We start from the raw sequence: 131,326 nt of genomic DNA on the forward strand, positions 1-131,326 counted from the left end.
TCATTTAGCCACTTGTTAGCAACCACTTTTTTAAGTCACTTGAAATTCACTGGAGGGGTATTTTATAATGTAGAAGAGAGCTCATAAATGACTTCAGCTTGTGTTAACCACAGACCTTATTTCAGGCATCTAACCAAAAACTCTATTTTTAAAAACCTATTGACTTCAAGACAAGGGGATCGGATAAATTCTAACTCATTTCCGGCACCCATTATATGACTAGACTTGTACACACCTGATAGAGAAAATAAGTGTGCGAAGAGAAATCGACGCCATATACATCCTGCAGAATGAGCTGCTATTCCAGCACTGGCAACAGCAGCCTCCACTGCAAAGCAACCTTACATCTTATACTATAGGGGGATTTCAGAGATGAAGAGAAAATGCACCTTATTAGCTTTTACTAACCACAGTCAAAGGCTCACAGTTAGCAGTAAGGCTAAACTATTAGCAACATCTCTCTAATAGTTTAGCCTATCGGCAGCATTTCTCTCCATCTCTCTAATAGTTTAGCCTATCGGCAACATTTCTCTCCATCTCTCTAATAGTTTAGCCTATCGGCAACATTTCTCTCCTTCTCTCTAATAGTTTTGTCACAAATTCCCCTTCATATTAGTTTGTTTTCATCCTGTCTGCTTGTTTTACTAACTCTCCTGTCATTTCAGATTCTACCACTCACACCTGATCATCTCTCATTCCCCTCACCTGGTCCTCCACACCCATCTCACCTGCAGCCCATTCCCTCATTAGCCCTCACTATTTAGGTCCCCTCACTTGCACTTCCCTCCCAGATTGTCTTGTGTGTTTTTGCCAAGTTCTCCAGCATACCTTTATATTGTTCATGATCTGCCTGTTCCGACCCTGTCTGCCTGTTTTCGACCTTGGATTTTTGCCTGCCCCTTATTGGATTTGTTCGCCTGTTTGCCCGACCTCCCGGTTTTGACCCTGCCTGAACTCTAGTAAAATAACTGAACTTGTATCTTGTCTCCGAGTTGTGCTTTTGGGTTCTAGTATCTGTAATCCTTACAAGTTTAGCCTATTAGCAACATTCCTCTCCATCTCTCTAATAGTTTGGCCTATCGGCAACATTCCTCTCCATCTCTCTAATAGTTAACATTTCTCTCCATCTCTCTAATAGGTTAGCCTTATGCATTAGCTGCGAGCTCACCGCTGCGATGCAGCAGCCGTGATGGCTAACTAGTATTAGCAGAAGGCTAAGCTAAACTTTTGACTACATTTTCTCTCCATCTCTGAAACGTTTCCCCAATAGTATAGCTTGCTATTCTTGAATCAGTTTTTCCTCTCAAACACGTGATAAAGTTGATAAAGTTTGATTTACAGCTGATGATGATTTCCCATGTGTAACTTTAGCCCACTACTCTGAGGTGATTCGTGTTTGCATCCAGTCTTTGCTTTGTTTTGCTTACAGCCAACACTGTGATGTAATCGTGATGTCAGCATGAAAAGGGTCTATTGAGTTTCGAACACCGGCCCTATTAACGTTCAGTATTAACTGGGACACATTTGAACCTGTTAGTTTACTGATTAAGAGTATGAAATGCTGGAAATATTCATGTTACATTCACAAATGTCACATCATGTTAAATTGACTTGTTGCATACTGTCTCTCACACAGGAACTGGTATGATGGTGCAGAACGAGGCCTCCTCCGCACTGTCCAGTCAACCTCTCCACCTCCTCACCGGCTTGCTTCTACTCCCTCTTGTGTCATTGGCCGGCCTGTGATCTCAGCCGATCTGTGGACTTTTTGCTTTGAATGGCTTGAAGCTAAAGCTGTCCTGTGTCTCAGCCTGTGTTTGGGGTTGGGGTGGGTTCAGGTGGTCGGGGAAGATTGTAGCACTGCAGGGATTGAACGGGTGGGTGAGGAAGGAGGGGTTTCAGTTTTCATTTAAAAAAATAAAAATAACAACAAAGAGGGTCTTTTTTTAAGCTGGATGGATTGAAAGGGTTGAGGGAGCAGGGAATCCCTGTCTGGTTGTGTATTTATGTACCAGTGTCAGTGAAACCATGCCTTACCGGGACCATCACATATGTGGCTGACGCGTCTCATACACTCGTCCTCCAAACTGTAGCTGGCGAGACACAGACTTCAGGTGTATATTTTTCATAGAATAAATGATGTGTATAACTTGTATACATACAGTGCAGTCTTACATGTGATGGGTGTCTGCCTGTTCTGTCCACTCTGAGAGCAACTTGACTGATAAGTGTCTGTTTTCTGAATGGTTGTGGGTGCTGTAAAGAGCTGTAAAGGTCTGCAACTACAATATTAAGCTCCTCGTGCATTTTTCACTGCTTGGTAAGTACGTCATAATGGACCCTTCGCTAAGTCCTGTCCCTCAACCACAGTTTAGCCAATCATAACATAGCTTTAGCTAGCAGCTCTAACAGTTATCTGTCTCTGCTCCACAGACTCATCGGTGGTTTCAGATGTTCTTCATGTTCAGGCTGCTTTAGTGGATTTGGAGCTCGTCGTGGTGAAAGGTGTAATAGTGATACTTTTTACCCAGAGAGGTTGTAAGAGAAACAGATGGAAAACAGATGGAGCTAACATTAGCCGAGTACGTTAGCGCATCTTTAACTAGCGTTAGCACTCATATGCTATGCTAGCTGCTGAAGGTAATGTATACACATGCTGCTTTAGCTTTTTAAATGATTGTAACAGTGAATAAATATCTACCCCGCTTTACAGGAACAGAGTTGTTCCTTCATTTCATTGTCTTCTGTCTCCATCAGCAGGTGATGTGATGGTTCACTTTTACACTTTTTTTACTGGCTGCTGGATATTTCCTTCAAATGCAGATTCTCTCTGAAATCACTTTAGGTTTTTATAAAGATGAACAAATCCTTCAAGGGTGTGCAGTTAGAGACAGGGTGGGCTCCATGGTGGCTCGGACAGCTTAGCGTAGCAGCAGGGGGCGGTGCTTAGCAAAGGGTCAATTGTAAAGTGCCTGTTCCCCAAATTGTGAAAAACATGGAATTTCATAATGCAGCTTATCATGTACACTTCAAATTCTGTACACTGTTAACATGAAAGTCATCATTGTCCATGTAAGCATTTGTGTCAGGATACAACATTGCCTTGTTTTTCCACAACTCCCCTAAAAAGCAGCACCCCATTGTTGAACTTATGTCTTGTTGCTCATAGCGTGAACACAGAGTCAGTCACTCATTGAAGCACTGAAGAACTTTTTATCATGGATTTTCAGCTCCTGCTAATGTCTTTATGCTTACTTGTGTTTTGTCTTAGCTGTAATTATGGAAAGCTACATAAAAACGTCACCGGTCCAAATGAATGTTTACATTTTATATTTCTTATGTCTCATTTTGGGGTTTGTCAAATTGGATGAATGAAAGGAGTATTTCATTATTTGCTCACATTTTGTTGTGCCTGCACTGTTTGAAACAATGTAAAAACGCCTCTGTTCAGTGTTAATCGTGTTTATTGCAGCTGCTTTTATGCTGGTAGGTTATTAACATGAAACAGATTAGCCACCGCTAGAGATGAAAGAGTTATCAGAGAATATAGTTATAGTTATAAGAGTTAACAGTGTCATATATCGTTCTCATTGTAATCCTGTCAGCATCTATCAGCTCTTATGTAACATGTCCGGTTCACTGCAGTTTACAGGAAGGATGTGACCTCTAGTGTGCGCATTCAGTCTGTCACTCATTCCTCACAGTTCTTCTGTCCTGGTCAGGTCTGGTCAGCATTGTTCTCTGTTATAACAGCCATGTTTTAGTTCCCACTATATCAGGCTATCTCAAATCTTAACAACATACAGCATGAAGGTTCAGTCTTGGCCCTAGAAACAGTCTTAGGGAGAGTTGAAAGCTCTGGAAAAACTAGTAACTGTTTCAGGTCAACTGCTCCAAAGCCAAAGCATCAGGAGTTGGTGAATCACAGTAGAAACCACAGGATCTATCCTGAAGATACAGATTCAGCAGTTTGTTCTGTGCTCTGTATGGATAGGTTATTCTTACACTCACTCAAGAAGACGAAATAAATGTTTTCAAAATGACAGAATCATTGTGTGAACAAGCTTGTGAGTTTAATTGGTGATCCAAAGGAACTCACAAGCCTAAATATTTCAATGGTTCGGACAACCAAAACCTTTTTGTGTTACTTTAGTTTTACTTGTTTTGCCTTCATGAATGATGACTAAGGATGAATACTTGATTGATGTTCTCTATTTTGTCAGGAAATGTAACTCTTCATGACATGCTTTATACTTTTTCTCTTACAATATCATTTCATTTACATTAGTTTGGGTAAAAGAAAAACCAATATATTAGGCAAACTAGGAAAGATCATTTTGTATGAAATGATTTTGTATGTATCAAAGTTTTAAGACCCTGTAGGAAAAACCCCAACAACCCAAATTGCTGGTTAAAGGAATGTCCAATCCCTTACCCATCAACTACATGCCAAGGCCTGGTGATATAATAGGCAAAATATCACAAATGTCAAAACACGTACACCTAGAATAACACTTTATCTATTAGCTGTAGACAGTCATGATTATTAGTTTCATGATCTTGAACTGAGGTTTACATTTGGGTTCGACCAATATACGAGAAATCACCACCACTGTCTTTCACTCAGAAATGCTGAGCCTCACACACCTGCTTCATCTCTGCACTAGAGCAGAAGGTGGAGATGCTTTCAGAACCGTTGAATGATGTCCTGTTTATTGTGTTTTACTGTGTACAAAGTTTTTTCCCAATGCCTTTAGTATTCATTTAGGAGCCATACAGTCATGTCACCGTGTCTCTGAGCCCAGCTGCTGAATGTTCTGGCGGACTGACTGGTGTCATCACTCACTTAAGGTGGTAACAGCGAGTCTGTTTCCTATGGCTTGGCTGAATGCAGTGGATAATGCAGCCCTTGGGCTTTTTCATATTTGTGATTGAATGGAGATGTGAGGGAGGGGTGGGAGGGAGGGTGCTACTTGTAAATATGATTTCAAATAAACACTTTGGGATTGTATTTGCGTAACGTGTGTATTTATTACATTCGCAGTTGTGTCAATGGATTAACTTCCCATATATCCCATATCGCCCCCTGATGGACACTAGAGAGAATGCAAGTTTACCGCATTGGCATGCCGCCTGAAATTTCGTCTGGTTACATTTTGACCTTGGTTCTCTGAGTAAAAAGACTATCACTTTACTCCATTACATTTTTTAAAAATTTCAACAGGGTAAGATGCTCTATAGTTTACCTATAAAACACCTGTGCTGGCAAGATATCTTTGATTCTCAGGGAACCAAGTTTACTTGTCAGACATTCTCTATTTTATTGACATATGACATATACATACAAATGTAACGGTATGTAACAGGCAACTCTTTAAGATACAATTAAAGAGACAGTGAAGGCCATAAGCCCAGTTCACAAAAAACAACAACTACTAACACACCAACCAGGTCAAGGCCCCTGAGGTTGGTGTTGGAGGCAGAAGGGCTGCTGAGGTTAGACTGATCTAAGGAACAGAAAGCTTGCTATGGATCAAAGTGTGTTCAAAGGTCAGGGGATCGGCAAAGTTATTAGCTATCCTAATGTGAGGACCATACATTTCCACAGCAAATTTCCGAGTAGTTCCACACTACATATATATTCTAAGCAGGTTTTGACGATATTATGTGTGTTTACTCTAGAAAATTGACAAAATACATTGTACAAAAATGTTCAGTGAGAAAATAGGGTTAAATTAAATAGAACCGGGATTTTATTGACAGTGCCATCCTAATGTCACACCTCTGACTCAGTGGATGTAGACTGTGGGTATAAGTCTTCTTCTCCACTTCCACTATCTGTTTTGCAAAGGCAACATCCTGTGCTTAGTGCGCCCAAGAGCTTTTCTCAGCGATGATACAGCTCTATGCAGAAAGGCCTGGCTATGTGAGACCATCCTGTTACTGATGTTTGCATCAATTCCTGTTGGTGTCATTGGACCAATGATTAATGGTCCAACAGCTGTTTAAGAGGTTTAAAATGTGTAGATATAGAAAAGGAAAAGTTTGACAATGGAGCTAATTGAAAATCAACAAAATCTGATTTGATTGCACAAAGTATTCCAATAATCCCGTCCACATAGAGGGGTTGCCTCGGTCCAAACACTGAACAAAACCCAGATGATCATTACTCACTGATTCTTGCACATTGACCACACTTCACATCACCACAGGAGCTTTGATGTAGTAATAGAACTGATAGCGCATTTCCCAGCATGTCTAATTAGCCCAGTCTTAACAGGAAGTGGAGTTATTGTGCACGTCAGTGAGACACCCACCACCACCGGCCCTTATCAGCTGCACTTTGCTACCGACTATTAGTCATTAGTGAGTCAAATATAAATCTGACCTGACACCACCGAGCTGTAGACTCTGCTTCGCCTCCTCCTGAAGAAAGGTAATGAGATCATCGCCATCTTTGCATTTGTGTCGTATACAACTTGCATTTAGCTGCAAGTTGCTTCATGTGTTCAGGTGCAAACAATTACATCTTCTATTTTAAAAAAGGAGAAGAATGCTTACATTGTACAGCTATTATTAGCGGCTGTAGGCCGACAACTGAGAATTATTTTCATTATTGACTAACTTATGGAATAGTTTTGTTTAATAATCATTAAATTGTTTTGCATATGTTAAAGAATAGTGCTAAATGTCAATACATCTGTTTAAAGTGATGTCTTTATTTATTCTGTCTGAGAAAAAATGCTGTTTAATTACATATCTACAAAATATAGAAAACAAATGAGCAAAGATAAAGTTAACATAATAATTGTATCAGCAGTAGCTGAATGATATCTGCTTTTGTTGTTCATGTGTTTTACCATCATCTCATGTAGATGTTTTGTGATCATTCACAGGTTCACTGCTGAATCAGATTGGTTGGATCTTCAGAGAGCACAATGGGGGAACTCCTAACAGGTTACAGTAACCAGTTACACATTTCATGAGTTTAATTCCGTTTACCAGTTATGGACACACAAAGACACACACACATACATATACATATAAGATGCCAATAACTTTATACAGATATAGTTTACATTTTTCAAAAACTCCAGGAGAGACGTAGGAAGATCTCTTCTCTTTAATTCATTCACTCGCATTCATTCAGTCTATGTTACTTTGTTAAAATGTGTTATTATATTACATAACTATCTAATCAAGTCATATCCTAGATTGTAATCTAGCAGATATTTGATATTAAGTAATAAAATTGCTCTCAAATGAATAAAATTACATAATTACTGTTTAATTTGCACATTCATTAACCAAATAATTGAACTAATCGAATGTTGCCTCCAATATTAGTGTTTTAAAGAGGCTTTAGCGGGCTCAGTCTTAAAGCTAGTGAATGTATATATCATATGAAACTACTCGATCTAATGAACCCATTGGTAGCATGTCCTGCTAGCTTGTTCGGAAGGGGGCTAAATAACTGGAATAGCCATATTCACAGGGGTCCCTTGACCTCTCACCTCAAGATATGTGAATGAAAATGGGTTCTATGGTTCCCATGAGTCTCTCCTTTACAGACGAGCCCATTAATAATCACACGCAGTCTGGGGAGAAAAGAAGTGTTTTTCTAAAATGGTGCATTTAAATATTTTTGCATACGGTCCCTCAACAGTCTTGGAATTAAATAAATTGGGTTTGACTGGACAGCTGAGCCTCTTGTGGATCCAATGAGCTCAGTTGTATTCATGTGGGATGAAGTCAGTCCTCATAGTAGCCATTTCATTGTAGTGAGACTACTTTGTGGAACTTGACATCAATGTCACCTCTAGGATTAAATGGTCAAAAATGGTATCAACCCAAAAATTGCTGCAACAACTTATGAGACATAATAAAGCACGGGAATGGCCTCATATACTTCCATCATAAAGGGAATAGCCTCATATACCTCCATTATAATGTTGTAACACTTGAATAGGCACCTAACGAAAGCTGCATCAATCAAATGAGTCTTCATCATGTACGCCACTTCTGTTTCTCCAGATCACCTGTCCCCCACAAAATAGAGCAACAATGGTCTATGTGGTCCTCTGGTTTGGTTGTTTCGCAGCAACTTTAATTTTAGTTGCTTGTTTCATTCTATTTTTCCTTCCTTGGACGTGTATGTATACATTCTATATATCACATGGCTATAATGCCAAAGTCTCACATCTTCTCTCCTTCTGTTTTCTCTGTTTGTTTTTGTAGCTCTGGGCGTTCTGCTTGTTTTGCACATTGGTAAGCATAAGTTTTGTACAGACATTGACTTTTCCTCACACCGTCATGATCAAAGTGTCAGAACAAACACAGGTAAGTCTCATTGCTGTTATCCCACTGTCGTCCCTCAGCCTCATCCAATAGACTAGTGTGCCACATGACCAACTGGGCCCAGTACAGGCCCAGCAGTGCCAAATTCACCCCGGACAACATTGACCCCTTCCTGTGCACACACGTCATCTACGCTCTGTCCACCATCAACAGCTTCAACCAGATCATCCCCATCGAGTGGAATGATGAGCAGCAGTACAGCAGGCTCAACAACCTCAAGAATGTGTGAGTGAACGTGTCTTTAATATCCATTTTCAAGCCAAAACAAGACCTACATTACATTTCCTCCCACAGATGGTCTCCTGTCTGGGTTTTAGACCCAGAACCATTCTCAGCCTGGAATCCTGTTTTAAGTACCAACATTTTACACATTAGAAACATATTGAGTCGTCAGGTAAAACCATGTTCTATTTTAAAAAGCAAGATAGTATATACATTTCCAACCTCATTAACACATTTTCATAATAAAAGTATATTAAAGAAAAACCTCATGAGACTCCTTCTGCTTAATAGTTTTCTCAAATTCAGAGCTAATTTAGTCACGGTCGTTTAAACCGTCATGAGTCCAAGGCTAACATTAGTATTGCTCCATCTCTTCAGTTGACAGACTGCGTCTGTGATTGTATCTAATGAGGATAAATGACCATATCAGTGATGTCTGTTTATGAATAAAGGGCCAATACAAACTCAGTAAAAGTCAATGTATTGATCACATGACACAACGCAGTAGATCAAATTGATAAATCGGCGTGAATCAAAGAAACACCTCCTTCCTCGTGGACTTCCTCATTCTATGATAAGACTTAACAGACAAACGTAATCCTGGAGGAAATATGTTTCCCCCGAAACGTACTTGACAAGGCAGTTCTGTTGTTTGGAAAGACCAGAAACGTTCTTATTTCTTATAATAAAAGTGAGTACTTATAGCTATATAGTGTGTACCGATGAATGAACTGGATAAACAATACACCCATGGGGTTGTGTGTAGGGAGGACGGGATGTACAGTACCTTGCTGAAGTATTCACCGCCTTGGTTTTTTTCCTATTTTGTTGCTTAACAACCTGGAATTAAAATTGATTTATTTTTGATTTGATGTAATGGATAGCCACTAGGTAATTCATTTGAGTTCATCGAAAGGCATGTCGGCGACTCCAAACCAATAAATAGTAAGTACAGGCGAATGAGTGGAGATATGGTATGTGCTGAATATAATATGTAAAGTGTAAAATATGCCATTACTTACAGTTGAATATGGCCAGGGTAAAATTACAATCAGATTAAAAACATATGTGGAGGTAAGGTTTGTCAGAATCAGAAACAATCCCAAGTTCCTGTACAGCTCCCGAGATAGAAGTCTGCAACAGAGAACCATCATCGTAAGTCCTATCGTTTACAAATGAAACAAATCAGCAAGTGAGTTAAGTGGAGAAGTACAAAGCCATCAGTATAGGTTTAAGTGTAAACTTTGTGTTGTTTTTTGATGTGGTGATTACAGTTAAGATGTTGTTTGTCTCTCTCTCTATTAGTAATCCTGCTCTGAAGACTCTTCTGTCTGTCGGAGGAACAGTCAATGGATTGAGCCCGTGAGTTCCTCCATGTCCTTTACACCCATTCAACTGAGAGGTCAGACACCTCCCTCTGCCTCTGTATCACAACAATGGAGGTTGATTAAATGGAGATCTGTCTTTATACATCCCACCAGATTCATCGCCGTGGTCGGCAGGCCCGAGGGCCGCGCAGCCTTCATCAGGTCGGCCATCAGTTACCTCCGCACCCATAACTTTGACGGGCTGAACTTGGCCTGGGAATATCCTGGACACAATGGCAGCCCACATCAGGACAAGGAGAGGTTCACTCTGCTGGTCACGGTTAGTCATACACTTACAGAAGACATGTCACGCTTATTTTCAGGTTCCTACTTGTATTTTGGGTTTCTACTAGAACATGTTTACATGCTTTGATGTTCATACCTGCTCAGATTGGTCAGTGTTCTCCGGTCATCAGCATCTGCGCCGTCTCCATCTTCACAGCGTCACTACAGTCGGGGACTCACTTATTGTGTTGATACACGGAGCTTAGCAGCACTTCTACCGCTGACTGTATCGTTGTGACATCACAAACCTCATGGAGGTCCTGACTGCTTGTTTAAAGGAACAGTTTCTGAATACAGACAGTGTACATTTCTCCGTTGATTAAGCCTTTTCAAACGTTCACAATATCTATATAGCATCTAGATATGCTTTATAATAAAAAAAACATCACTATCTACAATATGGGAACTTTAAGTATTACACAAATGAAAAGTTTGAGCTGATGGTGGAGCTAAATGACAAGTCAGGAACTCATCAAAGTGATAACAATAACCAACAATCCATTGATATGTCAATATCATGGCTGCGCTACGGGAAAAGTTATTGAGGTTCAGCAAAGTCAGACGGCTTCTTCCTCTGGAAAAACGGCATCTAATCCAATAGACCTCAACAAGCGGCCGACGGGTACTGCTGTCCATAGAGCCACGTCAGCAGCATGGCTACAATCATGGTACACATTGTGAACGTGTGTAGTCTCCCCTCTGGGCCAATCAGTAATAAATTAATCACTTTGTTTTTCCAGTAAGTATAATGTTACCTTTGAGCAAGACAACATTATTTTAAAATATAAATCCATTTAGTTACAGCTTTTGATACGAGGTGACAAACGATTAAAAAAAGACAAATCACACACTGAGTGACTGAACAAACAAAGTGCTGTGGGATGTCTCCATCAAAACCTGCGGTGTTGTAGTAGGAGATGGACAGAAACAATCAGATGTGGAGGACCTGAGCTCTTTTGGTTCATTCTACAGGAACTTTCCAAAGCCTTTGAGGACGACGCCAAGGACAACAGGAAGACTCAGCTGCTGCTGTCAGCCAACGTGGCTTCTTTCCTTCCCACCATCGACAGAGCCTACGAGGTCAATAAGATCGCAGAGTGAGTTTGATTTCAGTGGACTCAGTGTCTGTTTATGCTCAGAAGAGTGAGTATCTTTAGTTAGGTGGGAAGGAAGGTCACTTTAAAGCTGTTTCTCACCAGTGTGATAAGAAATGAGGTGCAGGAATTCAGAAAATTGGTATGGGAATGTTCTATTTTACTATGCGCACAGGGTCTGGTGCCAATTGTCTGCGTTGCCTTGTTCCATTTTTTTTCAAATATAAAAACGGTTTGCTATACCTTTCTCCCAGTCCTTAGTAGTTATCAGCTAACTAACCAGCTGTTGGCTGTAAACTTACTGCAACTTCTGCAAGTTTGCTGAAATCTAAGTTTGTCTGTTTATTTGTGTTTCCCTGCACGAATGTTCCGCAGGCGTTTGCTAGCTTTTTTTATATATATATATATATTTAAATTTCCGTGTACATTTTTTGGACGTAGATGCATGCTTGGTGTGAAACAGCTTTTACTGTTAAACTGAATGAATTGCATGTACTTTTTTACTACATCCTCCAACAATGGTGAAACTTCTCTGCTGATCTCAAATAAAACCGTTTAAAATCAACAGTTCCCTTGACTTCATCAATGTCATGACCTATGACTACCATGGACACTGGGAGGCGGCTACTGGACACAACAGCCCACTGTACCGCAGCCCTGTGGACTCCGGCTCACACATTCATCACAACATCGTAAGACACACACAAAGACACACACAAGACGGACTTCTGCAAGACACACTATTTGACAGTATGTTGTGTTAGTTTGAGTGTTTATTTAGTGTTTATTAATTGTCCAAAATGCAGTTTAAGAGGTTTTATCTCACTGATGAGAACGACGTTTAGCAGTGCTACGCTAAATATGGTTTTCAGAAAGCCTTTTCCACTTAAAGCTGCATTAACAGATTTTTTTCTATCCAGCATGTGGATGTAAGCCCCTCCCCTTTTGGCTATTATTTGGTCTCCACAAATTCCTTCGACAGAAATCTGTTTTCCTCACTGCTTGACCTATAAACCTGAACTATGAGCTGAAAGCTGCAGAATTTATTCACAGTTGGATCGACAATACAGGCAAACATTTTACATTCCAGGGAGGCATCTGATCCAATGTCAATAATACTAAGTTTTATGCTGTCATATTTATCTCCTTTTTGTTAGAACTCTTCCATCTCTCACTGGCTGGCTCTGGGAGCACCAGCCGAGAAGCTGCTGCTGGGTTTCCCAACCTACGGCCGAACCTACCGCCTTACCACCGGTGCTACCGGCCTGGGAGCACCATCTAACGGTCCCGCAGACGCTGGACCCTACACTCGCACTGCCGGCTTCTGGGCCTACTATGAGGTACTGCACAGTCATTGTTCAGCTGACTTTGAAAAGCCTAAATACAGAACACGATAGGTATTGTGGTTATTGCTGCTTCATGACTCAACATCAACATGACTTGTAGTCATCTACATTTGATCAAGAAGAACATGGTGCTAAACAACTGAGCACCTAAACACATCCAAAATTTGAAATAATAAAATCAATGTGGGCGAGTGTGAAGCATTTCAGGGGACCTATTTGCAGAAAGGGAATATAATATTCATAACTATGTTTTCATTATATGATTGTACAATCACCTATAATTCTCTATTTTGCCATAAGACTAGGAATCGTGTGTTTGTTAGCTTATAGGCCTTCTAATTGTACAGAGGGAGCAGGTCCTCCTGAGTCCTCCATGTTGCATGTAGCTCACCGTTTCTTCTTTCTTTTGACCACCACTCATACGAGGCTTTTCATCTGGGTTAGAATGTTGTCCAAGACCCAGTTCAGAGTCTGCATTTCTCCTTTTCAAGTATTTCTTCATCGCTGTTCTACTCATTTAATTCTACTGTCTTATTAAATGAAGTAAATCATTATTGCGCTACCTACTGCCACCTACTGGCATGGAAGAGTATTTCATTACTCAGCCAGCCACTCTATGGCAGGCTCAGACGCTCAACAATGGCAAATTATTTGCAGCAACTAAATTGCAATCTGCAACCCCCCCACTAGATGCCACTAAATCATAAACACTGTCCCTTTAAGTGATTCTATCAGTAAAGATGGTAGGAGTATCTCCATCTCAAAGCCCCATGTTCGTGTCTGATCTAACTCTGCTTATGTTTATGTGTTATCAGATCTGTGACTTCGGCTCCAGTGCTACTGCTGAATGGATCCCTGAACAGGAGGTTCCTTACGCCACCTATGGAAGTTCCTGGGTGGGCTATGATGACCAGCGCAGCTATTCTTCCAAGGTAACCAAGAGCTCCACTATTATACTATATATTATATGGTCATTATAATGACACTGGACAAATTACCACTCACGTGATCTGTGATCAAATGTTCTAGTAAGGTTGGTGGAGGAGAGCAGTTCCCCTTTTTTCCATTCTAGGTCTACTTGATATCCCTGTAGCTGCTGTGTGATCCTTTTTGTCTCTGATGCGCTCGTCCTGTAGGTCCAGTTTATGACTGCCAACAACCTGGGAGGTGCTCATGTGTGGACTCTGGACATGGATGACTTTGGTGGATACTTCTGCTCGGCTGGACCTTATCCTCTCGTCAACCACCTCAGGATCTCAATGGGTAAATACTGTAGCTCAGCTAACTTACAAAGCTGTCTCCACTCACTGTGATGTCTTTTCACTCGAAAGGATTTTATTGTTTGCAATAGTAATTCTTAACAGTTCATACTGAGCCAAGAGTACATTTGAAGTAAAGTCTCAAGAACTTTATACAGATTTTTTACCTATTACACATTACTTAAGTGAAACAAGTACCTTTTCTTAGTTATTAAGCCAACTGGCCAATCTTTAAGAAGGTTAACTAATTAGAATTTACAGTGTACTATTTTTATCTAATCTATTGATCGATCAATAGCCCAATCCCAGAACCCTGAAACAATCAAAATTGCCTTTCAAGTTTTTAATAAAAATTTGTATTTCAGTTTTGGTGTAGTTCTTAGTCGGTTGTCAGAGAAGCTTGGTTTAGCCTTTATTCCATTTATGACGTTTTTTTCTCCATGTGTGAATATGCAGGTTTCGGCCCAAAGCCCACCACCACCCCAGCCCCCACCACCACCAGGGACCCCATTGCAGAATTCTGCCGTGGCCGCCCCAATGGCCTGTATGTGAACGAAGCTGATAAGAACACCTACTTCCAGTGCTTCCAGGGAAACACGTACCTGCACCGCTGCCAGCCCAACCTCATCTACTTTGACTCCTGCAAGTGCTGCAACTGGCCCTGAGCCACAGACTGAACTACGAGCACACACCAAGTCTATGAATGTCCAACACAGTGAATTATGTCTGAGTGTCAGTGTGCGCTGATTAACCTTGTGGCGCTGGGCTACAACAGGAACCAAAACTAACCAATAAGAAAATTGCTCTTTGCAGCTAGCTCACGGCTTTCTTCAACAAATTAAACAAAATCTACTGACACGATGAATCATGTGACTGGTTTCCTTTTTATTCTTGTGAAGTTTTAATTGCATGATTCAATAAATGTTATACTGCTTCGCTACATTAATCCTTAGTTTGATTACTCCAGTGTAAAGTGAAAGTTACACATCCATGATCAGTGTCCACTCCACAATTACACACGCCACTGTATTATATTCTTCTATATGTCTCTCCATAGACTTATGGGTGGATTATGAGTAAAGTGTCTGCGCTCGGATCAAAACCGAATAAAATCCATCATTGTGAAGGGCTATGTTGAGAAACCGACAGGCAATCATATTTGGAACTCTTATGCACATAAAAGTAATAAAGTATTCCACAAATATTTCATAAATATCTAATAATATTGTATGCCATAAAAAATGAATTATGTGTTATACAAAACAAATCATTGTATCGTATGCGGTTAAAAGGTTGTACTATAGTGTGCCATTGAAATAATACTATACATTTTTCAGAAATGCCATTAAAAATAATAATATACCATAGAAATGTCATAGCATAGAGTGCCAAAAAATAGTACGTAATAAAAAATGTCATAGTAAAGTATGCCATAAAAAAGTCATAAAAATGAATAGAATAGAAGGGAATAGAAAGATGTCATAAAACAAGTCATACCATAATATGCATACCATAAATATATGATATTTTATGTTTTAAAGATAATAAAAATCATAGTAAGGTATTCCATAAAGAATTACATAGCATAGTATCCTAAATGATGTTTTTCATAAAAATTGCCCTAAAAATGTCATAAAAATGTCAGTGTAGTATTCCATGAAAAATGATAATTTGGTGATATGTAGGGCTGCAATTTACGATTATTTCCATTATGGATTAATTTTCCTATTTCTTTTGAGATTATCGTTTGGTCTAAAAATAAATAATCAGAAAACAGTTAGAAGTTCAGTTAGACGTTCCCATCCCACTATATCCAAGTCCAAACCCAAATATATTCAGTTTAATATGAAATAAAACAATGAATGGCTTTTTAGCATGAACTATGACTTTAAAGTGACTGCGAGTAACTTTGAACTGTTTATGAAACAGTCTCAGTTTCATACTGATGCCTCTACGTGACCTGCATAAGTAAACGAGACCATCGGCGTGAAGATTGGCTATTTCTATATAGTTATTCTTAATAAGTGTCATGTGTGCCACTGGGTCGGATTCATCACAACCAGCCAAAGACTGAGCCAGATCAAGCTTGGCTTCCGCCTTCAACCTGCAGTCAGAGCTCCGGTGGGAGGTTCCTGGTAGGAGCAGCTCCTCCTTCAACTCATGCCAGGAGCAGAGAGGAGCCTCGCTGCTCTGCCAGTCCGCGCTGGGTGCACCTCCACCTAGAGCCGTATACTACTGGAGGGAACCAGAGGGAACAGAAGCAGTCGGGGCAGACTGTCAGACCCCACTGCATTAAAATAACTCTTTTAAAAATCAATTCAAAAGAAAGTTCCTGACAGTATACCTTTAATGATGATTAGATTATCAAAATAGCTGGTGCTTATTATTCTGCCGATTGACTAATGGACTAGTTGACTAATTATTGCAGATCTAAAAAAAAGTCAAAGTATGTCATATGATTGTCATAGTGTAGTATGTCATAAACATGTCATAACAATTCATTTTCGAAAGTGACAAATGAAAATGACAAATGTCATGAATGTCTAAATGAACTTTATTTATACAGCACTGTTCTTATCAGGGTTACTATGATTTTTTTTTTCTTTACCTTTTCATGACATATTTCACAATGACATTTTTTAACAACTTATAACATAATACAAATGAGATTTTCATGACTTTTTATGATTCTTTGGACATGCAATATCATCGTTATTTATGGTATACTACATTTTGACATTTTAGTACATGGGGTGCAGGCTCTATCAGGTGGGCGAGGGGGTGGGGGCCCTATATTGTCATTCTATATGAGAACTCTATGACTTTTCTATGACATTCATATTACTTTTATAGCATACTATACTATGACTTTCATGGTATTTTTTATGATATATGATAATATAAATTATATATGTATATATATATATATATATATAATATATAGACTATATTATCATTTTCTATGTGATATAATATACTATGACATTTTATGGCTATGACCTTATGACCTTTTCAAGGTATACTAAGCTATGAGTTTTTTTTATAGTTTTTTTATATATTATACTATAGCATTTTTTTGGCTATTACTTTTATATTACATTTTTTATGACATACTACACCGCGCAGTTTATATAACAATAAAATAATTGCAAAATGTTCAAAAACAAAATGACAAAAATATGCAGGATTTGGACAAAGCTGAAGACTCCTCCATAGTTCCCATTGACCTGTAAACACTAGTCCACCTGCAACCATCTAGTCTAATGATATATTCATCTGAGCATCCTCAACGGCTGTTCAGGAAGAAGCCGTAAACAGAGAAGTGTAAACATTTATGTAATCACAAACCTTCTTCTGTGGTGAAAACCTTTGGGCAAATCTTCTTGCTGCACTCACAGATTGGAAACTATATGTGTGCAAATCTTTTTCATTTGTTCACATGTCATGCACAGCTATATGTCTTTTGGGATTCAGAAATTAAATATATTTGTTCAGACATTTTTTAGACATTTTTTAGACATTTGAATACATTTGATCAGAATGAGTTCACATTCACAAGTTTGAATGTATTCATACACAATGTCTTTACACATTCAGATGTGGTGAAACAGACTTTTTACCCTATTTTGATTCCATACATTTCAATGCATTAGTGACTTCTATCTTGTCACTGCTGGACGTTGAACATAACACATGTATCACAGAGGTAACCACATTCTGTCATGATGAAGTATGTTCTCTGTGTGTTGTTTTCTTTAATATCTGCATTTCACTTCGTCCCTGTCTCACATCATGAGGCCAGGATATAAGAAAAATGAATACATTATTTTGCAGTTTGTCCGTTTAGTTGTTTTCTGCAAGGCCGTATTTTGTTAAATAATATATAAATATGTCTTTCATATCTGGTCACGCTCAAGTGAAAAGATAAGTGTATTATTTATATGTTTAAAAGAGAGCATATGAAACATTTCTTTGGTTTTCTTTTTGTTTTTTTTAAGAATGTTATTCAACTAACAGGGACATTAAATCGTAATCACAATGGAAACCACAATGTACCTTACATGATATGACTGGCACTCAGCAGGTGCATGTCTCTCTAAGAGCAGCTTTGATGCTGATATTTTAGCAGCTGACATGAATAAGCTTTGGCCATCTTAACTTGGTGAAAACTAAATCAAATGACAAAATAATAAAAATCAACATTTGTACGTTATGAATCTCTAGAAAACAACACTCTATTTCAGGGTTCTTCTTCAAACTTCGTTTCGGTGTTTCACTATGTGGAATCGCCTCGGCGTGACCAACTATGGAAGCTCCAATGACACCACGTCTGTCAGTGACAGACAGGTCGGCTGTGGGAGGGCCCCACGGGAGGGCCCCACGGGAGGGCCCCACCCCTACCTATTATTACAGCCGGCTGCCTCCTCGCAAATCATTCTCGCTTTCTTCCCGTGAAGAAACCATAGCTCCCTCAGCGCATCTAGGCTAGCTTGGATTGCTTCTCGACAGTTCACAGACGACCCGTTAGGAATCCGTCGCCGAACGCAGCTCCGGGCTTCAGTCGGGAGTGTGCTGAGTAAGTACTTCGGAGAAGTATAATTAAAACGTTACACAGAATATTTCGAGCAGTGTCCGCGTCAAGGCGATCTGTTCCCCGTCCATCTCGGGCAGGGACCCTCATCCTACGTGCATAGCTTGCATGGGTGATAAACACGCTCATGCAGCGCTGGCTGACCCCCAGGCATGTTTGCACTGTGCGTCAATGCCAGAGGAAATCCTGGAAAGGAGACTGAGAGTGGTGGTATCCAATAAGCAGGACCCGTGCCTGTCAGGAACCACCACGCAAGCCACCCATCTGCCGCGAGCTACTGCGAGCTGGGCGGACATGATGGAGGCTGAATGCAGGGAAATACCTCCACTTTTCGAGGGGCTCCTCGATGTGGAGCTGGGCTGTGAGGACGCAGAGGGCGATGCCAACTCTGACTTCCTCGAAATGGATGACACGGAGGAAGAGGATGATGACTCCACTTTTCCTCTCCAACAGCCCAGACCCCCTAGTGCATCCGACACTGTTTCCCCGATGGACAGCGACTTATACGAGGTCTGCAAAACGGGCCGCGTCCAAGTTGGGCATACTATGGCCAGCAGCCCCAGATGCTACAGGGGGGGAGAGAGACTTGTATGACGGTAAGAGGCTCCCACCAGCCCAGCCGCCGTCGAAAACAACTTCTGCCGGCAGTGCCTGTCTGTATGAAAGAAATGAGCAGGTACTGGTCCAGCCCGTTGAAGAGTAAGCTTCCCACGAGGGGCTACTCAAAGCTGGAAGTCGAGAGGAAGGAGAAACTGGGTCTGGCTGAGCCCCCAGCAGTGGAGCCTTCAGTGGCGTATCACTTCCACCCACACCGGCGCTCTCTCTCCGCTTCCTCAAACATCTCTCTGCCAAATAAAACAGATCGCCTCACCGCCTCCGTTTTTCAGAGAATGTATAAATATGCGGCACAGTCTGCATTTATGCTTTGACTCTGCTATCTGCATACCAGGCAGAAATCCTGGAGCAGATGGGTGGTCAGCTGGACACAGGGGCACCTAACCATTTGTCCCATACAAGTCAACATTTTCTTTTCAAATCTCGCTCTTCTTTTCTCTTTCAGTCGCCTCCACCTCGCCAATTCCGGCCTCACCAGTGACTCCAGTGCACAGGTCCTTCGTTCAGCGTGGGACTGGTAGGTGTCATGAAAGGACTGTTGCTCGCTGCCTTTTTTCCCCCTAAGTGCTCTTGTGTGTTGCGTGGCAGTTGAAGGACTGGGTCGCTGTTCGTCAGCATCACACAATTCCACAGTTGATGCCATCTGACTGGGGAAAAGTGGTGTGGAAAGGACCGTCCCTGGAGGTGCACTCCCCACCCCGGAGCCACCAAATATGTCATCCATTTGCTGTAAAAGGACACAAGATTCCATTAAAAATCATATGTACAAAGTGGTTATTTCACGTTTGTCTGCAGAGATACAACTATGTTACATAGGTAAATTATAGGTGGCAAAATACTGACCGGGGAAAATGGATGGAAGATTGATACCAAGAGTCCAACTAACATTTAAGATGTGTACACAGAGCAAGCACTTACCAAGTAGTATTCCCAGGATATATTGCTCTCTCCTGTTGCCCGAGATCGATCTTTGGCCCTTTTGTAAGTCGTCAGCAGGTTTCCCAGTTTTTTCCGAATTTTTTCGTTGGTGAATTTGTATCCTTTGCCTTTAAAGGCTTGTTCCAATTTTTTGTAAAATGATATTTTATTATGGTGGTACACGTTTTTGTAAGTCATTGTAAGCTTGAGTATCAAAAGTGTGGTCCGGTGTTTGAATTCTGTAAAAACATTAGAGTAATGTTAAAAAAATTCATATTTATTATAATCCATTACAAAAAGAAGACACAATACCTGTCAGGGATTCGTGACATTCTGGCTGCAAGGATGGCAACGGGCCCAAGCTGTCTGCAGAGGAGGACTGTGGTGGTTCCGGGTTTCTTTCAGTGGGGGAAGGACTTAATGTGGCTGCTGGCTGGGTCGGGGTCGGAGTTAAGGCAGGGGAAACTGTAGGCCTGGGCACAGGAGTGGGGTGAAGAATGAAAGTGGCTGCTGGCTGTGTCGGAGTTAAGGCAGGGGAAACTGTAGGCCTGGGCACAGGAGTGGGGCGAATGAAAGTGGCTGCTGGCTGGGTCGGGGTCGGAGTTAAGGCAGGGGAAACTGTAGGCCTGGGCACAGGAGTGGGGCAAAGCATGAAAGTGGCTGCTGGCTGGGTCAGAACCTGAGTTAAGATAGGGGAAACTGTAGGCCAGAGTGAAAATGTTTGAGGTTAATGAGGCTATAGGTGGCAACACTGTTTGGAATAAAAATCTGATGCATTGCCATTTGTGAGTTTACTGCAGCGAAAGATAGTCTAAACATTTAAAATAATTATCCCTGTGCATTCAATTATCATAAAAATTACATTATTTACCTTGATTGGGTCTTCCAGCTCTTATTTCCGCCATTACTTTCCTGGCAAACGTGGGATCTGGAAACAGATTTAAGGTAATGATGGCCATCCATCATTACCTTAAATCTGTTTAAGGTAATGATGGATGGCCATCATTACCTTGATAGTTAGCCCACGGACTACAGCCACCTCGCCCGGACCAGGGAAACCGGGGCACCCTCCCGGAGCCAGACCCAGGAGGGGAGCTCGTAGGCGAGCGTCTGGTGTCCGGGCCTTTGCCCATGGGGCCCGGTCGGGCTCAGCCCGAATAAACACCATGGAGCAGCCACCCTGTGGACCCACCACCCGCAGGGACAAGCATCGGGGTCGGGTGCTATGCAGACCGGGCGGCGGGTCGGGCGGGAGGCCCGGGCATGCCGATCGGCGGCGGCATAGACTAGCTCTAGGTACGTGGAATGTCACCTCGCTAGCGGGGAAAGAGCCGGAGCTGGTGCAGGAGGTGGAGCGATACCAGCTAGAAATAGTTGGACTCACCTCCACACACAGCGTTGGCTCTGGAACCAAGCTCCTGGAGAGGGGTTAGACTTTGTCCTTTTCCGGAGTTGCCCAGGGTGAGAGGCGCCGGGCGGGAGTGGGGATACTCACGAGCCCCCGGCTGAGCGCCGCTGTGTTGGAGTTCTCCCCGGAGAGCGAGAGGGTCGCCTCCATGCGCCTACGGGTTGCGGGGAGCAAGGCTCTGACTGTGGTTTGTGCTTATGCACCAAACAGCAGTTCAGAGTATCCGGCCTTCTTGGAGTTGGTGGGAGGGGTCCTGGAAAGGGCGCCGCCTACCGACTCCATAGTTCTCCTGGGGGACTTCAACGCTCACGTGGGCGATGACGGAGAAACCTGGCGGGGGGTGATTTGGAGGAACGGCTTGCCCGATCTGAACCCGAATGGTGTTTCGTTATTGGACTTCTGTGCTTGCCACGGTTTGGCCATAACGAACACTATGTTCGAACATAAGGTGGCTCATAAGTGTACCTGGTACCAGAACACCTTAGGCCAGAGATCAATGATCGACTTTGTAATCGTATCATTTGATCTGCGGCCGTATGTCTTGGACACTCGGGTGAAGAGAGGAGCAGAGCTGTCAACTGATCACCACCTGGTGGTGAGTTGGATCAGATGGCAGGGGAACCGGTTGGAAAGACCCGGCAAACCCAAACGTGTAGTGAGGGTGAACTGGGAACGTCTGGCGGAGGACCCTGTCCGGGAGGTCTTTAACTCCCACCTCCGGAAGAACTTCTCACACATCCCGAGGGAGGTTGGGGACACGGAATCCGAGTGGACCATGTTCAAAGCCTCTATTGTGGACGCGGCCGCTAGGAGCTGTGGCCGGAAGGTCATCGGTGCCTGTCGTGGCGGCAACCCGAGAACCCGGTGGTGGACACCGGAGGTGAGGGAAGCCGTCAAGCTGAAGAAGGAGACCTTCAAGGCCTGGTTGGCCCAGGGGTCTCCTGAAGCAGCTGACAGGTACCGGCAGGCCAGAAGGGCTGCAGCTGCGGTGGTCGCGAATGCTAAAACTCGGGCATGGGAGGAGTTCGGGGAGGCCATGGAGAAGGACTTTCGGTTGGCCTCAAGGAGGTTCTGGCAAACCATCCGACGGCTCAGGAAGGGAAAGCAGGGCTTACCCCAGGCTGTTCTCAGCAGGGGGGGGGAAACTGCTAACCCGGACGGAGGACATCGTCGGGCGGTGGAAAGAGCACTTTGAGGAACTCCTAAACCCGACCAACATGTCCTCTGCAGAGGAGGCAGCACCTGAGGACCTAGGGGGAGGCTCACCCATATCCCTGGCAGAGGTCGCTGAGGTAGTTAAAAAGCTCCTTGGTGGCAAGGCGCCGGGGGTGGATGAGATCCGCCCTGAGATGCTGAAGGCGCTGGACATAGTTGGGCTGTCCTGGCTGACACGCCTCTTCAATGTTGCATGGGGATCGGGATCAGTGCCCATGGAATGGCAGACCGGGGTGGTGGTTCCCATCTTCAAAAAGGGGGACCGGAGAGTGTGCTCGAATTACCGGGGTATCACACTACTCAGCCTCCCGGGGAAGGCTTATGCCAGGGTGCTGGAAAGGAGGCTCCGACCGCTTGTCGAACCTCAGATTCAAGAGGAGCAGTGCGGATTCCGTCCCGGCCGTGGAACAGTGGACCAGCTCTTTACCCTCGCAAGACTACTGGAGGGGTTCTGGGAGTTTGCCCAACCAGTCTACATGTGCTTTGTGGACTTGGAAAAGGCTTTCGACCGGGTCCCTCGGGGGGTCTTGTGGGGGGTGCTGCGGGAGTATGGGGTGCCGGACCCGTTACAACGGGCGATCCGGTCTCTGTACGACTGCAGTAGGAGCTGTGTCTGCATTCTCGGCAATAAGTCAGACACGTTCCCGGTGGGTGTTGGCCTCCGCCAGGGCTGCCCTTTGTCACCGGTCCTGTTCGTGATTTTCATGGACAGGATATCTAGGCGCAGCCTGGGGGCGGAGAACGTCAGTCTCGGGGGTCTCGGGATCGCTTCTCTGCTATTTGCAGATGATGTGGTCCTGTTAGCCTCCTCGGATCGTGACCTCCAGCATTCACTGGGGCGGTTTGCAGCCGAGTGAAGCGGCGGGGATGAGAGTTGCTCCCTCCAGGTGGGGACGGAGTGCCTACCTCAAGCGAAGGAGTTCAAGTATCTCGGGGTCTTGTTCACGAGTGAGGGTAAGATGGAGCGGGAGATCGACAGACGGATCGGTGCAGCTGCAGCAGTAAAGCAGGCGCTGCACCGGACCGTCTTGGTGGAGAGGGAGCTGAGCCGGAAGGCAAAGCTCTCAATTTACCACTCGGTCTACGTTCCTACCCTCACCTATGGTCACGAACTCTGGGTCGTGACCGAAAGGACAAGGTCGCGGCTACAAGCGGCCGAAATGAGTTTCCTCCGTAGGGTGGCCGGGCTCAGCCTTAGAGATAGGGTAAGGAGCTCGGTCATCAGGAGGGAGCTTGGAGTAGAGCCGCTACTCCTTCGCGTCGAAATGAGTCAGCTGAGGTGGTTCGGGTATCTAATTAGGATGCCTCCTGGACGCCTCCCACTGGAGGTTTTACAGGCACGTCCAACTGGGAAGAGACCCCGGGGAAGACCCAGAACACGCTGGAGAGATTACATCTCCCAGCTGGCCAGGGAACGCCTCGGGATCCCCCAGAATGAGCTGGAACATGTTGCCGGTGAGAGGGAGGTCTGGGTCGGCCTGCTTGACCTGCTGCCACCGCGACCCGACCCCGGATAAGCGGTGGAAAATGGATGGATGGATGGATGGCCATCCAAATGGACAAACAAATAACAAAGTTATAAAGGTATCACTTGTTTTTACTCACCAGTTGTCAGTCGATCTAGAGTTTGCCTGTCAATTTTTAACTCTACGGAGCCTTCACCATCCTTAAAGATAAGGGTAAGTTTGTCCATTGTTGCAGGTGTAACTGAGGTACTTTAGGTCCTTTATGTACCCAATTGCTTGACAAGAAATTACCACACCTGCTTGAAATGTAGCAGATCTACTGTGGGGGAGTCCATTACAATTGACAACAGATTGTGCCCATCACAGTGATTGCTGTTGTGTGTGTGTGTGTGTGTTGCTGATTTTCCAGATGATGTTGTGGAAGATATTTTATATCTCCAGTATATACATGTTAGAATTGATTGTGAGAACATTGTATGTAATATGATGAGCAGCTTATGAGCAGTCTCTACATAATGTATTAGTATATATTTCCATTTTGTTGTAAAATTACACACACACAATATTCACAGATGAGCTCTGTGTAAATTGTACACACTTTCGTTGAACAGGTGTTTGTGATCGAACCAGTAGAGTCAGCTCTTATCCAAAATAGAGATCTGTGTACTGCAATGACTGTGATCAAAACAAAGCAAAGAAACAGACTGTGCCTGGAGAAGAGCTTGATCACAGCAGTTGCCTCCCTGCCACCAAGACTGACAAAGATCCTCAGTGAAGCACAAGTTTCTCACTAAAATGTAAATGCAAAAGCACTCAGTCCAATACAACAATGCAATCTTCAGTGTTGACAGTTTATTAAATCAGACACTGATGGCACAAGCGCTGTGTATTTTTTTCAACCAAAAATGCTGGTTAGGGGGTACTTGGCTGAAATAATATTTCACAGGGGGTACATCATTGAGAAAAAAGGTTGAGAACCACTGTAATAGACAATAAATAACATACATTTAACAACAAATCATCTTAACGGGCATATGAGATGTTTATATTTTATATTTCATCAAAATCACAAATGTAACTAATGTATTTTCAAAATATGTTGAGGTCACACAAATGGGATTTTCCAAAAAAATAAATAGACTTTTAAAAGTGGTATTTTTATTTATTTAACTTATGGGGAGCAGTGCACATGACAGGTCAAAGGCCAAGGCTCGAACAGCCGACCTTGTGGTCATCAGCCAACCCTCTCAACCCAGTGAGCCACGGTCGCCCACCTTTTCCACTAAAGAAAATCTGAGAGCCAATCAGCTCTTTGATCCGAAGACAGCAAGAAGTTTCCCATCATGCCCTGGGGTCACGCAGTCAGTGGAGAGCAACTGCAGCGCCTGGCTCTAAAATCTGCGGCCACCCCGTTCTCGTGAGGTTATCGTTGCCCACATGATCATGACGTCAGCGCAAGTCCCATCATGCCCTGGGGTCACGCAGTCAGTGGAGAGCAATTCTGCATAGCCTGGCTCTAAAATCTGCGGCCGCCTCGCTCACGTGAGATCATCGTTACGCACTTTTCCATCACGTCGGAGCACGTCGGACGCAAATCTACCCAGCATGCATTGTGCGCCGATCGCCGGTGATCGATTCTGCGCATGCCTGGCTTAAGTCGAACGAGCCTAATATCACCAGCGTGCGTAGTCGCGCTCCGCCCGTGGGGGGACTCTACAGCTCTCACGTCAGGAGTTCCCCTGGGGATAGTGTCATCCAGGGTAACCTTGAAAAAGGATGCCTCCTTCTCAGGGTGGGGAGCAACCATGTTGGGCAGAACAGTGAATGGCACCTGGGACCCGAAGCAGGCTCAGACTCACGTAAACCCCTTGGAGCTCTGGGCAGTGTTTTATGCACTGAAGCATTTTCAAACATTTCTCCAAGGACGCCATGTCCTGGTGAAAACAGACAACACTACGGTGGTAGCATACATCAACCGCCAAGGTGGCACTCGCTCACTGCAGTTGCACAGGTTGGCTCAGAGGATAATTGTGTGGAGCAGCACCAGGCTCCTGTCCCTTCGAGCAACACATGTTCCGGGCGTTTTGAACAGAGGGGCAGATCTTCTGTCCCAGGGAAAGCCTCTCTACGGAGAGTGGACTCTCCACCCGCAGGTGGTGAAGCAAGTTTGGCAGAAATATGGCCAGGCAGACGTAGATCTCTTCGCATCGCAAGAAAACGCACTGTCCGCGGTTTTTCTCCTTGTCGGACATGAAGGCATGCACCCCTGGGGGTGGATGCGCTGGCCCACTCCTAGCCAAACGTGCTGCTCTATGCATTCCCCCCTCTCAGCCTGATCTCCCCCACTTTAACCAGGGTGAGAGAACAGGGCTTGTCACTAATCCTGATAGCCCCACGGTGGCTGTCCAAGCATTGGGTAGCAGAAATAATACAGCTTCTAGCGGACGAGCCGTGGCCACTCCCCATACGCAGGGACCTTCTGTCCCTGGCGGGTGGGGAGATCTACCACCCTCACCCAGACCGGATAGCTCTCTGGGCTTGGCCCATGAGAGGTGGAACTTGAACGCGGCAGGCCTGCCTGCACGGGTCATTGACACCATTCAGATGGCCAGAGCCGCATCCACTCGCTCTCTTTACAGTGGTAAATGGCGGGTCTTTGAGGAGTGGTGCCAGCTGAGGCACACCATTCCGTTTCAGTGTTCAGTGGTGGATCTGCTGGGTTTCTTGCAAGAATTAGTGGATAAGGGTAGAGCCTTTTCTACTATTAAAGTTTATTTAGCTGCTATCTCAGCCTGTCATGTAGGCTTTGGGGAGAAGCCTGTGGGGCAGCATCCTTTAGTATGTCGTTTCATGAAAGTTGCACGTCGTAAACTCCCCGTTTCCAGGCCACTGGTTCCTCTGTGGGATCTGTTGGTGGTGTTGGAGGCCCTTCTCAACCCTAACCCTTTCACTTCTCTCAACCCTAACCCTTTCACTTAAAACAGTGTTGCTCTTAGCTTTAACCACGGCAAAGTGTGTGAGTGACTTACATGCTTTATCCACTCGCCCTTCCTGCTTGCAGTTTGCTCCAGGGCAGACTAAGGTCTGTATGCGGCCCAACCCGGCTTTTGTGCCTAAGGTGGTGGAGCCGACCTACAGATGTCCCACGGTGGAGCTTTCAGCTTTTCACCCACCTCCATTCTCCTCAGAGGAGGAACAAAGGCTTAACACGTTATGCCCGGTATGAGCACTACATGTGTACGTGAGTAGATCGGCAGGTTTCAGGAAAGGGGATCAGCTGTTTGTGTCCTGGGCCTCTCCCCACAACGGCAAGCCACTGTCACGCCAGAGGCTGTCTCACTGGATTGTAGAGGCGATATCTCTAGCCTATAGTTGTAGGGGTTTGCAGCCCCCACAAGGTTTGAGGGCTCATTCCACTAGGGGTATGGCCACTTCATGGGCCCTGTTCAAGGGTGTTTCAGTGAAAGATATTTGCGCTGCAGCGAGCTGGGCGACGCCGCACACTTTTGTAAGGTTTTACAGGCTCGATGTCTCGGGGCCTTCCTTGGCACAGGCTGTGCTGGAGGCAAACGCGCCAGAGTCCCTGTGATAGTCATTACCAGGCTGACAATAATTGGCTTCGGGTAGGGTCACGCAATCTGGGAGTGGGCTATATCCCCATAGTGAAACACCGAAACAAAGTTTGAAAAAGAACTTTGGGTTACTTAACGTAAACCCTGGTTCTTTGATAACAGAGTGAGGTGTTTCACCGTCACAACCCTCCTTGCATTTACACGGAAAAGAAATCGGTCTAGAATGATTTGCGAGGATGCAGCCGGCTGTAATAATAGGTAGGGGCGGGGCCCTCCCACAGCCGACCTGCCTGTCACTGACAGACGTGGTGTCATTGGAGCTTCCATAGTTGGTCACGCCGAGGCATTTCCCCATAGTGAAACACCTCACTCTGTTATCAAAGAACCAGGGTTTACATTAAGTAACCCAACGGTCTTCAACGTTTTTCAGGCCAAGGACCCCCAAACTAATAGAGAGATGGAGCAGGGACCCCCGACTATATATATTGTATAAAATTGTGTTTTATATTAAATGGGCCTAGTACCATGTATAAACATACCTCTTTATTGTGCATTCAATACAAAGCTATTCAAATAATACACAGGTTCATATATTCATGTCTTTATTTTAAACATGTGCAAGGTACAGTGAGTAGGGTGGCCGTGCCACTGCCATTTATAAACATACCTTGTCAGCTGATACCAATGCCAATATCAACATTGTCTGTCAATTGCATGATAATCATGCATATAAGCTATTCAGATGGATGTTTTCATTTTAAACATAGATGTGGAAACCAAAATGAGTGATGGCCTATTAGTGCCACTGCCATGCATAAACATACCTGTTATCTTGCATACAATACTGAACTATTAAATGAATGGACAGATTCATGTTTGGGAAAAAAAAAAAAAGATTTTTTTCTTTTTTTTTTAAATTGTCTAATCAACCAAACATTTCACGGACCCCCTGCAGTACCTCCGTGGGGCCGCGGCCCCTCTGTTGAAGACCTCTGCTCTATTTGATACACATGAATCTAAAACTTCACAGTGGTTGAATTATTATCATCATTACTGACTCGGATAGCTATGGACATCTCTGTAGCTCAACCAGTGTTGGACAAATTCGGCCTAAAAAGTTTGAAAACTACAGATTCAACTGATATTGAATTGAATTGAACTACAGATTCAACTGATATTGAATTTAATTGAACTACAGATTCAACTGATGTTGAATTTAATTGAACTACAGATTGAACTGATATTGAATTGAATTGAACTACAGATTGAACTGATATTGAATTGAATTGAACTACAGATTCAACTGATAATGAATTTAATTGAACTACAGATTCAACTGATGTTGAATTTAATTGAACTACAGTTTCAACTGATATTGAATTTAATTAAACTACAGATTCAACTGATATTGAATTGAAAACATGAATACAGAACTGATTAGAAGACATCAAAAGAAGATGCCTTCTTGAGTTCTACAAAGAAGTTGGATGATGACGGAGATCAACGCTCATTCTAATGATTCATGTTGGCAAAAAAAAGTTGCTTGGCGAACTCCAGAAATAACAAGTGAAGATATTGAGGGTGCTTCACAAATACTAGACTTTCGTGGAAGGTTTCATAGAAATATATGTCATATCTTCTTCAATGGTCTTGGATGATGATGATACAAGCACTGTTATTGATATGCTTTTATGAATTAATTAAATGAACCTTGAGATTTCCATTCCATGTGATCTGGAATTTTGCTCTTTGACCGTGAAATCATTTACACAGTGGCCGTGGGTGAGACTCATCACATCAGCCCACCACCAAAACCCACATTGGTGGACAGGCCAAAGTAAATGTATCATCAGGATAGTTTCTAGGAATAGAACTTTGTTCTTGGAAGGCAATGCTTCATGTCTGACTGTTGGTGAATCTTCATCCTGAGGTCCACAGTATTGAACCAAAGGATGTCACATAAGTGTTGCTATGGCGAGGCCTTTTAACATTTAATAGCTACATTGGCTGCACAGACTGGTGGCTCTGCCATTAATGTGGAAAAATAGGCTGCAAATCTAAGAGTTTAAATTTGGAGTTGAAGAGAAAACAATGAATGTTGGTCCTGACCACAAGCAACAAGAATAATAATGATGATAATAATCTTATTTATTTATAAAGCACTCATCACAACCTGTGTTGCACAATGCTTAGTAGTCAGTAGTTTCTGACTTTCAAACATTACAAAGGAAAACATGAACAAGGAGCAGTTACAGCTGTAGTTTAGATAAGTGTTTATGAGGCTGTGATAAGATGTCTGATCAAAGATGTCTTCTCTCCTGGAAAATACAAAACCATGTCAAATAGAGTCCAACGTCACAGCCAACAAAGGCAAATAAGAGTTGTATAACTATGTTATCAATAAAAACATTAATCATTTACTTGTGCTCCAGTGTTTTATCAGATATGCAGCAATATTCACTAATAATTAGGCTTGTTAATGGTTGTGTTCAATGTACTTCAGCTTTTTATTACAAAAGAGATATAAAGTAATCTAGATGTTAGCTCCAAACCTTACACAGCCACGTTGTGTCCAATGGAATGATATGCATAGATCACGCTTAACATGCCATGATGTGGTCTGCATAACATATATTTTCTGATGAAACCACACTGATGCCATGTACCAGCCCAGCCTCAAATGATTCTGTATTCATCTATGACACATATGTTCCAGTTGCAGTCTCTGCTAATGCTCATAATCTACTGCATCAGCTCTTAGAGACCATCAGTGAAGAAGTAAAGCATGCACAGCAGACAGCATGACTTACTCGATGTGAGGCCACAATGTCCTTGGACAAGTTAAAGACATTGTTGAGCTGTGTTCCCATGGTAACACCTGCTGACAAATGACTGAAACATAAAAACACAGCTGTGTTCAGGAGACCACAGTAACACACTACAAATATACTTATTTTCTGTTTTTGTTTTGCTGCTTTGAATATTCCGGGTAAAAGCTTTCATGTCATGACCTGAATTGAGTCATATCTTTCAGAGAAATAGGTTGTTTTCAAGCCGTTTCTGCCATATAATAAAGCTTATCACCATATGTCAGTTCAGGCCTGATGCTACTTATCTTATCCCCTTCTGTACGTACATAAGAAACTCATCATTATTGCCCACCTCCCCTTCATGGTGTGTGAGGAGGATTGGTATCCTACTCCTCATGTATATAAGAAGATTGAAACCTCAGACACATTAGTTCCTTCTGAGGTCCTAAGGTAAGCTTGCACTTGGAATTCAGCAGTTTAGTGTGACTCAGTTTTCAGGCAAATGTATACACAGTGCTTCCTGTAAGTTGGGGAAAAGTGCTGCAGTTGTTTTTAGGGCTGTAATAGTATCATCCAGAGATGGTTACACCTGCAACATGGGGTTCACAGGGAAAGAGCACGGAAAGTCTGCACGCTGAAGCTCAATCTAAGACATTTCTTTGCTGAAGTTGTTTATTAAGAGAATGGTACATGTGCAATTCATGACATTACTGCTATTCTGACTTTCTGAAACAATGTGAAATGAGTTACATTTATATATACAAACTTGGGGGTAACTAATACATAATTGACTGATATTGTTTGACTCAGACAAGAAACTATGATAGTTCACATTGGTGGAGATACTGTGCACCAGCCCAAAAACGTTTACAGGTCATATGCTTCAAAATACTAATTGTCAAATTGTACATTTTGTACAATTCCAAAGAATATGCAATCATATTGTATTCATTTTTTTTGTATTTGTGTTTTCCTTCTGTTTATTTATTCTAGAAAAAAAGAAGTTTAAGTTGTGAGCTTTGAAAATCAAGATGACTAAACTGACTATTCTAGCAGGGAAACAGTCATCATTCCTCAGTGCTTTACATCATCTTGATCACATGATAAATTAAATTTAATATATGCAATTTATTCTCAAATGTGTACCTCTCTTTAGGCTTGTGCCTGGTGATGTGCCAGCTGTGTAAGTTACACTTCTAAGTAAAACTTATGTCATGGTCGTACAACTATTTGAAGTTTGTATTGACAAACTTCAAAGTGTAGATGTATGTGTGTCTTAAAATAATAGAGGTTACCTGCAATACTGACAACTGATTTGCTTTCCCTGATCTTCATCAACTGCCTCCCAGATGGTGTGCTATTTTACCAACTGGTCCCAGTACAGACCTGGGACTGGCAAATACATGCCCCAAGATGTGGATCTTTTCCTGTGCACCCATCTGATTTATGCTTTCTCCATCATCAGCAACAAAAACGAGTTGGTTACCTATGAATGGAATGACGAGACCCTGTACAAGACCTTCAAGGCCTGAAGAGCAAGTAAGAACTTGTCTTTCAATGGTATTAAATAATCTCCCCAGCGGTTGCAGCTTGAGTTTTAATCTGTGTGTGAATGACCAAAATTGAAATGTGAAATTAAAAAATCCCAGTTTAGATATACTGTATATACAAACACTGAATATGATAAACAGGCTTTTTCAACTCAATTATTCTGCAATAAACAAATCATACCAAACCACGTGTATGTTATAAAGGAACCCCAGTCTGAAGACCTTACTGGCTGTTGGTGGATGGAACTTTGGCTCAACTCAGTGAGTGTTTCTACTTTGTTTATCAAATGTGTGCTCCTTTAAAAATATCCCAAACAAGAAATAGATTTAGACAGAAATAGAAGCATGAAATATGTCAAACTCAAAATCAAAAGCTCTAATGCATGTCAGTATAAGTCCTATTTAGTGTGAAACAAATTTCCTCAGGTTCTCCATCATGGTGTCCACACCTGCCAACAGTCAAACCTTCATCCAGTCCTCCATCAAATTCCTGAGAACTCATGGATTTGATGGTCTGGATCTGGACTGGGAGCACCCTGGATCTCATGGGAGTCCCCCAGTGGACAAGATGAGGTTCAGTCTGCTCTGCAAGGTGGGTCAGGAAGTCATGAGCCATGGGGATCATATTTATATATTACATTGATAACACTATATTTTAAAAAGTAATTCATTGTCTTTACTTGCAAGAACTTGTTGAAGCCTACGCAGCTGAGGCCAAGTCCACCAGCAATCCTCAGCTCATGGTAACTGCTGCAGTGTCTGCTGGAAAGGGAACCATCGATGCTGGATATGAGATTGCTGAGATTGCCAAGTACTGCAGATTTTTAAAAAAATGCTATTATATTAAATTAATCACTGTTTGTGATGATAGTAGTCTTAATCAGTATTTTATATGCATTCCAGGCATCTGGACTTCATCAATGTGATGACCTATGACTTCCATGGGGCTTGGGAGCAGTTCACTGGTCACAACAGCCCACTGTACCGCGGCTCACATGACACTGGTGACCTCATCTACTTCAACACTGTAAGGGTTCATTCACATGTTGCATATTTGCACCCTCAAATCCATTGTTGTCAATGTAGACGTGCAGGAGGCGTGACGCCGTAATGCTGCGCAAGCGTTCCCAATTGCCTATTCTTCAGGGTGCATCGGCTGCAACCCGAGACAAATAGTTCAACTTCTGAACACTGCAGTTAGCACCTCATGTCATGTGATGAGAAACAAGCAATCACTGTGAGGGATTTACAGTGCAGGAAATACATTTATCTTTGTTTTGACTTAACTTCTTCATCATCATCATCCCCTCTGCCAATTTTACATATAAACGTGTTTACTAATTTTGGGCAGTACCAATGGGCTACAACTACAACTGAGCTTTTTTAAGTCTGTGACTAATATAGGATCCAGCACTTGTTAGGCATGACACTTAAGGGGGACTAGAAGGATATCTCGGCCTCTGCTGCTTCATCTCTCACAAGCCCCCAACATTATGGAAGTGCAATAACAAATCCCGAGAATAACATTTTGATTCCTGACATGCACTGTCAGTTGCTACTGTATGCATGAACAAATCCACGTCATTCATATCCTTCCATTTTCATTTAGGACTATGCCATGAAGTACTGGAGAGACAACGGCACCCCAGTGGAGAAGCTGATGTTGGGATTTGCTGCTTATGGTCGTACCTTCCATCTGACATCATCCAGCACTGGCGTTGGAGCCCCAGCTAGCGGTGCTGCATCAGCCGGCCCATTCACACATCAAGCTGGATTCTGGTCCTACTATGAGGTAGAGTATGAACTATATGAAATTCATTATTTCATGAGTAGAATGGATGGACCATGAAACAATCCAATGGCATTGTTTATTCTGGTCTTTCAGGTCTGCACCTTTCTGAAGGGTACCACCATTCAGTGGATTGAGGACCAGAAGGTTCCCTATGCCAGCAAGAACAATGAGTGGGTGGGATTTGACACCAGGGAGAGCTATGAGATCAAGGTAGGTAGCACATCAATACACAGGGATTACATATTTAGGGTTGGTGTGCAGGGTGGTATTCAAGAGATGGATTCATTCTTCATTATCTTTTGGTTGACTCATCTTCTTGTTCAATCCTCAGGTCCAGTACATGAAGGATATGAAGTACGGCGGTGCCTTTGTGTGGGCCTTGGATCTGGATGACTTTAAAGGAGAGTTCTGTGGACAGGGAAGCCATCCTCTGCTGTCCCATCTGCGTAAACTCATCGATGTTGGTAAGAAAAGAATAATGAAGTTATCATGTGCAGCGTAAAGGTCTTTGGAAGGTTTTTGGGAAACACAGTGGTTCCATTTATACATGCCATATTCTAACAAAATTGACCTTTTGGTTTAATGTTGTCTTTTTGTGCCTTCCACTTGTCACAGAGATGCCTCCACTTCCATTAACCACAACCAAGAAACCTAGTGTTACTACTACAGCATCAGCCACTACCACAACCTCCAAACCTGCTGTTACCACTGCGGCACCAACCTCCACAGCAACCCCCAAACCCAGTGGTACCACCAATGCTCCATCCACCAAGACAACTGTCCCTATCCCAGGACGGGGCTTCTGCAAAGACAAGGCCGACGGCATGTACAACAACCCAGCTGACAACGCCAACTTCTACATGTGTGCGGGAGGCCAAACCTTTCTGAGCACATGTGCAAATGGTACCATCTTTGATGACAGCTGCAAGTGTTGTTCGTGGCCCTAAGTGTTCCCTTGTGTAAGACTGTCACTGACTTATATCTGAGTACTGACTCTACAAGTTGAAGGCCTCTGAGAAAGATCTGTTCTTGTGCTTTTTGACTCTAAAACGCTGCAACATTGTAATGTTTAGAACAGGGGTCTTCAGCGTTTTTCAGGCCAAGGACCCCCAAACTGATAGAGAGATGGAGCAGGGACCCCCGACTATATATATTGTATAAAATTGTATTTTATATTAAACTGGGCCTAGTACCATGTATAAACATACCTTGTTATTGTGCATTCAATACTAAGCTATTCAAATCACAAATACACAGGTTCATATATTCATATTTTTATTTTTTAAACATGTGCAAGGCACAGTGAGTAGGGTGGCCGTGCCACTGCCATTCATAAACATACCTTGTCAGCTGATACCAATGCCAATATCAACATTGTCTGCCAATTGCACGATAATCATGCATACAAGCTATTCAAAGTGACGTTTTTATTTCAAACATAAATGTGGAAACGAAAATGAGTGATGGCCTATTAGTGCCACTGCCATGAATAAAGATACCTGTTATCTTGCATACAATACTGAACTATTAAAATAATGGACAGATTCATGATTGGGGAAAAAAAAAAAATTTAAAAATTGTCTAATCAACCAAAAATTTCGCAGACCCCCTGCAGTACCTCCGCAGACCCCCCTGCTTTTACCAGTTGTTTATTCTGGTAAAAGCAGAATGCTCCCACAGCCAACTTTGTGGTAACAAGTACACCGCAGACAAATCTTATGAAGCTCCAATCAAGCCAACATCACAGATAATGTGCTGTGAGCAAACTGGAGTTATTAGATGATGGGTTTTGTTTTGTATCACATGATATTAATCATATTAAAGGTACACTGATCATGAACATGGGGTTTTTAAAACAGTAATTTGATCAATATTTTACTTTAACATAAATTGGAATTTAGGATTTTGTTGGGTTGGTCAAATTTGACAAAATCTAACAAAAGGATAATTTGGTACAAACCCAGAGACGCTCATAAACACACAAACAATAATCTTAAGGCAGCTGTATATGCCTTTACAACACTGCAGTACTAATTAGTGCAAACATAAGCTGTAAATGTCATCCAAGCACTTACAACGTATTACATCATGAACTATATTCAGACTTAAATTTGTAGGTCACTGTACACTTCCACATACCATAAGCTCATATAGACAGGTTCAAATGAAGCACTAATTATGAATGGATACTTTTAAACAATAAATCAACATCTCTGCAGAATTCCACCATCACATAGAAGAGATGGCATGGACTAGCTTGCCTCCAAAACTGCAAATATTCATTCACCATGAAATAGTCATAGTGCAGAATTGTGCCATTGAGCTTAAAGGCTGATGCATGACATATTTGTACAATAGCACAATATCAGTCACAGAGGGAAATTTTCATTACAGTTACATCGCTTATATTTCTGCCCGAGGACCTTTGCATTTATTCTCAGGCAAGTGATAGGGGTGTGTCAGCACAAACACCTCAGTATCTATCGGGCACCGCATGGTGTTTGTGCCAAATGAGATGGAGACAGTATATCTCTCAATGCCTGCCAGAATGTTACCTCGTAATTTGGCTTTACTCATGACTGTATCACACATGCCCTTTGGCACGTGGAACTAGAAGTAGGGAGCAATAAAAACATGCTCAGGTCAGCCCTGTTTTTGCTATGTGGAGTTGGTTACTTCAAAAGAGTATTTTACCACTTCACCAATTGCTTTCAGTGAATAATCCACTAAGGTTTAAGATTACTCTTTGAAGGAGAATGCAAAGGCGCTCAGTATATACAGTATGAGAGAAGAATGTGAAGAATGCTAGGATAGTTGGCTATGGAAAGAAGAACATTATGGACACACCCAAATAGAAATCCCATTTTCTTTCTGGGCATTGCAATTACTGAAAATCCTCCATATCAAGGCTTTGGTGTAGTTTGCTTGCAACATGTACTGTTCAATACAATTCAGTTCAATTTATTTTGTATAGCCCAAAATCACAAATAAAAAATTTGCCTCAGAGGGCTTTACAATCTTTACACATAAGACATCCTCTGACCCGGGACCCTCACATCGGTACAGGAAAAACTCCCCCAAAAAAACCTTTAACGGGGAGAAAAAAAGGAAAAAACCTTAAGGAAAGCAACAGAGGGTTCTATTGCAGAAGTGTGATAGATGTCATGTGTACAGAATGAACAACATAACAGAGTTACAACACATTCAATGCATATGACTTGGATGAGTTGGAAAAGAGAAAAGTTGGAAGCTGCATGCAGTTGCTACTGTAGGTGAATGGAAAGAAGGTGCTTACAATAACTAACTGCATACCCACCCAGAGGGTAAGACGCCTACCATCAGCTTTATGCAGCAGCACCTGGTGTTGCTGTAGCTGCATGGCAGTAGACTGTACACACCACCATAGCAAGAGCTAGTCAGTCTGAGAGAGATAGCTCTCTGGTTCAGAAGACTCATTTCAATCTAGTGGGAAAGAAGTCCCAGTGATACTGTTGTCATATGCCTGTTCATATGCTGTATCCTAGAATAATGATATGACGTGGTGATAACCATCCATCTATTTAGCATCAGTTGCCCTTATTGTCTGTTGAGCACTCACCTTAAAGAATGAGCTGGGTTCACAGGAGCCATGTGGACCAACTAAACAATCACACCTTTCTTAGTTTGTGTGATTGCGTTGTACTCAAGGTGGGAATTTTACTCCATCATTTTGCTTTGTTCACACAATATTTGTGTTATGACTAGCACAGCTTCTCGAAGTGAGAATTTATAGCTTTTATGTTTATATTATGTTCTATGTTAATTAGAAAAGTAACTGCTTCATTACTAGCTGCTGCTTTTTTGTGGAGTTTAACTAAAATGTTGTTTACATTCAGTGTTTCTCACCAAAACAGTGTTTGTATCGTGGACATTTCAAAGCCGATTATTTAAGTATATTTACATGTTTAATGGCCTGCACTCTTTTTCTTCTTCGTTGGTGCATTGCAGCAAATCTTGGTGTGATACTGCTACCTGTAGTGGAATAGTGTGACACTACTGGTAATGCTGTGTGTGGTGCAAGCAGCAACTTCCGCGTTTGAAAAATAAAGCCAATGTGGAAGTTCCCAAAACACCGCAGTTCCTCAGTTTTGTTATCTATAGCTAATTTTCCCTTTCATGACAACTGTACAAGCGGTGAATTTATGTACAAGTCACACGCTTAAAGGAAAAGTGTGCAGCATTCAGTGGGATCTATTTGCAGAAATGGAACACATTATTATTAACAATTCTGAAAATAAGTGTTGTTGTGTTTCCGTAAGCTTGGAATGAGTCATTTATATCTACAGACCGGCATGTTTCTACAGTAGCCTAGAAACACTGGCTGTAGATAGGGCCATTCAAGTGTTCACGTTTTTACATCAGCCACTGTAGTTCTTTTACACGCTGGGCACAAGGGAGAAGTTTTCACTGCTTGCAATCCGCAACCTCAGACAAAGCAGGGAGCTATGGGCACTGACAATTTTGGATGACAATTTCTCATAACTATGTTATTAAATATACTAGACTAAATTATTAATGGGGTACAGTTCAAGTCATTTTGTCAAATTTGTAGATTAATCAGTAATAAAATGTAGTTGCCCCAATAACATACAAAACAAAAACAACACAATGTCTCTTTTGTTTTATTATTTAATTTGTCAAAACATATTACATTTCAACATTGTGGTACATAATTTCTATTTGAATTCATTATTTTACAATCACGAGAGATGTTACTAGTTTGTCACCAGCTGCCATACTTAATATCGTTGTGGTTTGAAGATTACACCTCCTATATGTTTCACACCACTATCACACCACTACCACACCACTACACTATCACACCACTATCACAGCACTCTGTGTCTCAGAATGCCCCGGCCAGCTGCACACTTATCTCCAAGTGAATGTGTAAAAACAAGCTGCCAGCAGTGGAACATCTTGATGGTCAACGGTCATTGTGTCCAACAAAGGAACGAGATAAATGAATCAAAGGTGTTAATCTGGGAACAAGAGTTGCAACCTCTATTCATTTATTAAATATTGCATTTGTTTTTATTATTGTTATTATTGTGCATTCAGTCAAAACATATTAAGTGTCACATAGTGAGTATTCTTTAAATTTCACTTAACTTTCTCTTGTCCAGTTTCATTTCAAATGTGACAAATGTAACACTAGTTGCAGCCTATACTAGACTATAAATATATACACACAAATAATACACTTTACGCAGGCTGTGCATGTTATTCACTAGTCCACTAGTGTAAATGTAAGAAGACAATGTAGCCCAAATTCATCATATTACTGGTTGTCAGAGCAACGCTGAAAATCAAACCTAGGTATTTAATTTCAATAATATGAAACTGGAACCAGCTGATGTTTGCAGGCTGAATAAACTACGACTTGATTTTTAATGATCAAATATGAATTATCAGTTGACTGAATGTAATTAATTATAATTGATTTAAAAGTGACGTTTTAACTTCTAGAAACAATGAGACGTTTATCCAAACAAGATGACATGGCATTTTGGCTTCTATTTACAGACCTAAATTACAACCAGTTCATGTGTTGAATGCATGCTGTCAACAGAGTGCTGCACTCAGTAAATTATTATCTACATATCCTACGGTTCAGACTTCGCAGGATCTTATCAAAACATGTTCTAATAATCACAACATTTATTACCCCAATGTATCAAAGGCTGCTACACCTCCTTTCTCTGTGCACAATCGACTGTATAAAAGGCCAAACTCTGCTGCTGTTATTTGGGTCTCTCATCACCAAGGTGAGTTTACAAGGTAAAACAATGCCTCTAAGTTCTTATTTTGAACCGTGATCATCTTGAGAATGGTTGCTTTCTGCTGTTGTTTCTATCATCATTGGTTCACCCTGGTTCACTTTGTGTCTGCTAGTATTCCAGTGTCGTGAGAAGTGAATTGAAGATGACCAGGCTCACACTTCTAGCAGGTATTTATCTACATTTGGTGCTGTATTAGTCTTCACTAACAGAATGGACAAACCAAAGATTCATTCATGTTTTAATATTTTTACGTTTTCATGTGGCCGCTGTTGTATTCCTATACGCTTGGCACACGAGAGAAGGTTCTCTTTGGTTGTGTCACAGCTACATTCCACCAGATCCCACACACTCGACCTTTAATATATTTAGGTTGATGCTTTTCTTTGTCTAACCATTTCTTTTCTATATTCTTTAGGCTTATGTCTGGTGATATGCCAGCTGGGTAAGTCGTAATACTTTTTGATCAACTGGCAACATTTGATCTGGATTTTCACTTGAAATGACTGGACTCAATGCTTCTTTAATGTTCCTTTATTCCAACACAGGATCTGCCACCCAGATGGTATGTTACTTCACCAACTGGTCCCAGTACAGACCTGGTGAGGGGAAGTACATGCCACAAGATGTGGACCCCTTCCTGTGCACCACCCTGATCTACGCCTTTTCCATCATCAACAGTAACAACCAGCTGATTACCTACGAGTGGAATGATGACATCCTCTACAAGTCTTTCAATGGCCTCAAGACCAAGTAAGTGGCAATAGTTGAGATAGATCAGAGGTCAGGCTAAGCTAGCAGAGGTTCAGTGCCTTGCACAAGAGGCCCTCAGCAGGGTAATGCTTGCTAAAATTGTGACTTTGCTTAAACAATGACTCAAGGCCAGAGATGTTCCCTACTGTAAAATGTAAACACACTACTGAATTCTGAAATGACCTACCCTCTGTGCTGTTTCCAGAAATCCTCATCTGAAGACTCTGCTGGCTGTTGGTGGATGGAACTTTGGTTCAAGACAGTGAGTAACATTTCAAATCACACAATGTATCACATGCTTACACATAACCACTACATTCTTGAAACATCCTGAAAGTCCAATGAAGTCTTAACTGTCACAAAATGAAGGTAAGATATAGCCTAAGTATAGTTGTATAGTTTTTGTTTTCTTTGTTGTTGTTATCTTTAACATACAGCAGTTAGCCACTTGCAGTAATAGTTTCTACTTGCATAACCGTATGTTTAGAACAAATCAACAATAGACAGCTAACCAGATAGTGTGGTCTTCTAGCTTTGATGCTCATATATAAAACCTCAAATATTTTAACAACAAAACACATTTCCAATTAACACAATCTCAAATATTAATCATGCTTGCCTTTAAAACTGTGGTCAGGTGTTTTTCCCAAAAGCTAAGGGCTGCTAAAGGCCAAAGGCCTTCTATAGCAAAAAGGGATTTGGATCGTACCAAGTATGAAAACAGAGCATAATCTTCCCTGCAGGTTCTCCATCATGGTGTCCTCTCCAGCCAATCGTCAAACGTTCATCCAGTCCTCCATTAAATTCCTGAGGACTCATGGATTTGATGGTCTGGATCTGGACTGGGAGTACCCTGGTGCTCGTGGAAGTCCTCCAGAGGACAAACAGCGGTTCACTCTGCTCTGCAGGGTGGGTACTCCTGCTTGAGTTTCTAGCTGCAATTCACAGCTACTTTTCTGTGGTTTTCACCAAGACTGTACAATAAATCACCTCTGGCCAGATCATCCTTCAAATGACTACAACACCGCTACACGGTTGTTGCTGCTGTTGGCGATCTTTTGCACTACTGTTTAGTTTAGTTTTCCTACTTAGTTAATTTAATACCATTCTATTTTATTGTATATACTGTGTATTTTTCTGCATTTTTTATTACTTTATGTTCTTTAAATTAATAGGTTCTGCTCTGTTATTTTATTTTATGGTATATATTGTGCATTTTCCATACTTAATATTTTTATTTTACTCTGTAACTTTGTTTGCTGCTGCTACAGACAAATTTCCCCCTGGTTATGAATAAAGTATATATCTATCTATCTATCTAAGTTGACTTCTTTCTTACTTCCTCTTTGGTCTTTATTTGCAGGAGCTTGTTGTTGCCTACGCAGCTGAGGCCAAGTCCACCGGCAATCCTCAGCTCATGGTAACTGCTGCAGTGTCTGCTGGAAAGGGAACCATCGATGCTGGATATGAGATTGCTGAGATTGCAAAGTGAGTGTGCCTCTTAAGAGAGAGAAACTGGGAGTTCTACAACACTTTCTTTAAATAAATATTTCCTTTTTCCCCTATCTTCAGGGAACTGGAATTCATCAATGTGATGACCTACGACTTTCATGGAACTTGGGAGCGGTTCACTGGACACAACAGTCCACTGTTCCGTGGATCCGAGGACTTTGGTGATCTCGTCTACTTTAACACCGTAAGTTGACATTGGTAACTGGAGATGAATGAACTTACGGGTACCTACCCCTTGGTTTTACTTCAGCTCTTCCATCAACTTTTGTAGGACTATGCCATGAAGTACTGGAGAGACAAAGGCACCCCAGTGGAGAAGCTCAGAATGGGATTTGCTGCTTATGGTCGTACCTTCCGTCTGACATCATCCAGCACTGGAGTTGGAGCCCCAGCTAGCGGTCCTGCATCAGCCGGACCATTCACACGTGAAGCTGGATTCTGGTCCTACTATGAGGTAGAGTTTAGATAGCGCTTTATATGGTCTACAGTATATCAGTTACAGTGCCATTTAATGGCCTGCTTGAAAGACAAAGTACAAATTAAATGTAAAGATACACAAACCTCATGATGTCTATGGTCTAGATCTGTGGATTCATGAAAGGCACCACTCTTCGGTGGATTGAGGACCAGAAGGTTCCCTATGCCACCAAGAACAGTGAGTGGGTGGGATTTGACACCAAGGAGAGCTATGAGACCAAGGTAGGTGGCATATCAGCTGTAGAATTGAACATATTCATAGCAAATCCAAAGCATTTACACCAGTTTATTTTTATTTTTGCAACAATAGGTGCGTTACCTGCAGGATCAGAAGTTTGGTGGTGCCTTTGTGTGGGCCCTTGATTTGGATGATTTTGCAGGACGATTCTGCGGCGAGGGTAGCCATCCTCTGCTGGCTCATCTCCGCAAACTTCTTAATGTTGGTAAGTCCAAAGCATTTTCAGGCAGAAGTTTTCCTTTCAAGTTATTACAGTACGGTCAAGACGGATAGTAATGTCTGCCATCTTTAGTGGACTAGTGATTAATAATTATTATCCCTACTATTATTTCTACAGGATCAATTGTCTTTGGCTACCATATTAAACATCCCCAATGAATTTATTCTTATATTATTCAAGTTAAATTCTTATTTAAATCAGCATCAGGTATTTTTGTTACCAAGTTGGACACCAGGTATCTCTGTAATAAGGGCTTATGTAGCATAGATGACAAGATGACAGTCTACAGTCATTTAAATCATAGTCCAGTTATAGACAAATGTTAATTTATTTCTTTGCTTCAAACCCCTCCCTCTCTTTTTACCATTTAGAACTGCCCCCACTGCCCCCTACCACCACCCCCAAACCTGGTGCTAGCACCACCACCCCCAAACCTGGTGCTAGCACCACCTCCCGTCCAACCACCACCGCCACTACCACCACCCACGCCCCAGGATCTGGCTTCTGCAACGGCAAACCTGATGGCCTGTACCCCCACCCAGATGACCAGAACAAGTTCTACATGTGTGCTGGTGGCATCACCCACGTGAACCAATGCGGAAGTGGATCCATCTTTGATGACAGCTGCAAGTGCTGCGTCTGGCCCTAAGCCCTGAGTGGAGACAATGTGTATTAAAGCTGATGCAAAAGTCAAGTATTAAATTCACTGTTAAAGTTCTCTTGTATCCTCTGTGTATACGATCATTTACCTAAATTACTCTATCATTAGTTTTGTATAGATATAATGCTTTTTTTTGTCAAATATGTAATATGCAAACAAAAAGTACTTTGGTACACATTGTTTAGTACTGGCTCGTCATTTCAATCTATGTAGTCATTAAAATCTACTAATTTCTCCATACTTTTTTTTCTCAAACCTATATGTTATTATCACACAACTGACATAACTGGAGGGCTGAATCATGTTTTCAGCACTGGTGACAAAATGAGTATTCAAGTTTTTGTACCAATACCAAAACAATACTTTTCTTAAATGCTTATTTTTCTACACATAAATATATCTTACTGTGAACATAAGCTTTTCAAATGCATTGTTTAGTGTCATATTAACACAAACAGCTGTGCAGGAATACATACATTATGAAATTAACCAAGAACAAGTAAATATGACAAAAAATTAAGTCAAATTATTAAGTCAGCTTTGAATACCGAGGTTCAATAGAAAAAAAACAATGTATAATGTGCATATCTTGACAAGCCTTTTACCACTGAGAAAACGTTTTTGGATGTAATCCAGCTGGGCCGGCTGCACAAAAAGCCTTAAGTTTTCTTCTTAGGTATGAAACTCAAGGTCTTAGTTCTCCTGAGCTGAGAGGCTTACTTTTAACCTTCCTCTTGTGTTAGGGTTGGCACCGACCCGTTTTAGGTTTTAAATGCTTAAAAGAACCACAAAAAATTTGTTTATTGCATCAAGGCTTTTTGACTTTGTCAGGAACCTCTATTTCAACAAAATAAAACAAAAACATTTTTTTTCGCTAAATTATAAAAAGACATTGATGAGGAATACCTGGATGCTTATATTGGTGTTCTTCTTATTGCTGGAGTGTACAGATCCTGCAATGAGGCCACTGATAGTCTCTGGGACGCATCGACAGGCAGAAATATTTTCCGGGCAACAATGTCACTTCAGACCTTTCAAATGATATCAAGAGTCCTCAGATTTGACAACAGAGATACCAGAGCAATATCTGACAAGCTTGCCCCCATCAGGGATGTCTGGGACAGATGGGTGCAGCTGAAAAAAATACTTTTTAGCCTTTTTCTTGAAGTAAATATATATGGGTCGAAATTGACCCTAACACCATAGATGTTACTGTAGTTAATAATATTAAAATGAAAAAATAAATAAAACAAATTTATTTAAGAGATGTGTTCTAATACCCCTCAGTAATAGTCAGGTAACACAACAACCTTTTATTTATTTATATGATTCTCTTGAGGTTCATTTTAACATTCTTTTAATTGAAATCGAGGGGTATACTGACAAAGAAAAGGCCCAGAGGCCCACACCAAAAATATTAAAACCAATATGTTCATGGATAAGGAAGCCTAACAAGGTAACCAAGAGATGAGAAACAACTTGCATGATAGATAATTGTTTTTAGTGTATTTTACAGCTGATTTAAGACACGGGTCAAAACCGACCCGTTAACATAAGAGATGGTAACAGAAAGCTAACACAGGAGGAAGGTTAAGGGTGTTACATAGAATGACGAAAAATGGTTTCCTTGTTAAACAAAAAAATAAATTTGAAGGCATTTACTGCATTGAGAAAGATTTTACAGCTCTAAAACTCAATACTTGCCATGAAAACCATTTGTTGGCTTACACTGTGATACCAGTCATCATCTCACCTGTTATTGTCTCACAGTTGGCCTTTAGATAGTAAAAAATGGCAGAAGAGCAATCATTAATTGCAAGAAGAGCACACCTGCGAAAAGTTGAGTTATCCAACTCTAGATGAAATGACAAATCATCACCAAATCATTTAACCTGCCGGTTAAATCTATAGTGTAAAATCAATTGCCCATCTATGTAGCGGACATACAAATAGAATAGGAGTAGAACGGACATTGAACTGTTTACTATGGTCATTTGATTAGTGCAAAAGAAAATGGCAATTGTTGTTAGTTGTTATGGTGATGTCCACGGGGCATACAGTGTGGTCGCAACTTGGCGGGAAGAGAGTAAACGGATTCTCCTAAGAGTCAGATGACAATCTGTACGCTAATTAGCTAGCTTTCTAATTCTACCATGCTTTAACATTTCAAAGAAAATTAGCCGAACAAAGTTGTTACTTATCTGGCAATAGCGACAAGCTTTTCTGCTACTAATTGGTGCAATTTAAAGAAACTGTAAGACTTAAGGGTTTTTGAGCAAGCAATTTTATTTTAAAGAATCCTTAACGCAACAGGACCCTGTTTCTTTGATGCTCAGTCACCTTTTGAGCACTAAGTGGTTGTTTTCGTAGATATTTAGTCAGACTGTGATTGTTGAGAATCTAAACAACATTATTAGCCTAATACTGATACTGCACTCAAAAGGTGATTAATGACAGGAAGTATCTCAACTCTGGATTTCTGCTTCCCCCTGAAATGCTACCCTTCAAAAAGATCATTCAAACAGCCAAACTGATGCATCACTAGACGCAACCCTGTGGGGAAGAATTCACCTCAAACAAAGAGGACATAACTTGATATACAACATCACATGAGTATAACATGGCATCAGAAAATGGGGTTTACTCCAGTCATTTTAACTTTTTTGCACTTCTATTGTGTTCAGTCCAGAATACAGAGGTTGGGAAGGTAGTGGAGGGAGAAACTTTGCACACTAATTCACAGTGTGAAAGCAATCCTACAGACTTTGTTCAGTGAACTTGGCAGAGTTTACAGATAAGACACCATTGATAAGTGTGGGATTATATAATGAAAATTAATTGTTGTAACAGGGGACACTAAATCACTGGCCAAATGTGATTTGTGCCAGAACTTCAATATGCATTGCATGCATCTACAGAGGACTTTGTTTAAACTGGTTCCTGCAAGTTTGAGAGAGAGACAAACCAAAGGAAGGCTCAAAACGTGACTTTGCGTACATATGTATGTGTGTGCACGCAGTTTGGCAAAGTTCAAATTTAATTAACAGTTCTGCTTTTTTTTATAATTGCAGAGAACTTTAATTGTTAAATCTTCAACAAGGTCCTTATTTCTTTCTACAATACAAAATGTGGAGGAACATGAGGGGGATTTTCCAGAGCTCATCTCCACAAAACATTAATTTTAAGATGTATCTCGGGTGTCACTCAAACGCTTCCAGACAGAGAAGTTGAATAAAGCATAAGTTTTATTAAAAATTCAAACAAGAGTTCAATATTTAAAACAAAGGACACTGAAATCTACAAAGTAAAATGATGTAACTGCAACTCTTCCTGTGTATCCTTCTCTCTGCTTACACAGCAACCAAAGTTCGACACTTCATCATGTCCTTTGTCCTGCCTGCCTGTGTCGGTCACGCCCCGTTGCCAACAACATATCATCGTTACACTGGTGGATATTAGAAGATGCAGGGATGATTGGGCGTTGGGTTTCAAATGGGAGTTTCATGTTAAAAATGCTTTAGGAAGTGGGTCACTCTAAACTGCAGAAATAGTATCGGTGTCCTGGTCCAACCTTCACATTAAAGGGATACTTCACCCACAAAATAACCATTTGTTATTCTTGAAGAAAAAAACTATATCAAAGCATCTGTTTATAAACTCTTGCACAACTGGTGCAGTATAATCCAAGTCCCATGTATCCAGTCGTATGCTCACTACCTCCCAAACACATGCATCTTCACTTAAACATGACGGCTTGTGTGTCAAGTGTTTTAAATAGTAAGGTTTTAGTCAAGATGCATGTGTTTGGGAAGTAGTGAGCATACGACTGGATGAATGAGACTTGGATTAGGCTACACTGCATGAGTTGTGTACAAGAATCAGACTTGGATTTATACAGCGCCTTTCTCATCTTGAGATCACTCCAAGTGCAGGCTTTTAGTGCATGTTAGTGCACGTGAGCGTGCCCCACCGGAAGTGAGCACCCACCCTCGTGGTTCCCCCTCAGATTAACGCTGTTAGCTCTGTCATCACTGATGCTGTAGTTTGCACTGTTAACACTGTTAGCACCATTAGCTGCCAGCTGCTGGCTCGGTCGTCGCCATGTTGAGAGCTGTGCGGAGGCAACCGAAATGCTCCCAATCTTTAGCACCTGTAAGGGACTAGGAGACAGCTGTTAAGTTTCATACTCAAAACAAACTAAATAAAAGTAACACACTGATAATTTCCTTTTTTTCATGCCACCTTTACCTGCAATGTGTTAAAGTTTCAGGAGTAATGCATCAGCTATCATACCCATCATGATGTAAGTGTTAGGTCTACTTTGTGTCCGGTAGAGGTATTGAGCGCTTGAATACCATATCATGTGACTCATAGTAATACGAGATGTGAGAATAGAGTGATGTTACGCTGTGCACATTTTCTACTTCTCTGTCTCTGTCCCACAGTGTGAGGAGCCACAGGACGTGAAACTCCTGCTGGGAAGAGAACACAAACAGCTGAGATGAACGCAGGAATAGTGAGTATAATTGGTGAAAAATTCTAAATGTTTTTGCTGTATTTCTATAATTGTACTGTAATATTTTTTTAGCAAAATGGCAGGTCACTCAACTGTAATAACATGCGAGTTGTGCCTCTTGCAGTGGGTCTGCAGCTCTTCATTCAGATTGGTAAGCAAAACATTTTAAGAACAGGAGTGTTTTTTTTTTTTTATTTTACTTTAGTACTGTTTCTAAACTAAATGGTTTTTTTCCTTGGTCCAGCAACCACAGACAAACTGGTCTGTTATTTCACTAACTGGTTGCGATACAGAACTAGCGTGGGGAAATTCCTGCCGGAGAACATGGACCCCTTCCTTTGCACCCACCTGGTTTATGCCTTCGCCATCATCAACCATGCTAATGAGATCACCGAGTATGAGTGGAATGAAAAAAGCCTCTATAAATCCTTCACCGAGCTCAAGAACAGGTAATGATTAGTATTGAAATATGTTCAGTTTTTATATGTCAACAGTGGGGGGGGGGGGGGGGTTTACTGCAGTTTGTGACGCCGCCTCTTTGAGTGCCACTGTTATCTGTGCGCTGTACACTAGATGTACACAAACCAACTACCAACAGTTCAAAAGCCCACATGTCTGGTGTAAATGAGTAACACACCATCTTTTAAACATAATAAAAGAAGTGGGTAACAACAGGATTTTCGTTGGGGGATTATGAGCCGATAGGCGAGACACACAAATGTCATAGTTGTTTAGCTTCTTTTTGTTGTTTTGCGTTTCTTTGTAGACATTACCAATCCCTCTGTGGTTTGTGTCTCTTTGTACTTATTTTGCATCTCTTTGTAGAAACTATAGCTTTCCTTCCTTGTGTGAGGAATTTTTAATCTCTGTTTCTCATCACTCTAAATGTTATATCTCTGTGTTTTCTGACTGTGATCAAGCAATGTAATCAATTTACTTTTGGCTCTTTAAACTTTTGATGGGCATTTGTCATTGTTTCGGTACTGCATAGACTAACACATGAATTAATTATTTGAAATCTACAGAATAATCGATCATTGGCCGCAGAACTACAATGGTTGAACTAAAATATAATTATATTCTTATATTTTAAAATACTAGTAGTTTTCAGTTTAAATCCAAAAGTCTCAGTGGATTTTCAAAACACTTTAGTTCATTGTGGTATCATACTGTTATTTTAGAGAGCAAACACCTTTCTTATCATCTACTGCAGGTTCTTCATCATGGTGTCTTCTCCAGCCAACCGTCACACTTTCATCCAGTCTTCTATCAGATTCCTGAGGACTCATGGATTTGATGGTCTGGATCTGGACTGGGAGTACCTTAGAGCTGGTGGAAGTCCTCCAGAGGACAAGCAGAGGTTCACTCTGCTCTGTAAGGTACACTGACTGGAGACGGGACACCTTTTTCTCTAGAATCTACTTGTTCAATTCCTCTTTAGCTTTATGGTTTTCAGAGTCTAGTTTTTTTCTTCTTTTTTTCTCAGTTTAACAAACCATGGGTTTGCAGTTTTTATGTGCTCTTTATAGTCTCAAGTCTATTGTATCTTGACCCATACATCAAACAGTACCTCAGTGTACGGTGAAATAGATTTATTTTTAGTTTGCTTCTCAGGGTTTCAAGATTTCCAATCACTGATAAAAACAAAGATGGCAGCTGGACAAGCAGACGCCAGTATTTGGGTCAAGGAATCAACGCACGAGTTGAGAAAATTATTAAAGATGTTCTCACTCCCTGAGAGTATATGATTGATGAATCAAAACCGCAATTGTCTACCATTACAGTTTCACTCACATGAGGGCGCTATTGCACAAATAAAACCACCTTAACTGAAACTCATGCCAACCCTCATAAACACCCTCATATACACCCTCATATACACTCTCATATACACCCTCATATACACCCTCATATACACTCTCATATACACCCTCATATACACCCTCATATACACTCTCATAAACACCCTCATATACACCCTCATATACACCCTCATAAACACCCTCATATACACCATCATATACACCCTCATATACAACCTCATATACACCCTCATATACACCCTCATAAACACCCTCATAAACATCCTCATAAACACCCTCATAAACACTCTCATATACACCCTCATAAACACAGAGCAGCATGACACCATCATTCCTAACATAATATTATGTCAGGCATCTTTCTTTCATCCTTTTCTTATTCAGTCTTATAATTACTCAAATGAGTAATGGATGGCAAAGACGCAGAAATTAAACTCTGTTTATTTGTTTGAACCTAACATTTAAATTGCACTGAACTGAAAATGTAATATTAACAGTTATAGTTTAGTGCTTAACAGTGTTTTTGTATTTTTTTAGTACATTTGACTAATAATTTATACTGACATTTTTCCTTCATACTGCTTTTTCCTCCTCCATTTCTGGCAGCAGTAGTTTGTAGTGGTGTGATTTGCTGCTCTGAGGTACATTTCGGACCACTGACTGAAGTGTAAATTAATTTCTATTGATTTCTAGGAGATTTGGGAGGCCTATGAAGCTGAGAGTAAAGGAGTCCGTTACACACAGCTGATGCTCTCTGTAGCCATGGCAGCACAAACAGGTGTTAATGATACACGATATGATCTCTACGAGATGTCAAAGTAAGACTAAGATTTACGTCAGCTCGAATACATTTGATATTACATAATCACATTGTACTTATGCACCAGTACTGTCTATGTTCTATGGGTGTGTCTGTGTGCGTGTCTGTATGTGTTTAGGTACCTGGACTTCATCAGTGTTAAGACCTTCAACCTCCATGGTGGTCAATATGGAGTGACAGCCCACCACAGTTCACTCTACTCTGAAAACTATGCTAACCCAGTTTGATTCTTTTCATGTGTGCCAGTCAAAGGTTTGAGTAAACTTGATATCGGAAATGTTTTGACTTGTTTATAGTGTATTTATCGATCAATACTTAATTTCCAAATCAAAATTCATACATATTATTCTAATGGTCAAAAATATTAGTAAACATTCACATCTTGCTTCCGAATTCAAAAACTAGAGTGCTAAAACTTGTGATTAAGTGTGGAACTGCTCCATAGACAGTGAATAGGGAAAGATGTTATAAATGACACTGAGAGCCTCAGGGGCATGTTCTGAGTGTACAGGAACATGTTCTGTTTCACTACTGAGAACACTACAAGAACATAAAGAAATCCTTATTTAGGTGGTGTTCCCCTTTAAGTATATTCATGTCTTCTTCATCTGCACTGTAATCGAATACCTTTTGTTCTCTGAAACTGCCGCGCCACATGATTATTCACTGTGGGTTGGTTTCTACAACTGTCCTCTTTCACGCATTCAAAGCTACTTGAAATGTAACCATCTTTAGCTCAGTAATGAATGGCATGGCTATTTAAAATCAGAAAAATATATATATTTGTATTATTATAATGATGTATCAAATGACGGAATGAAACCATCGGGGAATGTGAAAGGTGTCACTTAAGCATTTAGCAGATAAAGAGTCATGAATTAAAAGATAAAAGAGCGTGAATGAAAGGCATATATTGACCAGGTGAACACAAACACCGATCCAAATAAATGGTCACGTTGCTCTTTAAATGCTGGATGTATAAAAAGTATCTATTTGCTAACAAGTTCAGCGTATCAACTTAAAAGCTGATGATATCGCATGTCTTTTTTCTGCTGCCTCCATGTGGCCAAAAATGTTTTTATTGCAAGTTGACGTTGAATTAAAGGTGCACTGCTGGTACATTTCGCAGGACAGTTGCTCCGTAGCCACATGTAATGAAGCAAATCATCAGGAAAAGTAAATGTCATTGGATGCTCTTGGTGTGATGCTGTCTATTTTTTTTTTTTTTTTTGTTGATCTAGGTCTAGGCATTTAACAACTACATCTAAATGGTTTGATGGAAATCCCAAACTTTGTTAACTTCTGTCCATTTCTTTTCTCTCATCTTTGTCATGCAGTACTTGATGAGGCGAGGAGCCCCAGCAGAGAAGCTGTTGCTGGGTTTTCCCACACACGCTCGTTCCTTCACACTCTCTACCTCAGCAACCGGCCTGGGAGCCCCAGTCAGTGGCCCTGCCACCCCAGGGCCCTACACCCAGCAGATTGGTCTCTGGTCTTACTATGAGGTAACAATTAAATAGTACATTTACATTTAGCAGGGAATCACATTAGTACCAATGCCAACACTGACCACAGACCAGATACTCTGCTGTCTCTATCCCTACCGGACGACCACTGACACATTCCATATCTTCCACTGCTACTGATGCTGATACTACTGCCACTACGCTGAGCTGTGTGATTGCAGCATCTGGTAACCGGGTTTGCCATAGTATTGAGTGTTCTCAGAACTTTGCAGGGAGTTTTAAATGCTAACTGACCTGTCTGAGTCATACAAACTGATTTAGTCACTCTTTTTCTTTTAGAACAAAACTGTAGTGAATTTGATTTAATAATGCTTGAAATTAAAATGTTTACAAGTGTGATGGTCTTACATGATTTGAATTTGAACGTATAGTTTCAGAGATGAAGAGAGGTATGTTTGAAGAGTAGGTGATGGGGAGAAATCTTCACTTTGATGAATAGAATAATATTAATAATAGAATAAACTACACGAGCCTCAGCTGTCCTCATATTTATTTATTACCACACAAATCTGACTCCAGACAAGATCTTACAGCATGTATTCATGGACACAGTCATACTAAAAGCTAAAAGTAACAAAACATTCAATCGGATCTATAGAGAATGTATACAGCAGGCTGTCCACATACACTGTTCTTGCTACACCTACAAAAAGCAATGCATATACAACCCACATAATAAATGTATATGGATTCCACATAATGGTGTGCCAAGACCATGAGGTAGTATAACGAGCGATGTAGGGAGGAGCTTCAGGGTGGACGGGTGGGTCGAAAAACATTACACTTTCACCCACACTGTTTGTGTCTCATGTGAAATCAAAAGTCAACATCGACTGATTTGTCACGTGACTTTTGTACTTCGTAACGCCACTTCTGTAGTAATTTTAACCCAAACCACTATCTTTTACTAAACCTAACCAGGTAGTTTTGTTGCCTAAACCCTCCAGGGTACTACACAGGCACACTGATCCCTCAAATTGCTGTACTTTCGTAAAAAGAACTCACGAAAAATCACAAGATTACTTTTTGAAAGATGTCATTAGCGATCAGTGCGCCTGTGCAAGCACCTGGCGTTACTTAAGTACAGAAGTTACATGATAATGTAATGGTAAAATATGTATTAGCATCATGGAAAGTTTTTAAACAACATAGTGTGACATCTTAGTATAATAGAGAAGTAAAAACACTCTGTGTCAACAAGACACAGATGTCAGCACCTAAAGACCTGTTTTCTTCGTGAAGACATGTTCACATACTCTGTTTCTCGGAAGGGTAGTTTAAAACAGGAACATGGAAACCACAACCGACTCACAGTTGAGCGTACCTGCATGAACCAAATAAGACCAGACTGGACACTTCCTGCGTAGGAGTCATATAGGGCGTAAACTCCTGCAAACCTCTGTAGGTATAAAAGGATGTTGAATGTTGTATTCACTGTTTCATTGAAGCTTTCAGTACAAGAATACTGACTGAGTATCTGTGGTGCATTCTTCGCTTGCAAGCAAATAAACAGAACAAGACAACTTTGAAACTTTTGAAGACTTTATTGATTTATGAACAAAACTCTCTTCTCCCGATTAACATAGAAATCTTCCATCACAATAAGTAACTCAACGTTTGGCTCATTATAATTACGCAGATCATGTTACTGAAGAACGAAGTTACGTGACTGAAGTAATTCAATGTGGATCTCTGGTTCCACAGGGGACACGAACAGCGGTCTACTGGATGAAAGTGTCATGTTTTTTGACTGATTACATGGATCATAAATTAATGTGCATTGCTTTTCATAGGTTGTGCATACAGTGTAGGAGAAGAGCCTGAAATAACAGCATGATTCAACTCTTGGAGGCTTGTAAATATACAGTATTTAGCACCGAATGTTTCAAAGTGTCATGACACCAGGTTATAACTGAGCCCACATAATCCACCAAATCATGTCCCTGGTGCATTGTAACTATGACTTACTAATGCTGCAGGACAGCAGCTATTCTGGTATTCTAGTGATACCATTGCTCATTCTGCTACCACACCAACTACGGCCATACTACCACTACTGCTACCACTTACCATTACTCTTCATCAGCATGAACACTTGTTATAGCTGTGACAAACATGATTAACATTAACATATACAATGTTTCTTGACCAGACCTGCTCCTTCTTGAAAGGCACCTCGATGGTCAGAAGGTTCCCTATGCTGTCAAAGGCAACCAGTGGGTCGGCTTTGACAACCAGAGGAGCTATGATGCCAAGGTACAGTCGGCAACATGACTTTGTGGAGGAAAAGAGCAAATGTTTCAACAAGTCTCTTCACAAGAGCTTTATTGAGTTCCCTCTGATTGTCTTAAAGGTGAACTATCTGAAGAGCAGGCAGATGGGAGGAGCTGCTGTGTGGACTTTGGATATGGATGACTTTAATGGACAGTTATGTGAACAGGGCACATATCCACTGATGTCACATCTAAAATGTAAACTCAGTGAAGGTGAGGTTGCACCATCTTACACTTTCTGTACTCCAGGGCATAATTCAAGTCCCAGACATGCAGGCATTTCGAGAGCCCATGGCTCAAAGGTCCATGTTTTGAAATTCTCTCCTATCCCATTAATCACTCTCCTGACCCCAAGACTGGGAACCACTGTTGGGATCCTGTAGCATACTGCAAAAAAATCTGGTAAAAAAATATATATTAATTATCACTCTGACAGCCCGCGGGCGGGCCGTCAGAGTGATAACTGCATATTTGTGTTATGCACACAACTGCCCTGTAACATGAGTATTAATGTGATATCTCATTAGAAAGCTACGGTTCTTGTAATTCGATTTATGCAAACCATTTCAAGATACAATAACAACAGCAGGTACAGTTAACGTCTCTGTCAAACAAGCACTCCAAAAATAGCCGATAAAATATCGCCCTGACTCACCGATTATGATTCATAACCTCCCCCTTGTGCATGCTAGTCCAGCAAAAATGGTCTTGCTAGGTGGCTAAGGGTCCACTCGATCAAATCCAGTAAAAGATTTAGTCCAAAACACATTAGTACGTCCATAAAGACCCACAGGGGGCTGTTGCATCATTTCAAATTAGCCAGCAGATATGATAACTCGCGATCATATTTCGGGCATAACTTCACATTCCGTGTAAACAGAGCGGAGATTTTCATCGCAAAATGGAGCCTGCATTCCGCCGGTTAGATTGACACCTCATTTGACCCAATAGGAGCTTCTGTAGCCCGGCCACAGTCTGGAACAGCCAATGAGAGTCCGCTTTGAAAGACAATGCCCGCCTCACTTCTTTGGGTATAGCTCGAGCCAATCGCAACAGATCCAGTTCAAACTCAGGCTCCATATAGCCAATGAAATTACGAAGCCAAGGATATGCAGATTTATCAGATTGAATGCTGGGAAAGTTTTCTAACCTGAACTGGAAACCATGAGTCAAGTTCCTGGGACAGAGTATGAAGACTAAAGTCTGGTTCATGAGAATTGTCAAGAATCTGTGAAAGTTGATAATGTTTAAATATGATATAGTTAACCATACATTGACATAAATAAACTGTAGTTTGATTTTTGAACACATAGTATATGTGTTTTGACATGGTGACACGAGCCTCGAAATGCGTTTTTACGTGGCCGCTCTCTTAGTAAACCATGTGTGAAATATTAATTTTCTGTGGTATTGTTATCAAATTTTAACTTATACTAGGTGTCATGACTGTTAGCTGTTGAAGGAGAGTCTTTTCAAGCCTGTAAGTCCCAGCCATAGATAGCTGCTGCCATCTGTTGGCCAAAACAAATCTAGGCGGAAATAAAATGCTTCTCTTTCACTGTGCTGAAAACACATTAGCTCAATACTAGTAGCACTTACAGTGATTCTGACTGATTGTGAAGAAACTTCAGAGTGTTGCCGTTCAATGAAGACTAAAACCATACATGTACTCCCAATGGTTCAATAAGAGCTGTCAGTTTACCTTGGGTATGCGGTTGATAGGCGTTTTAGGCAAATTATGCAGGAGTGAGAAGAGGTTTTAAATTTCTTTAGCATTTTGCTATGAATAAATTAATATCAGTGTTCAGTAACATGACATGTACAGTGCATGGTGAAATATTCCTTAATGATGCTTTTAGAAGGTTTTCTATTTAATGTAATTAAATGAGAGGTGATCAATATGATATTCATAACATATCTATTCCTCCATGTGGCTCTCAACACAATGAAGGCTGCGACGTCTGCCCCGGCGGCTAGCAGCTAAGTTGCTTACAGCGCTAACAGTGCAAACAATTGCAACAGCGCTGACAGAGCCAGCAGCGTTAACCTGAGGGGTAACCGGAGGGTTGGGTATTACGCTTCCATAATGATGTCCTGGGTCAGGGCGCTATTATTACCCGTAAACGCTGTATGAGAGCAGTGTAGCTGACCAACTAAAGGCAAGCACGGATGGTCTGGCTATGTTAACAAAGCATAGAGAAGCGCTGATTACAACACACACAGATAGAGTGACTTCTTTCTCTGCTCAGGTAGACGTTACTCCACTGTGTCTTTACATTACAAATAGTTGTTAGCTGCTATATTAACGCTCTGAATGTCGTACAGAGAACCTTTAAAGAATGGACATAACAAAAACTGAATAGAAAGTAAAATCAGAAAATTGGAAAAGATGCAAAGCAAAGCCTTCTTTGCCTCTAATCTATGTTCTTATACCTCATCTAGCATCATTGCTTACTTAAATGGGCAGTTTAGGGGTTTAGTATTGCACTTCTATAAGGTTGGGGGTCTCACAAGGGACAGGTGACAAAAATGTTACAAATCAAAGCAGCAGAGATCCAGACTCGTCCATAGAATGGGCCAAGCGCCAAAAACTCTGGATCCTACATTTACCATAATGCAAGTATGAAACAAATACTATATTTCCATTAGACCCTCCCTTCTTGTGAAAAATTACCCCAGACTTTCAAAGTCCAATTACCAAGACAAGTCTTCATAACCACAGACAGAGATTGTACAAGAGTGTTTACAGTACAGCTCATGATGCGTAAACAGAATTTCATGTATAAAATTGGTTGTACGTTCTTCTGTGTTGAACATAATTGTGAGATTTCTTACAATGTTGTTCAATATCTTTTTCCTAGACTTGACAACACAGGAAACAACTCATGCGGTACCTCTCCCCACAACCTCCTCTTCTCCTTCTGACGGCCCCCAACCCACAAAGGAGCCCTTCACAACAGCCAGCCGCACCACAGCAATACCAGACAGCAGCTGCTTCCAGAACATTACTGTTGTGTATCCCTTCAGCAGCTTCAGATGTGTGCAGAGGAAGACATACGTCACAAAGTGCCACACTCTGGGAACAGAACATAGCAGTGGAGTGACAATCAGACCATCAAAGGATTCAGTTATAGTTGGCTTTGTGACAGCCACTCTATTTATTTCGTTAAGTGTGTGGAGTTCAGATGATTTGGTTTTGTACGGACAGTAAGTAAAGCTCCTGGTTAACCATGAAAGAAAAAAAAAGGTATGAGAATATGAACCTTTTAAAGCTGCCAGTCAGGCCCAATGAGGCAAATATCATACAGTTAAGATAAGACAAGTAAGTATTTTCATATAGAGTTCAGACCCATGGCCATGTATACAGTAGCAGTCATCAATTGTCATGGGGCAATAAAGAAAAAAACCCTGAAAAACACAAGCTATATATGATAACAAAATACAGTGTGTTAAAGTGTAAACCTGCGATTGCGATTTTTCAGTTATATAGCTTCTTCAGATATGGAGTTATGGACATCACTTATGGGATTTTTAAACCACGGTGTGAGAAAGTCAGGAAGGTTAAAACAGGTATTAGTATTAAATTACACCTTTATCGATCAATATTCTTGATATTAAGATTTGTATTAAATGCTTTAAGCTTTTAGCCTCTTTTAGCTCATTGTTTTGATCTTACAGTACTCTGTCTGTATGGTTCACTGCTCTCATTAACCTCAACAGACAGTAAAAACACAGTGTAAAGAACTGCACTAAGGACCAAATGGCTCATTGACAAAGGCCACTTAGGACAATAAATAAAACAATAAATTAAGTTATGCAGCTTCAACTCCATTGTTTCAAGCGTAAATTGCTGATTTCTTAACTTTGTTATTTTTGCTGGTAATCATTTGCCTGACATCATATTACTCTCCCCGGACCAACTTTACCAGCTCCATCAGTAAGAGATCCAACGCAGAGCAGCTACTAGCTGATGTAAACGAGGATGATAAAGAAAGACAATTTAATTTTAGGGTGGATTTTTCCTTTAACGTGATGACGCCAATGGCTTACGCTCTCACGCACAGAAACACCGAAATGCTTCTTGGGAAATTAAGTTATACGTGAACGTACCGCCTTTTCACAGAAAGGTCTAACGAGACAACGTGTACTTCATTTCCCACAATTCCTGGAGCCGCACTTCCTGGTTTGATAACACGTAGCGTCACTTCTCAAAGAGAGCTTCAGAGTAGCAAACTAGCGACAAACGACGACTTTTACGGACTTATTTAATACACTTACGATTGTTGGTCACTCGCGTTTATTAACTTCGATGATAATGAAGCCAGAGCGCCGAGTATCGCTGTGTTTGGCCTCATATGTAGGCTAAGCTTTGTTATCAAGCTAATATTGCCATGACTAGTTAGCAAATAATTGTGTTGTTTACATATTTTTTTCAAGATGTATACGTTATTATCTGGATTATATAAGTACATGTTCCAAAAGGACGAATACTGTGTTTTGATCCTGGGACTGGACAACGCTGGGAAAACGGTAAATTACATTATGAGTTGAATTTATAACAACTGGGTTAACGTTAACGTGTTCGTCCACACTAACATCATTGTCGATTGTGTTATTATCTGTGTGGTGCTGCTTTCATCCCTATGTGGCTTTGTCAGCTCTCGTTTTCTTTGAGTGAGAGGACTGCGGCCAAGTGAGCCCTCGTTTGCAAAAACCCGAATCCGATCAAGCCGGTTGCGTTGTGTTGCGTGTCTATTGGTAGCTTTACGGTACCGGTGCTTGCCTTGAAGAGGCCAAAGAGAGTGCTGCAGAGATGACGTATTTTTGTAGGCTAACCCGGAAGAACAAAAAGCCAATGGGATGTTTCTTTTGGATTATTGCAGAAAATAACCAATACTTTTATCCAATGTAAAGCACTTTTATGATTTTTGATTTATGAATGCATTTGACGCAAAAAATATTAATTGAAGGAAAAAGTTAATGTAAGAAAAAAAACTACCGACGGTCGCTTGACATCACACCACTAAGCTAAAAACGGAATAGTGTGATGACATTTAGTCTCATTTTGCCACTTGTCAGCAACCGCTTTTTCCAAGACACGGAAAAGACTCAACATTTTAAGAGTTTGGTATTGACTGATGTATTTCATGTCGTAGAACATAACATTAAAATCTCTTTAAGTTTGTACTAGCCACAAATCTTATTTCAGGCATCTAACCAATAACTCATCCAGAAAACCCATTTCATCGAAACAAGGGAATTGAAAGTGCAAATATACAAATTCCTCATTTATACTGAAGTGGGTAAACTTCTGCAGAGTCGCAGAGATGGTTGCACCTCCTGAAATATGTGACTAAGCTCCAGGCCCTGTGGAACGTCAGAAGTTTGATTGGACATCAGAGACGCGAGATGGGTTTTCATTTCAATGTAATTTATTTAGTATAGCCCAAAATCACAAATTTACTTCAGAGGGCTTTACAATCTGTAAACATCCGACATCCTCTGTCCCGGGACCCCTCACAACAGAACAGGAAAAACTCCCCAATTACAGCAACAACCACCTTATAAATCCTTGGCACCGGAACTCCACCTCATCATCCAACTCGTCCATATTTTATTTCCAGCCATAGAAATGTGCTTGGACAACCTTTTATGGAACTATTGAATCACGTCTATCTTTTTATTATCGTCTGTCATTTATCAAATTATTACGTGCTACACTCAACACACTATGTATGCCTGGCGTGCATGAGACCTGCCCGCACCATCCCGCACATGATACATAGGCGCATTGCAGCAGGAGTATAACGCAGGCTTAACTCATCTCCAGGTATTAGGACTCATTCCTGCTGCACTCTCTATAGAGTGCTGCAGACATGTAGTTGTGTAGTTGACATGTAGTTGTGGTTGAAAAGTCCAGCAGAGACTCCCAGTGAAACAAAACAAAAGCCAAGCTGTTTCAGTTGCTGTGTTGCACCAACTTCATCAAGCAGACGGCGAGCTACGAGAAGCCTTTGGTGCCATGGGACCTCAGTTGCTCCTGCAGCTGAGGTGTTTTGCTTCAATCCATCAAGTGCTCCTCATTTTGGAGGGATATGGAATCGAGAAGTACCGTAAATGACCTCCTCAATGGTCATAGTGGTCTCTGGAGAACTGGATTCCTTTGACAATTTCAGCAAATCAAGAAGGACATTTAGAGAGGTCCAATATGAAGAGATATGCTATGTGTTGTGACTTTGTGATTACTTTCCCTTTAGTCTTCTTAAATTGTATAGTGAAATAACTTAAAGTGGATTAATTTACCTTAAAAAAAGGCACTCTTTAGCACAATAGCTTCACATTTTATATAACATATTGAAAAGTAATACATATCTAACTACGAACCCATTGTAAATGTCAGGAAGCCTGTGTAAATGCCTTCCATGTTATCATTACCATATTTCATCTCACGAGGTTTGTGAACTGAGAGACTTCATTGCTGTTTCAGCGAGTCACTATACGTCCTTTTTGGCCATTCCCAGCACCGGTACCGTAATTGCGTGAATAGACAAATCTGTCTCAATTCATTTTGAGTTATAAAATGAATGCACGTGATATGAATAAATCAATGAATATGTAAAAGAAAAATTATACAATGAGATCATTTACAACTTTTTGTTGCAATCATAATGTTTTATTTATTTATCACATTTAATTATGGAAATGTAATTCATCTTTTAATTGGGATGACTAGCATGTACTTTGGGACAGTTTGTGGGGTTGAAAACAGCTGGAGTCCTGATCACCTACTGTATGCCTGTTAGCTCATTATCATGTGAGTCATTGAATACAAACAGTCTGTTAATTTCACTGCTGTCTCTCTTTGCAGACCTTTCTGGAACAAACCAAAACCAAGTTCAGTAAGAACTATAAGGGAATGAACCTCTCAAAGATCACAACCACAGTTGGGCTGAACAGTAAGTGAACAGTACTGCATGTCTTCACTTGTGCTTGTCATGTAGAGTAATGGGCCTGTTAGTCGAAACACTGACCACCCTGGATGGATCACTTTGTAAGCTGAGTGCACAATAGTTGCGTTCCCCTCCACCTGTTTTTTATGCACAAGTTCAATTTATGCATAAAAACCTGAGTGGTAAAGCTGAAAATAGAAAAATTAAAATCTTGAAATGTATTTATTGCATTAATTCAGTGGAATGGAAACTTGTCAGCACTCCACACGGATCCGATGTAACCTTTCTCACATTGATGCATGAAGCAATCACAAATGCTATATTTCCGTCAAGTGTTCTACTTTTTCTGTCACAGTTTGATGTTCGACTGGCGTTCTTTTAATGACCTCATCTTAGGGCTGGGCCATATGGCCAAAACCTTCTATCTCGATATCGTTCATTTCATATGTCGAGAATATATATCAAAGGGCAAACCTTATTTTTGTATATTCCTGTGTGAATTAAATACTAGGCTAATGAAAAATATATAAGTATTTTATGATTGAATTGTGAGCTTAAGTGCAAATTGATCTGAGAGGTTACTCAGTATGTGCTTGTTATAAATTTAGACAGCGTAATTGTGTGTCACGACATCTTGATATATGATTCCAATGAAAGATGATAAGTTAACATTGAATTATCGCCAGCTGCTAATAATCACATGGCGTTAGTGGATAGAAATGTGCATTCATTGGCATATTTCTTTGCCGATTTTCTTGAAATTTGGTTAGAATTTGCAATGAAATTGAAGGGAACCTGGCTAATGACTACTTGTTGCCAAGGTCCACTGAATAGTGATACATAAAGGAGGTTATTTTCAGTGGCTAACTGCAGTGATTCTTTATCATTTGCTACGATAATCAATACTTTCTGAACAAACTCAATCCAGATCTTTTTCATTCTTCTTCACTTCTTCACTCTGTGGTCATCTGACACTGCTTGTCTTATGATTTACAGTATGTGTTTGATTCTACAATATAACACTTTTGAATAATGTCTCACTTTCCCTCACAGTTGGCACCATCGATGTGGGCAAAGCTCGTCTGATGTTCTGGGATCTGGGAGGTCAGGATGAGCTCCAGTCTCTGTGGGACAAAGTGAGTGAAGGATGAAACACATCAGCCTCATACTGACACACAGGCACCTGTGTCTCCTCCAGAGTGGAGGAATATCCACTAAGATAGAATTACTTCATAACGTAATGTGTATGTAGTTTCAAAAACCGGGTTCTACCTTTGTTACTATGTAACTGCCCAAACCGAAGGCATGTCCAGTGATCAGTTCAAAAAATAAATAATTAGAAATATGTAACTACAATGAATTAGTATATTAAGGCTAATATAAGGCCACAGTTAAGAAAACATGTGTGTGTATATATACATATATATATTTATTTATATTCATATTTATTTATTTATTTATCAATGAATCTCTCTAGTAGAGCAAAGAGCCTGCATACTTGCAATCCTAAGGCAGAGGGCCGTTAACAAAAACAACAGCAGCAAAAGAAATGTCAGCAAACGTCTTTATTAACTTGCAGTACACATATGCACATACTTTATATTTGTTCTATTAGTCGTCACCCTCTCCTGCAGGATTATTTTCTCCAAAATTGTCCTAATCACATTGAGAAAATGATGAAAAGAGAAACTGTTATCAAAAATGTTAACACAAGGATGCAAACTTAGAAGATTGACACATTTCTGTGACAGCAACAATAACGCATGAGAAGGATCTACTGGTTGTCTTGTCAGTAAAGGCTTTGTACAGGATGAGAGCTAATGTAACTGTAACCTTAAGTACAAGATGGTCAAATGGAGATATTACAAATGGACTAATGTCTTAATTCCAAGCTACAGTTGCTGAATGTTTGTCCGTCGTTCTCCCCTCAGCTGGATGAACTGAGCCGTTTGCTCCTGGCTCCCTAAAACAAAATGTAGAGTTAGTTTTATTTCACACCACAAAACAAAAGTAGCAAAATAACCAAGTTGAGTTTATCCGTGTAGTTAATTTCAACGTTTGAAACGTTACCGGACTTTGAAAGTGATATTTCAGGTCGACAGCCTGTCTACCTGAGCTCCTGTTGGTCCGTTTATAGACATAATATAAAGTATAAACCATCTGTGAAATCGTCACAATCTCAGTCAGATATTAGTCGATCTTTTGAAAGTGAAGGCATTAAAAGTTACTTTCCAAGGCCAACTACGGTTGGATGCAGGCAGACGAGCTGCCGCTAACGTTAGCTAGCTTGTCAGCTCACGTAACTTAACTGACCATTTAAACAAACATGTGATGTTATAATCTCCCGGTAATAGAGCAGCAGCTGCCGGTAACGTTAGCTAGCTCGTCTGCTATGAACGTCACGTAACTTAACCGGTCATTTTAACAAACGTGATGTTATTAGGTTCCTTGTTTTTTGTTTTAACATTCATATCGGTGATATTCGAGTGAGTTGAAACCCAATACTTAGATTTAAAAGTGAATACTGTGCTTCTCCAGCTGTTGCTTCATGTTGAATACAATAAAAAAAATCTTCATCGACGCTCAATGCATCTTGGGATATGGTGGGCCGCGAAGGATACATCAGTTGTGTCCTCCGAATCTGGGGGCTGGAGGCTGCATGAAGGTGTCTTCGAAGTGGTACAGCCTAATCGCATCTGCTGTCTCCAAACCAGTCTCCAAACGCAGCCTCCGAAGGATGCAGCCGCTGAATTGGGACACAGCTATGATCACCTGTAGTGGTTGATTTTCGATGTCGATGATGATGATCAGCTTCTTTGACTTTATGACTGATGTTAAAACATTAGACCTTACGGCTGGCTCAGTAACTTCTCTATCTGACTCGTGGTGAGACACCACAGGATCTCACTATTAGGAACTCAGGAACGAACACCCACAGAACAAGAGAGATTGGATTTCCTTCAGTTCACAGTTTATTTGCATCACAAAGTATATAAGTAAACCGAGTCAACTAACCTCACAATAGAAATGTACATCACTTTATACCCTCATTCTGCCCTAAGTCTTGGTCTCCCACATTTCCTGCTCCGCTCTAAACTTTTACTCAAACAGAGGATACTGGATTTAGATATTTGAGTAGTCACAGTCTTCTTCCCCACTCGCCTTCCTCTGATGTCACATCTGGCCGCAGGTCAAAATGACGAGCGCTCGTCATCCCCTGTGAAAACCTAAAATGACTACAGGCTCCAAGGCCGCTGGGCTTACTCCCCGACTTGATGCGTCTAAAACAGAGAGACGGTTGACAAGCAAATCCTCCCGTTGATGAGTTTGGTTTGTGCATATCTACATTTAGCTGAGTTGTGCATATTTTTGTACAATGAAACCTAGACTGCCTAATCCTGATCCCTTGGCCGGTCTTTCACCCTCTAACAGAGCATCCTGGTACCCCTCACCCTTGTGAAGCCGCTGCCGTACAGAATGGTTGAGGCGGTCAAAAGAGCACAACCACCCTGTCTGTGATGTGAATATATGACAATGATACAGGCCCATATCACAGTATGAATGTGAATATACATGAATACATTTCAAACAATGAATATGATTTTAGACATATATTTTAAGACACGCATACATTTTTCTCCCACAGGCTTACGCATAGCGGAGATAATTCAATCTTGGAATCTCCGACTTTTTCCTGACTATGACCCAAATACTACGAAGTTGTACTCCTAGCTTCTCCTTCAGCCGTCGTACCAAAAGATACCTGAAGGGTATCATTGTAGTTTTGACAATGTGTTGGTCTTTTTGGCCCAGGAGGCTGCTCTGATATCACTTTGTCTTCTTCATGTGTATGTTCAGTACTATGCTGAGTCCCATGGAGTCATCTACGTGATCGATTCAACTGACGAGGAGCGCCTGTCAGAATCCAAGGAGGCCTTCGGTGAGTGACGTTCTGACTTTATTCCACTAACATCATGACATCGTGGCTCCGGTGTTGAAGAGCAGATTACTTGAATTCAAATGAACACTTGACGTCATAACATAAGATGTTTGCTAATTGTTGACCCAATCATGTGACTGTGGTCTCCTCCAGAGAAAATGATCAGCAGTGAGATGTTAGAAGGTGTTCCGCTCCTCGTGCTGGCCAACAAGCAGGACGTCCCGGTACTGTGATCTTTTTAACTCACTGAGACCCTGTTCAGGTTAATGCAGACTTATTTTAAAACCTTTTATTAAGAACCTGGTTTGAGTCATGTATCAAGCAAAAACTGCCAAAAATTCTCTGGTTCCAGCGTTTCAGGTGTATGCACTTGCTGCTTCTTGCTTTTTTATTTCATTGTAAATTTAAAATCTTAAGTTTTGAACTGTTTGTTGGACTGTACAAACAATTGGAAGGCTTCAGGGCTCGGCCTGAGTCGCCCTGTTATAAGATATAAAACTATATTTGAGATAATGATCGTGTTTCTTCACAGTTTTGTCGTTTCTGTTGCAGCCTTCAGTCGTGTCTTCTTTCTGCTCTGTTCTCAGGACTGTTTGTCCGTGCCGGACATTAAAACAGCCTTCAGTGACTCGGCCCCGAAGATCGGCAAGCGAGATTGTTTAGTCCAGCCTTGTACTGCCTTGACAGGGTAAGACTGCTACTGAATGGTCCACTGAGTGTGTGCAATGACAGCGACCTGTCAAATAATCCAGTACAGTAGCCTGTAAGGAACACTTCCTTTGTGAAGCTCCTGATGTTCAGTTTCTGAAGTAGAAGCTGGTCAAAGTTAGTATTTGTTGTGCTGCTTCTGAGATACATGTAGGCATGATGAAAAATACTCAAGTCGAAATGGACCCTTCCTAAGTCCCGCCCCTTTTTGCTCTGTGCTCCAGTAACAGCTGAGCTAGCTTGGAAGCTGGCGGAACCTCAGTCAACTTTCCCCTTCCCTGTTAAACTTAGATATGCGCCGCCCGTTCAAAGCTTACATTACTATGTAATTCACATTACATGTCACAATCTTGACGGACACTTTACATTGTATACCTCTTAAGTTAGCTAATGTTAGCAAAGCGCCAGCTAACATTAAAGGGATTTGGAAAAGGACAGTTAGCTTTTCTGACTGCATACAGACACAAAATGAAACATTGCTACTGTATCAATGTCGAGATATTCGAAAGTAAAAGTCCAATATTTGTACATATAAATAGCTACACTTCTGAATACTTGAAGTGCTATATGTAACCAATACATTCTGACTGCAAACATGCTGAAAATCAAACATTTTTACTGCATCAATATAGAGATTTTCCAAAGTAAAAGTCTATAGTTTTTACAGGTTTTAGTGGTTTAAAAAAAAAAGTGAAAGAAATTGTAACATGGAATCGCAATACTTATGGGTTCGCCCCCAGTAAACTTCTGTTGAACTTTGATGAGGCAGTTGGTAGAAGAAGAACCCACGCAGCTCATTATTCTTTATCAGCTGTGCACGCTCCACTGTATCACACCACCAGCTTGATCTAAGCTCTTTTTCCTTTTGGTGTACTTGGTCTGAAGAAATAAGTACTGAGTGACTTCTTTGTTTTGACACAGGGATGGAGTGAACGAAGGCATCGACTGGATGGTGAAGTGTGTGGTCCGGAACATTCACCGGCCGCCCAGACAGAAGGACATCACGTAGTCACGAGCGCTGCTTCCACTGACTTTGGACTGAGTTTCTCCTTGAGGACATTCCATGTAAACCCTGGAGTTGATACTCTCCCCTCTCTCCTCGTGTTTTGAACAGTTTGAATTTCGGCATTTTAGGGGTTCATTACAGACATATTTCTTTATCACAAAGCATAATTTTAGATGTGCTTTGAATGGACTCTGTTTGACTTTTGGAAGCAGTGTCACGACTTCCTCTGCTTCACGTGGGGCAGCGGTCTCTGGAGCTGGCAGGGGTGTGACTATGTCTGACGGACACTCGCCCCTGAAGCAAAGAAGCATCGGCTCTCACGTGAAATATACAAAACTGTAACGGGGGTTCTCTGTTAACGCTATCAGATCAACTCAACAATATTTAGCTCACATTTTTAAAGTCAAAGTCAAATTTGCATCCTCCACACTTTATGTGTAAAGAAATATATACCAACAAGGATACTATTGTGCACATTAAGGACAAACCCTTTTCTAACATGTTGGTGTGAAACGGCTTCAGGGCTGTGGTTGGGCCGATTCCTTGCCAACCACAGGAATAGAATAGGAGCAGAGCGGACATTGAGATGTTTCCCATGGTCAAAAAACTAAATGAGTCCACCAAAAGTCACCAGAACAGAGTCCTCTTCACAGCCTTGTTGTGTGTAACTTAACGTTAACAGTTTACTTCTGCCCGTTGTATTCACGCTTCAAAGTGCTGTTTATTGCTGAAGATTATCTTGCTGAACAAAACATGTATCATAAATGTTTGTTTGCCGCAGAGTTTATTATCTGCAATAATCCAAAATCCAATGGCTATTTGTGGAGGAACCAGTCTGACGTTAACTTCCTGTTAGAACTACGAAAATACATCATCCCTGCAGCTCTGTATGGTTCGTCTGTCCCTGTACAACATTCAGTGTTTGGGAGGATCCATGGTCCTGTTGAGTTTGTGAATTATGAAATCATAAATGGAACGAAGCAAATGTGAAAAACAGGGTGAACTGTCTGTGTGGTACTGATACAGCACAGATCAACTTACTGACAGACGGAACAATTCATGCTCCCTGTAACCAGAATAAAACACATTTCTTCTTTTAAAATAGAAAATGTAATTTCACTTCGACTTTAAGGTTTGAACTCTCCGATCTGCACACTGCCCCTCAGACCGGAAGCATTCACTACTTTTCTAACTTTGCTGGTTTTCATGTTGTTTCTAACCCTAACCTTATGTTATTCACATAACTATCATACTACAATGTCATGATGGATAAATGAGAAGAAATAACTCGAGTGGTAAGGCTTTGTCACATTGTTCCATGACTTTTACTTTGACGGGGTTTCCTGTAGGCAGCTGTGTAGTGTTGAGTTAAAATCCAAATAATGTGAGCTAAAATTGTTCGAGTCCAACTCCGTGAAAAGGAGAAGAAACTATTAACGGTTATTTTTGTATCCTCTCTTTTTTGGGTTGCATAATTGTACCCCTTGGACAATGCGACTCATTGGAGCTCCACGCTACAGGTCCACCGATAGGTTCCTAGAGCTTGAAATAATATCGATAGTCTGGAGCAGGAAAAACTTTGACTTTGGGAATATTAATGTTCATAATTGGACACTACAGCTGGGTAACAGGGCAGGATGTCTGTCACAGACTGCTGCATCACTTTATACCAGCAGCGTAACTTGGGATGTAGGAAGTTGTTATACAAACCACTGTGTCCTCTGTCTCATATGTGGTAGATGACAATAATAAACTTCTAATTTCAAAGACACAAATTCTCATGTTTCAATTTGACATGTTCTGCAAACACACAACACATGTTGGAATAAGCACTGAAGGGTTCAAAGGAACTCACGTATATTTTAACTACAAGAGGAGAGAGAGTCAGGGAGGGGTGTCCCTCAGGAAGCTGTGTGTGTTTTTATAGCTCTCCGAGGACAAAGAAACCACATCCGCTGAGTTTCTGTGCTGCGTGCACAAGAAGGCTGACGGCTCAGCAGGTCATGACTTCCTTTCTGCTCCATTTGATGTGCAACAAGCTCTACACGTCTTTGTGTGATCAGCCCCTTACACACACACACACACAAGAAAAATGATTAACTAAGTATCGCAAGCATTTGTTTTGGCTGCTGAACTTAACTGCAGCTTGAGTTAAGTTGTAAAATGTCATTATATTGGATTCCCCAAATCACAAGTATGATCTAGTGTCATGCACAACTATTCAGTCTTTGACTAACTACTTTGTTTTATGGCTGAATTGCTGATGCTTATTGGTGATTTATATATAAAGAATAATCTCTTAATTAAGTCAAAGCTACAAAAGTCAAAGAGCGGAGTTGCTATTGACCTCAGTACCATTCACCTGTATTTGTTCCAACAAAATGTTTTTCAAGATTTGCGGACAGATCAACCATGTCTCCGTGATGTCATGATGTTTCTCATAAGGAAACGTGTGTGATGGTGATAAACATCTGGACTGGGATCTGCTGCAGCACACTGCTCAACCTTTGGTTTCTTAAGGCCTTCTTCTGATTGTTAAAAGAAAATCTGAGGACCACCTTCACAATCAAGAAATAAACTGCTGTAAATATGTGTTATGTCACTATATAGCTGTGATGGCCATAATACATATTCTGCTTACCCTCACCATCACTGCCTGCCATGAGTCCATATTTAATACATTCAGGGTCATATTTCCTCACCGCACCCTTAGGAGTGTTTACTGGTGCACCATTGACTCCCCCATCACTTTCCCTTTCTAAAACCGACCCACTTTGTGTCACTGTATCCAAGAGAACGTTAGCTAGCTAACAGCGGCAAAACACGTCTGTCTGTATCTGAGAAATTAACAATCATTATTTTCTTTTTATTTCTAACCATTTGGCAGTACCTCTGGGGCCCACTAGATGGCTCTCTGAGGACCAGCAGTGGGCCCTGCCCCAGTGGTTGAGAATAGCTGTTTATGGATCGGCGGGTCTAGATAATGGATGGAAGGACTGTATGAGTCCTCTGAAACATTTCTGAGGTAGAGATTATCATACTCTGACATAATAACTATACAGATGCTTGGCGTAGCCTATAAATGCTTCAAAATAATATGCAAATAGTATATATTGGAAGACAAAATGTCTCAATGTAAACGGTGTGCCTGAAGGCCTCTACACACCAGCTTGGCGAGTAAATGACACCACAATGCCAAATACTCACCTGTGAATAATATGTCTGGGACTTTTATTGTGAAAAGAGAGGAAGAAGTGGATTTGGTCTGTGCTGCCTTTATAAGTTCAAAGAAATAATAAAGTTTGCCGTCTTACTCCAGACTACAGAGCCTTTGTCTTATAATTATCATAAATATACATATGCACAACGTGATTGTTTGATGCCGTTGTTCACAGTGCAAAAGCTCAGAAAAACTCTCTCCTCCTAATGTTTAATCAATGCTGTTTCTGGCGCTGTGATATATGGTTAATCAATATTGTTAGAGCTGCAATAATGAATCCGTTATGAAGCGATCAACAAGAGAGAAATAAACACTGGATGGAATTTTTAAAGGGTGTAATAAAATGTCTATTCTTACTAGAGACTAACCCTGCCAACATTACTGAAGTGCACTGAATATTTAAAAAGATAATCTCAGCATGTCTTCAGGCTGACTGTACATCATTCCGGTCTATAACATTGATCCACTTACAAGAAGTGACCTATTCCGGAGTCATACTCCTCGTGACCTTTGACCCCTGAGCCCCTCCCTGCAAACCCTCTTTACCGTCATCGTCACTCTGAGAGGTTTCCCACACACCCCTCCTCCACCAGCTCCATCCTGCTGCGTCTCAAACCACGAGAAGCATCACCATCCCTTGATCTTCTCCTCTGGTTGATCAGTATGATCTGCAGCTTTGTAGGCCAAAAGATCTGATTCTATAATACATGATAAATGTGGTGATACTCCAACTAAAACCCCATGTGCAGACTTAAACCAATGTTAATGGTCTTGTAACCTGGTTCAATGCTCAATGTGGATCTGTGATATTACAGGTCCCTATGTCAACCAGTCGTTTTCTCCAGCTAACTCTTGCCTCCGTGGATCAATGACAACATTCGTCAGCTGAAAAGGAAATCTACAGGTGTTTAGCGTAGATGGAAGAGATCAAACCTTAGGGTCCTTCTCCTTCATCTGAAAGAATTGCTGTCCATGCTCCAACAGAAACGACAAAGAGGTGAGAGCTGCCTACTTTGCAGGCCCAGCTAGTGACAACAAACACGATCCTAGGTCCCTGTTTATTTATCTAACGCCAATGGCTTCTGCCCAAGCAGCAAAATATGATGACGAGTAGGGAGGACTCCATGTTGTCTATTTTCATGACAATGTTTTTGTGTCATTGTTTTGGGAGATATTTCCTTTGTGAGTTGGTAGAACACCAGGATGTTCTCAACAAAAGCATCACTTTAAATCTTGTGTTTATCACAGATGTGCTCATATGTATCTTGGAAATAAGTCAATCAGCATGAAAAAAGCTTCGACCAAAGAAATCTTAGTTGACTGAGACCAAAACCACAGATTAGTCGAGGAATGGACTAGGAGGCAGCAGCCGTAGACGCAACCGTGTAAGATGCAGTTGGGAAACTTTACAGGTATGTAGTTGAGTGATCTGATTGAAAGATGGTCTCTAGCTTTACCAATGCTACTGTTTCTTCTGATCCATCAGTCTATTGTCCTGCTGCCTGCTACTGCTGGAAACAAAGACGAGAGACTGGGGGGTGAACCAAACCAGTAGAGTTTTAGGACTTAAAAATAGAAAAAAAAAACAGGTAAATTACAGAGGTGTCGATAATTCCGTGAGTTCATCACTACCAGTGACACCTTTCACACTACATGTTTGTTATTCGACCCATTGTTGATACAACAATATGAGTAAGTGTAGCTTTAAATCCAGTGGTGGGCCGTCAGGGCCTGCAAGGCCTTCTCTGCTGGCCTAAACAGAATCACAAAGCTATATCTATTTTATAATTTAATAATTTTTCTTAAATACACTATATGTATTATAATTTATAAAAATATTTTTCCCATTATCTTATTATCTCATTGCACAGCTACTGTCTTCCTCAGTGGCTCTGCTTCCAGTGCAGCTTGTTTTAAGTAGAGCTTTTATCCAAACAGATTTCACCTCTGTGTCTCTAGGTAAGAACAGAGGCAGAGGCCTGCAGACTCACAAGTGAATCCATGTGCAGTTTAAGTGAATGGGGACGATATTGTTGATTGTCATATTCTTCAACCAATCAGATCTTTAGTTTGACATGTTGGGCGTATTCTTTGACGTGTCAGAGCCTGCTAGCTGGCCTACAAGTACGTGATTGGTCAGTGGGCTAGCCTGACATGTTGGGCGTGACAATCCCAAAATCTGCTGCCTCTGTCGAGCAGACATTTTCAGCCTCAAACGCATTAAAACGTATTCAAGAAATACAACTGGGGAGGCTCGACTATCTTCACTGGCGTCCATGAATCGAGAAGGACTTCTTACTGGAACTAAAACACACGGATGTACTGAACAACCGTCAGATTAAACTCTTTATTAACAAAGAAAGGAGGATGCACTTTGTCTTTAAATAGTGAACAGCAGCTCTGGTAAGTTAAATGTGTTTGTTTTTACATCTGCAGTAGCTTTAATATGTTTGTTTATATATTATTATTTGTACATCTTGTTTTTATGAAGATGGATTTTTGTTTGGTTTAATATGTGATAGGAACCATTGTTACGTCCAATGTTGCACTGGGGACATATTTAGCAGGTGCCAGTGTTGGCAACTTGGCGACTTTCTCGCTAAATCTGGCGACTTTCCAAACCCTCATGGCGACTTTTTTTTGTCAAAAGCTACTAGTGACAAATCGAGCGACTTGTTCTGGTGTTGTTGGAGACTTTTGTGGTCTTTTGACGTTAAAGCACGTACGTTCTGCACTGTCGTGAACGAGCAGCGGGTGCTACCGTGAGCCCCTCCGCCGCCGCCCACAGAAGCCTCGTGCAGCAGTCCCAGCTGCAGTCAGAGCAAAGAGGAGACGCACTCTCGGCAGATAGTGTATCTACTATAGGTGTTTGCTTCATTTTTACACGAAAAAAATAATAACCGTAGCTGTGTTTCAGCTGCAGGACAGCAGTGAAGGCCCAGGTATAAAATGCACGGCCCGCCACTGTTTAAATCACCTTTAATGTTAGATACTGTTTAGAAGATGCTTTAAAAAGAAAAAAAAAGGTTCATTCCCTTAACTTCAGCTGTGGGCTTTCTTTTATGTTTTAATCCTTGAAATGAGTGACCTTGACTTTCTGTAGTTAATTTGTGCCTTCAGAAATCACACTGATAAACTACACAGCACAGAAACATTGTCACCATCTCACCCAACTCAAATCATTTTAAGACAGCAATTCATATAATTCATAACACATTTCATATCTGATAGTCTGTGCATATCTGCATCATGTCAGATAAATTATCTATCTGAGCATCACACACCCACAAAGCGCACACCCTTACACACACACACACACACGCACACACACACACACACACACACACACACACACACACGTCCCACTGACTGCCCATTGTTTACATAGATTTGTGCACTGCACCATACAGGGTACACACACACACACGCCCAGCCCATTTTCTCTCTCTCGCTCTCTCTCTCTCTCTCTCTCTCTCTCTCTCTCTCTCTCTCTCTCTCCCTCCTCCTCCTTCATCCTCTCTCTCCTCCTCCACATTCTCTCCTTGCCTGCACCCAGAAGCCTCCTTCGTCTCTCTCCGCTTCCTCTTCCTCCACCGTCAGCAACAATGACCAGCACAGTATCAGGTAAGACGACACAATCCACGGCAGAACCATGTTGTTTATAGTGTGTGGCAGGGGGAGGGGTGGGCAGCATTGTTTTAAGTCTATTCGATGATGCAGAGGGTCTATGTGTATCTGTGTGATTGTCATGGCAACTGGGGTTTTCTTCTCTCGTTGTAGATGGGAGACCCTCCCCATGTCCCATACGGACATGTAGGCGCAGACAGATTCTTCCAGAAACAGCAGATCATTGATCATTTGCAGTAATATGTCACCACAGCTGACTGATGCAGATCAAGAACACAAGATTCACACTGAGACTGGCAATGAACGACACATGTTACCTACACCACTCTGGTGACTTTATACTGCAAGTAAAGGAGGACAAAATGAAAGAAATGAATACTGGGATAATCATCCCAGTATTATATCAATATTGATGTGTGCTGTATTTAGTACTCGTGATGATAACAAGTTAATCTTATGTTTAAACCATTAGATAGATAGATAGATGAATAGATAGATAGATAGATAGATAGATAGATAGATAGATAGTTACTTTATTAATCCCGTGAGGGGACATTTTTTTCGCTACAGCAGCAATTATGGTAGAGGTAAAAAATCTTAAATGCGTACCTTATTAAACACATGATAGAGTACATTTTCATATATATTCGAGGCAATAACCAACGTCAACCAATTCAAAAGCCTTCTATAATCAACAAAAGCACAGCAAATGTATCTCTTGTGAGTATGAGAATGAATTCACAACAAATGTGTAATAATCGCTTTCCTTTAGAGATACCATACATGCTAACAATTAGCTTGAAGCTAAATGCTAACATAAACACAGAAACAGGTTCACAATGACAATGCTAACATGATGGTGTTAAGCAGGTATAATGTTTACCATATTCATCATCTTAGTTTAGCATGTTAGCATGCTCACATTTGTTTATCAGCACTAAATACAAAGATGTGTCACTGGTTTTGCATGTGTTTGGTCATAAAACAATGTAGGCTATTGGACAAATGAAAGTTTTTGCCGTGTCATTAGAAAAGTCAGAACATTACTGAAGATTTTAGGATACATTGTCTATGAACCCTGAATATTTGTACCATATTTTGTGTCAATCCATTCAGTAAATTTGAGAACCTTTACTGGACAACAACAAAAAAATGAAACCTGCAATAACTCATTAAAAAATATCAGCCACAAGTTGTGAACATTAACAAATCACCATAAGTTGATAGAAAACAGTCGTTTATTCGTTCACCCAGCATTTAGCAACGTTGTCATTCATTTGGAGTTGTGTTTGTTTCCACCTGTAAGTCCAATATTCACTCTGCTTTTGGTCTCTATCAACTCCCACAGGAAATATCAAAACAATAACACAAACACATTGTCATGAAAATCGACAACATGATCTCCTCCCTACTCGTCATATTTTGCTGCTTGTGCAGCAGCCATTGCCATTAGATTTTGTCGTACATTACAGTTATTTGGCACCAAAGTGATTTACAATTCAGATTGTATCACACCGTAGGCACAGCTACAGGGTTAAGTGTCTTGCTCAACGACACATGCGATTAGCTGAGCCAGAGCCGGGGATCGAACCGCCGATCCTCTGATTGAAGGACGGCCCTGCTCTCCACTTAGACACAGTCACCCCGTAGTAGCTTGATGCTGAAGGTTCGCACGTCGTTAACGTTGTGAAACATTGTGAAACTGTAGCTGTTAGGTTTAGGTAACAAGATAACCTTTTTAGTGTTACAAAAAAAACATGGTTTGGCTAAGTATGTTTGTAACGTAACGTAAGCTGCAGACATAACGTCACTAAAACGAACTTAGATTGAGCCCTTCATACCTACATAGGGGTTTCTACAGTATAGCCTAGAACGGACAAACTGAACACTGGCTCTGGAGAGGGCCATATGTGTTTTCGTCCACCGTTTTGAGTTATTTGCTTAATTGATTTAAATGTATATAGATGCATTAAATAGCATATGAGATATTTCAGGCAATTGTGTGTTGACCGACTAACATGCATTTGTATAGGACAGTATACATCCATTTATCCTACTATCTAAATAGAAACAGAATAGGAGTAGAACAGATATAGAACTGTTTTCTGTGGTCTGTTAACTACTACAAAAGAAAATGGTGTTCGTTGTTATGGTGAAAACATATTGCAACATTAAAGAATGGCGGAATTAGCAAGTTAGCTAGCTAGCTTGCCAATTTTACCGTGCTTCAATGCTACACTGGTTACAGAAAATGAGCCGAATAAAGTTGTCAATCAATTGGCGATAGCTTTCCTACACTGTGGCAAGAGTGTGTGGATGAAGCATGAAGTAGTTACATTAACTCATTAACTCTTGCTTTCTGTGCTCTGTGACGTTACTACTCCACTGCTCGTTTTAGTCGTTACTGCAAAACCTCACCTCAGTAAGTCTGTGACTTGCTGTGAGTCGGTTTAGTTCATAGAGATATTAGATGTTTGACGGTCGCAATAGCAACGGTACATCCATCCTGCTACATTGATTTGAATGGTAATGTCCATTCTACTGCTATTCTATTTCTATGACTGTATCTCTCCAATAGTGTCCATTGATACATGCAGTTACAGATCGTTCAATATTCTGTGTTTCAAGTTACTGATCGTTAGGTTGACTATTATCTGGAGGCTTTTAAAAATGTTTTTTTTAACTTCTCATTGGCGGGCAGGTGTCTTACAAGACGCTTAGGATCGCTAGAAAACTTGTTTTTAACTTTAAACGGGTCATTGTCACAGGCCAACATCTTTATTAATTTGCTATTTTGCAAAATTTGACATAGTTCCACATCTATAACAGGATCAGTCATGAAGCTGAGTGATATTACCAATGTCAGCCTTTAAACTCATGTTCACATGGTGAGGTTATTCAGTTTTGGGTGGCCTGCTTCATATCATAACAGTGATCATTGTGCTCCACGTGCTTCCTTGTATTTGATATGAGAGGTTGATGGAGGTCATGCCAGCTGAATAGTAATTTCCATCACAATCTCCATGCACTATCCTTCATCATCAGTTTATCTCCACACTCGCGCATCTTCTTGATTGCACAACCAGACTCATCTTCTTTTTTTTTTCACCCCGAATGAGCTGAGATCCTCGTTGATGCAGAGGCAAATATTCGCCATATTGAGTGCTATGTTGAAAGTAGTTTGAAAGATGTCTCCGGCGCACCAGGCAAGACATTGTTTTCTTTTCCTTTGCACCAAACTCCTCAATAATAAATGAAGCACTGCATGCTCTCTGGTTCGTGAGCTTGTCAACGCCCTGTTCCTTGTCTCAACGATGTCTCCCGTTGTGTGCACACCTCGTGAGCCTCTCTGATGCGCACACACACACACACACACACACACACACACACACACACAGCTCATTACCTGCTGCTGTCCACAGAAAGCAGGAAAGCTAGTTATTGGAAGAACAAAAGAGGAAGAGACTGGAGAACATGACTATTGAACACATTAGATTATTACCATACCATGATACTACATTGTGATGTGCAAGCCAGCCATTTTGAGGATTCAGTGGAATAACAGAGCTGACTGTGCCCTACTTTAGACTGATGAAATGATGTATACTGCTTTGTAGATCTACTCTGACTCACTGTGCACAGCACACTGGGGGAGTGTGAACACTTACCTTTAGCAATATACTCCTTAGCTGTCTTTAATTTATTCCCTCAATAACAAGAGTAAGAAGCAGATGAATAAATGGATGCATCATGTTTGATTCTCTGGTGCTTGCAGGGCTGCAGGGTCTGTACACATAAACCTAAAGTGGCTAGAGGTGCTGCCCATTTGCCCTCAGGCTTAAGTGTCATCGCCATCTTGTTTTTTTGGAACCAGAAGTGAGAGGAGAAGGTGGAGCTAAGTACAACAGAACGAAACACGGACAACTCCAACACTAGACAACGCCATGTTAGCAACCTGTCAGTCACAAGGTAGCCCCGCCCTAAAGCATCCCCTGCTTTAAGGTCTGTTTGACTCTAAATGGACCATAATTTACTAAATGAACATCATGCTGTATTGAAGAAGACTTGAAACTAGAGATTGAGACCATAAACTCATGTTTACAATGTTTACTGAGGTAATAAATCAAGAGAGAAGTAGAGTAATTTTCTCATAGACTTCTATACAACCAGACTTCTTTCTGCAACCTGAGTAGTGGCCCCTGATGGCCATTAGAAAGAATGCAAGTTTAAGGCACCGCCACATTGGCTTCATTTTCTAGACTCAGAGGTTGCTGTCTGGTTTTAATCCGAGCTTCACTGTGCTTTGTTTATGGAGCTGGTCCAACTGTGTGTGCATGTTAGGGCATGTGAGTCCCTCTTTGTGTGTCCCACTGGCTAGCTCACAGCAACAGCTCTATACTGCACCATCAGCGGTTACATCTGATAATGGCGTCATGATCCACGGTGTTTCCGCGTAGGTGTAGAATCCTCTAGTTCCCTCTCAGGTTAACACCGTTTGCTCTACAGCCCTGTGACAGTTGTTAGCACCTTCAGCTGCATCTTCATGTTGAGAGTCGTGTGGAGGCTCACTCAATCATAGATATGCTCTGGATTCCATATAGAGCCCTGTGTGTATAATAAAGAACAGTATGTTGATGTATATTATGGACCTCTCTTATTCCTCAGCTCGACTGATATACATCCACTCACTCTTCCTCTGTTTGCCCATCTTCTTTTAATTGGTTAAAACTAAGTCGCTTTGTCTTCAGTTGGATTTTAATGGAGCAGATGGGCAATTACTGTATATGGCTTGTATGAAATAATAATATAATCAAGTACTTAGTTGTGTGCTGTTGTTGCTTCACTCAGAGTCCATGCAGAAACGAATGCTGGCTGCAGCAGATTTGGAGACATTATTTGTTATCAGTGGTGGGCCGTCAGGGCCAGCAAGGCCTTCTCTGCTGGCCTAAACAGAATCACAAAGTTATAGCTATTTTATAATTTTTCTTAAATACACTACATGTATTATAATTTATAAAAATATTTTTCCATTATCTTATTTTCTCATTGCACAGCTACTGTCTTCCTCAGTTGCTCTGCTTCCAGTGCAGCTTGTTTTAAGTAGAGCTTTTATCCAATCAGATTTCACCTCTGTGTCTCTAGGTAAGAAGAGAGGCAGAGGCCTGCAGACTCACAAGTGCATCCATGTGCAGTTTAAGTGAATGGGGACGATATTGTTGATTGTCATATTCTTTAACCAATCAGATCTTTAGTTTGACATGTTGGGCGTATTCTTTGACGTGTCAGAGCCTGCTAGCTGGCCTACAACTACGTAGTTGAACTACGTCAGCATTAACGGGCAGCTCAGTTTTAAGGAGCAGCTCTGCAGTGAGGTGCAGCGTGTGCTGTGATTGGTCAGTGGGCGAGCACGTGACTATTGTGAAACGAAACTTAAAGTAGCCATCAGAGGCTTATTTGGAGTAGTAAGAGTTCAAATTGAAAGATATGGAAGAAATTATGATTTTTTTTGCATTTTGCTTGGTGTAGATTATTATTTTTTACCTAGCTTTGTTTTTTAACACTCAATGGCTTAAGGAGGAGAAACGGATTTGTGAGTTGGGATTTAACCGTGGCATTAAACTCTTTGTCAACAGAGAAAGGAGGATGGAGTTTGTCTTTAAGTGAACAGCATTTGGTCAGGTTTGTTTTTTTACATCTAATATCTGAATGGCCCTCGAGTGTGTAGCAGAATGCGTGTTCCGCTGCAGTGTTGCTGGATTGATTTGTTGCTTTGTTGTCATATGAATATATGTGACTCTTGTGAGTTTGTTGTTGTCATTGTGTTAATTATATAGATTTGTACTATATGCATTATCCGTTAATTACGAAGCATACCGTCATGCGCGGAGTTATTGTTTGTTAAGCTAGTTTAGCCTAGCCTCTCAGAAGTGCGGTGCCTCAGCTGTTTTTTTGTTGTGTTTTTTTTTATTCTGGGTTGACAGGTCACAGCCTGTTGTCTCCTACATGAGCACAGTCCCCCGAAAACATTATATTTCCCACAATTTAAGCTTCTGCATTTTCCAAATGCACAAGTATTATTCAAACGTATTGTTCGGTTTGTAAGCCTCGTACCGAACGGTTTAATACGAATACGTGTATTATTAAACCCCTAGAAACAAATAACCGTAGCTGCACCATCATGAGGTTATTAGGTGGTGTTTCAGCTGCAAGACAGCACTGAAGGCCCAGGTATAAAATGCACGGCCCGCCACTGTTTGATATGGATTATGATGCTGTGTGGCTGCAGACACAGGGACTGCAGAGGGAACCACGTGGTTGGGTCCATCTCAACAATAGATGACCTCGTCGTGAATGTACAGATCTGTCATGTCAGTGAAACCTGAGACATCAAACTGATGTCCTGTTTCTAGGAGGGAAGACCTTCACATATCACATCATGACTCATCTCTTTAGAGAAGGTTCTCTAAATGTGGCCTGCAACTGGACAACTCAAGGTTCCCTAAACAAAAACACTCCTCAGTGGGAACACATCCACCGTATGTAGCCCTCAGGACTAGATTGAGTAACTGAGGATTACTCAGCACTTTGAACATCGTGGATGCTTCTATCACACAGATAGTGTGCTGTAGATAATGCAGCAAGTAAATGAATTGTTCCAACTGATTGGCACCTGCCTCTCCGAACAGCAGAGGGCGTGTTTTAACATCAAATGTGGCGCGAGTAAACGTCGGGCCTGGATCAATGTCCATATGTGTAATGTCAGTTTAGTGAGGTGTTTGTGTTAACTAGCCTACCCTCATTGATGTAAGTGAGGTGGCCAAAAGTAGTTGTGTGTGATGAAGATAATAACCGTCATTTTCATTTTGTGATAGAGCTCTATTATATTTGAATTAAATTAAACTCATTATTGAATGAGGGCCCTCTGGAGTCCTCGTCATGGCCAGCAGGGTTGGACCCTGACCATTATATTGAGAAACACTGACTTGTTTTATTTGAATACAGGGTTTTTGCTTGTTTTCACTTCATACTGCCTTTACGTCCCCTTGTCGTGAAAACTATTTGTGGAAAATCATATCCATACCTTGAAATGTATTCATGTATGTTCACATTCATACTGTGATATGGGCCTGTGTCATTGTCATATGTTATTCACATCACTGAGGCAGGGTGTTTGTGCTCTTTTGGCCGCCTTAACCTTGTAACCTTTTGACACGCAGGTAAAGCAAAGTTCAATCTTTGAAGAAATGACTTCACAATTGTGGGTATGGGGAACAGGATGCCCAGTAAGGGGGGGAGATAGAAAGGGGGCTGTTAGACTACAATTAGCGGAGTGTCCACTGATAGGGGAAATCAGGAAATAAGCACGCAGAGGGCTGTAATATATGACGGCCAAGGGATTAAGAAGAGCCAGGGAGCCTAGGTGTTGCCGCACGTAGACATGCACAACTCAAACAAACTCATCTCAGGAGGATTTGCTTGTCGACTGACACTTTGTCCCAGACACTTCGTTGTTTCCTTGAGAGTAGGTGGGTAAGAATAGAGGCCTAGGAGCCTGGGTGAAGAGAGAGGGGGGTTGAAGCAGATGTACAAGTAATGCAGGTTTTCCAGCACAAGATACTGAGAATGCTTTACTTTGCGTTAGCTGACTATCTATAACTGTAGAATTTCATCTAACCTTTTCTCAGATAGGTTGCCCTTTAACTCTTCAATGATCCCATATCGATGCTCAGTGACTTGGGGGCCATCTGGAAAAAACTGAATTATCCCAGAAGATTGTGGCACCAGAAAGTGATTTTGAAGTACATGTTAATAATAAAAATAACAACTTTTCATGAAATGCATTTCAGTCACGCAATAAAAAGCCCCCAGACATGAAAACTGATGGTTCCACTTTGTACTTGGCTTCTGCTACTTTGTGAGTGGCAAAGTAACAGGGGGAAGTTGCTGCTATCAATTTGAATACCTAAAGAAGTCATGTATGACTAAGTACCAGCCTGACATCCCACTTTGAATGCAGCAAAACACGGATCACTAAACACACAGATGAGTATAATGAGTTCAAGCTGAAACGAGTAACAGCAACACAAGAGATACCCAGAAATGCAATCACAAGTGCGTAGCCACCCTCAATTCTGAAGGTCACCGCGTTTCGAGGATAATTTAACCAGTCTGGATGAACAGAGATAGGAAGGGCCAAATGAGGGAATTTCTCCACTAAGCCACACGTGTAAAACTAAGTCATAAACAATAAGCATACCTGATCAGAGAATCAGGATGCACATGCTCCAGGTCATAGGCCGGATCGTCTATCGGTAAGTCAGGAGCCTCTGGACATGTCTGAGGCCTTGGGCCCCGCTCTATGTACTGTGTGTATGTGATGATTGAGGTGCTGAACTCTTGTTCGCCTTGTGCAATGTGTCCTTGATTCAGAAACACAAGGAGGGAGATGGAGCTCTACTATCAATCCATAGCCTTGGAGTCACTCATCTCACAGAAGGGGAGTTGTGCACTCCTGCTTCTGTGTGTTCCATGGAAGGTTAAGACCTGATGCACTAAATTAGTTTATGACTAGTTTATGGGCGCCAACTAGTCTCGTAACTACCTGACCCAAAACTGACCCTGACTTTGGTTTATCCCCATTGTTCAGTTCAATAGAGGAACAGATGCAGAGGAAGAAATGATTCCGCAATAGACAAATAGGCTGGATGGTAAAGCAATACTTTTAGAATTGTGGAGTCTTTGGCAATTAGACCCCATCGTGACGTAGTATTTTATTTACTGTTTGACAGCAACAATGCAATTGGCTTGAAGAAAACTTCCCCTCAGTTTCATTTACGAATAAAACTCTTAATAAGGGGCAGCAGCAGTATCATGGGATGTATCTGTCTGTAATATTTTGAATACATCACTAATGGCAGGAGTACTTTCTCATTGTCTCCTTTACTCTACTGAAGGATTTGAGGACACTTTTCGACCATGAACAAGGAAGCGGAAATATGATGAAACAGTCGCCCACAGATGAAGTTGAAGATACAGAGCTGTCACTCTGGTTCCAGTACACTGTCTGAGGCCATGCTCGTGACTCACCATTCAGGAAGTCTAGTTGGTAGAACGAGTTGCCTGTGTGAAACCCCTAAATTGTGATTAATATATAAATTAACCAACAATTTTGGAAGGAATTGAAACTCAACGCATTGTTATAAAATGTTACTTCATCATTTCGCAACAGAATTTTATCAGATATAATTTTTATTTAATTATAGACATTTTGATTTAAAAAGCATTTTTTTCAAAAGCCTGTTTTGTATTTAATTAATTGGCTTCCCCCCCCCCAATAATGCATTCCTCTCACCTTTCAGCCAATCATTTGCCCCCTGCCATGAGCTAGCAAGCTCAAGGACTGCTATCAAATTTAGCCAGTTTGCTCCTGCCATAGCAACAACAATGCTAACGTGATCGTGAATCAACTAACTAGAGGCTGCTGCTGTAGAGAAACACAGTACACAGGTATGATGTGACGGGTGTTTATAATGTCTTCTAGGTGCAGCTTATTTGATACAAACTGCCGTAACTTTCCCACCCTACGTTTTACTTTGTTTCTGCATTTTGCCCTATACTAAAACAGTACCGGGTTGGGTGGATTGTTTGCCGTGCTGCTCTGTTCTCTCTTTAGCACTGATGATGACCCGAAGCATTGGGAATTCTGAACTTCCAGCCCAGTATCATGGCAGTGTCGCTCAGATCGAAAATAAAGGCAAAGTCAATTTGGATCCTTTTTAAATGCGACCACGAGACTCAGCAACAGTCAGAGCAAGTGACCTAGTATTTATTTTCTAAAAAGATTGCTTATTGTGGGCTGGATGGGAGGAGGACGGATCCAACGAACACAGGACTTTTATCCACGAGACTTTATGACCGTGGTTTTGTTGCCTAAACCTGTATATAGATATTTTAAGCCCAAAAATGATGATTTTCCAAAACCTAACAAAGTGTTTTTGTGGGCTGAACCTATATTTTGTTTTTACCGTAATGTCGTCCTGAAGCTAACATTGTTCCGAGCACCACAAAAAATATAGACGATTCGTGTCCCTGTACACGGAACCAACAGATTGCATGAGTTGACTATTTCACAAACTGCCGTGAGACTGTGTTGGATCTTCAGTCACCTCTTACCCGCTTTAGCTCTTTGCACTCCCGTATGCACAAAATAGTTATCTTTTTGGGGTAATGTCTGGTGCAAAAAGCTTATATCATGTACAACCATATTTGATGAGTGAAGAGGAAGGGTTTGACATGACTTCAGCGCAGAATTATAATAGAATAATAATCTGAACACACGAGTCACGAGTTTCCGGGGTTTCTACTTCAACAGAGTTCCCATTGTTAAGGCAGTATCAAGGAAACAATACAGCATGCTATCTGGAAAGAGATACAGCTCATAAACATGCTGACTGGAAGAACCTGTAGGCAAATCATTCAGTCATATGTGTACATTTGTACAGAACACATAGTGTGAAGACACATTGAGCTTTCTCAGTTAAAGTGTAAAGTGTCTGTATGCTCAGACATTGCCAGTAGACATCTTTCTGTAGACCTGATGGTGTGAGTGAAGTGCACACACAGTATTTGTATCTGAGACTGGGGCTGGCTGACCACAGCAGTCACAACATGTCCTTCCTTTTCAATATCTATCCCCTAGTTTAAGCCTTCCATGTGAACTCACTAGACCTCATGAACTACTGATGATAAATATTGACTTCGTCCCACACAGGTGCAACAAAACGAACAGAGAGTAATGAAAATGTCAATCAAATCGATCTCACTCAACCAGTCCTGAGGTGTTATAAGCCAAAATAAATGGTATCACCTGTGTGGGTTGACTTTTGATTGTTATTTATGTTTAGTATGACACTTCATTGTGTATTATTGCTTGAATTAAAGGTGCTGCTGGGATAAAAGAGGTGCCAGTTAGTACCCAAGTACTAGAGTAATGTGGAGAAACCTACAAGTGAAATCTGTGCAAACTAGACCAAAGACTTGTTTTCTCCATACACAAGAAGGGCTTTGTGTTGTTTAAAGGCAGCAATGTCAAACCTTTCTTGTTGTTTTTCTGTTGTATTATATTTCTAGCACTGCCAACCAAATTCCTCACTGACGTAACTCAAGTTAGATTCTGTCCCACTAAGTTGACAGAATTTTAGAGTGTTTTTATGTGTAACATTTTGGTCTTTTATCTCTCTGTAACAGCCTACACAGACAAAATCAAGGAGATGTCCATGCTGTCTCTGATCTGCTCCTGCTTCTACACACAGCCACATCCCAACAGCCTCTATCAGTATGGAGGTCAGTCTGTCTGCTTGTCTGTCCGTCTGTCTGTCTGTTTGTCTGTCTATCTGTCTGTTTGTCTGTCTATCTGTCTGTTTGTCTGTCTATCTGTCTATCTGTCTGTTTGTCTGTCTGTCTGTCTGTCTGTTTGTCTGTCTGTCTATCTGTCTGTCTGTCTGTCTGTCTGTCTGTCTGATTGTCTGTCTGTCTGTCTGTCTGTCTGTTTGTCTGTCTATCTGTCTATCTGTCTGTCTGTCTGTCTGTCTGTCTGTCTGTCTGATTGTCTGTTTGTCTGTCTATCTGTCTGTCTGTCTGTCTGTCTGTCTGTTTGTCTGTCTGTCTGATTGTCTGTTTGCTTGTCTGTTTGTCTGTTTGTATGTCTGTCTGATCTGATTGTTTGTCTGTCTGTTTGTCTGTCTGTCTGTCTGTCTGTCTGTCTGTCTGTCTGTCTGTCTGTCTGTAGTCTGCATCTGCTTAGTTTACCACCCAAACTATGCAAACCAATGCCTTTATTTTTAAGCTGTTCTCAAAAACTAAATGTCAAGTACAACATGAAATTCAGCAGAGCGGGGTGCTTCAAAAGGCCAAATCATTGCCAAGGCAACATCAGATATGCCACCCACCACGATAAGTGTCTCTGCCAAGGTCAGTGACAAATAGGACGGCCTTGTGAAAGAGCTTGTGTTTGTTGGAACAAGCTAATGCTAACAGTAAAAGAAGACCAGTGAATTAGGCCATACCTATAAAGTGCAGTGAAAGAGCAAAAGGCAATACAATAATATGATATGTATATAAAAAGAGTGTCACAAGAAGAGTGACACACTTTACCCCTGTTTACTACCAAGCATGTGCACAGCTCCTTTCAGATCACAGCTCTCTCGTTTTGCCACATTTAATGCCTTTATTCAAAGTCTAGGGAGGACAGGAAATGACGAAGGCGGGGAGAGGTGTGGAACGAGGTGCAGCTTGTACATTATTTTTGATAAACAATGCTGAGACACAGTCCAGAGATGTATCACCCAGCCCTCTGATTTATGAGAGAGCATGCAAGCAATCAAAAAGAACTAAAGAAAGGAAGACCTTGCACCTGATAAACAGTTTACTGTTTTACCGTTGCTGTGTCAGACCTGGAGGTGAAGGGCCTGAACAAGCGAGCGTCGGGCCAGTCGTTTGAGGTTATCCTGAAGGATCCCGACCAGTCCAGGGACAAAAGCCAGCCTCAGCCGCTGCCCTCCCCGCCGAGGAGGGATGTGTCCCTGGAGGAGCTCCAGAGGAGGCTGGAGGCTGCTGAGGATAGGAGGAAGGTAAGCAGACATGTGATCGCAGCATGGCCCCGTGATGGAGTGTCACGGGGCCATGTTGATTTTATCTGCACACACAGTATGCTAATATACCTCCTTTCATTTTCAGTTGAGGATTTCTGTACATTGCTTTCCCACCATATTTATTCTATAATAGCCCAGATAGATTAAACTGAAGTCTTGTCATTCTCAAGTAATTAAAGATATAATAATATAATAAAAATAGATATAGTTAAATGAATAGAAAATAAAGTTATTATTTCTTGTAAACTGTTTTCAATCTGTTGAAATCAAATCTGGTTCGGCCATAATTCATGTGAAACCCACATAGGCTGAGCTCACCCCTCCAGCCAGGAGCAGAGCTTCGCCTCACTGCTCCTCCGAATACCCGCTGAATGGGAAGGGAGGCATGGGAGAACCAGAACCAGAACCAGAACCAGGACTGACCCTGCTGAAGTAAAACGAGAGGTTCGCTAAAGGGACTAAATGAAAAGTGGCAATTATACACATTCAAATCAATCTTATTAACAACAGCTTGTGATTAAATTGGTTATTATGATGTGTTCTCCATAATAATATCAGTTTAACAAATGGTAATGCCATATAAACTTGATATTATTTTTAGTGTCCTTCAAAGATACCTGACACTTTCTGATAAGTGTTGCATTTGTATATTTACTATGAAGACCACTGGCTTTACTGTCTTACTTTTGACTGACAATACATTTGAATGTCGTTTAAGGAGAATATTACCTATTTAAAAAAAAATTGTAATTGTTATTTAACAAATGAGAGCTTTTTATCAGCTCATCTCTTCACTCACATTGAGATACAATGCTTAGTATAGAAATCCACCTGAAAATCTATAAAAGTGAGGGGGACATTTGGAAATCAGTCCTTGGTTCCAGCATGTAACTCCTAAAGCACCATCACTGGCACTCACATCGACATAAAATACAATATTACCCTGGCATGATCGATTCAACTTTAAAAGAAGATAGTTTATATCTTGTTTAATTTGTTAACAAATTGTTAAAAATGCATTATTGATGCTATATGTATGATACTAGTGTCGTGCCAGTGCGGGCTGATTGCTTGGCAACAACTATCAGCTATGTAAAGATAGTGGAGTTATGTCTACCTGTGTGCGTTGTAATCCGACCCTCTGTCCTTTGTTTCATAGTTGGGCCGGCGATGTGTGCTTTTAGTGCATGTTAGTGCATTTGAGCACACCCCGCTGGTTAGCTAATGGCCTCCGCTCTGCACTGCTCTCAAACGGCAGTTACAGCTGATAATGCCGTCCCGACCGACAGCGTTGTCGCGAAAGCGTAGCGTCCACCCACCGGTTCCCCCTCAGGTAAACACCGTTATCTCTGTCAGCACTGTTGCCGTTGTTTGCACCGTTAGCACGGTTATCTGCGAGCCGCCGGCTCAGCCATCACCTTGAGACGCCATGAGGCAATAAATTCACTCAGAATTCCATGTTGAGCACCTGTAACTTTTCATTCTCAGACAATAAGGGTTAAAAAATGTTTTTCATTTAAAAAAACTAAATCGTTTTAGTTGTTTTATATTTAGGGCCCCGAGCAACCGACAACGTCGGGATAGCGAAGGCCCTATTGATATTGTACCTGTTTGGGTAAACGTACGCATGGTTGGAGGACTTGCCATGCATGAAAACTCACCAAATTTTGGGGACTTGTCAGGCCTGGTGAATATAGCCATCTGAAAAATAATGCATCTTTCTGTGTAAAGAAATGGCTCTCTAGCGCCCCCTACAAGTCGGACCGGCGATGCCCCTCGGTCAGTATGTCCGATTGACTTGAAATTTGACACACATGTCCACTTGAGCTAGAGCTACAAAAAAGCCAATCAGACCCTTAAGCTCCGCCTACTTCGATTTTCCACTATATTGAATTTAGTGTAAAACACATTTCTGCAAACTCCTCCTACATGCTTAGTCCCATTACTACCACATTTGCTGTGGATCATTACTGGATCTACGTCATCAAAAGCTTTTTGATATCTCTTTTCTTTTACAAGATATGTACCAATGAACTTCTTAGGCTTAATATCAATACATATAACTTCTCAACCGTTTGTCCTAAAGTAACCAGATTTTCAGCATATGTGCACATTGCATCCTCTAACATACCCTGAGATTTATTTTGCATTCAACAACTAGGGGGCGCTACAGTAAACCCTCAAAGTTGTGCTTTTTGTCACTTTTTGCAGATTTCAGCCTTCGCACTTTAACGAACTCCTCCTAGAGAATTTATGCGATCAACTTCTCCTTTGGTCAGGATGCTCTTAAGACCTTTGTGATTAAAAGTTATTAAAATCGTGCGCTTTCATCGAAGAACCTTGACGTGGCGTGGCGGCCATTTTGCCTCATTGTTTATGAAAAAATAAGTTCTTATAAGTTGTTATAACTCCAAGGTACATTATCCAATCCACACAAAACTTCTTATGCATGATGCTACTTCAAGCTTGAACATACTTCAATTGAAAATAATTCAATAACTCATAGCGCCGCCTACTGGGTAAAGGAAATGTCATATTTTATACTTTTATTTATTCCTCCTAGCCAGGTGACCTGATGGGTCTCAAATTTGCTAAGGATAGCCTTAAGACATTGATGATGCATCATCATGAATATTGTGCATTTTTGTTGAACACTGTTGCCGTGGCGACGCATCGTTCGCCATGAAAAAGGAAGCTGATGGTTTAGTGACTTGGGATGCTCAAAAACTCATGCAACTTTGTACATGTGTCACAGGTCATTGGAAGAAATATTTTATATAATTTTTTGGCTTGGCCGTTTTAAATTGTCTCTATAGCGCCCCCTACAATATTTCAAAACAGCAGCCCCAGCGCTACGTTTGAGCTACATGTATGATACCATTTTGATTTTTGTGTCATTTTTCCATAGATTTTGGCCTATTTTTAGTCGCTATACTTTAACGAACTCCTCCTAGTGTCTTCATCAGATCCACTTTAAATTTTGTCAGTACCATGTCAAGACCGTTGTGATTAAAAGTCATCAAAAGCTTTACGTTTGACGGAATGGTTTAGCCGTAGCGTGTGGCTACTTTACGTTATTCCCCATGAAAAAAGCTGATGTAACTCAGCTGGACTTGTTCCAAACAGTCTCAAAATTCACTTGCTTGATAAAACTCAGGCCTGAGGATGTCTACAAGCTAATTTCCCCTAATACTCACAGCGCCACCTGCTGGCGAAAGGAAATCTGGATTTTATGATAAACACCTCCGATTTACATGACTTTTACACAATGTGGTTTACACTTGATATGGAGCTACATGATGCATGTTGGCACGCGTTCTGTAGCACCAGGCAGCAGATACAGGGAGCATCGGACTATTTGCAAAGCATCATTTCCAGCATCAGGCGGTCCACGTGGGATTAAAAATGTCTCGCTCGCGGACGCGCTGTCCGACGGTCGCGGACATTCTCGAACGCGCAGGCCGGAGTCCCGCCAGCACCCCCGACGCGCTGCAGATTGCGAGGGCCCGTTCATCGCTGCTCGCAGCTTTAATTTTATTTGTGTTGCTCAAAACATCTTTAACAGAGTTCACACTCTTAGGCATGTCAAGTAAATGCTTGCAGTAGCCTTCAGAGCCTATTGTGCAGTCGTGATACCTTGGCACTGTCACAGACACAACATTTCACTGTGGATACCAAAGCACCACAACTTCGTCTCCAAGTATTAAAAGGATTTGATTCCTTTGGTCGTTGTTGTAAGGTTGGGTTACCTTTTGACTGTACGCTCAGATTACAGAGGATGACTGTTGGCCCCTCCCAAGTAATGTGTTAAGAAATGGCTTCAGTCATCACCTGTCTTTGTCAATTCATGAGTAAGCCAGTTGGAATGCAACACTTTGAACGGGAGTTCTGGTAGACTATTATGCTGAACAGGTTTGCTAAATGTACAGTGGTTGGCAAGGTTACTGTATAATAAAGTAGTTCCACATGCTGTAAATACTTTTATATGAGGGCAAGCTAGGCCGCCGCCTCTTTACCTCAAAGCAAAGGTCAACCACAAGATGTGTTTATGAAACAACTCTAATCCTGCTCTAAAGGGACGAACTAGTGTGTTCTTCCATCCAGCTCGTCTTTCTATGACCTGCTATCATTCAGCTCCAAGCTTTCCCAGTTTTTTACTGCGAGATCCCCTCAGACTGATTCTTGGATGTCAACATAAAATAAGTTTGGAGTAAACAAGAAACAATGGAAAGAGGGTTCGAACATGACCTGGCACAAGGGAGTGTCGAAATAACAGGGTAGGACAATTAATAGGGTGTGCAAGACGACAGTTACGCAACAAAGAAAGACGAAATAGATCTATGGCACCTTCCTAATTAAAGCTTCATCCCTAAGTGACACTTAACAGATTATGCTATCAACAAGTGGTAAAAATAAAACCTGCAGCAACGTAACACAATTGTGATTGGCTCCGATGGAATTTATTTTCTTGGGCCCTCGCCCAAAACACAAGCACAAGTTTATGCGCACACACATACAGAAAAATACAATGATACAATGACGCATTTTTTTTTTTGAAAAGACCGCATGCAATGAGTGAAAACTGACACGTTTTGGACTTTTGTAGGAAAACACAACATTTTTATAAGACATCATACGAACCCTTGTAGGAGGATACGTTGCCGTGGTAGCAACCTGTCAATCACAAGGTAGCCCCACCCTAAACCATACTCTTTATGGTCTATTTGACTTTAAATGGACCATCATTTACTAAATGAACATCATGCTGTATTGAAGAAGACTTGAAACTAGAGATTGAGACCATAAACTCATGTTTACAATGTTTACTGAGGTAATAAATCAAGAGAGAAGTAGAGTCATTTTCTCATAGACTTCTACACAACCAGAGGAGTCGCCCCCTGATGGACGTTAGAGACAATGCAGGTTTATTAAGACACTTCAAGACAGGATCGAGCACCAGCAACAAAATCAGTTTGACTGCATTATCTTCTCAACCATGAGTGATGCTGCACTGCACAGTGCGCGGCTTGGATCTTAACTTTTGTCAGACGCCCTGAGGGAGATCGACTGTAAGTTTCCTACTTGCTGTTGGCTATATTGAATGTCATTTCCATTATGAAACGTCTGTTTCCTGGATAAAAAGAACAAACAGTGGTTGCGTCTCCAGTCTGATCTAGAGTGCAGAGTGGACAGGTAGCCTAGGTGGTTTGTTGATATGATGTAACAGAAATGCATATTGGATAGTGGCTATTGGATAATCTAGGTGGTAAATAAATGGAGCATAGTTTTATACTCTACTTATGACTGGACCAGTCTGGAGCAAATAAAAGATTTCCTAAAAGAAAATAATATATTTTAGTCCAACAGTTATCCTGTTTGCGTCATACCTTGACTCCTGATAAATGCCGGGTCACACCTTATAGGCTTGTAGGCATAGGCCTGTACATCCTGTTTCGTCATGCGAGCTCTGCTCTGTTCCGACACCTGCTCAGCTACAGAGTTTCTTGTGCAGAGAAGTCTGCCCTCAGCAGAAGCAAGATGAATCCCCCCGTGTAGTCCAGACACTGGTGATGGCTGATGAGGCTGATAGAATGATGAGTTGATGAAGTTGATGAAGCTATGAAGACCGGGTGGAGATGGGGAGGTGGAGAGGCGAGTAACAGCAACATGAACGTTCTAGAGGTAGAGAGACTATCACATTTAAAAAGAGACAATAGAGATAATAGGCTAACGATTTAATTGTGTCGCTGTGCTATTGGCTAGAAGAGACTGATATCGGATATCATGATTGACAGCCCCGAACAATGACAGCAAGGAAATTATCAGTGAGCATGCGTGAGAGGAGCGAATGGTAGATGGATGAGAAATAAACTACAGGCCTTAACCTGCAAAAGTATCGTCTTCCTGACTGAACTTACGCTAGAGCTTCATTAGGCCATGTAGATAAATGTTAGTTGACATCATGTGTGAACATGCCCAGAACATGCATTGATGTTGTACATACGAGAACTAAATACAGAAAAATATGAAGAACAATGTAATTGTAGGACGGGGGAATTTGGGCCCCTGACAGCTTCTTCGCCCCTGTGCAGCTGCACCCCAGTGGCGGCACAGATGCACAGATCCCTGCCAGGATGTGTCTGCACCCGCCCCCCGTCTAGACCGCAAGCGTATCAGGCGTGTTTTTCCCTCGCAAGTAGATCCGCTCTCATTTTATGCAGCTGTCTGCAGTTCACTGTGTAAGGCTTCATGTTGACTGTTTAACACTTCCTCTGAACAGGTACTGTCAGTTCTGCTGTGAGTTTAGTCCCGTTAGCTGCTAGCTCTGTCAGCTGTATTAGCCCTGTTTGCTGTTAGCAAAACTCAATAAAACTCACCAAAAATGTCTAAGTTAGTCTTTCCACTGTTCCATCAAACCCTTAATTCACTGATTTACATGTAAAAATATGCTGGCTCTACATGCTGTCTTCCCCGCTGTCTCGCAACTCTCATTCTCGAGGCACCATTAAATTAGCAAAAATTGCCTAAAAAATCTCCCCAAAAAACCAACTGCCAGAACTGCCCAGCAGCTGCTAACAGATAACTAGCTGGCCTCCAACTGACAGGAGCAGATATGTTGTAGTGAGCGCTCAGTCCTGGGACAACTAAATGCTGTTTGGCTTGAGCCCTGTTTCAATCGATCACTGCTGTATTGTTTGATTGAAGCTTCTAAAGGAGAGCCCAAACTGATGCAGTTATTTGCAGCCTGATAAGAGTAGTGAGAAGTCAGCAGCAGTGACAGTGTAAAACCGTCAATTAAATATGTTGTCAATAAAATATGTTTTCAAAAAGTGTAAATCACTGCAACCACAAATGATTCTTAAGCATTAAAGTTATAAATGAGCATAAAAAATATTAGACTGATGGGTCCAGTAGTGTGCGAGATTAGCCATGGACAAACAGACAGACACAGTGATGCACACACAGATGCACACAAGCCTGCACGACCGATTACATAATCTCCTGGTGGAGATAATAAAGTGAATCATAGAGCAGATAAGAGGGATTCACTGAGAGGCTGTGTTGAAACTTCAGTAGGTGGCAAGTTTTTATTTCAAAACAGCATGAGCCATTAAGTGATTTTAGAAATATATGTGTCATCAAGTCAACCCATGCATGTATCATAGTTATGTTGTGCTCCAGGGCAGTAAATGTCTTATTGATTGTATTGATTGATAACTTTAAAGCTTGCTTCAAAGCTGTCAGGAAATTCCGCTGTTTGATGAACTTGGTTTTTAGTGTTCATGAATCCCTGCCAAACCCAACTACCATTACCATAATCACCTGCATTATAACGGTGTCTCCACTCTCTTTGTCGTCCCCCCCATGAACTGTATCTGCCACGCTGCTGTAGTCCCAGGAGGCCCTGTTGCTGAAGCAGCTTGCAGAGAAGAGGGAGCACGAGCAGGAGGTGCTCCACAAGGCACGCGAGGAGAACAACATCTTTAGCAAGAAGACGGAGGAGAAGCTCACCCAAAAGATGGAGGTCAACCAGGAGAACCGGGAGGCCCACCTAAATGCTCTCAAACAACGACTGCGTGAGAAAGCAAGTCTTCCCATTTTGTGATCATTTGTGACTGTGGGCATGAAACATATGCCACCGCTGGAGGAGGAACCCCTTGTGGTTGGGAACCTCACTCGGTTATCAAGGGCAGCTTTAGGACCCTGGCCCTAACACCCCCAATTTAGATGCCAATCTGACCCTTATTGCTTCACTAAAACACAACAGCTATTGTCTAAGCTTTATAATCACACCGCAACATCATATATGATACACAAGCAGAGTATCAAAAACAATCTGAGCCAACCAAGTTATCACATACTACTGAACAACGTAATTTTAACTTTAGCTTGTAACAGGAATGTCCTTCAACTGTATGTCTAATTTATTTTCTACTGTCAGCCTATCCCAGGGGAAGAGCTCTCTTACCTTTAGCAGACTACGAAGGCCCCCTCAGAGATGAGCAACACTGGACCTTTTATTGGAATGCACGAAATACATACCAGTTTTATTTGTTTTTTACAAAAAAAAAGCTTACAAAAATGAATAATGTAAAATAAGTGAAAGAAAGGACAAAATGTCAAAACCCCTCAAAAGAGCCCCCGATCCTTTGTTGTCTCCGATACATCTTTTCTTGGCGCTTCCTCGACCTCCGGGTCCATATAAGGTAAACAACAGATCATTCTTAAATCATTGGACAAAACAGTTTTCGTCGTCTTATCTTTTCTGACAGACTTATTCTGTCGGTTAACACTTTCCTGCTTCTGTGTAACCGGATGTCTCCCTAACAATCACTATAGTTAGAGTTTCTGAATTGACAACCTTTTTGCTCTGCTGACCCTGTCAATCATCAGGTCAGAGTGAGTTTAACCCAAAGTTCACTTATTTCATTCGCTTTAACATTCAGTCAACAATAGAAGCACATATGATTTCATCTTGATAAATGATAGAAAACACACATCAAAGCTAATCATCATTGAACTGTCCCTAAACAATATGAGATTACATGTAACGAGTATATTGATATCTGAAAATAAAACACTCTTAGCTCGATAATATAAAATAGATCGTAACTCATCCAAGAGAATGGAAAATTAGATGAGGATACATGTAACGACATGGGCGACTGTGGCTTAGTGGAGAGCAGGATCGTCCTTTATTCAGCGGTTTGATCCCCGGCTCCGCTGATCGCATGTCGATGTGTCTGTGGGCAAGACACTTAAACCAAACTTAGACCAAAATTGCTCCCGTTGTGCCATACTGTGTGTGAATGTTAGTTAGTCCTGATGGTGTAGCCCCTACCATCAGCGTATGAATGGGTGAATGATGACAAGTAGTGTGAAAGCGCTGTACAAGTACAGTCCATTTACCATTTACCATGTATGCATAAAAAGGTCAGTAACGCCTTAAGTTAGGACTTCCTGTTTGGCTACAGGTCACAGGAGCCATGTTTCATATATGTCAGCTAGGCATGAGAACCACAACATGCCTGATTTTCTTCAGTTCACACAGGTTTATTTGCATCACACAGAGTACAAGTAAACCGAGCTGTCTGGAATTAGAAATGTACATTACTTTATACCCTCCCGCTGCTCCCAGTCTTGCCCCCCCCCCCTTCTTTACTTTGTCTTCCTCTTGTATAAACCTAAAAGTACTACGAGCCCCAAGGCCACTGGGCCTACCCGCCCAACTTGGCGCTCTAAAAAACAGGGAGACCGATGATAGCTAATCCCCCCCTTTGATGGTTTGGTTTGTGCTTAATTTGCGCTAGCTGAGTCTGTGCATTCTTTCGTACGATACATCCTCGACTCCCTACTTCCTGTCCTGTTATCCCTGTACATCATTGTGAATCTGTTGACCTCCCAACTGAACTAGACATTTTTATCTGAGTGCAAAAAGTTACGAGGTCGAAGCGACCTGAAAGAGCATAAGGCACTCTGCCTCAGTGATGTGACTATATGACAATGATACAGTCCAATATCAAAGTATGAATGTGAATACACATGACTTTTAAAACACTGAATATCATTTTACACACATACATTTTTCTCCCACAGTTTCCTTTGTACAGTATAAGTGTCAGCCAGATGCTCAAACCTCAGGATGTTGCTGTTACGCTTTAGGGTCTCGCTTCTCGCTCCTCAGGTATAGAGGTGTTAGATAGTATCAACGTTCATCTGCAGTACACAGAAAAACCACAGTTTCGCCTTGTTGCAAGTATTTGTTTAAACCACAATTTCAATAAGTCAATTAATCAATTGGCGTATCAATTATTTTATAGAAAGATAGAGAGACAGGTTTTGTTTCGGGGCGATTGTGGCTAAGTGGATAGCAGGGCCGTCTTTCAATCAGAGGGTCGGCGGTTTGAGCCCTGGCTCCGTTAGTCGCATGTCGATGTGTCCTTGAGCAAGACACTTAACCCCAAAATCGCTCCCGTAGTTGTGCCTACGGTGTAGAAATGTGATAGACTCTGAATTGTAAGTCGCTTTGGATAAAAGCGTCTGCTAAATGACTGTAATGTAATGTAAATGTTTCTGCGGACATTCTTGGTGGATACCTCAACAATATAATGAAACACTCACATATTGAATGTAATTCTGATGTAAGCGTTACATGAGACTGTTTTAGTTTAGGTTAGTGTACATTTTTATATATACATAATAAGTCTTTCATCCAACCCTGCACATCGCTATAGGATGTCAAAATAAAACTACTTCCAGTTTCTACTTCAGTGTCTCCTCCGCTGTCTCTGTTCTCAAGAACAGCAGATTCTATTTCACTTCTCATGAAATGCAACAGGTCTTGTATTTAAAGACAAGGCGCTGAAATAACAAAAGTTCAGGAACCCAGGGGGAGAAATGTATCAATTACATGCCGTGATCACCCTGAATGAATACAATAGATCAGTAAAAACTGTTTTAAGTAATTTTTTAATGAGCACCCAAAATGTGCATGTATATGCAGGTTTTTTAAACAATAACAATCTCCTCTCCATTGCCATTCATGGATGTATATGTTGCCAGTAGATGAGTATGCCTTTCTTTTTTTAGCCATACAATACAGCATATGATATAAGTATTCCTAGTTATGAACTACAGTTAATGACTACTATATGACAACAGAAACAAAGGTGGTGGATGAGAGCAGCTGCTGTATATTGTTTGAGATATATAGTGCAGACCTTAAACTGGTCTTTTTACTCAACCAATATCACCGTAGGAAGGCTCAACATTACATATCTAAGATCCATTGAAAGCACTGTTGAGAGGACCCAGAAGAAGAAACACAGAATTCTCTTTATACACTCCTGCTAAGGCTGTAACAGAAAACACATCTCTGAATGCAAAAAGGATCTGCTTTATACGTAGATTGCAATGGCTGAAAAGTAGGTTGGATTGCATTTCTGGGAAATTTCAACATCTCAACAGTGTTTCTCCACTTTTCTAACTGAAAACAATGCTGTGCCTCTTAAGTTTCATGTTCCACAGAAGCCCCAGCTCAGTCTTTAAGTTTCATTTTGCATCATGTGAATGTGACAGTTTATCACTTTATTTTACAGGAAGTCCACGCCGCTGAGGTGCGCAGGAACAAGGAGCTTCAGGCCGACCTCTCGGGCTGAAGACGCTTTCTGCACTCTGGCAGTGGATGTTACTTTTGAAACTCTTCTGTGTGTCAAAGTGTTCCTAGTTGTTCAGTATTCACCGATATCATCCTACAGTGCACCTTTCAGGACTCAAACTACTTGTTAATCAGCACCAAATAATGTTACTCATCTGTTTAATTTTTTGGTAAACCACACATATTTGGAAGTCAGGTACATATTCTGATATAGCCAAGTAGCTGCAGCTGAAATAAAGTCCACTCCTGAGCTGAATGAGATCTGTGTTGGGTTTATCTATATCTATACAAATATGGCTGACTAATGATGACTAGTCTAATAAATCTGATTAGTTTACTGTGAGTATGTCATGACTCCTGAGCCTTTTTAGGGCCCTTGGTGTGATTTTGTTTCAGGATCACCCTCAACACCTGAAGTGACTTTGTGACGTTTAGCCCAATGAAGACCTGCAGCCATGGAGCAGCTTAAAACTCTAAATCAACATTTTATGTTGTCACAATGACAAAAAACTTGGAAGCCGAGGCCCACTCATTGTGAGTCACCGGAGTCTTCTGCACGCCGCTAGCTTGACGGCTGAGAGTATTAACAGTAGCCATGTTTGTTGTTTACGTTCTTTATGATCATTTCGGGGGAGTGGCTTCGGAGGGAGGCTTAAAGAGAAGGGCTGTCAGTGTTGCCAACTCAGCCACTTTCTCGCTAGATTTAGAGATTTTTGGAGCTAGCCCTGCTAGCTACTTTCGTTGAAAAAGAAGTTGGCAACGCTGGGTTTTTCTCTTGGACCGTTTAAAAAAATCTAGCGTACTCTTGCTAGTTTCATGAACCCTAGCTCTGACAGAATATATATTATTACTACTACTTTTTTTCACTTGTCTTAAAGGGGCGTTCTAACCCTGATGAATTTATCTGCTCCACCCTGCGGTTAACAACATGCTAATGTTAATGTGCTAACATGCCTACAACTACTGGATGCTAACATGCTGATGTTCAGCAAACAGTGAGCATGCTAACATCTCTGTTAGCATGTTGAATAATGGAATGTGATATTTAGCATTCAGTTAGCACGATAACACGCAGACATTTAGCATTAAATTTATGATTATCAGTCATCAAGACTCACTGTTTGGAAACATGGATGTCTGAACCCAATTTCAGTATTTAATTTACTGAATACATTTACTATTTATTTATTGTTTCCATCTGATTTAACTGTCTTCTTAAACATCCTAAACATCAAATGTATATATAAAAAGAAAATAGACATCGGTATCAAGGGGGTTAACCATGCCGTTCTCAGTAATAGCAGCAAACAGAGACATAGAACCAAATGCCTAGAAAAGGCTGTCACATGTCAAAAAGTCAACGAACACAACAGTGATGGGTCTGTTTTGCAGAAAAAGGGACCAAAACTACACTAGCAGAATAATAGCAGAATTTACTGAAACAAGTCAAAATGATTAGGCCCTTTTCACAGCTGACATTTTGACTTGTCTTAGTAGGAAAAGCACAGACTGAATTAAACAGAGGCTTAAAGAGTAATTAAATGTATTTATTTGACATAGTTTACAATAGGAAAGTTGAAGAAAAAGAATATTATTTTAAGGAGGTAGTGATGAGCTGTACAGGAATATTGCCTGATGGAGTAGACAGTGGTAGTGATGGGGAAGGGGTGAAGGGCAAAGCTGAAGATCTGGATGGATATGATGTGGTGCGGGACTTCAGTTGTGTTGGAGACGGGAGGTGAATGAGGTAGATGAGAGCTGCATCAGTCTGACACTGAACTGGAAGCTGACAGCAGCAGGGAGAAACAGTTTGAGGAGAAATCTGATTGGTTTAACTGAAAGAGTGAACACCAGTCAGCTGACTGAGTTGGAGGCAGGGAGAGGAAGTGAGAGAATAAATAAATAGAGTCGGCATGAAGACAATGCTTACAGAGTGCACTATTCAAACCAAAGATCTGCAGTCATTTTGACAAGTTTCCAGTAAAATTGAATTGAAGAATTATGCCAGAGTTACGCAAATTACTGTGCTAATATCAAGAAAGTGAAACAAACTGAAACAGGTGGATTTGTATTGAAAACAGGTGTAATCTTGACACTTTTCTCAAAAAAATAAGATAACATGGATAACAAAAAATGACTCAACAGCCTAATAAATGACTCCTTTACAGAAACATCATGAAGGTTTTACATGAAGGGAAGCCTCGGAACTCGGAAGTCACTGCATGTAGCTTCACAAAAAAATGAGGAAGAGGAAATCGTGTGCAAGAGAGCGCATGCGTATCACATTTGACCTCATAGTTGCACAATTGTATGGAAAACGAAACTTAAATTGTGTTGTCGCGAAAGAGAGAGGAAAGGCTCCCATGCTCGGTTCAGGGAGGGGCCGACTGCACTCCGAACCTCTCAGCAGTGATCCAGACGATGCTGCCGCTGCTCTTCATCATCTCTCACAGCTACCGTTAACATGGAGGACATCTGTGATATTAAAATCTTCATGAAGATCAGCCTAATTGACGGTAATTATTAATACTAATATTGTTGTTGTTGTTGTTATCAAGTCCTTATCAGTACGCTAGTATTATTTCTATTGTTATTATTATTATTACTATTATTATTAGTAGTAGTAGTAGTGGTAGTAGTAGGAGTAGTACGACTACCAGTAGCAATATTGTCAAAATAGTAAACTTGACTGACAGTTACGGACATGGGTTTCGAATTTCATTTTTGCATCAGCCAACGATAAATAGTGAATTTTGAACGTCTTGATTGTTGAATTTTAGAATATGTGTTTTACTATAAAAAAAATAAATAATTTAAAAACAATTCTGCATATTTCGAAACCCACTTTGAACTCACTAACTCCCTGGTAATTCGAGCCGTTTGAGCCGCTGACTTCATTTTGTGAGTCGGTGTTGCTGCCTTTGCTTACGGTTAAATGGGGAAATGTGCAACTGCGCCATCTAGTGGACACAATATGCAAGCTGCGCGTAATTGCCACAGCGGACAGTGGGAAATAAAAAAACAATACTTTGCCTTGTTTAATAACACTCGGTCGGTTGGATGATATGAAGCATTCATTGTACCAGACAGAGTTGTACTAAGCGTTGTGGCGTAGCACAAGAAACAAAAGAGGAAGATACTTGTGTGTAAGTGCGCGCACTAACGGACACCTGAGCGGAGGTGAAAGAGGACAGGAAGCGGAGCGACAGATGTGGTTGGAGGTGAGCACCAAGCCATTTTATTACTCAAACAACACTCGCACAACTATACTGTCGGCAGCTTGTCGCGGGTTGCATTGGAGTTGATTGTTGTTTTAGAGTGTATCCAGGGAGGGAAAACACAAAGAACCTGGCTCGCAACCTCCATATCTCTATTACGTTAGCTAACTTAGCTGTTGTCCTGAGGTCTCCGTCTCACTCTAGGACTGCGGTCAAGTCAGACACTCGGATGTCCGTGATCAAGCCCCACTGACATGTTAACAGTAGCTGGCTCACACTGTGGCAGCTAGCTGAGGCACCTCCCGTTGCAAGCTCAGCTGCTCAGACAGTCGCCACTGTGTGGGAGAGGTGCTGCTGCAGTTTCCGGTTTTAAGCCTTTATTTTTTCGTAATTTGACAATATGTGACAATACATTAATGTCCTTTTAAGAGTATTGCGATTTTTGTGCCAGACTCCGCAAACTGAAACAGATAAACAAACACAAAGTGGTGCAAAATGATTTGTCAATAACATGAATGACTTCCCTGAGAGCACGTTTGAACCACTTTTGAACGTCTTTTAACCATCACCGTATTTATTTTTAAATTCTTGTGAACTTAAAAATGCTCACAGCAAAATATGTAGCAATTTAAATTCATATAGTCATAGTAACATATCAACAGTTTCCACTTAAAGGACAGAGAAGACCAGGTGACACAGGCAACAATTCATTTGTATTTATTAAGCAACAATTATAACACAAATATAACATGTACAATGTTCTTTAGATACTACTGCAAAGAAATAGAAAGTGCATGATTGTTGACGGTGCAAACAATAGGCAAGGCAAGTTTATTTGTGTAGCACATTTCAACAACAAGGTAATTCAAAGTGCTTCACATAAAACCATAAAACCATTAAAAGCATCAAAACATAAGGAAAAAGAAAAAGATTTAAAAACAATTAAGAACATTCATTGAAACAATAAAAACAGTCATTAAAACATTAAAATAACATTCTTTCATTCTTTAGATGTTCTTGTCAAAAACCACGCAGAAGCCGGTTTCAGATGGTCTGCCATATTTAAGGTGGACATCTGTAAATATAACAAGTTTTAAAAAGAAATATCCACTTTTGAACCAATTTTGAACGCTTTTCCCCGGTGACCATAGTCATTTTTTAATTGTCTTTATGGGATATAGTATTATACTGTACACTGTTTGTATGTTTTGACCCTCTTCTTGTTTGTACATCACTGTTTTACTCACTTCCTCCACATTCCAACTGTATACAGCCACACTCGCTTTCTGTCGTGTATTTTAGAGGTGAAATGGCCTAAAAACTCACTTCTACAGCGACAGCCCATAAAGACAGTCTCCAACATTAACTTACACACATGTTTATGTTTACTGTTGGTCCACGCTGCAGTACTCTACAAGCTAACATAATAACTCTACACGCTAGCATAAAATTATGCTAATGTTGTTTACTGCGTTTTTTATTATTGGAATCCAGTAGTTCAAGAACTTAAAACATATGCGGTTAGCATGAAGCCTCACTTTTATTTGGTCAGCTCGTTCACTTTGCTCCGCCAAAAAAAGCCAAAGTTCTTACGTGAATTTTTACATGAATGTACAGACAGACATTACGGCGTCCTGGGAGCTTCTTGTTGGCAGCACAGTCTATATTTCCATATTCATGACATTTTATATAAAACATTAAATGCATTCAAATCATGTCTTCATGTAGACCACATTTCAGTGACCAGTGTAATATGACTTTGAAGAAATACGATCAAAGTAACAAATATCATCTCTCTTTCAACCTACAACTGAACAAATCATCAACATTCTCTAACATATTGGTGTTTTGTGACACGTTGATGTTGTAACTGCATTTCAGCCGGTTGAAAAGACGGTGACAACAGGTCTTAGATGTTGAGACAGAATATCACCCAGTTTTTAACTCAAAATCAACGTTGAAATCCTGGTTGGTGCTCACTTGGTTTCTGAAATAAATGTATTGAGCACATTTCTCATCATGCTTTCTTCTCTACCGTTTTCTTTTTCAGACTCATGGAAGCAAAGCTGGACATTTATCAGACTCTGGCCTTCAGATAAGGCACAGACAAGTTGATCCAGCTTCATTCTGTCAGAGGTCCCTTCATTATTACTGCCTTGGTTAATCAGGCTTGTAACTGAATCTGGTCTATTGTGACGAGCTGCAACCAAAATACTACAATCTGCAGTTTAGAATCCAGGTGCTGACTTCAGTATTCTGATTCTGAAGTATCACAATGTCAGCTAGTGAATCCAAACTGGCTACTCTTTCATCGACACATGACCTCAAACTTGCATGCACTCAGTGCTCTGTCAAGGAGAAAGAAGTTACGTATACGTTGAAATCGGTCCCCCACCGGTGTGCACGCGATCTCTTGTTCTGCAGAGCCAAAGGTGGCAGCAAATGGAGGCCAGTCTCTAGGCGGCCCACATTTCCCAATCCGAATCATTATGAGAAATGCCACTTCTTCGCAGAGGGCTCTGGATGCACGTACCACAAGAACCGGTGCACCTTCGCCAGAAGTGACGAGGAAGCTGCCGTTTGGACGTTTGAAAAGCACCAAAGGTTAGACCACATGCTCCTCTGTAATCTCATAGCTCAGTCTGAGGGAGGAGCTGATCAGCCCGATAATGCCAAACCACTGGGTAACCTCTTAGCAATTCTGGATTTGAAGGTTGTCTGTGAACAGTGTTCTGTGAAAGAGAAGGAAATAACATACTCAGTTCAGTCAGTTAGTCACAAGTGCAATAGAAATCTGCTTTTAGCCAAAGACAAAGCCTCCAGTCAGTGGAGGCCTGTCTCTGAGCGGCCTACATGTGGACAGTTTGGTCGGAATGTTTTTTACGAAGTGTGTAATTTCTACGTCGAGGGCTCTGGATGTACTAAACACGGTCAGGGATGCACTTATGCCAGGAGCTATGAAGAGGCCATGCTATGGAACTACGTTAGAGTCACAGACATCGATCAAGAAGAGTTAATCAGACTTGTAATTGAGTTTGAAGTTATTAAGATGACACCAGAAAGTGCAGCTGAAAGCATACGCCAGCAGTTTTCAGGCGAATTTGTGGAATTCTGCAAGGACTGCTTTCATGATCGCCCACAAAAACTGACGACCAAAAGGTGGAATTCCACTTGCTCAGCAGATGCAGCGCACACCTGGGACCCAGTCTTAGTTCATCACCTGTCAGAGAACAGCAGAAAGCACATCTACAGCCAGGTGCGCCCTCTTCACCAGAACTGTCAGTTTACGTACTGCAGCCACGTCAGGCAAGGCAAGCCCTGCTGGCACGAGGCCGGCCACTGCCGCTCTGCCCAGAGCGAGGTGGAGATGGCCGTGTGGAAAGCGGAGCACAGTGGGCTCTCCGTGCGGCCTCGCCTCCTCCAGATGAGCCAGCAGGAGCAGACGGAGCACAGGAAGAAGGTCACCATGTACTGCAAAGTTTGCCTCCTGGTCCTTTCCTCTCCGGAGAGCTTCTACAAGCACTGCAGCTCTTTGGAGCATGCCCAGTTACTCTCTGAGGACACCACCACCAGGTGGAGAGGACGACAGCCCCCACACAACCACCGATCTGACCTCTGGCTGTGTGAGAGGTAGACAACTTGCTTTACATGTTTGACAACCACATTCTCGATTCTTGTGAAATGTTTAATTACTTAACTCATTTGTTTTTACCAAAAATGCCATACTGATATCTGTTTTATCCTGCTCGAAGGACAAGGCTGGTGATACAAACCAACATTGCTTTATTCTCTCATAGCTTCCCCAGCCTGTCTGTGCTGTAAGCCCATTCATTCCCACTGAAGACATAACTCTGAATCTATACAGATATGGTTTTCACAAACAGATCCAAGACAAGAGGGAGAAGTGCAATTTTTGGGGACTATTTTCAGCGACGGATTAATCTACATTTAGTGCGCTAGTGCAGTCATTTACAAAGACTGGGTCAGGACCCACTAGTGGGTCGCAGGAGATCTTAATAGGATCGCCAAATAAAGTAGCAGAATATCTTCCCTGGTCATTTATCTAACATTTATATCTGCAGTACACATTTGAGCCACACGAGGGAGCTGCATTTTCATAAAGTTCTGATAACTGTAGTCTACTTATAATGTTTGTAGTGGTTGATTTTCGATGTCGATGATGATGATCAGCTTCTTTGACTTTATGACTGATGTTAAAACATTAGACCTTACGGCTGGCTCAGTAACTTCTCTATCTGACTCGTGGTGAGACACCACAGGATCTCACTATTAGGAACTCAGGAACGAACACCCACAGAACACAAGAGAGATTGGATTTTATTTCCATCACAAAGTATACAAGTAAACCGAGTCAACTAACCTCACAATAGAAATGTACATCACTTTATACCCTCATTCTGCCCTAAATCTTGGTCTCCCACGTTTCCTGCTTTTGCTTTTTTTTCAAACTTTTACCCAAACAAGTTACACTGTGTACCTCGGAGATGTCATAACAGAGGATACTGGATTTAGATATTTGAGTAGTCACAGTCTTCTTCCCCACCCGTCTTCCTCTGATGACGCATCTGGCTGCAGGTCAAAATGACCAGCGCTCGTCATCCCCTGTGAAAACCTGTATTTACTTGTACATTTACCTCACCCTCCCACTATCTTCACCTGGGCTCCAAGCCACTATTCTTACTCCCCTCCTCGATGGGTCTGAACCCGAGAGAGCGTTGACAAGCAACCAAATGAGTTTGGTTTCTCTATATCTACATTTAGCTGAGTTGCGCAAATTTTTGTACAATGAAACCTAGACTCCCTAATCCTGATCCCTTGGCCGGTCTTTCACCCTCTCACAGAGCATCCTGGTACCCCTGTACACCCTCACAAAGTCTTACAGGATGAACTTTTCAACCTGCGTGTCAAAATACGGTTACGAAGTTGAGGCGGTCAAAAGAGCACAAACACCCTGCCTCAGTGATGTGAATCACATATGACAATGATACAGGCCCATATCACAGTATGAATGTGAATATACATGAATACATTTCAAACTGTGGATATGATTTTACACAAATATATTTCAAGACACAACTACATTTTTGTCCCACATGTTGAATCTAATATGAAAGGCTAGAGCACATTCTGTTAGTTTAGCTGATGAGAGGAAATGAAAAGAATTAGATAGTCTGTTAACTCAAATTCATTTGATTCATTTGGTCTCATTTATAAAGTATTTAACATGTGTATATGTTTAACACATGCATTCAACTAAATTGTTGTACATCAAACGTATATCTCTTTAAAATGACTGCTTTACCTGTAGATAATATAAGGTGATGCAGAAATGGCAGTAAAAATGTTCTTTTTTAAAAGTGGGTCCCAAAACAATCAAAGTTTGGGATACACTGCTCTAGTGAGTATCTGTGGCAGCAGGACAGTGTGTGTGGGATTGAGTCTAAATACACAGTGTGTGTGTTCATGGTAATGAAAGAACATGTCACCCAGCGTGGCTCACTGATGGAGCTCTATCGAGATAAGAAGGGAAACTTCCTCAATCGCCAACAGGAAAAATCAACTCATACAGACAACACGGCTGAAGAGGTAGAAGATACGTATATCAGGCTTTGATACAATCACAACACTTGTTTGTGTACATTCATCGCTGGTTTGTGTCTTTTCCTGGGATTTGTTTACAATAAGAAAAAGATAAAACATCGATAGACGTATTCTTTAAAGAGCAAAGTTGTGTCTCGGCTGCACTTGAGTCGCTAATTCTAACCAAATCCAAACTAATAGAGTAATGTGGTGAGGTAAGGGAGATTTAAAATGCATAAATGAACACAGATCAAATGTAAATACAACACTCATTGTTAAATGTGTTTGACATAAGTAAATGAAAAACATGTGGAAAGGATGATGATTTAGCTTTTTGTCTTTAATAAATGATTGATGAGCTCCCTCTCACCTCCTCATGGGGACAGTACTTTGACTTTAGTATCAGCAGGTCTGTGCTGCCTTCTGCTGGACAATACTGACACATCTTCACAGTTTGTTCTGTGTTTGTAAATTTATTTTAATATGGCTTTTTACATTTATCTTTTATTCAGTTATTAAAGACAAAATGACCAATAATTGTCCTTTTAAACATCTGTTTTTTTTCATTTAATTATGAAAAGGACAAGGAAATCCATGTAACAATAGATTTTTTCATTTTCTTTGTTTGAAACCTTTTTTACACAGAAGGGGAGCTAAATGGTAATAAATCTTCTGAGAAACATTAAGATGTCTTTTTATTTCATGTTTTTTGACCGTTCCAAAGTGGTACTTTGATTGACAGATCCTTATTGTATTGTTTTGTGATAATTCTCCTTTCATCGTAGACCACAAACGTGTGAATACAGCAACAAGTGCCCAAGAGCTCATTCTGTGGAAGAGCTGCAGGAGTGGGTGATGCGTGCTGCAGAGGAGAAGGAGATCAGACACAACATGGGAGCCCAGGGTCTCATGTGCTACAATGAAAGCCTCCTAGAGGAATACAAAAACAGCAGTAACGAAGTACACATTGTGAGTATGAGGCTTTTTTTCGGTTATCTTTGGCAAACACAGTTTATCCCGAGGTCATAGCAAACTTTGTCAGGCCTGAAGAGACACGCACAAACAAGACAATGCTGTAAAACATTTACACATCAGAAATAAAATGGGGATGTAACAAAAGCAGGAGAAAAAAGTACACAGGTGACACAGTACGCAGTCTGTTGCTGATGCTTTTGGGATTTTTCTTAATTTCATAAACTACAGTAGAGATAAAGATGCCTGACTGAACTAGGACCTAAAGCATTGTGGGTAAATATTAGCCTACCAGAGAGCCTAATCTCTAGGTATAGTTCAGAGTTCATAATATATGAGCCCTGTATGATACTTTGATATAGTCTCTAATTATTTGAATTAGTTTAGCTATTGATGCAGTTTATGTGAATAACTTGAGTATAAAGTTACAGATACAGATTCATATAGACATAGATGAAGGGACTTCTGCTTCCCAGAGACTTGCAACACTTTCAGTCTCTAATCATCACATTAAGAAAAAGGACAACATTTCAAGCCCAAATTGTCTCAGGCCCAAAGATATCAAAAGCTAGAAATCATTCAGGCGCAACAATTAATGAAGCAAGTTTGTGACTTCTAACGAAGTTGGTTAGTTGTTGTTTTTTACATCGCTAACTGACAGTTTACTCTTCAGTTCTTCACCGCCGTAAATCACAGAATGTTTATTCACTATTTCAACAGATATCAGAACAAGTTGACGATGTCAGCATCTCTTGTGATAAAGATTTAACTGTGGAGTGTGAACAGATCAACACAACACTGCAGTGGAACTTCCAAGTTGAAACAGAGGTAAGATGTTTCAGAGGTAAGAAGACAAGGCGTGGTTAGATTGTCTGTGACAAAAGCCAAAGTGCATAATGATGCCAGAAGTCATAAAAAACCCAGATAATATATATGAGCATATATAATCAGTCCAAACCTTAAATAATAGACTCTTAGAGAATATTACATCTTAGTTTTTTATCACAGAGCTATGACAGAGTAATAATTGAAATAGGAAGAGTAATAAAATCTGAGTAATAAAGTGAAATGACATTTATGTTTTGTTGGTCCTCAGTTGTCTCTGTGTTTCGAGCTGAGGTGGGAAAGTTCCCAATCTGGAAACACTGATTGAACTGCGTGTTTTTTCCTTGTAAAAAGGTCCTCCTGCATTCACAGGCTGAATCTGTAGGCATTTCGACAGGATGTTTGGCAATGGAAGCGTTTCCATTTGTAGTTCGTGTAGTATTGACCAATCACGGTCGCGCTGCGCCTAAAGTACAACCTAATTGAATTGTGGGACTCGCCGAGGGGTGTGATTTAAACAGCCGTCTATGCAGATTACGCATTACTAAACCACAGAAATAGACTTAAAGCATTAAAAGAAAATCCCTTCTCACGGTCTTAGTGTGGACTGATACATTAATCAAATGAAAGCGCATCAGTTCCAGAGACGTGCGAAGTGAAGGATGTCAAAAACGCTTCTGAAAAGACTTTCATTGGGGATTGGCCGTAACATGGGTCAGCTAGGTAGCAGGTCAACAGAGAATACAGTCAGGTAGAACTTTTTGGACTGAGGCAGAAATATATATATATATATAACAAGTGATGTATTTACAAAAATAAGAAGTTAGTTGCTGTGTATTAGCCTAGCCACTCTGTTACTCTTCTCGGTGTCAGTGCAGCGATCACACAATCTTCATCGTCAAATGTCTTTTTTCGTTCATGTCCTGGAAATGTTTTGTTCTGCTTATTTGCCACTTTTCTGTGTGTACAGAGACAACTTGTGCACGTGGCGCTGCTGAAGCAGGAACCGGGAGCCTCATTCACCCTTGGTGACCTCGGTTCTGTGGCCTGCATCCACTCCTCAGGTAAAGACTTTCTCAGTGAAGACATGACCTACGACATCACCGTGTCCTTCACATCCATCAACCCTGGCCTGTATGACCAGTGGCTGGTGCTAGATTTTGACATGAGGCCAGTGCTGTTGAAGAAACTCAGAGTAAGAGTAGGCCAGCCGTCACTGGATGACGTTGAGCAACCAACTTTGGATCGCAGAGCCACCCATCAAAGTGCCGAGCGTTGGCATCGAGGGAACAGGGTTATCATCCCGTGTACGACCAGGACAGAAGAACAGGAGGAGCTGTTAAAGGAGTACAAGCCTCCACAGATTAGCTTCCAGTATAAATCCTCCCACAACAGCCAAACACCTCTGAATAATGAGAACTACAAAGACAGAATGCACCACTTCCTGTACAATGAGGAGCGGGCAGAGGACCAGATTGTTTCAAGGTAATATGCTTATCTTTAGCGGTTTCCTTTTAAGATGTTTAGAATTTGCACATACGTACAGACTCTAAGGCTGTCTTTTCTTTTTTACTTTAGACTAAATGTTTGTGGAGAAATTACAACAATGGACACGCTGAACAGTACAAAGTTTGACATGGCGAGGGCTCCTCTGGGAGAACTGTTCTGTGCTGTCTCAATTCCTTATAATCTCACACCAGACACCCCTGAGGGACTGGCACTAAAACGGAGCATCCAGTCTGGCCTGATAGCCCCCTTACATGGTGGTTCAAACTCCAAGGTCTACGAAGCCATCATCCGGCAAGACAAAACCAGCGAGAACAAAATGTATTTGCAGCTGTCTAAAAACTGTTGCTCGGATCTCGCACTCAAAAGCAATGAATCGTATCAAATGGAGGTGCAGTTTCAGCTCAATCGCCACAGCTTCTGTGCCATGCACAAAACCGTAGACCTCCTTCCTGATACAAAAAGAGTGCTACCAGATCTCAAAAACTGTGCAGTTCCTGTGAATAACATCCACTATGAGAAGCTGAATGCAAAGCAGCAGTCAGCAATTGACTTCATCACAGGTCATTCCAATGGCCAAAAATGTGTGGCACCACTCCTCATCTATGGACCGTTTGGAACTGGGAAAACATTCACCCTCGCTACAGCAGCCAGAGAGCTTTGTAAGCAGCCTCACAACAAAGTGCTCATTTGCACCCACACCAACAGGTAATATATATTATTGAAAACGTGATGAATGAAATATTGATGATTGAGTCATATGGACATGTGGTCCCCAAGTATTTTTTAAACTTTGCTACTTTCAAAGTATTAATGTAGGCTATGCTCTTTGATGTAAGCCTGGGGTGGCCAAACTAAGGACCATGGGCCAACTGCGGCTCCCTCTGCCCATTTTTAAGTTTAAAAAAAAACTAGAACATAGCTTGATCCTATTTCATATAAATTACACTCTATGTACATTGCACATCAAAGTTGAAATGCTAGATATTGCCTAAATTCAGCGAAATTATCTTTTAACCTCTTGGCGCAGAAACCAAAATTTAGTGTTCAACATTTTTTGTTTCCTTTCAGTTCTGCAGATCTGTACATCAGAGATCACTTGCACCCATTCATCGACCAGAAAAATGATGAGATGAGGCTAATTCGAATAAAAGCAAACAGTAAAAGTGCTTTGTCTGCCACAGATAAGATTACTCAGAAATACTGTTTGCTTTCGGAAGATGGACAGTTTTTTCTACCACCTACAAAAGCTGCCCTAGATTGCCACAAAATAGTCATAACCACCACGACAATGGCGAGACATTTTCATGACCTAAAGCTCCCAGAGGGATATTTCACCCACATACTGATTGATGAAGCCTCTCAGATGCTGGAATGTGAAGCCTTGATGGCCCTTGGCCTTGCTGGACCAAACACCAGAGTTGTTTTGGCTGGGGATCACATGCAAATGGGACCCAAGCTTTTCTCAGTTGATGATCATCACCGTTCAAATCACACACTCCTCAATCGCTTGTTCCACTACTATCAAGGCCAAAAGTGTGACGCGGCCCAGAACAGTAGAATCATTTTCAGTGAAAACTACCGCTCAACCAAGGAAATTGTGGAGTTTGTGTCCACCCATTTCTACGTTGGTAAGAATGATTTTATCAAAGCCACTAGAGATGTTCCGGCTCCTGAAAATGGCCGTGCCCTAAAGTTTCACCATGTCCGGGGAGAGTGTCTGTTGGACACTGGGTCCATGTCTTGGTACAACAAAGACGAGGTTGGCAAAGTGGTTGAAGAAGTAAATGAGATTCTCAAACACTGGCCACAGACCTGGGGGACCAAGGACCACAGCTCAATCTGCATCCTATCAGAGGGATTTCAGGTAAATAAAAACTTTTTAGTCACAAGACGGAAACAAAATTAGATCAATGATATAGTGAAGATTTCTGCATGTATATGAATTGTTGCGTTATATATGGTCAGAGTTCTAATGGTTCAATTATCTCAATTGTGTCTTCCTATTATTAGGTTCGGCAAATTAGGACAGCACTTTCAAGAAGAGGCCTTGCTGAAGTCCATGTTGAAAATCTTGCAAATGTGCAAGGTAGTTTTAATTTAACTTAAAGAACTCCTGGATGATTATGCTATTATGCTGCTCATGAAGGATGGCTAAACAGCACCTGTGTGACTATTTCAAAAGGCTTTTTTGTATTTTAAATAAGAATTTGTTCTTAAGGACTTGCCTGGTTAAATAATGGTTAAATAAAAAATAAATAAATAAATAAATATATTCATATGATCTTTTACCTAATTGAATTACCTAATGCGAATTGTCTTCATGTGTTGACAGGCAAACAGTTCAGGGCAGTCATCATGACAGCTGTGCAAACGCGTGACAGCCTAAAAACATCTCACCTGCCTGGTCTGGAGCTGTTCAATGATGCCCGTGTGTTAAACACTGCAATGACTAGGGCTCAGTCCCACATAGTTGTGGTGGGAGATGCTGCTGCCCTCTGTTGCTTTGGGAAATGCTCAGGGGTCTGGAAAAGCTACATAGACCACTGCGTCAGCAACAACAGTGTTGCACCGCAGCATTTCACTCAAGATTTCTTTGAAAGAGATGTCATGGAAACTGCAAGGTTTCAAAAGTCTGAACATGTGGATGAGAGCAACACTCTCAATGATGCAATTCTTCAAGAGTTGAAAGATGAATACAAACAGCTGAAAACAGATAATAGTTCAGAAGAAGACAGATTGCATTTTAAAGACTTGGACAACCACAAGTCAAGATCATCATACAATGTCAATGACGTCGATACACACCTTTTGGAGTTGTGTGAAAAACAACCAGAGGTGTACATGCATGGAAGGTTGGTCAGGGAGACATCAACCAGAGGTTATGTCGTACCATTTCAAAACCCCACCAAACGTATCAGCATCAAGGGAAGGGAAAACCTGGGTAAGGTCTTCAGTGGGGACGAAGTGGTCGCACAAACAGCAACAGTGGTCAGCATCACTAAGGAAGCTGAATCGGCCCGTGTACTTGTGTGCCAGCTTGAGGATGAGGATCACAGCAAATCGAGACAGAATTCGGATGACAAATTTGTCAAAAGGACAATGATGCCCATTACAAAATCTGCACCCAAAGTACGCATACTGATCAGCAAGAAAAGACGTAACTTCCTTCCAATATGGGAGCAGATAGATGGACAGTGGACACCCATATCATATGAACGTCTTGACGAAAACCTCATACAAAACAATGTATTTATGGTGCAAGTGATTGGCTGGAAAGAAAATTGTCATATTCCATTGGGGAACGTCATAGATATTCTTCCAATCGGAAGTTCTTTTCCTGCTTGTCTACAGATCCTGAATGAAGAATTCAAAGTTGCACCCAATACATGTACATCGGATGAGGTACTCTCCTCCAGAGATGAAGACAGGACACACAGACTGGACATAAGTGACGTGTTTACTTTCACTGTTGATCCGGAAAATGCAAGAGACTTGGATGATGCCATCAGTGTCAGGGAAATTGGAGACCATGAGTATGAGTTGGGAGTCCATATTGCAGATGTGGCAAGCTTTGTGAGTCCAAGTGGTGAATTGGATGAGGTTGCAAAAGAACGTGGCGCTACGTATTACTGCAGTACGGAAAATCCTGTGCATATGTTCCCCAAAGACTGCACTGAACACTTCAGTCTTCTGCCAGATAAAGGTCGCCGGGTGATTTCATTAATTTTCAAAGTAAAAAAGACAACAAATGAGATCATTGGAAAGCCCAACTTCCAGCTGTCACAGATCAAGTCTAATCAGAAGTTGTCTTATGAAAAGGCAGAGGGCATGATCACCGAACGATATAGAGACAGACCTAGATTTGACTCTGTAGAAGACTGTGTCACGGTGGCTTATTGTTTCGCAAAAGCCCAAAGGAAGATTAGACTTAGGGATTGGGCTTACTCTCAAACTGATGATGATAGATTGCCCGGAAAGCGCAAAGCCAATCTGATGATTGAAGAGCTGAGTGTGTTGTTCAATACACATACGTCCAAGGATTTGATTGGTTTAGAGAAAACCATGAACTGCACACCCCTTCGTTGTCAAGCAGAACCAGATCCTGAAAGGATCGAAGAATTCAAGAAGAAATGCGGAGGACTAATATCACTGTCTTTTCATGTGCAGAAGAAAGTCCACGACGAACAAGCCCCAAACTGTGAAAACTTCTGCATACTCACAGAAGTGTGGGAAGATATCCAGGCAGCTGCCAGATCAGATGATATAGACAGTATGGTGGACCTGATTGCTGCAGATGACATCCACCCTCTGCTCCAGCCAGTCATTGATCAGTTTAGGAGGTGCCTTAGTAAAGCTGAAGTCCTCTGTTCCAACTCTAGCAAAGCACAGGTCGGGCATTATTCTCTGAACGTAAGATCCTACACCCAAGCATCCTCACCAATACGGCGGTACATGGACATCATCTTGCAGAGACTTTTGCATTCCATCATATGCAACAGGGCTGTCCAATACACTACCTTGGAGATTGAGACTTTGTGCAGTCAATTTGAGGAAAACCTTAAAGTTGTCAAGGCGTATGAACAAAAAGCTGAGCAAATCCATTATGCAGTGAGCATGAAAAAACAAAGTGCTTCAAAGCTAGCCTTTTTTGTTAGGCCCCAGAGAGACTGCTTCGCAGTAGCATTTCCTTTTAACAAGAATGTTTTTGCAGAGAGTGTATCAATTATGTACAAAGATTTACAACTGTGCGACCAACCAGTTGTTGATGACACAAACGACTGCGTCACTCTCACATGGAAAAGGCGGATCTACGCAGTTGACAACATGCAAATCCACCAAGAGCTGAAAAAGCCAGGCTGTGATCCCTGCGTTGAGCTTCCATTGGCAGAATGGAAGGCCATTGTCGAAGCGGTTGACACAAAAAACTGGGATCATGCAAAGTCTCTCACAATGGAGGCTAATACAAAGCGCCTGGAAAAAGTAAATATTCTGCCACAATCAGCTGTGGTGCCTCATTCCAAGACTGACTCATGTACCATTGAGAAGCAAGAGGAACAGAAGGAGCATGAGGTTGTCATTGCGCTCCAGTTGCAGAGAGGTGACACCCTTCAGATCCAAATGACGACAGAGATAAAAAGAGGTTATCACATGCCTGCTGTTCAGTTGGTGCGCATTAAACCAAAGTTTGAGATTTGTGTGCACCATGTCCACAGCCCTATCACATGCTTCTCCAGATCTGCAGACGATCCATCAAAGATTTTTTATAGCGACCCCGGAGAGTACGTACGGATCTGGAAACCGATGTGTGAGATGGAATCTGCTTCCATTGCAGTGAATGAAAGTGACAGCATAGTCATCGAGAACCTGGTGGTAAACTTCATTCAAGAGCAGAAAGGCATACTAACAGGAACCTTCTTCTTACCAGTGGCATGGATCACTGAATGGGCCATTGAATGTAACCTGTCGAAGTGCTTTCTGTGCATACGGAAGAGAGGTTTGACTTCAACCCTGGACAATTCTGCTCTGGTGGACCCCAAAAAGTTTACATGGGTAGCCCACGGCATCACAAGAACAGAAGAAAAACGGAAGAAGCCTCCAAATGAAGGAAGTACAGTGCAGTTCGATGTCAATCACCTGCCGATGGAGACCATTCCTGATTGTGTCTTTCAGAGAAACACTTGTTTCACAGTGGAAATCATCCCAAAACTCCTGCCTGACATGTAGGTACAAGTGTAGTTCACTTTGGCCTTACTAGTGTCACATTGCTAAATTTGACTTTTCATTCTTTCTCTCTAATTTTTGCATTGGCATTGAGGTTGTATGTTGTTAGACGTTTCTTTTTCAGCTTCAGATCAAGCTGTTGACATGCACTTCTTTTCTTTTTGTAGCCGGAAAGAAAAGGCTGTGACGAGCATCCCATCTGCATGTGATCTGGTCCAGACTATAGCTCTTGGAAAACACATTCCCAGAGAGGGTATGCCCATTAGTCCAGTTGCACTGTCTACTGATGTCTACTGCATACGATCGAATACACATAACACACGTTGTACATTCCTACTGTGTAGTGTGTTTTAAGTTTAATTCAATTGCTTTTTGTTTTGCATGCAACAATACAATCTGTCATTTTGTCTTTGCAGTAGAACCAAGGTGGCACAGCGTCAGGAGAGAGTTACCAGAAGGACTGCCAGAGTTTAACATCAGTCAGCGTAATGCTGTGGCGAAAGCTCTAAATCACACCTTCACACTCATTCAGGGACCACCTGGTAAGAGCTGGAACGTACATTCACCCTGATGCTTCATATTTTCTGCAAAGGCTAACTCCATTTTTTCCCATTTGTCTCTTAGGAACTGGAAAGACAGTGGTAGGTGTTTACATAGTCATCTGTTTCTTTGAGCTGAACTCTATGAACCCGAGGAAATTGGATGACCCAAAGGATGACGACAAGAAGCAAGTCATTCTCTACTGCGGCCCGTCCAACAAGTCTGTTGATGTTGTTGCAGGCAAGTTACTTTGTTTCTCTGCTTAAATTTCAGCATAATTTCTTTCTGTTGCTATAACCCATGATTTACTGTTATAACACAGAGTACTTGTTGAAGTTTGTGGACAGACTACGGCCCCTCAGGGTCTACAGCCAACATGTGGAGATGCTTGATTACCCTTATCCAGACAGCGCTCTTCAGTTTTCCCGGAGGTCACTCCGCCAAGAACGTGGCAAACTGGAGCTCAAGTATAATAATCACACCAGTTGATGAAATTCAGTTTTTGAAGTAATGTCTTTAATTATTAACCAACACTGTCATATTTTACATGGTTTAAGGAGCATCACACTGCATCACCGCATGCGGCAGGATCAAAACCCTTTTTCGGATAAAATAAAAGATTTTGATCAACGCATTAAACTTGGCCTTGAGAAAAAAGGAGAAGAGCTGACTGCTGAAGAAGTGCAAGAGTAAGTTCAGATGCACTGCTGGTTTTACAAACTTTAAAGCTGCATGAAAATGTCACCTATTAGTGAGTAAAGTAGGGCATTCCTATATATACTCACTTTTACTAGTTTTTACAAAATCTTACCTTTGTGTTGGAATAAACCGTGTTTTCAGGTTTTACAAAAACAGAAGACTTCAAGGATAACTACTAACTAGTTGGTTTGGCGAATAAACATTTGGTTAGCTTCCCCACTTCCATTGCTCAGATCTGGCCAAAATCAGATTCCAGGATGAACTAGTCACGTCATGTGCGAACGCAGAATAACTAAGACGTCGCACATAGCGCGCTGTCGTACAGAAGTAAACATGGAGGCCAATTATTTATTTTTTATAAGGGCTTTTTGTGGAGCAATGGCTGCTTCTTCTTTACGGCGATGTGTGGGAATTCAGAGTCGAAGCCAGGATTGAAACCAATTTCATCCAAATTGTACAGAAGAGTAACCCCAAATACTAACAATACAATATAAATGCTGTCCCTCCACTGACTACTCCATCGCAGCTGTCTTCCATGTTTGTATTCACCAATGATCCCCCCCGCCATCACAGAACTGTGACTGATGTCGACCTAGAAGGACGTAAAAGTCGCATGAATTCCGATATGACTGTTCAATCGGGGGTTGCATTTCAAAAAGGACAACCACATGTGAAAGTGGCCCAAATCAGAATGGAAAAGATCAGATTCCATCTGTTTCACATATGTGCAAAAAGGAGCAGATTTGTGCCACTTTTGCCTGGCGTCTGCATGAAGACAATCCTTATGTCTTGTGTTTGTTTGTCATTTTAATTTTCTGCGTATGACTGTTATATGTTTACATACCAAAATCTTGTGAAAAAAGAAAAGGAACAAGTAATCGAGCAATTTTAAAACTTAATGTTCAGCACTAACTGGATTGTTTTTCTTCTTAGATACAAACGTCTTCTCAGAGACGCTAGGAAGTTTGAGCTTGAACAGCATGACGTCATACTGTGCACATGTACACAGTCATCCACCCCGATATTGACTAACACAGTCAGTCCACGCCAGATCCTCATTGATGAATGTGGAATGGCCACCGAACCCCAGGCCCTGATTCCATTAGTCTGCAACAAACCAGAAAAGGTGTGCTTTCCATTTCACCATCAGTATCCTGCTCGTGCTTTCCATTAACACTCTAACAATGCCACTAGCTAACGATGAATGTTGCTTTCTTTGTGTATTGATTTATGAAATACTGCCCGGAAACAAACACTGAACATACCTAGTGCTTTGATCCTGGTCGCCATCTGATGCAGGGTAAACTAGCGGTTCTCAACCTTATGTAACTTAAGGCCCACCTCTGATTGTTAAAAAAATATTCTGGCAGAAAACCTTTCAACTAGCTTACTATCTATTCTGCTTACAATCACTGCATGCCATTATGAATCTGAATTGAATGTATTTAGGGTCATATTTCCTCACAAACACTCTTTGAAGGGTTGTCTCCCACTCCCATCACTTTTTCATTTCCAAAAGCAATCCATTTTGTGTCACTACATCCAAGCTAGCTAACAGCAGCAAAACACGTATACGTCTCTACCTGATGATGTGTCGTGATTGGCGTGGTGATATTCAAATTTTTCACTTTCATATATATTTTGAAACTGAAAATATAAAATCTGAAAGTACAAAATATAAGACCTCAAATATCAAAATATGTATGAAAGTGAAAAATGAAAATAAATATTTTATTCAAAACAATTCCAGAACTGAATCAAAATTATATTCAACCCAAAAAAACTTTTCATTCACTTATTTTTATTTTGAATACATTGCTGTATTATTCAATGTTCAAGACCGCAACTTGAACTTTCAGGTTCAAATTTTTTTTCAAATGATCAAAACTATTGGCCTGGATTTGGCTCCATATGTCTCCAGGCTATTTTAACATAGGACTGTCTTCGAATTAAAGGGGTGTGTGGCCCTTCTTGCATCATCACACTACTTATTGACTCTAATGTTTTAAAATATCACTTTCAGGTTGTTTTGATCGGTGACCACAAACAGTTACGACCCATTGTGAAGCATGAGCGTGTGAGAAAACTAGGGATGGCCAAGTCTCTGTTTGAACGCTACTATACAATGCACAAAAGCAGGGCAGTGATGCTGGACACCCAGTACAGAATGGTGAGAACATTAAAGATCCACTATACTGTATATACATACAGTATATTGTATATACATGAATATATGTAATTACTGCAGCAATATTGTATTACCATATGTCTGAGTTAAATATTCTAAATTGTAATCAATAACTCAATTATGTGCCTTCATAGCATGAAAGCATATGCAAGTTCCCGTCAGAAGAATATTATGAAGGAAAACTGCAAACTGGTGTGGAGCAGCCGAGCAGCGTCCTGCGTGTTGATAACAAGACAATGCCAATCGTCTTTGGGGACATCATTGGTGAGACCGTCAGTCTGGTCGTCAGCACAGCCAAGGGCAACGAGAACTCTAAAGCAAACAAGGAAGAGAGAGACACAGTGGTACGATATTGGGCACCCTTGGTTGTTGATTTTAAACAGTGATATTAAAATGAAAGGGTAAGAGTTACTAAACTCGTTAAAGGTAGGGCTGGTAATGTTGAGAAACCACCAAAAGTACGCTACATTTGAAAAATGATCCAAACTAAAGAGCCGGCCCAGTGTTACCAACTCTTTTCAAATAAATTTAGTTAGCAGCATTAGATCCAAACTTTGCTGACAAAAAAAGTCGGCAACACTGATCCCATTGGGCTTCCTTCCAAAACCCCTCCCCCAGAATTGTCATTATGAACTTAAACAACTTACATGGCTATTGTTGGTACTCACAGCTGTAAAGCTAGCAGCTTGTGAAAGACTCCGGTGACATGCAATGAGTGTACAAACAGAGTACAAGAAGGTAGACAGGCTGGTAGGCCTTCCAATCATTACATTCAGGCTTAATGAAGTGATTGGATGGGGCTATTACAGTCCTGCGGCATCCACAGATAATCAGATTATTTTTTTTTGACATAGCATTTGATTTATTGATTGCTGTGGGGATGTAAAAAGAATTTCAACAAATATAAAAAAAGGGTTTTGAAGAAGATTCCCAACCCTATCTTTGACCTGTTAACCCTTTATTCATGCTGTGTTTCCATTGAAGTATATTTATGCACATTTTGAAGTATGGCATTAGAAAAGCTGTCTGTTTACTGGTGGATTGCAGCCATGTGTAGCCTACAGCGCCAACTTCTGACCAAACTATGCTGAAGCCGAGTTCATTCTATTCAAACCAGAATAGAATGATGGAAATGTTCTTAATTCGCATTACTTTTTTACAAAATTTCAAAACTTCGCTGACACTTCGCTTGACGATTGAATAGAAAACCGGCTAGTGACATGATTTATTTATGCTTTCAATCACTGGTTTTTGCTTTGGTTCTTTTGCAGGTAGACATTGCTAAAATGCTGGTGAAGACTGCCAAAATCGAACAACAAAGCATTGTGATTCTGACGCCCTATAATGCCCAAGTGTCAGAAATCAAAGATGCGCTGAAGGAGAAGGGAATGAATGAAATCACCGTGACCACAATCACTAAAAGCCAAGGTGACAGATGCTTTACTGAGAGTAAAGTAGCCACACGACAATGAAAACATATTCCAGTGTAAAACTGCTCATTCTGAAGAATTGCTTGTAACCAGTATGTTTGAGCTTGTCCCAGTGGTACCACTACTTCCTGGGCTGTTTAAAGCAGTGTGTCATAAAATATGACACACTGCTTTAACGAGTGTTAACGATGGCTCATCGTGTGACATGCAACATTTTGTCTTCTAGGAAGCGAATGGCGCTACGTCATCTTATCCACAGTGTGCTCTCTGCCAAGTAAAGACATTGACAAAGAACCAGACCCTGGTTGGTTGTCCAAACATCTGGGCTTTGTGGGCGATCCTAACCAGATCAACGTGGGCATCACCAGGGCCAAGGAGGGACTGTGCATCATCGGTAAGATACTTATTTCTACGCTTAAAGCTCAAAGCTCCTATGTAGCCTCATAACTCAGATGTCTCTGTCCTCTCAAAGGGAACCAAGAGTTGCTGAGCTGCAGCAGAACTTGGGCGAAGCTCCTGAGCCACTACAGGCTTCAAAATGCAGTGACAACTGCAGACAAGATTTCAGTGTGTTGTGCCACATAGCTGAACTCATCCATCCTTTAGAAGGGACTGGATTTCTGTAAGTAGCAGACCAGAAGAACAGAACAGCACGACTTCATTAAACATGTTTGTAGTTTAGGTTAAGTCTATAAAGTCGTTGTAACTTTTGATGTACTCTTTTTACAGTTTTACAGTATATTTGAGGTTTTTGATATTGTATTTGATGTGCTCTGATTTTCCTTGCTGAAATCTTACAACTTCTAGATCAACTGTACTGTGCTCATTTAAATTCTAAATGTCCAGGTTCAAAGACTGAATAGTCTGGGTTTTTTATGTTTGCATTTAAGAAAAGTTGTATAAGAAACGTTTGACCTATTGTGTTTTGATACATTAAGATCTCCAATGTTCAGGGATTAGCTTCGGCTACAGACATCTTAATAAAACATTGTCAATGAATATAACATGTATGATGTGTGATTGTTTGGATGAAGGCTGGTTTTTGGCCAGAACGTTGGTGAGTACAGGTAACGGGGATGGGTGGAGCCTAAAGCACACAATTCAGGGATTTATTGAGCAGATTAAGGTACAAACTTTTACGAAAACAAGAGACAGACGAGGGAGGGACAGAGAGGCACAATGGGGCATTCATGCATGTCCACTATTCAGAGTAAACATTTTCAGATAAATTGATGTCACTATTTCAGAATCTTCCTCTGGATATCAGGTCATCTGCTCGTTTCTGTGAGGCTCCCAAAATGTTTGACTGAGTGGACTGTACAAGGCCCACAAGTGAACATTTGCATACATGGTAACACACGGTAACAGCCATGTCTATAAGGCATTATAAATACCTTGAACTTATAAGTCATTATAAAATGCTTTATCATTTGTTTGTTTGAAGTCATTATGAATAGTAATGCTTATATATTATATAATAACTATAATTATGCAGTGCTATAAGCAGATTAAAAGTCATTATGTTTATTATGCATTATGGAAATGGGCCTCATAGAAAACATTACCACAAACACAAATGCATCTGCTTTCTTACCCTGCTTTCTACATGTGTTTTGGACTATATCATTGCTTTAGGGACACTGTCAAGTTGTATTATGGGAGGTGTAGGATCCAGTGTTTTGTAGCTTAACCATTATACAGGGAATAAAGGTGAAGATATCTCGGTCTGTGCAGCACTGATTTGGATCTTTTTTTTATCTGCTGCTCACAGTTTCCCCAACAACATGAAAGTGCAATTATAAATCACTGGATTACCACTTTAATTAATATGAATTTGAGTATAGCATTTTTTTGTGTTGTCTTTTTTTTCCTTTTAAATATGTCAAATGAATATGATGGTCTCTCCAGTCACTTCTTTCTGTGCTAAATAGTGTGCTGTGATTCCTGCTAAAGAGCACTAGCCCCCGTGACAGAATAAACAGCAAAGTCAGTAATTCATTAAAATACCAGTTGTTTCATGAGTATGGAGGTTGTGTGTATGATGGGAATAATGTATATTTCATCTGGACGATCTTCCATGTAAATCTATCTTCACACTTATGCAAAACACATCACAGCTTGACCCGCCCCTGTTGATGCACTGGACAGTCCAGTTTGGATCACCACAACGTGTGCATGTCTTTAATGAATCAGAGGCTTTAAGACAAGCTTATAAGGTTTAGGTCCTGTAAGATCAGATAAACACAATGAACACATCATATCATATATGAAACTTGGAGCTGTTATGTGCACTAACACTAAGTAAACTGAGCAATAGCTATTCACTCCATTACATTATATTTGTCAACACATATTTTCTTCTCACCATTGAAGCACTTTAATAAAAGACAGTAATTCGTGTTGAGTACTGTTGTGAGGTTTATTAAACTTAAACTGCCTGGTTTAAGTTTTTAGGAATGTTTAACTTTACTTTACAGTTAATTACTTTGATGGAATGCTTCAAATAGGTACATCATTTTTTTACATGTTCAATAATAAAAGTAATCTGTAACCTAATACATAGTGTGCGGTGTTTTTTCTTGTTAAAGGAAAGGCACAACGACAACTGCACCACACAAAAGCACCATCAGGAGGCAGGATCTATCCTCTCCATCAGCAAAACAGTTCCCAGAACATGGCCACACTATTTCTGGTCTGGCGCTTCCAATGCCTTAAGAAAGTGCATAGCATTACCAGAAGTGTGTCTATTTCTCTTGAAACGTTATGGCTACATCAACTAAACATACTACATACTGGGTATGTTATTTTGCTATCAATTTGGCGCGTTTGTGACGTGCCCTAAAATATCAAACATCTCTGCAGAGAACAGCCAAATCCCAATGTCCCCCCTAAAGCCTCAAACCCTGAACCCTCAAGGACCTACTGATGTCACCTGGTAAGTGGTTGAGTGTGAGAGACTGTGAGGGCTTGAAATGGTGTTAATATAAATGGGACAGCACTTTGCTGCAACATATCACGTTACCATAAAAACGAAAACAATTTGATGTATAATTGTAGGTATTTATTTTATACTTTGTACTCCCTGATTTGAAAGTCTTCCAGGCTCTTTCCTCACAAAAAGAGAGGTACCTTTATATAATCTATTTACTTGTTTTTGTCAAAACATCTTTGATGACAAAATCAAATATTTGATGAATAAATAAATAAATATCCTCTGATTTCAAGTTTATTTTTTATTCCATCTTTAACCCTTAATGTTTCTGAGTAAATTTAATAAGACAGGCTGAACACAGTGAGCCGTCCTCTTTGTTTACCTTTTTTTTTACGTCTCCATGCGTCCACTGGTTACCCCGTGTTTAAAGTCACATTGCAATGATTTGTGGGTAATTCCCTTAGGCTAAGGCCAAATCCCAATGTCCCCCCTAAACCCTAAGCCCTGAACCCTCAAGGACTTAATTGACGTCACCTGGTGAGTGGTTGAGTGTGAGAGACTGTGAGGGCTTGAGATGGTGGAAATAGGAATGGGACAGCACTTTATCACGTTACCATGAAAACGACAAAAAATATGATGTATAATTGTGTGTATTTATTTTATACTTTGTACTCCCTGATTTGAACGTCTTCAGGCTCTTTCCTCACTAGATGAGAGTTAACTTCATATCATCTATTTACTCGTTTTTGTCAAAACAGCTTCAATGACAAAATCTAATATTTGATGAATAAATAAATAAATATCTTCTGATTTCATGTTTATTTTTTATTCCATCTTTAATCCTTAATGTTTCTGAGTATATTTATTATGACAGGCTGAACACACTGATCCGTCCTCTTTGTTTACCTTTTTTTTTAGGTCTCCATGCTTCCACTGGTTACCCCGTGTTTAACTTCACATTGCAATGATTTGTGGGTAATTCCCTTAGGCTAAGTCAGCATACCATGCTGACTTATGGAAAGGGTTCACAAAGGGCTCAAAATGTCTGCGAGAAAGCCTCAAACACGTGATGATTTTACAGTGGGACATCCCTAAACCCTCACAGACTTCGCGGGAGCGCGCCTCAAAGTCCGTGAGTCCGTAAGGGGGGATATTGGGATTGGGCCTTCCATTTAAAATAAGATTCTTATGTACACGGAAACAGCAACGGCCACGCGGAAGTGCTTGAGTACAGGAGGCTTCAAGATGGATATCTATAAAAATTATAAAGATGTATACTGTGCTCAAAAAAACACCTTATGTGACTTTAAGGGCCCCGTAAAACAAACGCACGAGATCAATAAAATCATACAATGATTGCTCATATTAACACACTTTGAAAGCAACGAAGTTTTATTTTGAAGGTCTTGACCGGAAACTTATGACCGGAAACTTTATGTTGTTGCGATCCTGACTCGTCGTTCCCTCGGCTGACACTCCTCCATTCCACTGCTGAACAAGTTCTCTGTTCTGTTGTCTCAGTTCAAATAAAGGAGTGAACATTGCCGTTGTTAACATGTGGACATTTTTGTATACGTTTGAATCGTGAGGACGTATGGAGACGGTTCGAGGTGACAACTGGCGGAGACGCACGAGGAGCGCGCGAGCCTACCTCAAACAATCAACCGGGGCAGCGGCTGACGAGTCCAATGTGCTCCGGAGTCTGAGCGTTGGCAACACGGAAGACGGCCATGACATAGAGGAGGACATTGGCCTCTTCAAGCAAGACAATTTGGAGCGCCGGGTCATGGCGCCCCGCTACAGTCTGCTGCGGGAGGTGGGAAGGGGCACTTACGGCGTGGTGTACGAAGCGGTGGCCCGGAAGTCCGGGGCGAAAGTTGCCGTGAAGAAACTGCGATGCGACGCTCCGGAAAACGTGGAGCTCGCCTTGCAGGAGTTCTGGGCTCTGGCGAGTCTGGAGAAACGGCATCAAAATGTGGTGCAGCTGGAGGAGTGCGTGCTGCAGAGGAACGGTATGGCTCAAAAAATGAGTCATGGGAACAAGCGGTCCAAACAGTACCTGCGTCTGGTGGAGACTTCACTGAAAGGTGAGGCTCTTTGGCTCCCCGAAGTTAGCTGCGTGAGCTGAGTTGTTTTGTATCAATGCCAAATTAAATGGCAACACATACTACTTCAGAAACTAATGTACTGTTGTAGCAACGAGTTGAGTGGTTATCAGATAAACCCAACGTAATGCTATTTGAGTGTGGTTTGGACGACTTATACGTTATTGTTTTTGTCGCCATGACACAGACTCGCTGGGGGATGGGTAGATTTAGTGAAGGTAGCTCCCTAGTGTGAGACTCACTAAAATGGAGTCTGCTGAGTTGGTTGTATTCAGAGGTGTTTTAACCATGTGACCTTTCATTTTGAAAGCTTTGTGTTAGTTCCCTTGTGCTTATCTAGTGCAGGTCTTGTGCTTGAAATACATGCACCTTATAAAGCTTTCTATATAAATCACATTATGGTTACCTTGTTAAAGACTGAATGATTTATCTCAACTGTCACTGGCACTGGATCCGTTCACATGTATTTGAAGTATGCATCTCAATCACTGGCCAGCATAGTGGTTTCAGCATCATAAGTAAGACAGCCTATGAATAATGGCTACACCTCAGTGTTTTGGCTTACAGTGGGTCACTGAGGAGGAAATGTTAACTCTAACAGATCTGATCTAAAACCTGTGGTAGAGATGCTGTGAAATGACCACGTTGTGACTGTCAGTGAGTTGAGATTACGATACATGCTACCCACTAGGGGTGGGAATCACCAGAGGTCCCGCGATACGATATTATCACGATACTTGGGTCACGATACGATATTATCACGATACTGCGATATTCTGAGTATTGCGATAACATAGGCCTATATTGCGATTTATTACTTTTTTCAACTTCAAATTATGTCCCCAAAGGAAAACTGTATCAACATGTTTTATCTAATAAGATAAAGTTTTCAGTCTGTTCATCTCACTTCAATCATTTTTATTGCAGTAAAAATGATTAATATATGTCAAGCAGACAGACTGACCAACAATGTCATAAATGTTGCATGAACCTGACAAACTGAACTGTTTGTATTACTACATAGTCCAACTTAACTAAATGCAAACGTGTGGACTCAGTATATGAACTATAACTTATATAAGTAGGATATAAGAGTTATATAACTAAGTTTAACTTGCGATGCGTGGACGTCAAGGGCAGAGAGACAGTTATGTGCTGCACTCTCCCCATGAGCCTGGCTACTGTTGGCAGATTTAACCCCGTTGTGAGGCCAGATGTCTATCTTTGTTTTGACCAACTTCCTACCAATCACGCTGACCCGGGACCTTTCCTGACCTCACCAGAAAACAACTTGGCACCATCTAGTGGACTGAAAAAGCAATTGATTTGATTTTTCTAAAAAATAAAAATAAAAAAAAAAATCGTTTTTTTAAAAAAAATAGTTTATATAATAAAATAATACATTTTATTTATATAGCGTTTTAAAAGGCACTCAAAGACACTTTACATGTTAAAAACAAACAATAGAAGCATTTATAATAAGAACAAAATCTACGACATAACAGTAAGAAAAAAAATAAATAAACATGAAAAGAAAAAGAAAACATACATGACTGACTTTAGAGGTTAAAAGCAGATTTGAATAGGTAAGTTTTAAGTGCAGTTTTGAAAGTGGCGAGTGACGAAGAATGTCTGAGGTGTTAGGGCAGGGAGTTCCAGAGGGAGGGGGCAGCAACGGAGAAGGCCCTGTCCCCCCAGGTCCGATGCTTGGACAGAGTAGGGGGTAAGGAGGTTGGCGTCGGCAGATCTGAGGTTGCGGTTGGGAGTGTGATGGTACAGGAGGTCCGAAAGGTATGAAGGGGCAAGGTTGTGGAGGGCTTTGTAAGTGATGAGGAGGATCTTGAACTGGATTCTTTGCTGTATGGGGAGCCAGTGGAGGTTTTGACGGACTGGGGTGATGTGGTCTCTGGTGCGGGAGTGGGAGAGCAGACAAGCAGCTGAGTTCTGGATGTATTGTAGTTTATTGATGATTTTGGTGGGTGAGCCGTACAGGATGCTGTTGCAGTAGTCCAGTCGAGAGGTGATGAAGGCGTGGATGAGTGTTCCAGCGGCTGCGGAGGAGAGGGAGGGATGGAGACGGGCGATGTTTTTCAGATGAAAGAAGGCGGTTTTTGTGATGTGATTGACGTGGCGTTCATATCAGAGAGTTTGATCGAAAATGATCCCGAGGTTACGGACATGTGTTGAGGCAGGAACAGTGATGCCATCGATGCAGAGGGAGAAGTTGTGGTGGGAATTGTTTAATGATTTGGGGCCGATGATGAGGACTTCAGATTTGTCGGTGTTGAGTTTGAGGAAGTTTGCTTGCATCCAGGTTTTTATATCTGTGAGGCAGTTGGTGGAGTGGATGGTGGGGGTGATGGATTTGGTGGAGATGTAGAGCTGGGTGTCATCAGCATATCAGTGGTACTGGAGACCATGGTGGCGTATGATGTCACCAAGGGGGATCAGGTAGAGGATGAAGAGGAGGGGACCAAGTACTGAACCTTGGGGGACACCTTGAGAGACTGGGGCTGTGTCAGACTTGAATTTGTTGATGCTGATGAACTGTTCACGGTCGGAGAGGTATGATTTAAACCAGGAGAGGGCTGTGCCAGTGATGTGTTTAGGGAGGACTCGAGACGTGAAAGGAGAATGGAGTGGTTGATGGTGTCGAAGGCTGCGCTGAGGTCGAGCAGTATCAGGATGTTGAGGGAGTGTTCATCAGAGGAGAGGAGGAGGTCATTGGTGACTTTGATGAGGGCAGTTTCTGTGCTGTGATGAGATCTGAATCCTGATTGAAATGGTTCATACAGTTGGTTTGAGTCCGGGCGAGTTTTCAGTTGATGGGCAACAGTGCGTTCCAGTATTTTAGACAGAAAAGGGAGATTGGAGATGGGTCTGTAATTGTTGTGAATGTCGGGGTCAAAGCCAGGTGTGACTGAGGCGAGTTTGAGGGCGGGAGGGACGGAGCCAGTAGACAGGGAGGAGTTGATGACAGAGAGGAGGTGCGGGTGGAGGGCCGGGAGACAGGCCATAACTAAAGTGGAAGGGATAGGGTCGAGGTCACAGGTCGGAGTAAAAAAAGAAAAGATCGATACTTGGCGTCCGTGTATCGATACAATATCGCCACGCAAAATATCGCGATACTATGCTGTATCGATTTTTTCCCCCCACCCCTACTACCCACGCCTAACCGTTTTAGACACGGCCCCTGATAAAGACAGGCAGGACACATCCAAAGGGAGTGGACATTTGAGTGGAAATGCCTGTGGTCCGATAGTTAGAGTGCACATTCACTGGCTGTAGGGAAATTGCAATCCGGGGCTCAACACTTTTAAATATGGTTGCCATTGTTAGTCACAGTCAATGTATGTGCCAGCTCTTGCAGCCTCCACCTCATTGTGTTGAGCTTTGCAACTTTGCTGTCATTATTTTATTTATGTCAAAAAGTGGTTGCCGCTGATGGCAACCGAAGGCCAAGAATTGGTTGCTGTGTTTGTATCCTTGCATCCAGTCGTGCAGAGAATGAAAAGTGGCTGATGATGTGGCACTGTGTTTCAGAGGCATATACCGATCCCTGGAGTGGTATGTCGCTCCTGTTCCAGGGGTACTGGTGTACCTGGCTGACAGTGGACTTCCACTTTCAAGCGGCACATGCCGTTATGAAACGGTATTTGCCATTGGAACAGGATACCACTCCAGGGATCGGTATATGCCTCTGAATCACAGTGGCACACCATCGGCCACTTTTCCATCTCGGCGACACTCCTTAAATCACTGTGTGAATGACTTCTGTTGCAGGTGAGCGAGTGCTTGGTCCCCCAGAGGAGCCCTGTTACCTCTGGTTCATCATGGAGTTCTGCGAGGGCGGCGACCTCAACCAGTTCATTCTGTCTCGGCGGCCCGACCAGCGAACCAACAACAGCTTCATGCTCCAGCTGACCAGCGCCGTTGCTTTCCTTCACAAAAACAACGTTGTCCACAGAGACCTGAAACCCGACAACATCCTCATCTCGGAGAAGTCGGGCATGCCGGTTATCAAGGTGGCTGACTTTGGCCTGAGTAAAGTCTGCGCTGGGATAGGAAACCCCAAAGAGGGCGAAGACAAGAGCAAGAATGTGAACGTGAACAAGTTTTGGTTGTCGTCGGCGTGCGGCTCAGACTTCTACATGGCTCCCGAGGTGTGGGAGGGCCACTACACGGCCAAGGCTGACATATTTGCCCTGGGCATCATCATCTGGGCCATGTTGGAGAGAATCACTTTCATTGATGCCGAGTCTAAGCGGGAGCTGTTGGGTTCTTACGTGAGACAAGGAGTGGACATTGTGCCGGTGGGCGAGGCACTGCTAGATAATCCAAAGATGGTGCTGAACATCCCACAGAAGCGCAGGTCATGCATGTCGGAGGGAGTGAAGAAGCTGCTGCAGGACATGCTCGCCGTCAACCCTCAGAACCGGCCCGACGCCTTTGAGCTGCAGGCCAGAATGGACCAGGTCATGTGTGCTGCATAACCCGCTGCCAGAGGGCTTCACAGGTACCTGTGCTTTTATCTTCATACAATTTCCCCCACAGCTTCTTTGAACTCTTTCATGTTCTGCTATCTGCCCCTATTTAAAATACTGTAGTAGAGGATCGACCGAGAGTGGACTTTAAAGGACTGATATAATAATTCTAGTTTGGAGCAGAAAAATGCAGAGAGCTGATTAATTGGCCATCAAACTCTGAGTAAAAAGACTAAATAAATACATGCATCAGGAAACTGGGAGCAACTTTAATCATTTGTAAGAGAAAACCCTGAAGTGTGATGGTTAGATTATGATTACATTGTTGAAATGTTCAGTTTATTAGGGCTGCAACTAACTATCATTAACATGTGCACAGAGTAGACCTCATGTGTGTGGAGTCTCCATGTAAAAACAGAGATAACAGTCATTGGCCATCGGAGCTGAGGTTCCTCGGATAACAGGGTTTTGTGAAACGTCCTGTCGGCGCAGAGAGAGTAAAAAGTAATGTATATTTATCATGTTTGAAGTTCTGTAAGAGTTGAATCGTTCTTCTGAGATAGTTGCCACCACAGCTTGATTGTAGCCAGCATTGTGGAAAGGTCAATGTAATTTAGTGTTTCCTCAAAGGTAAGATGGTGGACTTGCCCTCCTGAGTGCATTCATCTCAGCGGCATGTTTGGTCTGTCATCTCCCTCTGTTGATAGTGGTGTGATCCGCTGACTCAACACTGGTCATTTCCTGCCCTGAACAGGCGTCTGTTTCATTTTATGTCACTGACATTTAAGCATGGTTTCAGGGTCCGTGTGACGCAAATATCGTCATCTCAAACATGTAATGCAGTTTGTATCAAACGTCTGGAACAGACTGCAGTTGATCTGTTTCCGTACGGCTCCTTCTAATGTTCCCACTGTTCAGATTTCACAAAGAAACATCTTCTACATTGTGACATGTGAGTGTGCCTTTGGTATTGGTTGAAGTTAAGTGTTATGTAGCTGCTGAGGTGTTTTTTTTAGTTGTCAGGACTTAATAATGGCTAATGTAACCGTGAGGCGTTTGAATGCTCCACATGTCCTCGGGTCTGTCGGGCCTGTACTTGGATGACTGTCGGTCACAGAGGCGTGTTCTATGTAGTTTATTTCTGTGTGTAAGAGGTAAAGATGGAGGGTGGGGTTGCATTTAGTGTCATGTTTGGTAACTTCAGTGACTGCCTTAGTGTTTGTGCTCTCGTTCTGTGTTATTCAACCAAAGCAGCCCCCTCACACCCAACTTCCCCCACCCCCCCAGGCACACTCCCACGTCACAATGTAGAAGATGTTTCTTTGTGAAATCTGAAC

General features: G+C 41.4%; 8 protein-coding genes and 1 pseudogene across 11 annotated transcripts in view; all 9 read left to right on the top strand.

Annotated features, from left to right (window-relative positions):
• The window catches only part of cntn2 (contactin 2), an 80,981-nt gene extending 75,972 nt beyond the window's left edge, over positions 1 to 5,009 (top strand). For both annotated transcript variants that reach the window (XM_031875543.1, XM_031875544.1), the window contains exon 23: positions 1,637 to 5,009. In XM_031875543.1, the coding sequence (XP_031731403.1) occupies positions 1,637 to 1,746 (110 nt within the window). In that variant the 3' untranslated portion in view covers positions 1,747 to 5,009. The remainder of the gene's footprint in view (positions 1 to 1,636) is intronic.
• Positions 5,010 to 8,064: 3,055 nt separating this feature from the next.
• Positions 8,065 to 14,596, top strand: chia.1 (chitinase, acidic.1). Its single transcript, XM_031875583.1, has 11 exons — positions 8,065 to 8,084; positions 8,195 to 8,268; positions 8,379 to 8,583; positions 9,886 to 9,942; positions 10,062 to 10,227; positions 11,205 to 11,329; positions 11,895 to 12,018; positions 12,484 to 12,666; positions 13,488 to 13,604; positions 13,809 to 13,935; positions 14,388 to 14,596. Exons 1-11 carry the CDS (start codon positions 8,065 to 8,067, stop codon positions 14,594 to 14,596), a joined length of 1,407 nt encoding a protein of 468 aa, XP_031731443.1.
• A 17,094-nt stretch (positions 14,597 to 31,690) lies between these two features.
• Positions 31,691 to 34,815, top strand: LOC116398870 (acidic mammalian chitinase-like). Its single transcript, XM_031875591.1, is given in 11 exon segments — positions 31,691 to 31,707; positions 31,860 to 32,047; positions 32,050 to 32,065; positions 32,281 to 32,337; positions 32,503 to 32,672; positions 32,764 to 32,887; positions 32,980 to 33,103; positions 33,686 to 33,868; positions 33,962 to 34,078; positions 34,200 to 34,332; positions 34,484 to 34,815. Coding segments are annotated over 11 exon segments (1,455 nt in total). The 5' UTR covers positions 31,691 to 31,696.
• A 5,017-nt stretch (positions 34,816 to 39,832) lies between these two features.
• Positions 39,833 to 43,536, top strand: LOC116398869 (acidic mammalian chitinase-like). The gene is made up of 11 exons (XM_031875589.1): positions 39,833 to 39,857; positions 40,106 to 40,132; positions 40,236 to 40,440; positions 40,646 to 40,702; positions 41,184 to 41,349; positions 41,804 to 41,928; positions 42,013 to 42,136; positions 42,224 to 42,406; positions 42,535 to 42,651; positions 42,740 to 42,872; positions 43,259 to 43,536. Exons 1-11 carry the CDS (start codon positions 39,833 to 39,835, stop codon positions 43,534 to 43,536), a joined length of 1,440 nt encoding a protein of 479 aa, XP_031731449.1.
• A 4,630-nt stretch (positions 43,537 to 48,166) lies between these two features.
• LOC116398863 (acidic mammalian chitinase-like) lies at positions 48,167 to 56,483 on the top strand (annotated as a pseudogene).
• Positions 56,484 to 58,653: 2,170 nt separating this feature from the next.
• arfrp1 (ADP-ribosylation factor related protein 1) lies at positions 58,654 to 68,881 on the top strand. The gene is made up of 7 exons (XM_031875606.1): positions 58,654 to 59,036; positions 61,375 to 61,462; positions 62,510 to 62,592; positions 65,315 to 65,396; positions 65,550 to 65,620; positions 65,984 to 66,084; positions 67,026 to 68,881. Exons 1-7 carry the CDS (start codon positions 58,944 to 58,946, stop codon positions 67,111 to 67,113), a joined length of 606 nt encoding a protein of 201 aa, XP_031731466.1. The 5' UTR covers positions 58,654 to 58,943; the 3' UTR covers positions 67,114 to 68,881.
• Positions 68,882 to 73,850: 4,969 nt separating this feature from the next.
• On the top strand, positions 73,851 to 98,024 carry stmn3 (stathmin-like 3). 3 transcript variants are annotated; one of them, XM_031875556.1, is made up of 5 exons: positions 73,851 to 73,954; positions 85,205 to 85,300; positions 86,408 to 86,586; positions 94,001 to 94,192; positions 97,707 to 98,024. In XM_031875556.1, exons 1-5 carry the CDS (start codon positions 73,936 to 73,938, stop codon positions 97,764 to 97,766), a joined length of 546 nt encoding a protein of 181 aa, XP_031731416.1. In that variant the 5' UTR covers positions 73,851 to 73,935; the 3' UTR covers positions 97,767 to 98,024. The 3 variants fall into 3 exon arrangements, with proteins under 3 accessions (XP_031731416.1, XP_031731419.1, XP_031731417.1); XM_031875559.1 differs by having other exon boundaries at positions 94,001 to 94,184; XM_031875557.1 differs by lacking the exon at positions 73,851 to 73,954 and adding an exon at positions 83,296 to 83,464.
• Positions 98,025 to 98,199: 175 nt separating this feature from the next.
• Positions 98,200 to 121,469, top strand: LOC116398856 (helicase with zinc finger domain 2). The gene is made up of 20 exons (XM_031875555.1): positions 98,200 to 100,281; positions 103,034 to 104,613; positions 107,370 to 107,553; positions 108,277 to 108,384; positions 109,352 to 109,866; positions 109,960 to 110,595; positions 110,959 to 111,754; positions 111,901 to 111,976; positions 112,223 to 115,610; positions 115,779 to 115,864; positions 116,028 to 116,153; positions 116,236 to 116,391; positions 116,474 to 116,618; positions 116,709 to 116,840; positions 117,784 to 117,976; positions 118,874 to 119,020; positions 119,173 to 119,382; positions 120,310 to 120,466; positions 120,695 to 120,862; positions 120,941 to 121,469. The coding sequence occupies exons 2-20, from the start codon at positions 103,259 to 103,261 to the stop codon at positions 121,051 to 121,053; spliced, it is 8,691 nt and encodes a 2,896-aa protein (XP_031731415.1). The 5' UTR covers positions 98,200 to 100,281; positions 103,034 to 103,258; the 3' UTR covers positions 121,054 to 121,469.
• Positions 121,470 to 124,838: 3,369 nt separating this feature from the next.
• The window catches only part of LOC116398891 (serine/threonine-protein kinase 35-like), a 10,854-nt gene continuing 4,366 nt past the window's right edge, over positions 124,839 to 131,326 (top strand). The window contains exons 1-2 of the mRNA XM_031875637.1: positions 124,839 to 125,487; positions 129,289 to 130,021. Coding sequence (XP_031731497.1) covers positions 124,995 to 125,487; positions 129,289 to 129,998 — 1,203 coding nt within the window. The 5' untranslated portion in view covers positions 124,839 to 124,994 and the 3' untranslated portion in view covers positions 129,999 to 130,021. The remainder of the gene's footprint in view (positions 125,488 to 129,288; positions 130,022 to 131,326) is intronic.

The sequence above is a fragment of the Anarrhichthys ocellatus genome, unplaced genomic scaffold (genome assembly GCF_004355925.1).
Source record: "Anarrhichthys ocellatus isolate YVR2014 unplaced genomic scaffold, GSC_Weel_1.0 scaffold92, whole genome shotgun sequence".
NCBI lineage: Eukaryota > Metazoa > Chordata > Actinopteri > Perciformes > Anarhichadidae > Anarrhichthys > Anarrhichthys ocellatus.

Bases quoted from the DNA above. Each gene is read 5' to 3' on its own strand.
- arfrp1 (XM_031875606.1), top strand. From the start codon at position 58,944: ATGTATACGTTATTATCTGGATTATATAAGTACATGTTCCAAAAGGAC. The intron at 61,463-62,509 runs GTAAGTGAACAG...TTTCCCTCACAG, and splicing joins AACCACAGTTGGGCTGAACA to TTGGCACCATCGATGTGGGC. The intron at 66,085-67,025 runs GTAAGACTGCTA...GTTTTGACACAG, and splicing joins CCTTGTACTGCCTTGACAGG to GGATGGAGTGAACGAAGGCA.
- stmn3 (XM_031875556.1), top strand. The intron at 86,587-94,000 runs GTAAGCAGACAT...ACGCTGCTGTAG, and splicing joins CTGCTGAGGATAGGAGGAAG to TCCCAGGAGGCCCTGTTGCT. The intron at 94,193-97,706 runs GCAAGTCTTCCC...TTTATTTTACAG, and splicing joins AACAACGACTGCGTGAGAAA to GAAGTCCACGCCGCTGAGGT.
- LOC116398856 (XM_031875555.1), top strand. From the start codon at position 103,259: ATGTCAGCTAGTGAATCCAAACTGGCTACTCTTTCATCGACACATGAC. The intron at 119,021-119,172 runs GTGAGAACATTA...GTGCCTTCATAG, and splicing joins TGGACACCCAGTACAGAATG to CATGAAAGCATATGCAAGTT. The intron at 119,383-120,309 runs GTACGATATTGG...GTTCTTTTGCAG, and splicing joins AGGAAGAGAGAGACACAGTG to GTAGACATTGCTAAAATGCT.
- LOC116398869 (XM_031875589.1), top strand. From the start codon at position 39,833: ATGACCAGGCTCACACTTCTAGCAG. The intron at 41,350-41,803 runs GTGGGTACTCCT...CTTTATTTGCAG, and splicing joins GGTTCACTCTGCTCTGCAGG to GAGCTTGTTGTTGCCTACGC. The intron at 42,407-42,534 runs GTAGAGTTTAGA...TCTATGGTCTAG, and splicing joins GATTCTGGTCCTACTATGAG to ATCTGTGGATTCATGAAAGG.
- chia.1 (XM_031875583.1), top strand. From the start codon at position 8,065: ATGGTCTATGTGGTCCTCTG. The intron at 9,943-10,061 runs GTGAGTTCCTCC...ACATCCCACCAG, and splicing joins ACAGTCAATGGATTGAGCCC to ATTCATCGCCGTGGTCGGCA. The intron at 13,936-14,387 runs GTAAATACTGTA...GTGAATATGCAG, and splicing joins CCACCTCAGGATCTCAATGG to GTTTCGGCCCAAAGCCCACC.